The sequence below is a fragment of the Rhipicephalus sanguineus genome, chromosome 2, assembly GCF_013339695.2.
Source record: "Rhipicephalus sanguineus isolate Rsan-2018 chromosome 2, BIME_Rsan_1.4, whole genome shotgun sequence".
NCBI classification, from domain to species: domain Eukaryota; kingdom Metazoa; phylum Arthropoda; class Arachnida; order Ixodida; family Ixodidae; genus Rhipicephalus; species Rhipicephalus sanguineus.
Window position 1 is genome coordinate 98,511,301 of NC_051177.1, and position 131,052 is coordinate 98,642,352.

General features: G+C 48.1%; 1 protein-coding gene, 2 long non-coding RNA genes and 1 pseudogene across 4 annotated transcripts in view; 2 read left to right on the plus strand and 2 right to left on the minus strand.

Annotated features, from left to right (window-relative positions):
• The window catches only part of LOC125757193 (uncharacterized), a 58,242-nt gene extending 48,078 nt beyond the window's left edge, over window positions 1–10,164 (plus strand). Inside the window, exons 4-5 of the long non-coding RNA XR_007415127.1 lie at window positions 9,589–9,670; window positions 9,875–10,164. This is a non-coding gene — a long non-coding RNA (uncharacterized LOC125757193). The remainder of the gene's footprint in view (window positions 1–9,588; window positions 9,671–9,874) is intronic.
• Window positions 10,165–36,699: 26,535 nt separating this feature from the next.
• LOC119383451 (uncharacterized) lies at window positions 36,700–119,897 on the minus strand. Of its 2 annotated transcripts, XM_037651583.2 has the most exons (5): window positions 119,826–119,897; window positions 118,716–118,731; window positions 114,561–114,699; window positions 79,230–79,506; window positions 36,700–36,904 (listed from the first exon to the last, which is right to left on the minus strand). In XM_037651583.2, the coding sequence occupies exons 1-5, from the start codon at window positions 119,862–119,864 to the stop codon at window positions 36,716–36,718; spliced, it is 660 nt and encodes a 219-aa protein (XP_037507511.1). In that variant the 5' UTR covers window positions 119,865–119,897; the 3' UTR covers window positions 36,700–36,715. The 2 variants fall into 2 exon arrangements, with proteins under 2 accessions (XP_037507511.1, XP_049268472.1); XM_049412515.1 differs by lacking the exons at window positions 118,716–118,731; window positions 119,826–119,897 and adding an exon at window positions 117,886–117,937.
• LOC119383453 (uncharacterized) lies at window positions 44,032–62,830 on the minus strand. Its single transcript, XR_005181663.2, has 3 exons — window positions 62,590–62,830; window positions 51,631–51,757; window positions 44,032–45,594 (listed from the first exon to the last, which is right to left on the minus strand). It is a non-coding gene; the product is annotated as an uncharacterized LOC119383453 (long non-coding RNA).
• On the plus strand, window positions 81,501–85,980 carry LOC119383452 (uncharacterized; annotated as a pseudogene).
• Window positions 119,898–131,052: the final 11,155 nt, after the last annotated feature.

The window sequence follows — 131,052 nt, forward strand, 5'->3', positions numbered from 1 at the left end:
ACCTTCGTCGACGAGATAAAGAAGTGCTTCGGTGATTCGCTCTCCAAAAAGAAAAAGGCCGAGCAGACACTTTCACGGCGAGCACAGCTACCTGGAGAGACGTGCACGACCTACATAGAAGAGATCCTGAAGCTATGTGGTATTGTGAATCCAAACATGTCGGACGAGGACAAGGTGGGACATTTGCTCAAGGGAATTGCCGAAGATGTTTATAATTTTCTTATCTCTAAGGAAGATGTCACGACGCCATCCGACTTGAGGCGTCACTGTCGTGCCTTTGAAGCTCTCAAAACACGGCGGGTACTTCCGAAGTTCGGCCGACTGGACAACGTCACGAATGTAGCAAGTGTAGACATCTCTTCCTCTGACGACCTCGCCGCTATGATACGGCGTGTTGTCAGAGACGAACTGGCTCACTTTCAAGGTGGAGATGTCAACCGCGTGTGTCACGTGTGCATTGGATGAGCGCTATCCGGAAGTACCGGTCTCCTGGTCACGACCTGCATACACCAACCGCGATGACGTCCATATGGAGGGCACCATGACACAGCCTCAAGTGACGACTTTTACGCGTCGACAGGACGTGCCGCCTCGTCGAGTGTCTTCCGAGTACGTAATGCCCAGGAGACCTGTGTCCTACAACAATGAGAACCACCGCAACCCACCTGTCTGCTTCAATTGCGGTGTTCAGGGACACATCTCGAGGTACTGCAGACGTCGTCCGCAACGCACTGCAGGACATCGTGCGTATCCGCTTCGCATGCAAGACGCCGCACCCTGGCAACCATCTGCCCCAGCTACCCCTTTTCGTCTGCCACCGCGGGAATACATGCCCAGGAATTCGTCTCCGGTGTCTGACCGCAGCCTGACTCCGCCACCAACCCGGACGCGTCGATCGCCATCACCGCGCCGCCCGCCTACACCACCCCAGCTGGGAAACTAGCTGGTGCGACCGATGGAGGTGAGGTCGCAGGACGGTCATCTTCGCAAATTCCTCCGCCTGTCGTCATGTCAAAGAACAAAGTGTGTGTTTGTATTGAGGGTGTTAGTACTGTTGCCTTAGTAGATACTGGTGCTTCCGTGTCTGTGATGTCCCTTTCTTTCAAGAATCGCCTAGGACAGAAAGTGATGTTTGCCTGGGACGGGAAGTCCACATTTCGTGGAGTTGGCGGCGAACTGTTGCGACCTGTTGGAGTCTGTTCAGTTTTGGTTACCGTGGGTGAACAGGCGTTTCGAACTGAATTCACCGTACTAGCATGCGCTACTCATGACGTTATTCTTGGCATCGACTTTTTGCGAGACTGTGGAGCGACATTAGACTGCAGAGCTGGTGAAATATCCCTGAGAACTGATATCCTACCGCATGATTGTGACGAAATGCCATCTGATCGAGTTGAGGTACTTTCCGTGTCCAGTGATGTGCTTTTGCCTGCGCAAACAGCAAAATTTGTTCCGGTTACTTTATCTCGCCCACGTGAAGGTTTGTCCTGTGGACTGATTGAGCCGGACTATTCTAACACGCTAAAGAAGAGCCTTATAGTCCCTCGTTCACTTGTCCAACTCGTAGACGTTTCTACTCACGTGTGGACGGTGAACGTGTCCTCCGAGTCCGTTATTTTACCTGCTGGGTTGAAGCTAGCGTACTTTGAAGAAGATACCGCTGTGAGTATTCGTGCAGTTGCTGTCAGTACCGACGAAACTTCGCCACTCTCTGGCCACTCGTCAAAGTTCGACGCCATGATCAACAAGTCGCTCCCCTCGACCGACCGACGCGCGCTCCACGAGCTTCTTGTGCGCTATGCTTCCGTCTTTGACTTTGCACAACCTGAGCGTCTGCCTTCACCACCGCAGTCCCGCGTGCATCACTGCATCAATACTGGGGCCGCGGCCCCCATTCGACAGAAGCCGTACCGCGTCTCTCCCACCGAGAGGAAGGTGATCGACGACCAAGTTAAGGACATGCTACAGAAAGGTGTCATACAAGAGTCCTCTAGTCCTTGGGGCAGCTCCCGTTATACTGGTCAAGAAAAAAGATGATTCGTGGCGATTCTGCGTCGACTATAGACGCCTAAACGCAGTAACGAAAAAGGATGTCTATCCGCTTCCACGAATAGACGATGCCATAGACTGCCTACATTCCGCTTCGTATTTTTCATCTGTTGACTTGCGCTCAGGCTACTGGCAAATACCTATGAACCCACAAGACAAAGAGAAGACCGCTTTTATTACGCCGGATGGCCTCTTTGAGTTTAATGTAATGCCCTTTGGCTTGTGTAATGCTCCGGCAACCTTCGAGCGATTCATGGACACGATCCTTCGCGGCCTCCGATGGGAAATATGCATGTGCTACCTTGACGACGTGGTCATTTACGGTAAGACATTCCACGAGCACAATCAACGCCTTGAAGTTGTTCTCGACTGCATCCGCCGTGCGGGACTGATTCTTAACTCGAAAAAGTGTCACTTTGGTGAGCGTCAAACGCTTGTCCTTGGTTTTCTTGTCGACAAGGAAGGTATCCGTCCCGACCCTCAGAAGCTTGCCGCCGTCCGTGAATTCGAGCAACCGAAGACAGTGAAAGACCTCCGCAGCTTCCTTGGACTGTGCTCGTATTTCCGCCGTTTCATTCAAGGACTTTTGCACGTCTAGCTCATCCACTCACGTCTCTGCTTCACAAGGACACACCCTTCGCATGGACTGCTGAGTGCGAATCTGCGTTCAGTGAGCTAAAGCTTTTACTTACCTCTGCTCCAATTTTACGCCATTTTGATCCGGAGGCACCAACTGAGCTTCACACCGATGCTAGTGGTGTGGGCATTGGAGCGGTACTTGTACAGATACACAGTGGACGCCAACAAGTTATCGCCTATGCAAGCCGTACACTCACAAAGGCGGAACGGAATTATACCGTCACCGAAATGGAATGCCTCGCGGTAGTGTTCGCCATTCAGAAGTTTCGACCATACTTGTACGGCCGTCCCTTCAGGATAGTCACCGACCACCATTCACTTTGCTGGTTGGTTGGACTACGCGACCCCACCAGCCGGTTAGCTCGCTGGTCATTACGGCTGCAAGAATACGACTTTTCCGTCACATACAAGACCGGTCGCTGTCACACCGATGCTGACTGTTTATCTAGACTTCCGTCAGCAAGTACCCGAGATGGGGAGGATGACTTGGACGAATATCTTCTCGGAATATCCACACAGTTTCCCGATGCCGCCGCCTTCAAGCGTGAACAGGAGCAAGCCCCTTCCGTAAGGATCTTCTTGATGCCGCTCGGTCAGCAGCATGGAGTTCACCTTTCACCATATCCGCAGGCTTATTGTACAAGAAGAACTATTCCGCTGAAGGGGCTCCACTCCTTCCTCGTCGTGCCCCAGAATCTTAGACCGAGATCCTTCGTGCCATGCACGATGACATCACATCAGGTCACCTAGGCTTTGCTCGGACGCTGCACCGTGTGCGTCAGCGTTTCTTCTGGCCCAAGCTCTGGAAGACAACAAAAACAGTACGTTGCCAGCTGTGCTATTTGTCAACGCCACAAACAACCAACAACACCTCACGGTGGGTGCCTTGCAGCCAATTAAGCCACCAACCTTCCCTTTGAAAAGATCGGCGTTGACTTGCTGGCCCTTCCCTAAGTCATCTGCTGGGTGTCGCTGGATTATATGTGTGTGTGGACTACCTGACGCGATATACTGAGACGGCAGCGCTCACTTCCGCTACAGCAGCTGACGTCTCATTCTTCCTGCTCCACTCTGTCATTCTTCGTCACGGTGCTCCGCGTGTTGTGATTAGTGACCGAGGACGACAGTTTACAGCGGATGTTGTTGAAGAACTATTACGCCTTTGTGGATCGGACTATCGGCATTCGTCACCTTACCACCCTCAAACAAACGGCCTGACTGAGCGCACGAATCGCACCTTGACCAACATGCTTGCCATGTATGTGTCCAATGACCACAAAAATTGGGACTCTGTTTTGCCATTTGTTCTACGTACGCATACAACACGGCGAAGCACGAAGTCACCGGGTATGCGCCTTTCTTCTTGCTCTACGCTCGCCATCCCCAAAGCTTTATCGACACGATCCTTCCCTGGTCTCCACATGAAGACTTCTGAGTAGCCCGGGACTTTATGTCATGCTGAAGAAGGCTCGTCGACTGGCTCGCCTCAGGACTATTTCGTCACCAAGATCGAGCCAAAGCTCGTTATGACGCTCGACACACGCCTGTCACATTTGCTCGTTGGAGACTTTGTTTTGCTCTGGACGCCTGTGCGGAAAAAAGGATTGTGCACGAAGTTTTTGTCCAGGTATACCGGACCATACGTCCTATTGAGACGTTGAGTGGCGTCACGTTCGTCATCGCCAAAGTGTCTCTGACAACCGGCGGTCACGTAGAACCCAAGCAGTACATGTTGCCCGCCTAAAGCATTGCCACCATCGGGCTACGTAACTCGCTCGGAGAGCTTCGTCTGCACCCAGGAAATTGTCACGCTGCATGAGTCGCTGGAGCCAAGAAGAAGAGGAAGGAGAAGGGCGCACGAGCAGCGAGCCGTTGTGGGGCTGACCGTCCTGTCCCTTGCGCTGCACCAAACATCTCTCATATTCTCAGCCTGTAAATAAATCATATACCATCGTTACAATATATATATATATATATATATATATATATATATTAATATATATAATATATATATATATATATATATATTAATATATATATATGGATATATATATATATATACATACTTATACATATACGGTGCATGACGGCAGCGGCAAAAAGCAGCCGAGACTGTCCATATAATAGCTATCGCTATAAGGTTTATTCTGACCACTGTGTAAAAAAAGTATTTTGCGTACACCGTGACTCTGACGAATTGGTGGCGCGGCGCGCATGACCGCGCTTGCGTTCCCGCGCCCGCACGTGCTTGGCGCGTCTTCCGCGATAGCGCGGACAGCACCTCTTCGTACCTGTGAGGTAGCGTACGTTCGTATCAAACGTCGCGGGGTGAAAATCGATTCGCAAAAACCGCACTCCAATATATTGCAGGCCAATGGGCCTTGGTCGGGACCAAAGAAAAATTCGTATCACCCCGAAATTCCTTAGAGCCGTGATCGTATCACCGAGGTTTTACTGTACTTGGAGTGGCCGGGCGCGGTGGCGCGCGCCCTATCTTTACAGGGATTAGCAGGCAGCCCATACCTTTGTACTTGGTGTTCTCACCTCTAGCGTTGAAGCTATACACAACACGTAGATCGCATCGCTCGGACCGCTTAACTCAACAAAACGCTACAGCGACAGCGTTTTGTTTAGTTACGCCAGGTCGGATGTTACGCCAAAACTTAGCTTTACTTCGTATAACATTCAAGTTTGTTGCATCCGCATTCATAGCTTCGCCTTAGCGGTGAAACTGTGACTTTTTTTATTTTAATTGTTATACACGCTCTGCATGGAATGTTCGAATAATTGAAAGAACTGCGTTTAACTCAGGGCAAGAAACAGTGCCAGAACTATTATTCTATAATGCAAACCTTGCAATTGTGAGCTGCGGTGCAGCTGTGCGTATAAGAATTTTTTCGTACCACCACAAAAAGTTAAAGAGAAACAAGCTGAAATAAAATAATAAATGAGACTGGTTGAGATCAAAGAGGCTGTGAATTTAGGGGGAGGGAAAAGTAATTGCGTTCTGCAGCAATATCTGCATGCATTTGGAGCTGTATTAGGGAATTTAAGAAGTAATTTCATCAACAAAGCTGTCTTTAGTAAGATATATATTACATGTTTGCTGAAAGCGCATTCTCACGTTCGCCGTTGGTGCCAGCGGGCTGTCACGCAATGAGTGAGCGTGCGCCGTCCACAAGTGCACGATTAGGTGACAAGTAAGGCAATGAGTGGGGCCATTTTGGTTCATGCCGACTTTTAGTATGCGGTGATGGAAACGATCGCAGAACAGAATTCAAATGGACACGATTTAACAAGACTAATTGCTTGGCCATGTCAACCCTTGTCTGTCTGAGCTCTTTTGTGCAATACCTTGAATCAGAGCTTCAAAAGTCAATTAGGATACTAGTTCAGTGGCCCACTGTGCGCTTGGCTGCATAAACGGAAAGCGTAGTGCGGGCACTGTCACGTACGACACATTCACATCAAAACACAGTTATGGCAGCCTATCACCTCTCACAAATGGCATGAATGTTGTGCGCTGGAAAATTGGCGTTGCCACTGAGCATTGGTGTGCCTATACTACACCATACAAGGCAGAAGTTCACCTCTCACAAATGGCATGAATGTTGTGCGCTGGAAAATAGGCGTTCCCACTGAGCATTGGTGTGCCTATACTACACCATACAAGGCAGAAGTTCAGGAGAAGATGGAGGGTTGAAGATATGAATGTTCTTGAATAGGGGGTGTCGCTGGAGCCAACGTTTCGACAAGTAGTCCTGTCTTCTTCCTGAAGAATCTTGTTCTTGAAGGACACAAGACCACTTGTGAAAACGTTGGCTCCAGTGACACCTCCTGTTCAAGAATATTCATTTCTATACTTGATTACGGTGTGCATAATGGTGTGATCCGAATAGACAATGCACCTTCAGCTGAAAATGCTGATTCTTCCATAATCTCAGTTCGTGCGCCATTAGTCGTGGCCAAACCTCCTTGGATCCGATTCCTAAAAAAAACGATGGCAGCGCTTGTTTTAAGGCGCGTTCACACTTGGCCTCGAAGAGGGCGAAAGTGGCAAACCTCACCGGAAATTCACTTGCTTTGCCGCCTAAGTGGCTGGAAAAGCAAAGGACGAGCCCGACGCGAAAGAAAAAAAAAAAAAAAAACGGTCCGAGACCGATTTCTCCGCCACGCGAAAGCGGATCGCCTTTCCGCTTCTCGGGAAGCCGTACTTTGGCTGCGCTCATAGAGTTTCATACAATAACCTAGAGGGAAAACAGGCGCTGCGATCGTTCAACCACCAAGGGAATGATGGGAAGTACAGGCTTCGGATTGGATAGCGTTAGGTAGCGAACTGTCTACAGATATTTTCTACAATTTCAGTTTTGTATTTTGCGAGGCGTGGGTAGGCGTGGGTAGTGGGGTGCGTTTTAAAGCACTCAAGCAGCACCTTTCTTGTTAAAAGAGGCTGAAGACCGCTAGATATCTTGGTTTGCTGCAACGTTGCAGCTTTACAGGTTGTATTTTACAGTTCTAGCAAAGCGTCGTGCACTCACCGCTGCGCATAAATATAGCGTCCCGTGCCATTGCAGGAGATTTTATAGAGTTAACGCTTTTCCGATAAGCGCGTCTTGCCGGAACTCGTTCAAATCGGCTGCAAAACCACGGCGAAGTAGACGCACCATCACGCTTCTCTGATTTGACTTTGCAACAAAACGAGAGATGCATTAGCGGCATACCACTTGGACAGACGCACCTGGCATCGCAGCAGACGATGCATTAAAGGGGTCATGAACCAATTTTAATATAATGACCTCAGTATAGTAGTTTACTGCCTCCCGAATCGATTGCCGCAAAAAGTTCTCGCATTCGTCAAGAAGGAGCGGAGTTACGAGGGTTTGGCGCACGCTCTGAGCGCTTTCTCTCTTTGCTAGTCCCAACGAGCGCGCTGGAAGCTGCACAGGGAGGGATGGCCGGGGGAAAGAAGTTACGTCAGAGCGCGTTGTGAAACGCGATCGCTCTCCCGCTGTGATTCGCGTGCGCGAGTGTGGCTCCCGTGTAAACGTAGCAGACTGAGGAGTGCGGTGCCGACAAGTGGCGGCACCCCGTGGCAAGAAGGGCATCTGATCTGAACGCCGCTCTCGATTTATGTCGGCTATCGGCCAATGAGGATGCTATGTGTTTTGCGACGCGGAGAAGCAGATACGCTACGTCAACCGGCAGGCGCTCCGCCCACCGATTGAGAACCGGCCTCTGTTTGAAAAGAGGGTGCCTGAAAAAACAGTAACTTCGCGCTCCGCTTGCAGCCTTTACGCGGCGCGCACGACTGCAATATTTGGCTGAGCAGTTCATAGCCGTGTCAGCTTTACGCAGCACGTGTTTTTTCAACAAGCCCAAGGGGTGCTTCATGACCCGTTTAAGTGTGTCTCACTCAATACAGTACTGTGATTTCCATAAATAGATAATGCGTACTTTCGATGGAAAAAGAAGCGTGTTTGTTTTAGGTGTTGTAAAGAAAATAATTCATTATATCGTGATCCAAGATCTAAAACACAATTGCAGAGCAATGCATACCCTAGTGGGTGAATTTGTCCAGGTTTCACTTCCATCTCACGGTCACGCAAACTTTTTGCAATATGTTTTACGTACAAAAGAATCAAGCAAGTTTTAATTGGTAATAATTTCATATCACTTTGTTTTACACTCGGCAAACAGGCGTCGCAAATCTCAAGAACCTGATCCATCCGAAGCAGATCCGAAACCTGTACTTCCCATCATTCCCATGGTGGTTGAAGCGCCGCTCAAGGAGCTCGCATAGACACTAGCGCCAGATTCCCCTCTAGGTATTATAGTATGAAACTCTATGACTGGTATAGCTTAAACCATGTGATGTAAACAACGACCGGCCACAGATTCAACGTGGCGGCCAGGCAAACTGCAAACTACCCGTGCAGCACGACAAAACAAAAGCCTCGAGAGGGACGCGTTCCTCGAGAGCCTGGTTTGGATTAAGATTGCCGAGAAGACTGGAATTCGCAGAAGGTGAAGCAGCAGCGAGTCGGCGTGCCCCAACGTATCTCGCTTTTGCACAACCGGGTGAATCCACCGCCGCCGCTGCTGGCGCGCCCGCTTATGTAGTTTCGGCTGGTTTATCTCCCGAAACAATGGGTTGAAAACGTGAAAGCTATTTCTTTTCAGTGTTTTGCATGCATTACTTCAATTCGGTAAGAAATTAAACGCCCAGGAAACGGGCAAAATAGAATGAATTCTCGAAGTGGCGAAGGCGGTGACGGCATGCAGGAGGGGCACAACAAATGTGAACATTTTCGGCGCGTGTGAACACTGTTTTCCGGCTGCTGTGGCGTTTTGCTTTCCCTTCGCTTCTCAAGTGTGAATGCACCATTACCGTTTAGGTTCGTTGGAGGATGTCGGCGGCATCCGTAAGCGTTACACCTGCGTCACGGAAGGGCTGCAAGGGCCCTGCTTAAGCTGTTATGGCACGGTTTCTGTTTAGTAGCAGTACCTGGCTCTCGCGTTGTCCCGCGCCAAGGTGTCGCCCTCCACATATTTTTCAAACACAATTACCCTTTTGAGCTTGAGTGCAACACTTGGTCTTTATGTCTTTCAATTTCTGGTGTCCAGGAAAAACTTCGCAATCGGGAGTGCTTGAACATAATTTCAGAAACAAGGGGCAGTGCATATAATGGGTAACATTTTATTTGCCATGAACTAGTCTAAAGCAAGTTCACGATGGCATGGTGCTTATATATAGTGAGCTGAATCTCGCTACCACTTGTTAGTACTGTTGAGTTGAACAGACAACTTTTAAAAAAAGTAAATGTGATTCTTCCTCTTAACCAATACTGCACTATTTGTTGAATTATTTCATCCTGACTAACATTCATTACTTTTATTTAGCTTCACGTATCGTCCTGAAGGTGGACCACATTTTGACGAAGAACAGCACCACGGCGACAGGTACAGGAAGCGAATCCATGAGGTGAGTTTCTGATTATTAGTACAAGTTTTGTGACTGCGCAAATTGTAAGTACCGCGTGCGTTGCATATTTTAAGAAAAACCTTGCAGTGGGCTAGTTGGTTAAATATATTCGACCGTTCTTACCCGAAAACATAGATAGACTAGGCACAATGAATAAAAGACCCATACTAGACAATAGAAGAAAGTAGTATTTCTTTCTTGCAGGAGCCAAATAAACGGGAAAGTGAAGTCACTGCATTGCGACGGCCAACACCACCGCTTGGAGAAAACAGAGTACATGGAACCCCAGAAATGCTATGAAGTTATGGAATGGGACATCGAGAATACATGGCACAGTCCCGTCACACTGCAGCACGAGGTTTTCTCCCCTATGATAAGAGTCTATGGCACAAACAGGACATATTTTGTCTTGGTAGATTTGACGGAAGGTGGAAGAATTGCATCAACAATGCAGTGGGATGACTTGCAATTAGAAACTCAAGTGCGAAGAAACACAAAGGTGAGGAAAACTTATTTTCACAACCTTTCGTTCGCGAGTTATTCGTAGATGTAGAAATCATTGAAGCCAAATGAAGTTTTATGGTACCACTTGCTTCTTGTTTCCTAAACTAGGTTGATTTCTCATTATAAAGACACCATTTTCGTCCTTGCTGGAAGGCTAAGCTTAGAGATTAACTGAAGTTTTGCCTTAGAAATCACATTTTATCACAATCACAATTTAAGGTACTTCGCTCACGCAAGATGCATTTCAATGAAGGTTACATAACTGGGCCTCCATATGACCCCTCATGCCTAGCGCACTTTATTCAAAGATGTCTTAAGTCAAGAATGCCATACCCCCTCCTATCGGGTTTCACGAAAAAACGCATTCTGTGGATGAAAGGGGCTGTGAACCTTCTCCAGATTTTGTAGTCGTGCGTGGTGCTTGGAGTCCACAGGCGCAGCATGACTTTCATACACGTGCTTATATGTGAGAGAATATGCTAGCTTAAACAACCACCCCCTTCGCAATTTGGGAACAGTGATATTCTGGCATACCGTATTTACACGCCTACTACAAGCCCCTGCTAGCACTGACTAACGTTCCCTTAATGATAACGTTGCCTAGTGGTGGTTATTGTGTTGTCCGTTTACAGACAGACAGACAGACAGACAGACAGACAGACAGACAGACAGACAGACAGACAGACAGACAGACAGACAGACAGACAGACAGACAGACAGACAGACAGGGATGCAGGCATGCAGGCAGGGCAGGGCAGGGCAGGGCCGGTAGACAGACAGACAGACAGACAGACAGACAGACAGACAGACAGACAGACAGGCAGACAGACAGACAGACAGACAGGGATGCAGGCATGCAGGCAGGGCAGGGCAGGGCAGGGCCGGTAGACAGACAGACAGACAGACAGACAGACAGACAGACAGACAGACAGACAGACAGACAGACAGACAGACAGACAGACAGACAGACAGACAGACAGACAGACAGACAGACAGACAGACAGACAGACAGACAGACAGACAGACAGACAGGGATGCAGGCATGCAGGCAGGGCAGGGCAGGGCAGGGCAGGGCAGGTAGGCATATAGAGAGACAGTCAGAGAGACACAAGCAGACAGGCAGACAGAGACAGACAGACCGACAGAAACTGTTAAAGTGCTTTTGGTTTGCTAAGAAATGCTTCTCATTTAATAAACCATGCACCTTAGTATCATATTCCCAAGATGAACGTTTTCTCAGATTGTATAGCAGATACGTACGTGAGGCACTGATTCATTAGCGCATGTTATCTGATATTATGGAAGTTAACTGAGTGCTCTTTTCTTTCTGCTCAAGCATATTAGCATACCAAAGAAATATTAGACCCTTTAATTTTTCAAACACTATTTCCGTACATCTATACACGTATTCCAATGTGTGAATATTTTACACGTACATCAAATGTTGGTGCTGAGAGTGATTACAATTTTATATATGGGCCGCGCAACATTTCAGTTTCAGTATACTATGTAGCATCTCCGCTACTTCATGAAATTAGTGCTGGTATAGAAGGAGGCGCTCTTTGACGGCTCCGAGCCCAACGGTATATACGGTGTTGGTAAATTTTGCTTTAAAAGTTGCTTCACAAGTGATCGAAAAGCAAAATTTGATTCATCACATACACTTCTTTCCAGAGATGCAATTTTACTGCCGACATTGTTTTCTGGAATGGCTCACGGCAGGAATATGAAGACTTGAAATCAATGTATACTTGCTCTTTTACGAAGGACAGGTTGCGAAATGATGAAGTCGATGAGTTGAAATGTTCGGTTACAGGAAGCTATGCGCAGCACGTGTGTCGTCGACTACCGGCGAGCGATTATGAAGATTAAAGCAGATGGCAGACATATTTATTGCTTGTATGGTGACTGCATTTAACAATGACGTGACGTTAATTATATCTCGTGTTTTACGAGCAAAAACCGCGATATGATCGTGTGGCACGCCATAGCGGAGGCGTGCTACATAATCTGACATCGCACAGTACAAGGATCTCTACCATTTCGCCTCAATCTAAATGCGATCACAGTGGCCGGGATCAAACACGCCACCTTCGGGTCAAAAGCCGAGAATCGTAACAACTGTACCACCGAGGCGGATGATGAGGTGACGGAGCACTATGTGCACAACCAAGACATCGGTACCCATGCTATAAAAGTTAACCCAGGACTGGTGACCTTTCAGCATTGGTAAATGCAAAGAAGGCTGTCGTCCGTCGTGCCTAGAAGGCTCTCATCCTTTTCACTTGATTTGTCAAGGGCAGAGCTGGTATGAAAATGATGTCCCTTACAAAATGATGTTTCCCTTTAACACGTATTCTCTGACTTTTCCATTGGATGTGGGCGCTCCATGTTGCCGGCAGTTTTGCGCGAGAAATGAGGAAAGGACGGGAAGGCAGGGCGGTTAGCGTGCTTAGAATAAAAGCCAATTACTTACCCACCGTCAAACTACTCACGCTTGAGTACCATGTGCAACTGCCCCCCCCCCCCTCCTCCTCCCTTGAGTCGTGGAGCGCGTGTCGTAAGTTTATCTCGAAAATAGATGAGCACTATTAAACGCAATGGGGCCGGCCGGTACAATATATTATTGAAAAACGACGGAAAAAGCTGGGTCTATAGCAAGCGAGGCGAATATTGCCAAGAATCCGTGCTTATATGCTTCAAACACGAAGCGTGTTTGTGTGAGAACGCTGTTGTACAACAACAACAACAACAACAACAACAACAACAACAGTAGCGGCGGCTGCGGCGGCGTCGGCGGCGGCGGCGGCGGCGGCAGCGGCAGCGGCGGCGGCGGCAGCGGCAGCGGCGGCGGCAGCGGCAGCGGCAGCGGCAGTGGCAGCAGCAGCAGCAGCGGCGGCAGCAGCAGCAGCAGCAGCAGCAGCGGGCAGCAGCGGCAGCAGTGGCGACAGCAGCGGCGGCAGCGGCTGCGGCAGAGGCAGCCCGTGTCATGTTAAGTGCGGAGATCATTTGCAAGTGTCCAGTGTTGGCTCTATGAACTTCTTGGTGGACTCATGCATTACGGGAGGACATTTGGTTGTTTGAAGATTTATAATGTGTGAACTCTACTTAGGACAGGTAGTAACCGCGGAGCCGAGCCATGAGAGTGAAATAACTTGAAAAATAAGGATGGGATGGGGCTCATTCGGCAAGCATTATCAAATCATGAATGGTAGTCTACCACTATCCCTCAAGAGGAAGGTATATAACAGCTGCATCTTACCGGTACTTACCTACGGAGCAGAAACCTAAAGACTTACAAAGAGGGTTCAACGTAAATTGAGGACGACACAGGGAGCGATGGAAAGGGAAATGATAGGTGTAACCATAAGAGACAGGAAGCGAGCAGAGTGGGTCAGGGAACAAACGGGGGTTAAGGATATAGTTGAAATCAAGAAGAAATGGATATGGGCCGGGCACGTAGCACGTCGGCAGGATAACCGGTGGTCATTAAAAGTAACTGACTGGATTCCAAGAGATGGCAAACGCGTGAGGGGGAGACAGAAAATTAGGTGGGTAGATGAGATTAAAAAGTTTGTAGGTATAACGTGGCAGCAGAAAGCACAGGACCGGGTTGATTGGCGGAGTATGGGAGAGGCCTTTGCTCTGCAGTGGGCGTAGACAGGCTGATGATGATGATGATGATGAATGTGTGAACTCTCCTATTGCGCGAAAATTTATATTATACTGACCCTGAGTATGTGAACGCCAATTCAAGTTTTGGCATATTTTCGTGATTTTGAACTTTCACGATGGCAAGCAACATATCATATATATTAGGCATGTACGAAAACACGTTTCTTTTTATATATATAATATGATGCCATCGAGAGTGCTGGTGCGTCGACACACATTACGGGGCTTGATATTGCCACGCCCGCTTCTTCTTTTATTTTGATGTATTCGGGGTTGACCAGCAAGGGCGCTTAACAACGCTCGACGCTGACCGCGCCGCAATGTTCGAGAAGCTTCGCGAGTGTAGTAGATCGTTTTTATTAAGATTGAACGCAGGACGCGAATAGTCTAGATTATTCCGCTGCTTGCGCGACAACCAGTGATAAGACTGGAAAGTTCCATGCGTGATGTATAATAGACGGCGCATCCCAGCCATGAGCAATTGATCGATGGTCGACGCTCTGTTCGCCGCTATCAGTGTATTGCTGGAGTTTGACTTTCAGTTTCCCGGCCACAAGTTCGGCCAAATAAAGAGTTTCATCTCTGACGTGCTGACTGCTGCCTTCGTCGACGTCACGACCACGTGACATCTGGTGGAGGTGCTGCTTCCTTGATGTTCCGGACACCTACGAAGAGCCGGAACCAAGCCCACAGCGTGAAGAAGACGTCGAAGACCTCGTGCAACAAGAAGACCCGGAAGACATCTCGGATCGTCGAGCTAGCCCCAGGCAGCTAGAACTACAACCCGAGTTCGGACCACTACCCGACAAGAACAAGACCACGACGACGAAGACGACAGGCACCATGACGGCTGCAGTGTCACCTCAACGAGTCGTCATGAATCAGCCCAGGGAGCCGCCCACTTTCCGAGGATCACCATGTGAAGACTCGGAAAGCTGGCTGGAAAAATACGACCGAGTTGCTCACTTCAACAACTGGGACTGTGACGAGAAACTTCGCCACGTTTACTTCGCCCTTGAAGATAGCACCAGGACCTGGTTCGAAAGCAGAGAGGCCACCTTGACGACCTGGGACCTATTTCGCACCGCATTCCTTGGAACCTTCGCAAGTGTCGTGCGTAAGGAAAGGGCCGAGACCGTGCTGGAAAGCCGTACACAGCTCCCAAACGGGAACGTCGGAATATTCAAAGAAGAAATGACCCGCCTGTTCCGTCAAGCCGACCCTGCCATGTCTGAGAAGAAGCTCCGATTCCTAATGCGAGGAATCAAGCAAGAGCTGTTTGCGGGCCTTGTTCGCAACCCGCCCAGAAGTGTCAACGAATTCCTTACAGAGGCCACAACAATAGAAAAGGCGCTTGAGATGCGGACAAGACAGTACAACCCCCGCTCACCAATAACCGACTACGCCGAAGTTCAAGCCCTCAGCACCGACGACCTGCGCGAGACCATCCGAGCGGTCGTGCGTGAAGGGTTGCGAAAGATGTTTCCGGAATCGCAGCCTCGAGTGGACTCGATCACAGACATTGTTCGTGAGGAAGTCCGGCAATCGCTTGGAATTCCCGAAGCACCGCAGGCTCAGCCGGAAGCCATGATCTATGCTGCTGCAGCCCGACGCAACGCCCCCCCCCTCCTCGCCCGCATCACGACACCGCACTGCCGCAGCAGTTCCGCCGCCAGGTACCGTCGCCACCACCACCGACGCCATACCGCCCGCCGACAGAACAACGATGCGCCCCCCGAAAGACCGACGTTTGTGCGTGCCCCTGACAACCGCCCGCTCTGCTACCCCTGCGGGGAGGTTGGCCACACGTACCGCCGCTGCCAGTACCGACAGATGGGGCTACGCGGATTCGCCGTGAATGCGCCGTGTCCGCAGCCAGGTGAACGGCCTCGCGACATCGACGACTACCTCACCGGAACACAGTGGGCATGAACGACGACCTTCCCGCTCGCCGTCGCCCGGCCGCCATATGTCACCGCACCGCGGGCCGTACACTAGCCCAAACCGGGGCCGGTCGCCTAGCCCGTATCCGGAAAACTAAGGGCAGCAACCGATGGAGGTGCGGTTGCTGTACGACGAACTACCGAAGATCTTCCGCGGCCGCCGACGACGACAACGCAACAAGACCTGCAGAACACGACGCGAAGCAGGCGAAGCCCTGCCGACGAAACATCGCGGACCGAAGAAGACCTGACGACGCAGCATGGAAGCAACGCAACAAATCGACGCAGCCGTGATCCGACGCCGCGACCCAACCGCAACGCAAGGCGACGGACTGGCGACCTCGACGTTCTCATCGACGGCCACAACGTCACCGCTCTCGTCGATACTGGAGCCGACTATTGCGTCATCAGTGGGCACTTCGCCACGTAGTTGAAGAAAGTTAAGACTGCTTGGGAAGGCCCCGAAATCCACACCGCTGGAGGCCATCTAATAACGCCGTCTGGAGTCTGCACAACAAGAGTCGCAATCAATAATCGCACGTATCCTGCGAATTTCGTAATCTTGCAACACTGCTCCAGGGACGTCATACTTGGCATGGACTTCTTAAACCATCACGGCGCCGTCATCGACTTAAGAAGCAAATCGATAACCCTATCGTCGGACAAAACGACACCGCCGGATACGAATCCATGTCAACATGCCCTGAACGTGCTCGAGGATCAAGTTACCATCCCCGCTCGCTCCAGCGTCATAATTTCCGTCAGCACCGAAAAAGCTGAAGACATCGAAGTTGTCATCGAGAGCGATCAGCGTTTGCTGCTAGACCGTGACATTTGCGTCGCAAGGGGCATTGCTAGGTTGCATGAAGGTTGCATCTTCACCGACTCGTTCTGCAAACATAGAGAATTGAGGAAGGTTACTGATCACATTCGTAATCGGGCAACAAACACATGGGTCATGTCAGTGCTCCCCCTTAACAGAGAATACTGAGCGCTCTATTCACGGCCACACGTAGAGTCCGTTGTAGAATCTGTTTGACCGAATAACAAGCACACATATATCTAGCTGACAACCCGCCAACTGTGCTTCTTCTGACCTCTTGTCTCTACCGGAAACTCAGGAGTCCTTTCTGCGGCTGGACACTCGTTCGTTATAACCAAGCTATATGTGTCCCCTTAACCTTTCCATAGAGGAGCAAGTTACGCTTCACGGCTTCGAGATGGGATGGCCCCAAAGAGGATTGAAAATCCTTGGGTGGCCCTGACACTAGCTTTCACGCGTCCCTGGGTACCTGTAGATGAAAATGAACCCTAGAACGTGTTGTAAGTGTTCGGTAGCGGATGTGGAGGTCATTTATTATTGCCATTAATACGTGATCGGTAAAAAGCATACGAGGAGAAAAGGAGCGTCATCTAGTGCTTACAACCTGTAATATACTAGAAATCACACGAGAAGCCACTTCTGTAAGGGCTTCATGGCGTCTCTACCGAAAGCAACCTTTATGTTTAATAGTGCTTCCAGTGGGGCTAGTTGGTGTGGCATTGCGAAGTGAAAAGAAGCGCTGCATAGATGAACTGAGACGAAAGACAGAACAACACAAGGTCTGAAGAACACAAAGCTTCAGATGCCTGAAGCTTCAGGTGCGCAAGGTCCTTGTCTGCTTCGTGTTCTTCTGTCTTTCGTCTCAGTTCATCTATGCAGCGCATCTTTTCACTTCGCAACTTTTATGATTGTGAAGTCAACGTTCAATGTCCGAATCGCATGGTTAAAATTGCGTTTGTTTTTTAATTGCTTAGTTAAAATAACTTTTCTTCTGTTTTCAACAACCTTTGCTCTTTGCTTATATAGTGTATAACTTTTTGTTCTGTTTTCAACGCTATAGCCATCGGCGACGGTCGCACTAGCCCTCATCGCCGATGACCATGAAATTTGCAACGTCATTAGATGCTGTTAGCTGAGCGTCGCTTACGCTCAGCCCCGTACAGATGTAGTGGCCCGAGAGAGTGCAGGTAACTGCATAGATTTCGCGTTTCTGACGAGAGCGTCTTGCCGAGGCGCGGCCAGCTTGGCTGCAAAACGATGGCGAAACCGAATGGACGCACCGTCCCGCTCAGCTCAGTTGGCTTCATAAGAGGAGTTAGAGATGCGTTCTATACGTTCCGCTCCTCGCCCGATCGTTCTGCGCACGCGCACTGCAGTTCCTTCTACGCGTTTGTGTGTACGTTACATCACCAGCACTGCAGTTCCTTCTACGCGTTTGTGTGTAAATCGCAAGCTTACGCAGGTCTGACCGGGGCGGATCGTAAATGCTTAGCTAAAAGCGCCTGTTACGTCAAGGTTACTTCTTTATCCGTCTTATGTACGTGCTTGAAGTAATACCCACAACTGGGCCACAGTGTCTCCGTGGAAAACAATGTTTTGGTGTACAGCATATAATAAAGTTAGGAAAGCACGCTAATAGAAAGAAGGAGGGTATGCAAGGTCTTTCCATGCAAATATTTGTCTAGGCTAGAGTGTACTAGAACCGTACGTTCTAGTATACTCTAGTCTCGGCATGACGACATTCAATACCATGAACATGGTTCACAACGTTAGGTTTGTAGCGAGAACAATGTTTTCTGCTGTAAATATCCCCCTTGAATACGTATTAAAAGGGCGCAGTTCTCACTTTCATGCCATGTAATCCGAGTTCTTTAATGGTGTGTCAGCTAATGTTTGCAAAGCCATTGTATTTACAGCGGAGCTGTTATACACGAGTCTTCAACGGATCGCGGCGGGCGTAGACTGAGCGCGTGGTCAAAAACAGCAAAGATTGCAGTGTCGCAGTTGGCCGCTGCGGCGATGCGCCTGTCGCGAGTGCTGTCCATCGTTATACGGAAGTGTATGGAGGTGGAATAAAGGCCCTCTGCAGGAAAGCCTGTAAAACCGACATGGAGAAGGGCACAAATCAAGAAATTTCTAGCTTTGCGAAAGTGTCACGCGAGAAATGCGTTTCGCCATGTGTTGTTTAGGGCGCCGATCAAGAGGCTGACGAACACTATAGAAAGAAGATGCAACATAGCTATGCTTCTTTATGGACGCAACGCCGATGCCGCTCGAAAACTGCGCTCTAAGGAAAGGCCACAGTTGAGAGCAGTAGAAGCCCCTGTGAATCTGCTTGTATAAACAATTCCGGGGTAGATCTAGCAAGCGAAACGGCCACCAGCGCGCCATGAGCGTGGCACGTAAGTCATGCTGTACATGACATGCGTGTCATGATTTTCATGATAACTCGTGTTATTTATGTTCGTCACACGATCACGTCAGAAGAGACCAATATTGGTGTATATCAATCTAGCGAAACGGCCGCCAGCGCTCCATGAGCGTGGCACGTAAGTCATGCTGTACATGACATGCGTGTCATGATTTTCATGATAACTCGTGTTATTTATGTTCCTCACACGGTCACGTCGCAAGATACCAATTTCGGTGCATATCAATCTAGCGAAACGGCCGCCAGCGCCCCATGAGCATGGCACGTAAGTCATGTTGTACATGACATGCGTGTCATGATTTTCATGATAACTCGTGTTATTTATGTTCGTCACACGGTCACGTCGCAAGATACCAATTTTGGTGTATATAAAGCTAGCGAAACGGCCGCCAGCGCACCATGAGCGTGGCACGTAAGTCATGCTGTACATGACATGTGTGTTATGACTTTCATGTTAACTCGTGTTATTTATGTTCGTCACACAGTCACGTCGCGCAAGACCAATTCCGGGGTAGATCTAGCTAGCGAAACGGCCACCAGCGCCCTATGAGCGTGGCACGTAAGTCATGCTGTACATGACATGCGTGTCATGATTTTCATGATAACTCGTGTTATTTATGTTCGCCACACGGTCACGTCGCAAGAGAACAATATTGGTGTATATCAAGCTAGCGAAACGGCCGCCAGCGCCCCATGAGCGTGGCACGTATGTCATGCTGTACATTACATGCGTGTCATGAATTTCATAACTCGTGTTACTTATGTTCGTCACACGATCACGTCGGAAGAGACCAATATTGGTGTATATCAATCTAGCGAAACGGCCGCCAGCGCCCCATGAGCGTGGCACGTAAGTCATGCTGTACATGACATGCGTGTCATGATTTTCATGATAACTCGTGTTATTTACGTTCGTCACATGGTCACGTCGCAAGATACCAATTTCGGTGCATATCAATCTAGCGAAACGGCCGCCAGCGCCCCATGAGCATGGCACGTAAGTCATGCTGTACATGACATGAGTGTCATGACTTTCATGTTAACTCGTGTTATTTATGTTCGTCACACAGTCACGTCGCGCAAGACCAATTCCGGGGTAGATCTAGCTAGCGAAACGGCCACCAGCGCCCCATGAGCGTGGCACGTAAGTCATGCTGAACATGACATGCGTGTCATGATTTTCATCATAACTCGTGTTATTTATGTTCGTCACACGGTCACGTCGCAAGAGACCAATATTGGTGTATATCAAGCTAGCGAAACGGCCGCCAGCGCCCCATGAGCGTGGCACGTAAGTCATGCTGTACATGACATGCGTGTCATGAATTTCATGATAACTCGTGTTATTTATGTTCGTCACACGATCACGTCGGAAGAGACCAATATTGGTGTATATCAATCTAGCGAAACGGCCGCCAGCGCCCCATGAGCGTGGCACGTAAGTCATGCTTTACATGACATGCGTGTCATGATTTTCATGATAACTCGTGTTATTTATGTTCGTCACACGGTCACGTCGCAAGATACCAATTTCGGTGCATATCAATCTAGCGAAACGGCCGCCAGCGCCCCATGAGCATGGCACGTAAGTCATGCTGTACATGGCATGCGTGTCATGATTTTCATGATAACTCGTGTTATTTATGTTCGTCACACGGTCACGTCGCAAGATACCAATTTTGGTGTATATAAAGCTAGCGAAACGGCCGCCAGCGCACCATGAGCGTGGCACGTAAGTCATGCTGTACATGACATTCGTGTCATGATTTTCATGTTATGACTTGTCATTTATGTTCGTCATACAGTCATGTTACGCCATACCAATTTTGGTGCACATTCGATTAACCAAGCGACCAGGAGAGCACAAAGTCGTAGGCGGCTAGATAGATAGATAGATAGATAGATACGGTCAAAGTCGCAGAAGTTCGCTAAGAAATGCTTCGCATTTAAAATAGAAAGACGAAGACAGTGCGATCCTCATGACGTCCATGCGTGTTCCACGTCAGGGACGTCCGCCTCATCAAGCCATGGCGCCTTAACGTCGTGGACCCCTTCAAAGGCCGAAGCCTTCGACATTGTTGTCCCTGCAGGGACAAGCCCGGAGACCGTCGTCGACGCGACGGCCTCAATAGCTGAGCTCTCAGAGGTACACTGTATTCAACATATGGGAGGCATGGACTTCCAAGTCACCGTGAAGATCATGGCTTCTATGACTCTAACGTCGACGCTGGCTATCTGACCATCGGTGGCGAGCTTATTCCCGTTGTTCCTGAAGGCCCGCACGTAATTAACGTCGCCCGCCTATTACTGCCATCCTTCGTCCCCAACGAAGTCCTCGTCCAGGATCCGTCCCCTCATGGCAAGGTGCTATCTGTAAACACAAGCTTCATAAGCGCAGGACGCGGGATCCTCACAGGTACACAATTTGGTCGGATAAAAACGTGCACCACAAATTCCGTTCCCACCTACCTTCGATTTTCTCGTCATCGAGTCACGTTCGACTGCCGCGGTCTACAGCGTGTTTATCGTGGGTGTGGCTCCGGTCGCCACTATCGTGCACACCGCACAGCACCGTTCTGTGGTCGCTCTGGTGTCCACGGGCACGAAAGCGAAGGTTGGGACCACCCCTGCCGACGTTGTGGAGATGGTCATCCTACTACAGCACCGTTTTCTGGTCGGTGTGTTGTCCATAGGCCCGAAAGCGAAGTTTGCGACCACCCCTGCCGACGCTGTGGAGAGGGTGTCACATAGGGGAGGTGACAGGGAAAAATGTGGTAAAAGAAGACGATGACGCATGGCATCAACACTAGAAGGGGATGAAAACAAAGTGGGAGCTATAAAAACGAAGGTGACGTGGGCATAGGGGCCTTGCGTGTTCGATCCTGAGCGTGTGAGGGGAGTACGAGCGTCGCCGGCTTTTCTTCCGGGTGCTCCGGCTCCCGTTGTTCTACGGAATCGCACCGTAGTTTCGTGCTCCTTCGCTCTACGGCATTGCGCCGTAGTCACCGGCCGTTCAAGGACACGTCCTAGGTACTGGACGGCAGTCACGAACAGGTCCTGTTCGGCAGTTACCGAGGTCCTGTTCACGGTAAACGCTAGCCTGCTCAAGTACCTCCCGAACCTCCTAGCCTCAACGACAACGCCAGCTCGCGTTCCGCACCAGAGAAAGACGGCGTCACCGGCTCGCACGCCGACGTTAACGCCAGTGTCCTCGACAACGCCTTGCCTCATCGTGCATCGGCACAGAACGCCATGAGTGGTTTGAGCGAAGAACGCTTCGTACTGTCTAGATGCTTGTTTCCTTTACTTGTTGTTTTTTGATAGCTTTGTTTAGCGCTGGTTTTATTTAGTGTGTCTCTCTTGGTATTGTTCAAGGAATAATGTGTGTTTTCTATCAGTGTGCAATTAAAATCGGTGTGTCATAACGCTTTCGCCTCGTCCATTCCTTCTGGCTAACTGTTGTCAGGAGATCCGTGACTGAAGCACCGTTCTGTGGTCGCTGTGGTGTCAATATGCACGAAAGCGAAGGTTGCGACCGCCCCTGCCAACGCTGTGGAGATGGTCACCCTACTATACATACAGCACCGTTCTGTGGTCGCTGTGGTGCCCATGGGCACGAAAGCGAAGGTTGCGACCGCCCCTGCCGGCGTTGTGGAGATGGTCACCCTACTACAGCACCGTTGTGTGGTCGTTGTGGTGTCCATGGGTAGGAAAGCAAAGGTTGCGACCATCCCTGCCAACGTTGTGGAGATGGTCACCCTACTATATATACAGCACCGTTCTGTGGTCGCTGTGGTGTTCATGGGCACGAAAGCGAAGGTTGCGACCACCCCTGCAGATGTAGTGAAGATGGTCACCCTACTACAGCACAGTTGTGTGGTCGCTGTCGTGTCCATGGCTAGGAAAGCGAAGGTTGCGACCGCCCCTGCCGACGCTGTGGAGATGGTCACCCTACTATATATACAGCACCGTTGTGTGATCGCTGTGGTGTCCATGGGCAGGAAAGCGAAGGTTGCGACTGCCCCTGCCGACGCTGTGGAAATGGTCACCCTACTAAGCCACCTTCTGTGGTCGCTGTGGTGTCCATGTCCACGAAATCGAAGGTCGCGACTGCCCCTGCCGACGTTGTGGAGATAGTCACCCTATTACCGTCTGCCCAGTGCGGCGTTCATATTCGGATGCTGCTGTGGGGACCTTTCCTCCTCTACCGACCGTGTCACCTACGGTAACAACTGAGCTAGGAACCGGAGTTTCAGAAGAAATATTCAAGAATTCACCTCCGGAAGCCGCGTTAAAAGGAAATGAACAAGTGTGCAGCTTGGCCAATCCCAACGCGCCATTTTTGTCAGCCTCCCTGAAGAAGACACCATGGCTTACGTGGCGCCCATTTCAGCAAAACAAAACGTGCCATGTTTGCCAGCGCCTCAAGCCGAGAATCAAACGCTTGCAGGGATCGACACGCTCGCCGCATTTAAGAGCACTTGCGCCCTATACGTCCCATGCATTTTTGTGTATTTTGAGGTAATGTTTTCTCAGTGACTAAAACAGATATCCACATAATACAGATATTTCCTTCCAAATTTTCCGCTCTATAAACTGCACCAGATTGATTAAAATCTCTCTAATATTGCAATTTCGGTGAATATTTTACCACTAGAACCTAAGTTTTCAGTTAATTTGCAGATTTGAAAATTTCTAACACAAAAGCTGTAATTTGCATAACTTCATTTCTGGTATAGTAGTTGTATGTATTCAAGCAGAACACAAAAAATTATTCAACTGGTTATCTTGGAATACATCGGAAATAATGACAACTAAGTAATAAAAACATGATTTTGAGATAATCGAGTTTAAGGTTAGAAGACAGCTGAAAAGCGAACATACTTTGCCACATACGCCATTCAATGATGTTATTTAGTATATACAATCTTGGTAATCATTGCTAAAGTGAATTTGATTTCTAACATTGCGTCAGACCATAAGTTACCCTTTAAACGCCAGGGTACTCGACGTTCCTGGTAAGCCCACGATGTGCACAAAGCTACTATACTTACAAAACACGTCGATACACCTCCTAACGCTTGGCTCAAATAAAAAAAATTATGGCCGATCCCTCCGTCATAGCAATCGGTATAACACGAAAGTGAAACGTGTAGTCACAGAAGTAGTTTATTGCTTATAGTGCATTTATATATGAGATCTCGTACATTATCTACTGTTGGTTGGCAAATATAGCACCGCTTGATGCGGACGCATCTCACTCACGTTGACGCCTAGTGGCACATCTGCGTACGGACGACTAACGCCCATGATCATGATTTAACCCTTGCGGTAGCTGAAGTTCTTTACATATACGTGGATACCGCATATGGGGAATCCCGCGCAAACATGGCATCAACAAGCACGTAAACACTGATACTTGATATGCACTCCTTCAAAGCATCGTGAAATGCGAAGAGAAACGCTACGCGCGTTGTGTCTTCCCTCTAGCCTGGCCGTTAGTTCTCACAGGGCGAGCGGGGAACGCAGTGCGACAGCCAGGCGAGCGTCAGAGAGCTATTTTTTCATATGGAAGGATGCTATGAGGGAGGCTTGGGCCACTTCACGGAGTGTTAAAGCGTTGACAAAATTAAACTTGTATTGTAAATGCACCGAATGGGACGGTCGTAGCAACGGCGCGTTTTTTTTTTTCGAGCCTGGTGGCACAGATGTCACCGCCCCGCTATAAAGGGGACGCTCATAGCATCCATCCACCAGTCCAAGAGCATTGTGAGAGTATAGCGTGAAAGCTAAAAGGCGCGTTCATGTAGCCTCCGTAATGTGTCTGGCGGTAGCTTAGTGGGCTAACCGCTCGCGAGGCATCATCGCGGACAGAGAGGTGATGGGTTCGATTCCGGTCAACGGAATTTTTTCTTATTTTTTTTTCTTTGCCATCTGATGGCGTTCATTTTGCTGACGTACTTCCGTGACGGAAATACGTCATTAAAGTCTTGGTGGACCCAGGCATAAAACACATTCGTGTTAAAAAATGCAGCTTATACAAGCACTGGCCGGCTGCTTCGAATGAAACCGATTCCCACAAGGCGTGGGATCTGCCGAATTTTTCTTGGTTGATCTGTTCGTTAGCATTTTAACAAGGTCATATCCATGACGGCAATGATGTCAGTGAAGTCTTCGTGGACCTCGGCTTAGAACACTTTCGTGTTAAAGGACAGTGTAGGTAAATCAGAATGCATGGTATTGCGTGTATTTGTTTTTAGCAAGTTCGGACGTTAAACTTTAACGCCAACATCTTTGGCTGAGTTTGAACCATGGTCATGACTGCAAAGTTGGGTGTGATAGCCTAATCAGGACATACTTCACAGAGTTGGCAGGCCTCCGGTTGTTGGCTTTCGCTAACATTCGGCTACTTCCTAAGCTGCTCTGAAACAGTTGTTCATCAGAGGCTATTTTTTCTCATGTAATTGTAACCAACAAGCACATGGCCAAGCCGAAAAAAAATTCCCGCGGATATCCCAAAAATCTGCACACGTATCACATCTGCACGATGTGTTCCGACTTACTTACAGCGCATGTCCTTGGAAGGGTTCGAAAAATGCGCTATCATTGTTGTAATTGGTCTGCAGGAATAGGGATCTGCATGCGAGAGATTTTCCCCCGAATGTGCATCAAGAAATGGCCTTTGAGTTGTGCGTCGCTGGCGCTCTTTAAGTACTGAATATTTAGATTATCCTGCGAAAAACGTTAGCAAAACATCACATCGAGCCATTTTTAGACCCACACACTAACGGTCTGCCTCGTCTTTCAGTTCACTGCAGGGGCGTAGGCAAAATTTTCTTTCGGGGAGGGGGGGAGGGCATCTCTATGATCTGAAGTGGGGGCAGGATAGGCATATGTGGTCGGATGTCATTTTGAGCTGTGTATGCCATGGCAAAAAAAAAATCGGGGGGGGGGGGGGCGAGCACGGGCCCGGTGTGCCCCCCTGGCTACGCCACTGGTTCACGGCTATGTTAAAATTCGAAATTATAGCCGAGCGCTATCGCTAGAGCCCCCAACTTTATGCAGTCGAAAACTTGAAATACTACAAATCCAGATATACTCTGGGCTAACAGTGCAGCTAATTTATTTGTTATCATTTTATTCAAGCTGGCGCTTCAATTCCTCTGTCTCATTTTTTCTCAGATTGTAATAATGAAAGTTACATTCACAATAGTGTCAGCGGCAATAGTGAACAGACCTCAGGTACATGTAACAGTATTTATTAAACACTGCCAGCCTCCAAAACGCGCTTGCATTAACTTAAAACTGAATGAAGCTGTTGTGGCTTAGTATCTGGTGATGCGCTGCACTTACTTCATTGACAAAATAACACTTGTGGGGCGCAATGTCACCGCCTGAATGATATTTCTGCGTCAACACAGTTCATCGGCATTCACAAGCATTTAAGGGCAACGGAAGAAAGTGTTGCAATCAGGCGTTCCATCCCTGCTCAGAATGCCAGAATATACTCTCCAATAAAAAATCGAGCATTTGGGGGTATTTCTGCCACACGACTATATTCCTCATTTACCTAGCGTACTTTCTTTGCGTTATCGCCGCGCATCCGGTATTTCCCAGTCACGAACTGCTTCGTGACAAAGCATTCTTGATAAGAAAGGAGAGAGAGCCGGGTTTTCAAGAAAGGGAACGCGACCAAGCCAGATGACGATTATAGCTGTATGGCAGAAATACGTCCCGAATACTCCACTTTTTTTTAGAGTGTAACAATATGCACTTGGCTTTTCCTGTTTGGAAATAAATGGTGCGAAGTCCCTGTGACTAAGTCCCTGTCACGAGCAGCGTTCAAGAGACTGTTATTCACGCCGAAAAAAAATATAAACAACTGCGCACCGGGATGCAAGTTCAGAGTTTCTCAAGTGCAGTGGCGGCTATAGAGTAACCATATTTTCACATTTAACGCCAAGTGCCTGTCGTGTCATGAGAACTCTCGACACTCTCCCGAGAGTGTCGCGCCACATACCTGTTGGGACCCCGCCGCTAGGAAGGCTGGGACGGCGACAGGGGCTTCGGGGGGCAGAGGAGAAAACATGGCGGAACAATAAACGTATCGTTCGTTCTCTCGTTTGAAACCTGACGTCTTTCGGTCTTCCTCCAACTCCTCGGCAACACGACATGGTGGCAGCGGTGAACAAGAGGTCACCTAGCACCCAGTGAGAGCCACGAAACGACCAACATGCCAGACGGAAGGGAAAACGACGCTCAACAAGCAGCGGCAACGGGACAGCAAAATGGTGGGAACTTTTCAACCCGTTCGCCGTCGAACTGCCAGAGAAGTTGGATTTCCGAGACCCAAATGACTGGAAACGTTGGATCGCAAGGTGGCAACGCTATCGCATTGTGTCAGGACTTCGCCTTCGTGATGCAGAAACACAAGTGAACACGTTCGTATACGCGATGGGGAAGGAAGCCAAAGACGTATTGGTGTAACTAAGCCTGACAACCGCCGACCTCACGGATAACGCAACAATGAAAAGCAGGTTCGAGAGACATTTCATACCGCACACAAACGTCATTTTTAGAGGGCCAAGTTCAATCGACGAAAGCAGGAAGCGAACGGGTAGGTCGAGTCGTACAAGCTCGCTGAAACGTGTGAATACGGTTCACTGAAAGACGACCTCATCTGTGACCAGTTGGTAGTAGGACTTTCGGACCTCGGTCTAAGTGAAAAGCTGCAACTAGACTCGAAACTCACACTTCAGTCTGCAATGAAAATTGCACGAAACTCCGAAGTCATCAAAAAGCAACAAAACGAGCTACGCGACAAAACGGAACACGGCGCTGTGGTCGAGGAGCTGCCACGGTTAAAAGAACGTCGGAACCATGGAGACGCGCTGCAGAAACCAGCCAGACCTCCAGCGGTGCACTTCGTGGGACGGAATTTGTGCAAGTGGTGCGGCAGTACACAGCAGCATTCCTAGAAGCAGTGTCCTGCCTTCGGAAAGCTGTGCAACAACTGTGGAAAAATTGGTCACTATGCAACAGTGTGCTTGTCGGGACGCCAGCAACCGACAGGGCAATTGGCGTCTGGATCCGGCCCCAGGAAATTAGGGACAGCAAACACGGAGGAAGTGTTTCTGGGTGAGGTCAGCGAGGCAGACACCATGGAACCTTGGTTCATTATTGCACTTGTGAACAGTCGTCCTGTTCGCTTCGAAGTCGGCACAGGAGAAAACGTGAGCGTAATCCCTGCTTCGCAGTATGACAGCAGCCACATGCAGACTCTGAAAACTCCCAACAAAAGACTTTTCGGACCGGGCAGAACACCCATAAAAACAAAGGGAATGTTCAGTGCAACAATCGCATGGCAAGACAAGTCAGTTCAGTAACAGGTTTGTGTAGTGGAAGGCTTGCAAACAGCAGTATTGGGACGACCAGCCGTACGTGCTCCCGACATACTGTCACACCTGGAGGCAGTTGTGGCCAACAAACAAACAGCAGCGTTATGGTGTCCCCCGAGGCAAGACCGGAGTTCTGCCAACTCTTCACAGGACTTCGTCACATGAAAACTGTCTATAAGGTGACACTCAAAGCAAACGCCACGCCTTATGCAGTGACAACGCCTCGTCGAGTGGCTGTCCCACTCCAGCCTAAAATCGAACAAGAACTACAGAGAATGAAGGATCTCGGGGTGATTCAACAGGTTTATCATGCGACACCATGGTGTGCACCTATGGTCATTGCATTGAAACAGAATGGAGAGATCAGAATCTGCATTGACTACACTGAATTGAACCGCCAGCTGATTCGGGAAAGGGTCATCATGCCTACAGTTGAAGAAAACTTGGCGAAGCTGGCCAATGCAAAAGTTTTCAGCAAGCTCGATGGAAATTCTGGCTACTGGCAGACACCCCTCGCACCCGAGTCCCAGGACTTGACCACATTTATCACGCCGTTTGGGAGATTTCAGTACCTGTGATTACCTTTTGGCATGGCGACAGCGCCAGAGTTCTTTCAGTGAGAAATGCTTCGCATTCTCGAGGGACTTCCTGGAATAGCATGCCACCTGGACGACGTCGTTGTTTTTGGGAAGAACCAGGCGAAGCACAACGCAAACCTCACAGCAGTGGTTCAGAGGCTCAAGGACGCAGGCATGACTCTAAATCCACGCAAGTGTGAATTAGGCAAAAGAAGCGTCAAGTTTCTCGGGAACATCTTGAATGAAGCGGGCATCGCTGCTGACTAGGAGAAAACTGGAGCCATCAGAAAGATGCCACCGCCAGAGAACACCACCGAGCTCAGGTCGTTCCTGGGCATGGTAAACCAGCTGGCAAAATTTCTCCCGAAACTGGCCGAGAAGACGAAACCGTTGTGAGAGGTACTATTGGATAAAGCAGTTTGGGTTTTGAACCAGACTCAACAAGAAGCCTTCGACCGAGTCAAGGATGACCTGACAAGAACACCAGTGTTGAGCTATTATGATCCACAAAGGCCTCTGACGATATCGGCTGATGCCTCCCCCCCCTCCTATGGCTCCTCCTTCAAATTTTTAATATGCTTCACCTCAATGCAATCTCGTATTGCGGCAAAGCTGGCTTTCAAGCTCCGTTACGGTCGAACTTTGTCAAGACAGAGTCAACGTCAGATTGAAAGTGGTCCCTAGATTTTCAATATGCTTCACCTCATCACAACTAGGTATTGCGGTAAAGCTGCCTTTCAAGCTTCGTTACGGTCGCAAATGTATTAACTGAAGAAAACGCTGGTTCCAACATGGAGATGAAAGAGGTGGCAGAGGTGGGGGTCAATTAATGCTGTTTTGGACCTGAAAATTGGGCAGGAAGTCCGAAAAAACGAAAGCCGAAGCTTTTAAGTGCGAATGCACTTTATAAGCGACCCTGTGTCCGCCGTCCCATAGCAACGGCGCGAGCAGAGGAGAGGAGCGTCTGTAGCAACGGCGCAGCGACGTCACGCCCCACGTGACTGCGCGCGCTCCGCCCTCCGCTCCGTGGCTGCGCGCGCCCCGCGCATTGCCTGTGGTGATGCAGGCCGGCGGCGAGACGCCGAACGAAAGCGTGCGAAGCGAGCCGAGCACCCCGAAGCCGATCTGGCGCGGGGACGCGCGATGCGCGAGCGAGCACGGGCCCTCGAATTCGATTGGCCGGTCGCGCGCTTCAAGCGAGACTTCCTGGACCGCAGCTTCGGATATAGCTGCGCGGTGTGCGATCGACTGTGGTTCGACAACAACCTGAGCCCCATCTCGGGCGTGCGCAACGCCGCCAACAAGTTGAACGCGTTGCGGGTTCTTTGGAACGAGTTCGGAAGACAGATCATCATCATCAGTGAAAGTGCTTTGCACTTAAAAACGGCCAGACCTCCGTGGGTCGGCTGGCGCGTGCTCTCTCGCTGCCGTCTCCTTCGCTCGGCTCTGCAGTTTAGTCGTGCGCGCCGCCTCATAGCATCAGCCCGTGCTTCGCACTTCCTCATACTCCCCTTCGGGGAAATGCGGGTTTTTTTTTAGCATCCAAAATTTCAGATATTCTTATATATCGACGTCTACGAGGCAGGTTTGGAACTCCGAACTTGAAGCGAGCACACCCTTGTTCGCCAAACATCAGTTGGGCTTCCACAGAAGTTGAAAGAGGAGGAGAGGCTGAGGAAATGGCATCTTTGCCTACCACGTGTAAAGTGTTGTCGGCAACACTTTGGTTGCATCAAATCATGTACATAAATAGAATTCGGCCTCTACATTGCCTCATTCTTGATAAGACAACTATGAAACACCACCCCGCCAGTGCTTCATCAACCTAGCGAACAGCAACACTTTCATGTTGCTATCTCATACGAATATGCTTATAGGAATCCTTTCTAACGTTTTAGGGGCGAAGCTCCTTCAAGCGGCACCCGTTCGTCCCTCGTAGTTGTCGTAGTCGTAGTGCAAAACCAGTCGTAACGCTAGTACCAGATCTTGACCTCCAAGGTGGTGCCGGTGGGAGATTTTTCCTGTGCGTTGTTGAACAATAAAAAATTCGCAGCGTGCGCGTTAACTAAAAGCCGAATTCTTCTGTCTCTCATTCCCCATTGGCAGCCATTCGCATGTTCCAGTAGGAAACGTTAGTAGAAGTAGAAGTGTAAGTGTTAGCTAAAAGCCAACTTCTTCTGTCTCTCATTCCCATTAGCAGCCATTGTTTACCTCCAAGGTAGTGCCTGGTGAGATTTCTCCTGTGCGTGATTAAACAATAAAAATTTTGTTCAAAACACCGTTGATTGATGAAATAAACCAACGAAAGACGCCAGATGTTTTCTAAAAGCAAAACGAAAGAACGCCAGATGTTTCTAAAACAAAACGAAAAGACACCAGCTGCTTAACGAAAGACGCCATATGTTTTCTAAAGCAATGGTTTTCTAAACAATGAAAATTCACAGCGTACATGTAAAATTAAAGTGAGCTGCAAGTCGTCATAACTCCTCGAACCTTTAGTATAAATGCGCCCGATCTCACGTCGGTGATGATGTACTGGGCAGAATTCACGGAAGATTCACGGTTTACTGATGAACCTCCGCAGCTTCGCCCACTCATCATCATTCACTCCGTGGATATGCTGTGATTTTTTTTCTGCAATTTCGCTTCGATGTATTCGAAAAATATTCTAGAATTACTCGAGAAATATTCGAAAAATATTCGATTCGATTCGCACTCACATGTTAATATTCGAATTCGCTTCTCACCCAAAATTTTGCTATTCGCACAGCTCTGAAATTTCGGCAAAACTGAATAGGTTGGAAAGAATTTTGGGCTCATGGTCAACGGAAACTTTTCAATACATTGCTGTGGGCATCAGTACAATTTTTACAGCGAAAGCTGTTATGAGATCATTTCAGCGGCCGTTTTTGGTGCCGTATTTGTCCGCCGCCGCCGCCGCCGCCGCCGGTGTCCGTAACCACTATCGCTCAAAATAAGAAAAAAAAAACGAAATAAGAAAAAAACTCCACGATGGAACGAGGTTCGAACCTGGGCCCTCTGCGTGGGAGCCCAGTATTCTGGTGCTTAAGGCTGCCTTGCGAAAAGACCCCATACAGGCTTCATGTCGGGAAGGAACCACATTAACATATGCAATATGGAGTGGTAGAATAAAATAATCACCAAGCGTCGCACAACGCGAATTCTTTAACCAGGCACCACACAATGCGAATTGCGCAACGAGTAGGTTGTTGAATGCTTCCAACCCATTACAAAGGGCTCCGCCATAATTCTTCATCGTCATCAGGCACAGCATGCCTTACATGCCTTTAGCAGGTACCACGGCTCTCCGTAAAATGACTAAAAATGGCATAGTGCCTGCTTCCTTACTTCTCAAAAAAATTTCGCCCGCATCTTCCCAGGGGGGAACTCGAGTAAAGGCGTCGCAGAGTGCTGGGGGTATCGCGTGAATCTTGCGTAATTGGGTTTCGCAGAAGCGTCGCGCTGCCCGAGTGATTGATCCGCTTCTCGACGTTCACGAACGGTTGCTGCTTCTCGAGCACGACGTTGAGAATCCACAGCCCATCGTTGCCGTTTCGCAGCTGCTTCTCGTTCCCCGAGTGAAGGATCCGCAGCCCGTCGTTGCCGTCTCGCAGCAGCTTAAGCTCGTGCACGAAGTTCCGAGTCCGCATCTCGCTTCAAACGCTTGCGTTCAGCGTCGTATGCTGGTCACTTCGCAGCCTTGTCTTCTGCGTTGCTTGCTGTTGTTGACGCCGACGACGGTGAGGGTGGGGTAACGTTGCCTTCAATGAGTGGTGGGACGCTGATTGAAGGTACTGTTGCTTCCATCGCATCTACTCGAGTCAAGCAAAGCGTCAAGTCAAGCGAAAGCCAAGTAAAGACGACCTTGACTGAATTTCGAACGCGCGCTCCGCCGCTTATATACACACCACCCGCGTTCAATCGAGAGGAGGGGGAAACGAAGAGGAGGGAGGGGGGAGACGAGAGGCCTGCTGCCGGCACCAGACGAGCCGAGCATGCGAGGGAGGGAGAGGAGAGGCTTGCTGCCGGCACGAGACGAGCCAAGCATGCGCAGTGGGGGTGTGGACGGCGGCCGACGCCGGAGGTGCGACTAAGAAATGCTCCGCATTTAAAATTACAATGATTTATAGCGTAGTGGGTTCCTCGCAAGTGCACTTGTATTGGTTGCTAAGGAAGCCCATAAGCGCATGATCCATTTCCTCGGGGTCTCAGTAAAGTTCTTCGCCCTCCTCCTCTCTCTCCGACGTCAACGTATGTTATACAGCATGGTGGGAGAGGGTAATAGCGACCGGGTGTCACCCAACGCAAATTGCATAACTGGTGGGACGTTTAAAGCTTCCAACCCACTACAAAGGGCCGAGCCATAATTATTCATCGTCATCAGTCGTCGCGTCAACAAAGTGCACATAATGCCTTACAGACGTCTAGTTGGTACCTCGCTTCTCCGCAGAATGACGAATAATGGCTTAGTAGGTGCTTCCCAGCTTCACAAAAATTGTGACCTATGGCGTTGTGGGTACCTTGCTAGGTATTAGTAGCCCCAAGAGAGCTTGCAACGGGCTCTAGAAATGCCGCTCTTCCAGCTTTCTCTGTGACTGTGCTGCTGTTTCAGCGCAGGCCTGGAATTTTTTTAGGGGAATCAGAAATATCAGAAAGATACGTAATCAGATAAAAAATTATTGTTCATATTGTTTATTAAAAAAAATTCGGCAGATCCCACGTACCTTGGGAGTCGATGTTATGCGAAGCATGCGGTGGGTAGGTGACTGTGGCGCAACTTTTTTTACTGAGCGAGATGTTACAAAATGACGCTAAAGATTTGTATAAGTTCTATACACACACATATATGTTGAGGAGCCGCATATGTGTTATATAAACAGTTGTTTACGGTTGGGTAACGCTGCCAATGGCAACGTGGGTATTACCAACACCAGAAGCGGTAAGCTGATATGTAGTGCTTATACGTGTCCCGAGAACGCACGCACGTTTCACGAACCCGTGTGCATGTGTGCAAGAAGTTCTTAACAGTTCTTGAACAAGGGCATCATCACCGTGATCAGTGAGCACCAGCAGCTGGCCATGACTTGTTATAGGATCCGGTCGTGATCGTGGTGACCAGGCGTCCATATGCAGTGAAGTATGTGGCATAGTAGAGCTGTTGGAATTCGTGGATGCTAAAAAGCGGCTGTCAATCAATCTGGCATCATCCTCGGTCAGCACGAGGCCATCGCCCAGACTCGTAAGAAATGAAGAGGACACTACGTCGTTCTGGCGGACTAAGTGCACTTTACGGTGCGGTGATGTGGATATCATACGTAACTTTCGTCAATGCATTCCTCCGGGGTCGAGCAAGGCTTCAATATAGCTTGCTGAATCATAGGAATACAAACGTAATGTTTATTAGACTGCTATAAAAGCGGAGCCAACACTGGAACTACAGACGTTAATCTGATATGACGCCTGTATCGTAGGAGTAGACATTGTAGGATTATCATGTAGTGTTTATTGCTTTCTTGTAAAATTAGATAGCCAGCACCACAACCACAATTGATGCACCGATATTACGCCTGCGTAGGCTGTTTTTCCAAACCAGCTTATAGACCTGGCGTGGCTCAGTGGTAGGACACCTGATTGCCACGCAGAATGCTTGGGTTCGATTCCTGATGGGATCCTAATTTTCATTCTTTTCATTCGTTGAGTCAGCGCTGCCGATGTTGGTTTTCTTAACGCTCTAGAATTTAAGTTAACAATGTCTGTTCTTGCCGTTCCTGGGTAGATATAAACTGTCAATCACCTGTGGCGCATACCCGTACACCGCGGCCCGTGGTCAACGGGTATGTGCCACACGTGTCTAGTGGAAAGGGTTTGACGACGTACGCGACAAGATTTTAACGTTATTCATGCCATGACCCGGCCGTCATATTTGTCAAATCCTCTTACCCTCCCATGCAAATTTTGGTCTACACCAAGTTAAGGAGGCGATCATGAGAGCACCCAGACGTAGGCGGCTAGATAGATAGATAGATACGTAGATAGAAACGCTCAAAGTGCCAGAGGTTCGCTAAGAAATGCTTCGCATTTAAAAATACTCCCTGTCACATGTTTCCTCTGTTTTCGTGTGTTGTGTTTTGTGCCTATCAGCATTTCTTTCTGCGAATATGACAGTCAGCTCTATAGTACGGGCAAATTTCCCGTGACTGTTATGTAATAACCTTGATGAACTCTTCTGTGAAGCATGGACGTTTCGCGTGTGTGAACATTTATGACTTATGAACTTTCCTTTTGCGTGAACAATTGTATTGTAGTACAGGGATGAGGTATTTGAGTGTCGATTGGTGTGTAAATTTTGTAGTACTGGGATAAGGCTAAGGATAAGGATAAGGTCATCACTTACTGTACGCACTTACTGTAAATATGTAACATATTTCGAAGAAGATGCGCAAGGTTTTGTGCTGAGATTGGTATGGGCGGATATATTCAGTTATTTCAGCATTAAGATTCTGCAACAGAGCTGTGGTGTTGGTTCTTCTGGAGAACGTAATATCGCAGCTTGATGTTAATAGCCACCCTACGTATCTTTATCACAAACAAGTTTGCGCATTGACAATGCTGTTAAAGTTTAAAATATTATAGGTGTATACATTCTGCTGAGCATAAGCGGCAAACAATCAATAATAGTATGATCTACGAGAGAGTTAAAGAGCTCATCAAGGCAAATCAAAAGCATCATGAAATATTGTTCCAGTGGATACCGGGACATTGCAACATTCCTGGCAACACAGCAGCTGATGAAGAGCACAAGCACTTCGCAAAAATGATATGGTTTCTATTCCCACATCGAAAAATGAATTGCGCAGCATTTTAATGCCAAAATATTTCAATATGTGTAGAAATACATGGTTTGACCAAATTCTAAAAGCTCTGATTTATATCATATTGATCCACTTATTCAATTTGAAATTCCGCTATCTTTAGACAGAAGTGTGGAAACCCTTATTCATCAATTAAGGCTAGGCACTGCCTACACCAAGCATTTTTTACACAGAATTGGCCGCGCTGAAATTCCTGAATATGGTTGCGGATTCGTAGATGAAGACATATATCACCTCCTTCTAGAATACCCACAACAGGACGCACCAAGACACTGACTTCAATCATCGTTACTGACATTAGACCGCAGACCACTAAGTTTAACGAAACTTCTGGGCCCGTAGCCAACAAGAGGTTTACGAAGTGTGCTTTAAAAGCATCGAAATTTTTTCTTGGAGACAGTGGCATTCTTGGCCGTTAGTAGAGCACTTAAGCTTTGCTTTGTTTTAATGGCACAGTGTATGTTCGTGTGCATGTTGACTATTTTTGTCTTGGTTATGCTATGCAACGGTTGCTTTTTTTTAACATCACTGTGTTTAAACATATATATGATTGTTTATGTTGTTTTGACAGTTATTTTATGTCTTGACTGTTACGCTAAGTTGCATAGTGTATGTACGGCGGGTTAGTTGTGCTTAAAAATTTGGACCATATGTGCTCTTTGTTAGACACCTCTAAGAGCTAAGGAGTAGCGGGCGCCTTATTTGTGCGCCAGTATCTCCTGACATCATGTCAACAAAAAAAAAAAGCGGCGCTGATGGTGCATAAAACAGGGAGACGTACAACTTGCGCGGACACTACTTTATTCGACCGAGACAATTATTCGTTGTTCGTAGGTACCTTCAACAAAGTATTCCAGATACCATTCAGCGAGCTTCACCAATCCCTTTCGTGAGTTGTGCAGATGTCCAACGCCTACTTTGTGGTACCCGTTGCTGTCCTTATAAGCAAAGTATCCAGCATAATTGATTCTCCCTTGAAACTTGCAAGTCTAAAGGTAGAAAAAGAGAAGCCGAATCTTTTGTTAGGTGCACACGGAGTGTACATAAAGCAACATTACGGTGGCTCTTGAATTTTTAAACTGAGATGCGATGTTAATGTGCCAGTGAACCGCCCCCCCCCCTCTCTCTCTCTCTCTCTCTCTCTCTCTCTCTCTCTCTATATATATATATATATATATATATATATTTCACAATTTTTATTGCGGTAGCCATAAGAAATTCTCTTTATCCATTTTATAATCATGGCTACTGCAAGTGCTGCAAGGAAACAACATGGAAATTCCCGCATCATGCCTCAACTTCAGCCATCATCGGCGACTCCTAATCAAAGTGCCTCTTCAACCACTTCGACCCTCGTTGAATGAACACGCCAATCTTCGTTTCTCAGTGTGGACTGTCAGTGCAAGAAATCGTTTCACTGCTCGACTTCATTCCACGCACAGTGACCACTTTGGTGTTACACGTGGGCACCAACGACATTGGATCCTCACCAGCCGCGGTCGTTTTCCAAAAGTACAAGGACATGTTGACGAGAATCATGGAACTCCGCCCAGAAATAATGAAAATTATGCCCGCCTTGGTGCTACCGCCACCGCGCATGCCTCAACCGGCCCTCCGTCATACGCTTCAACAGGGAAGCGGGCCGCTTCAACCACCGGCTTCGAGCGCATTGCCGTCGAAGTAGCAAGTTGTTTTTCATCGACCACGCCTTGGAATGGTTTTCTCCTGGCCGGGTACTTGCAGCCGATGGTCTCCATCCGAGTTTTGAAGGTGTTGCCCTCATCGCTAGCCACCTGAGGTGCCTGCTTTTGCAAAATGCGGTGAGGTCGCCGTCAACCTGTCTGCATCATGCGCCCCTGGGTCTCCCTAGTCCTGCGATTCAACATTTCCCGACGCGTGGCGATTGCCCCAACATCCCCGAAGCAAACGGGACCCGCATCCGACGACGAGGGCCCCGCATGGCCCTAGGAGCACCAGCCCCTACGACACAGCTCGGGGCCACACGGAGGCTGCCAGTGGCATTGCCTCCCCATGCAGGGACTGACTGACCAACACATCAGGTACGACCCGCTCCAGCACATGTTGGTCTCGCGAATTTATGGCCTTAAGGAAGACAATTGATAAGTGCGTCAGATTTCAAATGCATGCTTCAAACCTACAAACCTATATCTCATCGGGCTTCACACCAAAGGGTATAAGAGTTCAACTGCAACCTGCAACGGGTACCTTTGACAAAAATGAACAGCAGCAGTGGAGCAATATCTTAAAAGATGCATATCTTAAGCTTACGCGGGTCTTAATACAGCACAGCACACGTAGAGCGGCGGAGTTTAAAAAGAAAGAACAGGCGCGGATAAATCAGTCGAGTTTGACGCAGTTAGAAACTGAAGAGCTTGTCAAATACGAAGAGCAAAAGCGATGTACGATTCAGGGCAAAAAGGAAAGGAAATTCAAGCATGACGGCGCGTGGCCGGCATCGAACAGTCCCGCCAATGATCCTTCCACAAAGTATATAAATCAAACTGTAACCTCCCGTAAATCGCCCCTGAATAACACCGGTGTCACCAATGTGGTTAACCTGTCTAGTGAACCTTTGACACCTGCGCAAATAAAGCTGCTATTAAAAGGTCTAACCTTCTGTCCCGCCTCTGGAAGAATTGACAAATTTCAGCTGTACCAAGATTTGGACAACTTTGCCAGAACATTGCGTCTAAAAGAATATTTTCATGACCGAAGCAGCACACAAGCAAATCAATTTTCCTACAAATCATGGACTCCAAGCGAGCAACGAGTCAAATATTTAGACATGTACATTTCAGCCGTACAGGGAGATATAATCATGGAATTTCAAAAACACCAACCTATTCGCCACAATCTGTCCAGGGAGGAACGGGAGGCTTTACGCAGCTTAAGTGACAGCCGAGCATCATTGTCAAACCGGCCGATAAGGGTGGCGCCGTGGATGTGCTCGACAGGACTGACTACATAAAGGAAGAGCTTCGCCAACTGGCAGATCAAAATTTTTTCAAAGAGATCCCTTATGATCCTACAGGAGAACATGAAAGGGAAATTAAAGCTTCATTAACCTCATTACGTAAAAGCCGTAAGATAACGTATCCTATGATTAAAATGATGTCACCGGGCAACTCCTCCCCTGGCCGCTTCTGTTTACTGCCTAAAATTCACAAGATTAACAATCCTGGTCGACCTACAGTTTCTAGCAGTGGCCCCGCCACCGAGAAAATCTCTAGTTTCATCGATTACCTCATTAAGCACATCCCAGAATCATTCCCATTATATGTCAAAGATACCAGCCACTTCCTTCGAGAAGTCTCAAACCTTGTTGTACCGCTAGGAAGATATTTGGTCACCATGGATGTCTCATCGCTGTACACCAACACTCCGCACACCGAAGGAATCGCCGCCACAATCGCGGCCTACGGAAAAAGTAAATCGACGAGTGAGTGCGATGAAAGCGCTTTAGAGGTGCTCCTAAATCTTGTACTCAAACATAATCACTTTGAATTCGACCATACATTACCTACAAGTCAACGGAACTGCCATGGGAACCGAAATGGCCCCGAACTATGCAAATATTTTCATGGCATCTTTAGAGATTCCTTTCCTCGAAATTTCTCCATCCAAACCGATATTCTAGCGACGTTTTCTGGATGATATATTCTTCGTGTGGGCTGATGGTGAGTATAGCCTTTCAAAATTCATCTCTGATTTCAACTCCCTGCACCCTTCGATAACATTTACCGACTCTTTACCGTATTCCAAACCCCGCCCAAGGTGGTTTACCGAAGAAATAAAAACATGAGAGACTTGCTGGTCAGGGCGAAAACACACAAATCCGACCACCATCAGGGCTGTAGACCATGCGGGGAACATCGCTGCAGGGTGTGCAAACATATGGTGACCACAAATACGGCCGAAGCCTCCTATTCGGACTTTGAGTATAAAATTAAAGACGACCTTAATTGTGACTCGTCCAATGTGGTACACAAAATTCGCTGTGAAGTGTGCAAACAGGAATATATTGGACAGACAGAAACCGCACTCCGTTTACGGTTCAACAACCACAGGGCACATGTGAAAGGCCTCCCTAATTTGCCGTTCTCCGAACACATTAATCTGCCCGGTCACTCTTTCGAGCACATGTGTCATACTTCTACAATCCGGCTTCCAGAACACATGTGAGCGCGAACAGCGGGAGTGATATTTCATAAACAAATTCAACTCAATCTCCCACGGAATCAACGAGAGCCCTGGGCGACTGACGTGCCTCCGTGACCAATCGTAGCGCCCAGAAATGGAATTCAATAATTTATTTATTTATTTATTCACACGTGAGTTCAGACGCGCGGGACGCAAAGTAAACGATCGAGCGCGTCAAAATAGACCAAATCGGTGCCACATGCATCAACCGGCTCATGCTTTTGCTCTCTTTTTTCTTTTTTTGCATGAAAGGAAGAGGGGGTACTGTTAGCCTTGTATCGTGGCCAGGGTTTTCCCAAAGCTGGAGCGGGTCGTATACATCTCTTCTCGTGTGTGTACGGCCCGGCGCCGCGAGCTAACCGCTGAACCATCTGAACCTGGCCGCCCTGTGTGTGATGTGTAGAAGCGACAATTCTACTTCCCCCTTTTTTTTGGTCGCTTGCTGAAGCCGCCTTTTTCTCTACCCTACGAAGATAATACGGGCATTACCCGCCCGCCTCGCCCGCCTCCGGCGGCTCTCCGTCTTTCCTCCCGCTGTCCTTTCCCTCCCTCGTTTTGCAGCAACCCCATTTCCTTTTCCATGGCTTTATAGACAATACCATGTTTGACGTTTGCATCCCAGGAAAGCGGGCATGGGCTGAAGATTGCCGTTGCGAATGCTTCATGCCGCTTGAGTTACGTCGGCAAAAAGCTGGTGGAGATACAGAATTTCAAAAAAATATTTCTCAAATTAAAAAAAATAATATCCTTTTGTAACTTTGCTTATATTCAGCTAATACATAGGGCTTTCAAATAAAATATAGTGCATATTTTTAGTCCGACCACCAAGGCAAGATTTTTCATGCTGAATACAGAGCTTTTCTCAAAAGGGAAATTGGCAATTTTTTTTCAGACGATCTGCTACACCTTCAGCGACTAAATTATTTTTCTTTTGTAGTATGTCGAACAGGCCACCAGCATATAATTCCCTTCTACCCTTTCAATTTGCCTTGTTCCTGGAAAAAAAAGCCAAACTTTGCAACTTTATTCAATTTTGCTCGTGCGAAAAGCCCTCGAAGAATCGACATGCATAAATGAGTCATTATTTTTACAGTTACACCACTCCATTAGCTTGCTGGAAATACCATTTTATCGAGTTCATCCCATAAACGTCCTTTCAAAAAAATTGTTCTTTGATGCCCTTGAGCTCAGTCAGCGCAAAACTGCAGACTCTCACAAATAGGCGGGAAAATTTTTGGGAACACAAATAAACGAGCAGAACGAGTTTCCAACTTCAAGAAAAACGTGGAAATTTTTTCAGCCATATTTGTGATGGTCTGAAAAACGCTGGGTGATTTGGTATGGAATGACCCATATAATATATATATATATATATATATATATATATATATATATATATATATATATATATATATATATATATATATATATATGTATATATATACTTGAGTTTGCTTGCAAGCCAGGGGGAGAGCTTGCCAAGCCAGCAAGCTCTTCGTCGCGTGATGGAGAGCGACGGGTCATTGAACCTTGCCGGCGGAGCTCCTCGTAGCTCTGGCACAGTGTTATGACCTCGGCCACGGTGGAAGGATTTTTAGCGAGCAACATGGTGAAGGCATCGTCGTCAATGCCCTTCATAATGTTCCGAATCTTGTCAGACTCGGACATGGTGTCATTGGCTTTCTTACACAAGTCCAGGACGTCTTCGATATAACTGGTGAAAGATTCACCGGCCTGCTGAGCTCGTTCGTGTAAGCGCTGTTCTGCTTGCAGCTTACGAACTGTAGGGCGGCCAAAAACGTTGATGACGGCGGTCTTGAAATCCGACCAAGTAGCAAAATCGGACGCGTGGTTGTTGTACCACAAGCTTGCTACTCCCGCGAGGTAGAAGACTAAGTTGCTCAACTTGCCTGCTTCGTCCCATTTGTTGGGTACGCTCACGCGCTCGTAAATTGCGAGCCAGTCCTCCACGTCGGTGCCATCGGCGCCAGTGAAGATAGGTGGATCGCGGATGCGTGGGACACCGGCACATGTGGTCGGTGTAGGAGGCCGCGTTTGCTGAGCGGCGTCTTGAGGCATGGTAGATGGCAGAGTACGGGAACGAAGCTCCAGGGGCATTGAATGGGAGCACAGCACTCTCCACCAATTTGTTAAGCGGTTTATTGGACAGCACTCGGCGACAATGCACTATGGGGACAGTCCAGGCAAAAGCACGGGCTCCGAGCGCGAGTGGCGTTTAGAAGAGGACGACCCACTAGGAGCCGCTGGAGAGCGCAACTGTTAAGCAGTACCAATTGCTTCGCCACAATATATATATATATATATATATATATATATATATATATATATATATATATATATATATATATATATATATATATATACCCAAGCAACGCAGAACGTTGCCATGATGTTGCCTAAATGTGTCCAGATGTCAGTGGGTAACGTTGTGTGAATGCGCTTAATGTCCTCCTTTCTGACCACCACGAAACGTTAAATAGAACATTGAAGCAACGTTCAGTGACATTCCAGACATTGTGGCAATGTTTGTACAACGTTTAAACAACATGATCTAAACGTGCATGTGTGCTAATTTGACTTTCAGGCAACATATACAAGAAACATACAGGTAGCTTTAGTGTGTGTATGTTGTTACTACCAGGCACGCCGACCTATTGTGGAAGCCACTGTGCGCAGCTCTCGGCCTGGAAAGCTGTCTGTCATGGCAGGTCGCATTAGTGTGTGTACGTTGTTACCATATGGCACGCTGACCTATTGTGGAAGCCGCTGTGCACAGCTCTCGGCCTGGAAAGCTGTCTGCCAGGGTGGGGAAAAAACTGCATAATTAAATGCTGCCGAGGAACTAAAGCATTGGGGTGTAGGTGCGTTCCTTGATCAAACACATCTATACATACATAAATAAAACCTGTTAGAACAGCCAAGCTATAAAAATGTTAAGCCACAGCTGCAGATGTCTGCAAGACTCAGCAGCACACTGTTTTCGTGTCATAAAGCTTGAAATGTGCCTGAAGCACAACCTGCACCTATAGATTACAGCATAAAAAATGTACAGTTTTGCTCTATGTAAACAATTAAGTACATTACGTTTTGTGGGTAGAATTCTTTATGTGAAGGAGGTCGCAGCCTACACTGAAGAAATCAGAACATGTAGTGCCGCAGCCGAGAACATGCACATGTCTGAATGCAAAATGAAAGAAAAAGTAAAAACACTTGCAAATGAAGATTACCTACTTTTTATTTATTTCTTATTGTTGCAAAGGCGGAGACATTACAGAGGGTAGTGGTATGAAAAATACAGTAATTTATATGAACAAAACATATTGCTATAAAATGTTCCTTTCTACAAACAGTGAGCCGCTGTGTCATCAAAACAGACAGAAAATGCCAAAAATTCTTGGTTGTACAATCCCAACCTGTAAACGTGCAAGGGGAAAATACTGGGAAACATTGTCTGTTAAATACAAGGGAGCACGCGATGACGGCGGACAGCCAATACCCCACTAATTTTCTTATGATGATGCACGTGTTGCACTTGATGGATATATATTTCCATACGTCTCTTGATCAACACATACATAAATTCATATACAAATATTGTTAGAAAAGCTAACCTATAAATTTAGTGTCAGACTCAGAACAGACTGCTTTCCTGTCACAAAGCTTGCAGTGTACGTGATATGCATCCAGCAGTTTCATTACTATATAGCATAACAAAATATGTAGTTTTGCTCTGTATAAACAATAACTATAAGTGAACATGCGTTGTGTGTGTATACCTTTATGTGCAGAATTGCACGCTACATTAAAGCAACCATGAGCACGTGCCGCAGCTTAGGCAGCAGAGACCATGCTCACGTGTTGAATGCAAGAAAAGGGGGAAAAAAATGAAGACATTTATTCACGATTACTTATTTATGTGTTTAGTCACAGAATCAAACATAAATTGAAGTGGTACAAAAAAACATTTTTAACATGCGTAATTATTATGAGCAAGACATGTTGCAACATCGTTTCTTTCATATAATGTCAGGTGCTCTGTCATTAAAAACAAATAGACAGTTAGAAAATGGGAATAATTCCTGTTTATACAATCCTAGCAAAAGTTTGGCTGAAAAGGCTTTGATCTATATTTACAATATCGGTGCAAAGGTACATAAGCAAGGAACAAAAGGCTGGCAGAAATATTGTGCTAAATACACATGAGGACATGATTATGGCAGACAGTCATTACCCCTCTCATTTTCTAACCATGATGCACGTGTTGTATGCAATGAATGATTGCCACTGCTGATTGTGTTATTGCCCCATGCCACAATTTCACGAACCGAGGCAGTATACCAGCGTTAAAAAACTGGCACATCCCATTCAGGTACAGCTTGTCTTCATGGAGCTTAAAAGGTTCAGAACAAGAACTTGCTTTTACCAAAATAGAAAACCTTCCGCTGATAAGCGTGTTAACAAAACAGGTTCCACATCGAACGAAGCTTTCCAGTTGTTTTAAATCAACTGAGTTTTATGATTATTTGCTGACATTCATTCAGTGCAAAGCAGGCCATTTGATGTGCCCTCTTGATTAGATCAGAAAATAGGCCTTTAAAAATCAAGGTAAAACTCGCAAATATTTTCTGTTCAGTTTGTTACCAAGTTTTTTTTCTGTCCAGTGGACCATAACTCATTAAAGTGCCATGACGTGATTGGTGTTCTTGTTTATTCAGTCGAGATTCTAACAATTCATACCTAGAGGTGAGCTCTTCAAGTTATCTTTAGATTGTTGTGTGCTACTCCTCGTAATTGTCTAGTGTTTTTTGTTCAAACACTTCTAGTCTTGTTTGTGCCACTAATTTTAGCATCTAAGCTTCTTAGATCTGCAGTGAATTTGGCTTGGACTTGATACTTTGAAGTGAATGGTTATGCATAACCTTGGAAAAGTGACACAAAACCCTCGTTGGTTTGCGAGTCGTTACAGAGGGAGTCAATTTCTAGAAGGGATTCAGAATGAGTGTTATGACGAGTGTTATAGGAACATAATAGCATAAATGTCAAAGAAGCATTTACATAATCTCTCACTCGCACCTGTGGGCACGGAACAGCAGCAGGCACAGGGAATTCAATCCTTTAGTGTATAATGATAAATGTGCACCAACCAGCATCACAATTGAGGTAAAACTAACAGCCATACTGCTACCACAGCTCACATGCCCACTGAAGTTCACGGGTGCAAATTGAGTGGCATATTGAAGTTGCTGTAGTTTACTTGAGTCTCTGCAAATGTGGTTCAACTTCAGTGAACGAGCTTGCCAGGTGAGGGTGCATCCAAGAAAGGTACACTGTCGACGATGTCAGGAATTGGCAATTGCAGGGTGATGGCTGTGAAGACTGTGGAACAAGCTGCAACGTACCCAGTTGGCAGCCCGATGAGAAGCATGGCAATGAAGGCCTGCATTATGAAGGGAAAGTGATTAGATCCATGCTGGTAGCACTTCTTACATGCCAACTTATCAAGCACCAAACAATATATTTAAATGAGTACACTTCTCTAAAAAATGCACAGAATTAATTGACAAAATGTGGCTGCTACATGTTCAATAGCAATAACTTGCTCATGCGTGATGCTGCAACTTGGAATGAATACGACAAACATAAAAAAGAGCATGTCACAGCTTACAGAGAGATATCAGTGTACAAAAATTTTAAAAGACTCATCACTACAAAATATAACTCTACTAAACCCACAAAGCATCAAAACTCTTTTAATGGTAGGCACATACAGGGTGTCCCAGCTGTTGAGCGCCAAGATATTGAAAATGACGAATAGCATTACACGAAGCAAACCTAGTCCATATTGTTCCCATTATTAAAAAATTTCTGTGCAACATTTTATTAGCGAGACTATTTAGATAATTATAATAAATTTTGTTACTCAGAACTACCCACCTAATATAAATGAGGAATCTAGGCATATTAAGGAACATGTAAGTGAGCTGTTTTCAGCAACATATGTGCAGGATGAAAAAATCCGTAAACAGGGGGTGGTTGCTCGAGCCAACGTTTCGACAAGTGGACTTGTCTTCTTCAAGGCTGGAACTGATTTGAACTGAAGAAGACAAGTCCACTTGTCGAAACGTTGGCTCGAGCACCCACCCCCTGTTTACGGATTTTTTCATCGCAGCTTCCATCTTCCACTTCCTGCCGTTTTTTGGATATGTAGAGGATGCTATTCATGTGTGAATTGTGGCTGCATTGTGGTGCTCTCTTAATGTGCATATCGGGCAGTGTGCAAATCCAGAGCATTTTTTTGTTCTTTGGGGCTTCAACAAGCCAGAGTCGGATTTTCTGTTCGTGAACTCCAGTTGCACGGGTACACAGATCATCCATGCCTCATCAACACCTCCTGCAACCTCTACATGGTGTCAGCAGTACGCTGAACACACGTGTTTGCTTGCAGGCACCATAAACACATCACAGGTGTCGCCTGCACCACTCATGCCGCTAATCTCGCAATCAAGTCGAGCCAAGCTGCGTGAAAATTCTTCATAGCCACTCTCTTTCATGGCCGCTCGGCTGGCTTAGAGTGCGCTTTGTGATCTATCATACAGGAATAGTCTACAGCTGTGACATAGCAGCAGTGTTCTCAATGCCTTGGATCCTATGGGGACATAATATCGTCTGAATGCCAGCCAGTGGGTAGTATCCATATTAAAAACAGCACAATATGAAACACAGACAAGAAGGATACAGGACTAGTGCTGACTGCCAACTGTTTGGTTTATTGGACACTAATCAAAGCCTCCTCTAACTACACACCGAAAAGATCTTTCCCTTTTTTTTATAACGCCTCCTGCCAGAGCCGATCGAACAGGCCACACCTCCAGGCGCGTGTTGCGACCGGGCACTGTGGGAGAGCGCTCGCTACCATAGCACTTAGTCACGTGACATGATGTTACTAGCTGCTCAGAGGCAGCTGCAAGGGCTGCGTGTTTAAAAGGGAATGCCGTGAGAGGCACTGGCCACTGTACCTAAAAAAGAGAGCAGGCAAGGGAAGGGCAGCGCATTCGAGGCTCACGCTCCAGGCAATGAATTATAGGAGGCGTCACACTAATGTATCTTGTTAGGGTGGGGAAGTGGGCGTGTTGGCATTGCATGATCCGAGGTAAAAGGCGTGAAGACGAGGACGGACAAGAGAGAGGCACACACACGGGGAGCCACTTTCAAAATGTTTATTCCAGGAATAACATGGGTTCTATTTATAGACAGTGCTATCACATTTTATCGCTGCGCAGTTTCATTCAGAAAATGCCACTCTTTTCATGATAATGATATGGAGGCCACTCTCACACAAGAATCACCTGCTTCAAGAATCTTTTTTACCTCAATCATTAATCTAGTCCGTTTATCACGACTCCTGGCAATCACAGAGCAGGCACGAAAATCCGGTGAAACACTTGCAATCTTGGCAATGGATTGCCACGTGACCCTCTGCCATTCCTAACATTATTGCAATGCTTTCTGATCCTATCGTTTAACCATTGCTCAGTTTGGGCCGCATATTTTTTTACTGTATGACAGGAGAATATCGTAGACCATGGGTTCTCAAACTGGGTTCCACGAAACTCGGGGGTTCCGCAAAGGGCATCTCAGGGTTTCTCAAGCGGCCAGAACGAATGCAACTAGCTCCTGTTTTACCCCCATTAGCACCCAATTTATTTACTTAGACAAGAAATTTTGCATTTTATTTTCTATTTAACAAAGCCAGCGCATGCCGCACCTGCACATCGGGTGTCTGAAGGTAGCGAGAGATGCACATGGTAGCAGCACTAAAGACTCGTCTAGTGCGCGCCATGAAACTTGCGCGATTTGCGGGCCGGCAGTGAGAGCACTCGAAGCACTGGTAACCATGATCGTGAGTGCAGTTTGGACTATGTGTGCTTGAATGAGTTGCGTAATTCTGCAAGCCGAGATATGGAAGATGATATTGGCTTTAACGGGCACGTCGGCGCTTTATCCATGGCCCATGGGACGTCTGCGTTCACGTGGCACAGTTTTCATACGCGCTGATTTGCCATTGCACTAGGTCGGTCTTGTAAACAAAAGGCGCAATGAGCACTTTGATATGCACAACGGGCATTGCTTCATGCCCTCTGTGGGCTACACGAGCATTTAGGCTTAGCTTTATGACTGACGTATCTGTCTACGGCCATTTCGCAGTGTGACTGGCATGCCAAGTCTATGCCAAGTGAAATCGCAAGTCTATGTATTATCAGAAGTCCTATTTTAACGGTGATGGCCTTCTTCAATATTAAAGATAACAGGCCAATGTGGGCAGTGGTAATACTGCCATATCATTATCACAGAAAGAGCTGCATTTTCTGAATGCGACTGCGCAGCGATGAAAAGTGACAGCGCTGTCTGTATAAATACCACCCATATTCTTCCTGGAATGAACATTGTTGGAAGTGGTGCCCTGTGTGTGCGTCTGTTGTCTGTCGTCATCTTCTACCCTTTTACCTCAAATCATAATATACCTTGAAATGGAGTAGACAAGGGACGTGAAATAACCTAGACTTCTAGCAGTGCCAGATGATAAAACTTTAGTCAAACAAGATTAGTTAGGGATGTAGCAACACTCCTTGTCAGTTAGATTAATCAAAGGCATGCTGACACATGTTGCATCTCTATATTTCATTGCAAATGCTTCAAACCCTTCACATGCATTCGCATCTTTGTACTCAAGATTGTTAAGCGGGCTATTGCTTATGGGTCTTGAGGAATGCCCTGGTTCACTCCTGCCACCACCATGCCACAAGGAGCTATGGGTCTCAAGTTCGGCGACTCAAGAAAAGCAGCCCCTGAGTGTCTGCTGTCTTCGTTGGCTGCTCTGCTGCAACAGGTTTGGTCTATGAGGGAACGTGGCTGGCCGAACCTTCAATGCCTACAATGGTGGTCATTCCTTATGTGCATAGTGTCTTACACCACAACAAAAAGGCCCCAGGATGAGCAAGGGCTCATGTTGTATTTCTGGCCCCCAGCAAGAAGGTGAATCCGAACAATCCAGCCAACAAGGGCCGTGTGAAGAAGCATGCCACAAACTATGTGTTATGCAGATGTGAGGTCTCGTATAAAATTCCGACCTGACACATCGGGCAGACGGGCCGTTGCCTCAAAAACCGTATGTGCAAGCACACAAACAACTAAAGACAAGAAGCAGCAGCAACATGGCCAACCACTGTATAAAATGTGGCTGCCTACCAATTTTTCAAGAGGCCAAGGTACAGTGCAGATACAAAGATGAGACTGCACATGAAAGGTCTGAAGTGTTTGCAATGAAATGTAAAGATGCAACATGCACCAGTGTGCCTTTAATCAATCTAACTGATAAGGAGTATTGCTACATCAGTATCTAACCTTATTTGACGAAACAAGTTTTGTCACTGAATGCATATGCCACTAAAAATCTGGCTAATTTATTCTCCCCTGTGTACTCCATTTGAAGGTATATTAGTTTGGGCGACAACAAAACAAATCCACACATTTTTATTTCTTGCTTCCCAGGGCCAATGTAATGTCACACACAGCTCTGAATGATTGTTGTAAACTTTTACACGCATGCAGAACAAAATCTGCTATGACCCGCAAAATATAGTAGCCGTTTCTCAAACTTAGCACACTTAGCCGCATAACGCAGTATGACGGCAGAGTTGACTTTGCATGCGCTGCAGTGTGATGCTATCGCAAGTTCCTTGTCAAGATAACGATATAAGACAAGCCGTAAATGACCATGGCCACACGCAAACGCGGCAGCCTCCCCTCCCGTTACATCAGTGGGTAGTGGTGAGGGTTCGCAGCAAGCTGTCCTGTTTTCTCAAGGCCCGATAATTTGTAGAACTGTTGTCATTTGTTATTTCTCTTTTGGTGGCTGTTTATCAGGAGATTTATGGCCATGCCTCTACAATCAGAAGGAATGGTCACAAATTGGGAGCCTCCTGGGCAAATTGGGAGAGTTGGCAGGTATGGAGTACTACGAGTTTATCTCGCTGTCAATGTCAATATCTCGCTCACAAGTCAGTAAAGTGAGCAAGCCGCTGCAATGTTAGCTTTGTGGGTCTCTGGTGAGCCTCTATCAGGGGTCACCACCAGCGCTGTCCATCACGTACATGTCACTGTCACACCCGCAATAAGCAAGCAGTAAGAAGTCTACGAACAAACTAAATTCACTAGTGTGGCGGCAGTACAAAAAGCTGAGAGGTGCACTCTCTAAACATCTCCATACGACACGAAGGCCAATAATCATTGAGATGAACTGCCAAAACCTGTGACTTCTGCTGTTTACATACAGAACCATACTGATGACTACATCGCTAGATGTACACCTTCAGATTCTGCACTTGCATAAGCTTTAAAACTCAATTAAAATATGCTTTAGGCTGTGTTTGTGGCTGATATTATACAGATGACACCTATATGCTCCCAGTGACGTGATGTAACAATCAAATCATGTTTGATGTTTTTTTTTGCTAAGACTCCTTTAATTGCGGGGTTCTAGTATAATCTACCCTCCTTATGGTGTGAAGTCATCAACAGTGACATTGAAAACTCTCTCAATATGCATGCTAGAGAGAGAGGATATGTTGTAATGCATGTGCACACCTTGCACACACGATTGTGGTCCCATTGCCACAATGCTCATATCTGAGTCCTGTTTACCGTGCAGTGCTTTACCGTTTCTACTGTTCAGAGAAGGCACTGAACTAGCCATCGTCACGTCATAGCAGCGTTGGTCCAAATAGTTGACCAACATTGCGCTGAAGATATAATGATCAGGAACTGAATTCAGAGGGCTTGGCATTGCTCCTCTGAACATGTGCAACCGTACTGCTCGTGGCCAAGACCATGCTCATACTATGTGGTTTTTGCAAAACTGACGTTCTCGAAGGTGTGCTGCCTCTTATACTTCTTGGTCAATAATATTACCGATTACATGTACTTTGTCCCTCGAAAAGTATCTGAATCATAATCACCATCGCAAATTAAAAATGCAATTGAATATTTACAAAACTGCCAGGAAGTATAATTGATCATCAGTACTAATTACATGTAAATCTTTAAGCGCAAGTCTTAAGCAATGCAGTTGGGCAGTATTGCACAAGACCCATCTCTGATCCCAAGATTGCCAGTAAATAATTAGGAAATAATCTGAAAGCTTGCCTTCAGAAAGCTCTGTATTTCACAGGCTGCTTTAAAGACATTTAAGCAAGCTGATGTATACTACAGCACATGTTCAACATAATAATTGCAGTTTTATTCTCAAGATTTCGTGTTTATAAATAGCTGTCTTGTTTCAATTCTGCAACTCGAACATGTCCAATCTACCTAATTATTTTTAGGGTGCAAATGTTCGTTGCATTATTATACATTGGGTAATGATGAGGAAACACAATTTTTGTGGTTTAAAATCACCGTAAAATATGATGCTTACCAGACGGATGGCACTCACAGCATAGTTCCTAGGTATTCCTTTCTGTCACTCCTCATCAGCTGCATTGGTGGCAAAGTAAGATTTTGGTTCTGCTTCTCATTCTTTTCTTCCGGCCTGTGCAATGTACCTAAAACAAAATGTACAAATTTCATCCAACACATCAAAATAAAATCATCAGCGAGTTCTTGGTACTCTACAGTATGAAGTAGAGTCATAACTAAGGAGCAGTGTTTTGTTGTCACGTTAATTTGGCATATGTTCAGTTATTTCCAATTAAATTTTTTTTTCAATCGAACAAATATTTATAGACATGCTTTCTATCTTACCAGCACATTTTGCCTGAGGCAAAAAAAAACATTGCAAGTTAGCATTCATGTCACGTGTTGAGTGCCGATTCATCCACCATCCCACAATTACGCTATTGTGAGTGAACTTGGCAAAGCATTATCTATGTATGTCTTCCCTTGGCAAAGCATTATCTATGTATGTCTTCTATTTGGCCGTGCCCTCTGTGCTAACAAGGAGTGCAACAGTTTACCATAAAATTTTTGGTTGGTTGTTAGCTCACCCACTGCTGCCCACTCTTTAGGTTCGGCACTTTAAATTCAAAGCATCAGAACAAACTTATCCAAGGATGGTTGCTTGCTGGGCTAGTTGGTTCATATCGACGAGTGGCACAGCGCGGAAAAACAGGAAAGGACGACAACAGAGACAGAGTGCAAAGAGCGCTGACTTTCAACTGTTTATTTCGCTGGCAGCATCAGGTATATGTACTACAGCGGGACCGAAACATAGCAAAAAGACGATAAACAAGAGGTGCATGGGGTGATAGCTGCAAAGATCTAATCACCAGGTTTCTAAAAATTTTTGCTCCTCCTTCGTCAATGTAAGCGATGGCATGCTGACGCATCCTTCTCCTGCACAAGCAATTTCGGCCGCCTCAACTATTTCCCTGACGCACTGGTCTTTGTAGCGATAAACAATGTCACTTTTTGAGAACTCGGCATTGCACGGCTTAGTATGCCGACGCATGGACTTATCGACACAGTTACCACAGTGTAAGCCGAGATTGCCCTGGTTACCATCTCTTAAATTCTTGTTGTGCTCTTTAAGCCTCGTGTTGACGCATCTGCTGGTCTGTCCGATGTATTCGCACCCGCAAGACAACGGCATGCGATATACAACGCCTTCTTCACAAGGCACAAACCGATTCTGGTGATGAATGCTGCACAATTTCTTTTCTTCGCTTTTACAAGGGTTGGTTTTCTTGCAAAGAACTGAAAGTTTTAGTGGAGCCGAAAACACGACGCCGATGCCTAGACGCTTTCCCATCTACTTTAGGTTATGGGATGTCTGGTGAATATACGGAATAACGGCCATTTGCTTCTGCACATCGACACCTGCCACATCATTCTTGTCACCTTGCCAGATTGTTTTCATTTTTTGCAATAGGCCTTCAGCTACAGAGACCACAAGGGAGTCCGGACAGCCAGCCTCCGACAGCTGTCTATTTTGAAGCGCTAGGCTTTCCTGAAGCATATGCTCGCAAGACTTTGACAGAGCATTAGTGAGACATTACTTAAAGGGACACTAAAGGCAAATAACAATTTATGTCAGAGTGAAAGCTCAATGTATGACAACGTCTAAAACGGCAATATTATCAACAGCAGTGTCCTACTTACCGAGAAATTAGGCTAAATGTATCACACGATGAGTGCCACGAGTGGGACATTTTGAAAGTGATGGATGATGTGGGAGAGTCTGAATACAATTAATCACTGGTAATCAAACTAGCTGCAATAAAAAAAGAACCTTCCATGCATCAAGACACGTAATACAATGCTGCTTGTTCACTGTTTGATTCATGGAAAAAAGAACCTTTGGCGCGCGTGGTTCAAAAGTTCCGTTTTCGCCGAGCTGCGCTTCGCCTGGCATCCTGCTTCGCTCGCGCGGTTGCGTCTCAGTGGTAGTTTCGGTATCGCGTACTGCCGTGTGTTTTGCACGCTCGTGAAAGTCGCTCTGACAAAAAGTTCGACAAAATACCGCATGCATGTGATGTTGCCGGATGCCCGAGTGGTGCACGCCACCAGTGCACGCCGCGGCGCAGTAAAGGCGGGCAACGTTGGGCACGGAAACAGTGACGTGCGAAATACCGCTTTCAGGTGGGTGACTTGAAGTGCGCCAACCCGATGCGGACCACTAAAACGTGATTTTATTTCAAAATAAGCACTTCCTTGGCACAAAAGTAGCACTCCGAGGTTTTTGGACCGCTACTTCAACAATCAAGGGCGACTTAATGTTTGCCTTTAGTGTCCCTTTAACAATACTGCGCTTCACTAGCTTAGAGTGGGCAGATAACGCGGGTAACAGGGCTTTTCTTGCTCTGGGTTCATAACCCCAACATATTTGATCGTCGAAAAACTTTAGCTGTAGTTCTAAAAACCTAATGGAATTGTTTTCTGGCATTTCATGCGTCAAAACTAAAGGTGTTAGGTTTCGCCTGAAGATGTCAAGCACGTTTAAGCCGTTTGATGAAAATCCGCATTTACGTTGTCAATTATGATTAAAAAATCATCAACAAATCTAAAAACCTGGAAACATTTGGTCTTCTGACAGTTCATGATCTCGGGATCGCGCATAGCTAAAAACAGATCACTAAGTACAGGGGCGATGCATGACCCAATACAAATTCCGCGCTTTTGCAAGTAAACACCTGTGTCCCAAGTGGCAAATGTAGACCGCAGGTACACGCCAAGCATTTCCAAGAAACCACCTACAGACACTCCGCTACTGTTTTGAAACGTAATGGCCCCTAACCTATCAATCGCCTGTTCAACACACTGTAGTAGCGCATCCTGCGGTAACGAGTAAAACAGATCTTTTATATCTATTGAAAAGGCCGACACTTTAGCATTTTTATAAATACTCAACGTGCGCACTGATTTTTACCAAGAATGGGTCTTCTTTCTGAAGCAAGGACGGCTTATCTTGCAGGAACAATGCCAGACATCTTTGCCACGTATCCTTTTCTGAAATGATTACCCGAAGGGGGCATCCAACTTTGTGAGTCTTTGCAGAAAAAAAGATATCTAAAGAGGACTTTTTCTTATCCTGAAATTGTTTGACAAGTGATTGTATTCCTAGGCATTTACAAAGTTTCGTAGCTAGCATCTTAGCCTTTTTGAGACTTACTTGGTCCATCCTATTGAAGTTGCTGTTGATAGCCTAGGTAGCCTTTCTACGGAGGACATCATTTGCGATAACCACAAAACCACCCTCTTTATCCCAGGAGAGCACACAAAGGCGGTTACTGCACAAATAATCGGACACTTTTTTCAACGGCTCTGTGTGAGAAGGCCGTACTAAGCGTTCAAGAACGTCCACCCCCTGTGAAATACAACTGTTCCTCTCATCTTCCGGTGCGAGTCTTGCTACTTGTCCGAATCTTGCTACGGATTTTCACCATGTGGATTTTCATCAAACTGCTTAAACGTGCTTGACATCTTCAGGCAAAACTTAACACCTCTAGTTTTGATGCATGAAATGCCAGAAAACAATTCCATTAGGTTTTTAGAACTACGGCTAAAGTTTTTCGACCATCACTGGCCACTCTAAGCTAGTGAAGTGCAGTATTGTTAGTACTGTCTCACTAATGCTCTGTCAAAGTCTTGCGAGCATATAATTCAGGAAAGCCTAGCGCTTCAAAATAGACGGCTGTCGGAGGCTGGCTGTCAGGACTCCCTTGTGGTCTCTGTAGCTGAAGGCCTATTGCAAAAAATGAAGACAATCCGGCAAGGTGACAAGAATGATGTGGCAGGCGTCGATGTGCAGAAGAAAATAGCCGTTATTCCGTATATTCACCAGACATCCCATTACCTAAAGAAAATGGGAAAGCGTCTAGGCGTCGGCGTCGTGTTTTCGGCTCCACTAAAACTTTCAGTTCTTTGTAAGAAAACCAACCCGTGTAAAAGCGAAGAAAAGAAATTGTGCAGTATTCGTCACCAGAATCGGTTTGTGCCTTGTGAAGAGGGCGTTGTATATCGCATGCCGTTGTCTTGCGGGTGCGAATACATCGGACAGACCAGCAGATGCGTCAACACGAGGCTTAAAGAGCACAACAAGAATTTAAGAGATGGTAACCAGGGCAATCTCGGCTTACACTGCGGTAACTGTGTCGATAAGTCCATGTGTCGGCGTACTAAGCCGTGCAACGCCACGTTCTCAAAAAGTGGCATTGTTTATCGCCACAAAGACCAGTGCGTCAGGGAAATAGTTGAGGCGGCCGAAACTGCTCGTGCGGGAGAGGGATGCGTCAGCATGCCATCGCTTACATTGACGAAGGAGGAGCAAAAATTTATAGAAACTTGGTGATTAGATCTTTGCAGCTATCACCCCATGCACCTCCTGTTTATCGTCTTTTTGCTATGTTTCGGTCCCGCTGTAGTACATATACCTGATGCTGCCAGCGAAATAAACAGTTGAAAGTCAGCGCTCTTTGCACTCTGTCTCTGTTGTCGTCCTTTCCTGCTTTTCCGCACTGTGCCCCTCGTCGATAAACTTATCCAATTTCATGCATTTAGCATATGCGAAATGTTCCAAGCTTTCGACAAGAGGACAGGCTTTGTTTTTTGCTCTACAGTTTGCAATATGGTATACATGATTTAAAGATTTGTGCACTCCTTCTTCATGAAGGAATTGTATAAGTGGCTTAGCAGCATGCTAAAGGTGTAGCCTTCACTATAATGTTAAGCTGCACATTCACAACAGAACACGGCTAATTCAGGCATCATTCGTAGCCTTCATTATATTGGTCCTTAACTTGTCTTAGTAACATTTTGCCTTGCACAAAGCAACAAAATACCTGCATTTTCAAACTTTATTTACAATGCCACGTTCCTCTGACACACAGTCTAGTCCATACTGCACCACTCCGTGATGCGTCCATCAGAGCTTAAAGGGATACTGAACAAAAATAGGAAAAAATGACAAAAGCATCGATATTCCGCTTGAACAACGCGACTGTTTCGATAAACGGAGCTTACTTAACATATTTTTGAACAGCTGGCTGTATTTTTGGAGGATTATTAGAATGCGGCACATTTTCCTGTGCTGCTACTTCCCTTTCTCCACCTTTCCTTTACATCCCACTCTCCCCCTCCCACAAAGGTGCTGAGATGGCCCCACCCTTTAGAGGTAGCATTGTTTGCTGCCGGTGCTGTTCATACTGGTTCTAGGAACCTTAGAGTGGGAGTGGAGCGGGTTGAGAGACACGAGCGACGGCTAGCAAGGTTGGCACGCCCATTTCCGGGGATGTTAAACGTCACCTTCTATAGTTGACCGCGCGGCCACTAGACGCAGCAGTTTGTGAAAAACGCACTAAATTCATTGTTTTCAGCAACTTTCTGCCTTATATGAAGGTTGCGTCTACAGATTTCAGTACCCAAGCTTTCAATCTGGTTGAAAATCTCGATGGCAAAAATTTTGTTCAGTGTCCCTGTAATGAAAATAAAACTGGAAGGCCGTAATGGTACTCGGAGCAAGCACAAGAGGAGGGGCAAGAGATACAAAGATGCAGCACCATCTTCCAATTGAAATTTGTTACAAAGTGGCACACATGTATATACAGTCGAAACCCGCAATAACGAAATCGTGCAACAACAAAACATTTTCCTGTCCCTGGTGAAAACCCATAGGATCAATGCATGTCGCAGCTCTCTATAACAAACTTTTGGTAAACTAGAATCCCGCAACAATGAGTACTGACCAGACGTTTCCCCACACTCAAATGTATTTGCTTCACACCTGCACAGTGAGAGAGACCATTGAGGCAGAGGGGATCGTACGGTCAGGTAACGAATGCGCAAGCTTGCCTTCGTTGCACCTTTCAGATAAGGAGCATTCTTACCTAGCGTGATCTAAGGACAAGGGTTATTGGTAACGCTACATCTTGCTGATGTCAACTATCCCGATTTTCTTACTACAGAGTATGGTTTTTCTGTGTATGCACATGTGCGCACCTATCTAATAAATTTCAGTTGGAAGATGGCACTACGTCTCTACATCTTGTCCCTCATCATGTGTTTGCACTTAGTACCATTACGAATGATTTAGTCCAACTAGCCAAAATCACAACTTTCTTGAAGCTCGTACTTTTTCATGCAACAAACACAGGAAGCTGTTGCATGTATTAGAAACAGTAAACAAACAGCACACAACACCACTCAGCTTAAGAAATACGTTCCAGGTGGCCAGCTCTGTTGGTTTTCACTATTTTTTTGCCCAATGCAGTGGTGTACCTGGAAGCGTGTCATAAGTGAACATTACCCGGTCAGTGAAAACATGCAACAGGTTGCCCATCACGGGGGTGATTCTGCTGTGGCACATGTGCACTACAGGGTGTGCCAAAAAAGAACGAACTTCTGGTCGCCGTTCTTGAATTTGAGTGAATTTAATCCAGGTGGAGGTTACAAAACAGCAATAATTTTGAAGTTGGTTGGTGAAAAAAAATTTTTTGTCGCTTATATAAAAAAAAGAAAAACGAATTTTTGGTCACAAGAAAAACTTTTCTGCCAATTTCGCAATTTCTGAATTTTAAACACACCAGCAAAAACACAATATTTGTTCCTCTCAAAGAACAAGTGGAATGCAATCTTATGAGTGTTTTATTTAGCTTTGTTGTAGAGAGGCTTTTGAGGACAAAATGACACACATGGTAAACGGCACAAATTATTTGTACCTCATGAGTTTACTGCTGCAGACAAGTTAAATTGAGAATAATAAAACTCGGTAAATATTGATTTTGATATCTGAACTTTTTTTTCCAAAATTTGTCATGGTTATTGAGCCCCAACAACTTAACCATCAGCCATTGTTTACTGACAGCCATAGCTACAAGGTGCAGTGGAGTTACTGAGCTATATTAATGATAATTTCTGGGGTTACAGCGTGCCTCGTAAGCAAGATGTGCTTATCAGGCACGCTGTAATAGGGGGCTTCAAATGAATTCCGAGCAGGTGGGGTTCTTTAACATGTAGTGGCATCTAAGCAATTGTGTATTCATGCATTTTGTCACTACTGAAACGCGGTAGCCTTGGCTGGGAAATGAACCTGCATCCTCAAGCTGCTAAGAAGCGGCACCCTACCTGCTAAGCTACAACTGCAGGTCAGTGAGCCATATTAAAGGGGTACTGACACAAAATTTTGCGGCCGAGATATCCTGCGGGATCGATTCCAGTGAACATGTGTGTATCATCTGCAAAATATCAACAGCGAATATAGCTTGGTACGTATTTTCAATTAATTTTGAAGTTTGCGTAAGCGATCGACATCCTCGGGCTATTGACATCCTCAAAGGTGACCCTTGGTGACCCCCTACTTTGCTCACGTGACCACACTGCAACAAGTTATGATGAGGCGCTGGCGATGAGGCGGCTGGCGATGAGGACATCGTCAAGGTACGCAAACACAGTAGGGAGGCCCCGTGTAATCTCAGAAATGAACCGCTGGGAAGTTTGAGCTGAATTGCGGAGTCCAAAAGGCATCCGCACGTATTCAAACAACCCAAAGGGCATCGTGATGGCGGTCTTAGGTATGTCGGCGGGCTCGACAGGAATCTGGTGGTACGCCTTAACAAGGTCCACTTTGCTGAAAATTGTGCAGCCATTGAGGCGCGATGTAAAATCCTGGATGTGAGGTAGGGGATAGCTGTCGTGGACAGCCTTGGCGTTCAACACTCGATAGTCCCCACAAGGACGCCAGTCACCGGGATCACACTTTGGCACCAAATGCAGCGGGGAAGCCCAAGCGCTTGACGAAGGGTGGATAATGCCGAGCTGCAGCATGTGGTCAAACTCCCGTTTAGCAATAGCTAGGCGGTCTCCAAACAGGTGGCGTGGTCGAGCGGCTGCCGGTGGACCTCGGGTGACAATGTGGTGTGTCACCGTATGTTTAGGCGGCTGAGTGAGGTTGCACGGTTTTGTTAACTCCAGGAAACTCGCCAAGATTTTTTCGAACGGTGACGAAGGTATCAGCATGCGGATGGCCATTGGAGCGATGTCGGACAGGACTCCCGAGATGCAGAGACGAGTCTGACCGTCTATGAGGCGGCGCCACCACACGCTGACGTCCAATCGAAGTATGAGAGGAAGTCCGAGCCGATGATCGGTTCAACCATGCCTGCGATGACGAAAACCCACCGGAAAATGCAGTGAAGGCCGAAGTCGAGGGTGAGAGATCGGAGTCCATACGTCGCTATAGATGAGGTGTTGGCGGCACGAAGCACTTGTCCCTGACTTCGAACGATCAGCCTTAGTCGGGGGCACAACGCTAATTTCCACGCCTGTGTCTATAAGGAACCTGGCGCCCGATAGCTGGTATGTGACCATGAAAAGGCGGCTGGAACGAGAAGGGAGATCACACGCCGCCGTCAGTGATCCCGGCAGGTGTTTCCCTGCCACGAACATGGAGGTGTACACTTCGTGGCTCGGTGTCGGAAACGCTGGTGGTACCAGCAGAGAGGTGGAGGGCTGGGACTCCGAGCTTCTCATGTGCGTGAAAGAGCTCGATGACCGAAACGAGGCGAACGAGTCTCCTGCAGGGGGCTCCGGAGTGCGGCAATGGAGGCGGCGAGTTCGTCGATGCGGGCCTCAAGACGCGAAATCGCTGTTTCTGCTGGTGGTAAGACAGCGTTGACAGATTGGGAGGTCGCTTCATGAACCTGATCAACGAGCTCCGCCAGGCGGTCGAGGTTGATGTCGCCGGCCGCCGCGAGGACGAGGCGTATTGGCTGAGAAAGGCGTTGGAGGAAGAGCTCGCGAAGCAACGCTGAGTGGGCAGACACGTCGTGGTCCCCAAGAAACTGTCGCATTCGGCGCAGTAGTTGGGAGGGGCGCCTGTCGCCAAGGTCCCCCTCTGCAAGGAGCTGCTGTAGGCGGACGCGTTCCGAAGGCATGAATCGCTCCAGCACCTTTGTTTTAAGGTGCTGATATGGTGTAGTGTCTGAGGGGTTGGAGAGGACGTCGGAGAGCTCGCTGGCAACATCAGGAGGAAGGACAGAGGCTACGTGGTAGTGGCGTGTAGTTTTCGAGGCGATGCAGTACAGGGAGAATTGCGCCTCGACCTGGTGAAACCAAACTTGCGGGTCCTGTGGCCAAAAAGATGGGAGACGCAGTTGCACGGCCGAGACGTCCTGCAGACGTGAGGTTTGTTCAGTTGAGGGTGCATTTGAGTCAGTCATTGTCTTCGTCCTAAGTCACCACTTGTAGGCTGATGCCAAAGGAGCGAAAGAAAGACACGCCTGAACAATAATCGATACCAGCCAGGAACGTGAGCCGTGGCTTCACGTGCCACAGCCTAGCGCCTTTTTTTTTCTTCTCTCGCCATCGCGCGCTCTCCGGTTTGCGCGCCGCCCGAACGAGATCGCTACAGCGTCATAGCCGCCATTTTTTTTGCTGCGTTTGCTCCAGCAGCCTACTTCTGGGCAGCTGCTCGCGAACTGCGCGGAAGTGTGTCACAGTTCTGTGTGCTGATCTGATCGAGCGCTGCACCCGCTAGGTGGTGATAGTTGCACCCGGATGGACGGATGGATGAACAACTTTATTTTAGTCCTTCGGCGCGAGGCTTCTCATTTTTGAAACCGAAACTGACGACACTGATCGGTAATGAGGAGTCCGTAATTAATTATCTGTCGCGCACTGCAGCAAACGATGTGCCGTGTTATGACTAACAGGCCCCCAGTAACACATTGCAGCAAGAAAACACGAGGCTAAAATTTTTGTGTCAGTACCCCTTTAAGAGAGAAAGAAACCAACTAAGGCACCTCACTACCTTTAGCTGATCACAAGAGCCTTGTGTGCCGTTGGCTCTGCACCAGGCTTTTCGATTTTCTTGAAGTGTGTTGTATTGATGAATGGCGGCCAGTTTTAACCTTTCTAAACCAAGATTTTGGGATCGCAGCCACTGCTCCATTTAGGAGTTCATGATGTAGTACACCCTGCGACAAAGCGGCTGTTGTAAAATATACTGTCCTTTCCTTCCCTTCTGTTAATTTCAAAAATTTGATCATTTCAATTATGGTCAACTTTGTTAGCATCCGAGTGTCCAGATTGGTACCCTGTAGAGAAAATGTCATTTGTGAAGATCAATACATAATAAACAAAGTTGCATTAATTTATTCACTTTTCAATTATTTACAAGTGGTTAAACGCAAATGAGTAGTTTTGCAGCCTATCATCACGTCGGTGGGGAGGGGGGGATATGCTTTACAGGCGGTTGTTTCAACGTTTATGGCTGCCACAATAGAACCACACTCGTTCTCCTCACAGACTATAATATAAGAAAAATTATATTCGTGCTACAAAACAACAGACGGAAACTTGCACAAGTTTACTAACGCTGACTTGAACCAAACGCGAAAGGACACAATAACAGAAGCAACAAGAAGTAACGGCTGAACTGGTGGCCCGGGAAAACATGATGAAACCGTGGTTCAAACAAACAAGGGGCTATGGGGCCCATTCGCTCACAGGGCCCATCTTTGATAGACATAATCACAAAGAGGAAACTAAGAATGAATCCAAGGAAAGCATAATTGATATTATAATAGAAATAATGAACAAACAAATAACACAGCATCTATGGTTTTATTATTTCTTGGCTGCATACAATAGATTACACCGGTGTCACACGATCACTTTTTGTCATCAGGGCCGATCCGGGTCTGATTTCTTGATCGCGATCAACAATAATCGCTGCTACGCGGTTCAAATTATTCCGGATCGAGTTTGGCTGAGACGTTAGTCAGACCGCGATTTGGGAGCCAGATCGCAATCAAAAGTACCCGTGTGACATCGGTATTGAACGTGACTTACGTCACAATAACTGCAACGAAACATGCGATGGCAAAAAAAGGCTACAAAAGAAAAGAGGAAACGGTCTTCGTGAATAGACCCCGCTACTTACCTGATCATGAAGCGTGTGAAGTGCCAGGTGGAACCACGCTACCGTAGACTTCTACCGTAGAAGCCGTTGCCGCCGAAAGCCTTGCTGAAGTGTACGCGGACAGGAGGGGGCACAGCAGAACACAAAACTGATAAATTCAGCCGCACGGTTTCTTGATAACCTAAAGTTTCACACTAATGAAGGGACCGCGGCACCCGCCCTTGCAATGTTGTTTTGGGCGCGAAACTGTCACGTGATTGAAAGAGCCCGCGATGCAACCGCTGCGCCCTCAATATGCAATGTAAGCCAGTGATGTAAAGTATAGCCTCCGAGACAAGCATAAAAATTGGCAATCACGAAGGCTGTGTATATGCGTCGCTTGTGCTTTAATTTGGTAATTTTAGACATGTTACGTACAAATAGTATTGGTATTTTTGAATTATTCCTAAAGTTTCATTCCACTGACATCTTTAAGTGCAAGTTCATAAAAAATTTCTGCAGATCCCACGTACCGTGGGAATCGATGTTATGCGAAGCATGCGCAGGAAAGTGACTGTGGCCTAATTTTTCACATTGAGCAAAACGTGAAGGAATGACGCTAGAGTAATGTGCAAATGGTATATACACATACGTTGAAGAGTCGCGCATGTGTTATATAACCAGTTGTTTACAGTTGCGCAACGTGCCAACAACGACATGGGAACAGGGGCGTAGCCAGAAATTGTTTTCTGGGGGGGTTCAACCATACATTATGTATGTTCGTGCGTGCGTTTGTATGTGTGCGTGTGTATATATAGGCAAGCAAAATTGAAAAATTTCGGGGGGGTTTCAACCCCCCCCCCCTGGCTACGCCCCTGCATGGGACGCTGAGTGCAATATTGGATAGCATGGATTCGTACAGGACAATTAAAGGAAACAGATGCACAGGACAAGCGCAACGCGCTACTAAGCTTCCTCCAGAAAAAATTTCTCTAGATATATATGCACAGCCGAGTGGCACGCAGGCGCCCTGCACGTACGTTACACTCACAGTTGCAGTTATGTTACAGTTGCGTTTCAGTTGTTATTCTTATACTTGACCCTTATGATAGACAACGCACGCACGTTTCACGAACTCGTATGAATGTGTGGAACGGGTTTTTGACAGTTCAACAAAGTCATCATCACCGTGATCAGTGAGCACCAGCAGCTTAATTGACATGACTTGTTATCGAATCCGTTCGTGATCGTGGCTACGAGGGGTCTTAGTGTAGTAAAGTGAAAGGTATAATACAGCTGGTGGAAATCGTGAATACCTCTTACCAAGAAATGATCTATGATACCTCCCGTCCTGGACCTGGCAACGAGGCCTCTTGTGATGCCCTGTTCACATTCAAGCTGTCTTTCATTGCAGCTGTGTAAGAAGCAGGCGTTGTTGGGTTTTGATAAATCAATGTTCAAGTCACCGGCAATGATGAGGGGCATAGGTCCCCTCGGCAGAGTTATTGTAGGAAGCACTGACCATGCACTGACCCCGATTTCTGCGCAATCCACGTGGTCCACGTTGCGGACCACGTGAACGAGTGGATGGTAGTTGAGCGTCTTCCAGAGCTGTTTTGTCTTCATCTCCCTCAATTTCATTGCGTCCGCCGCGGTGGTGTCGCGGTTACGGTGCTCGGTTGATGAGCCGAAGGTCGCGGATTTTGATCCCGACCGCGGCGGTTGGATTTCGATGGAGGCGAAATAATAAAGGCCCGTGTGCTGTGCGATGTCAGTGCACGTTAATGATTACTGGTTAAATGTTGGTTAAACTTGGTTATCACTTTCTTCGCCTGTCAATGTGTGTTTGTGTTGATTGAGAGTCTGTATCACCTGGCACATACCCCCATAACATGAACTCTGGTATTCGGTTATGTGCCACACGTGACTGAGAGAAAGGGTTTCATGACGTACGCGGCAGGTATTTTGCGTTATTCATGTCATGACCAGTTAATCGTGTTGTTCATACATTGATCCTCTGCTTTGCCAGACGACCACGAGAGCGCCCAGACGTAGGCGGATAGATAGATAGATAGATAGATAGATAGATAGATAGATAGATAGATAGATAGATAGATAGATAGATAGATAGATAGATAGATAGATAGATAGATAGATAGATAGATAGATAGATAGATAGATAGATAGATAGATAGACACGGCCAAAGTGCCTGAGGTTCGCTAAGAAATGCTTCGCATTAAAAAAAAAACGCATTTTTGCACTGCAAGCTCTGCTACATGCCCTGCCAACGTTACAAGACCACCTAACTTTATAATGAAGCTGAAATCGAAACTGCATCACACGCAATTTCGATTTCAACTCACTATCATCATCACAAACAACACGGCGGCATGGCGCATCTCATTTGCACCCTTGTGTCTACGCGCTCTGCATTCTCGGGCAAAGGCGTCAAACAGCGTGAGAAGTCGTGTGACCGAAAACGGCAAGCACTACTGGGAACAGCAGTGTACCTCCACGCAACATCTAAGCATCACCGGTGAGCACACTTGATACGGACCTTCCACCACGAAATAGCGTCCACAGTAGAGACACCTGAGCGCGTATGTGCATGATTTGCAAGCCAAGAAACTGTGTCCATCGAACGGACGGTGATCCTCCGAATTACCATAGCCGGCGCACCAGTGGCCCTTAATCTACAATAGTTTAGACTTTGGTCCTCCAACTGAGGCAACTCCATAGCGCTGTGGTGTCTCATGTGCCTTCTTTTGTCCGTGTCTTAAGCCTGCGCTACCATCAATTATCATGCAGAAAGGGACATTTTTGTTGTGCAGCAGACGTTCCATGCACTCTTTGCGCCGACACGCAACGAAGTGTATACCCACTAGAGCTTTCGCTGCTGAAAGCAGCAAGCTAAAGAACGTATCGGCTCTTCTCTCCCCGCCTTGTACCTAAAAGCGCATGAATGTAACATTGGGGAGCAGCGCGACAAGATGATCGGGAAACAGACCTCTCCAGGTATGAACTACCATTTGTGCTGACTAGCGATAATGGTCCACAATTGTCATATACAGAGTTCGCCAAGTTCACCAAGGAGTGACAGTTCACACACGACTTCCAGCCCAAATCACCCTCAGTCTAATGGAATCGTTGAGAGTGTGGTAAATACAACTAAGCCTTTGTTGAAGAAAGCATTCAAAAGTGTTCATGAGCCGCAGGTATGCTTCTTGGACCACAGATATACACCATGCTGGAACACAAAGGCAAGCCCGCTAAACTGCTGACAGGTTCATGAACCGAACCTACTCTGTCGACAAGAAACATGCTGCTTAATCTACCCACCCTGCACCAGCAGACTGATTGGTAGGAAAAAGATGGAACGAATAAGGAACTACTACAGTGAGAAAGCACGGGAGCTACCCCTGCTGAAAGAAGGCGACTCTGTAAGAGTACGACCATTCATGCCTGGAGTGCCATGGGAAAAAGGCATTGTTGTAGAACCAGCAATGACCAGATCTTACAACATTGAAGTGTATGGTGGCATGCTAAGGAGAAAGGAGCACACCTATGACATGTGCCTCAGCCATTTGAGCTTGTGAACAACTAGGAAAGTGTTGCAGAAGCTGACCAAATGGATCAATGGTCCAGACCGCTGCATAAACCTGGTGCTACTGTACACCAAGTACAAAGGAAGTACACCAAGGAAACACTTCGTAATGAACAGAACAGTGCACGTCATGACCTGTGAAAAAGAGACTTGTGCTTCAGCACTGAAGTGACTTCGTTATGACATAGCTGCTTTTTTAGCTTCCTCAGAGGAAAGAGGCTGCTGCATTATATGCAGTTTCGATTTAGACTCACTACCATGATCGTGAAATAATAATAATAATTGTCGGGATTTTACGTCCCCAAACCATGGTATGATTATGAGGGACCGTAGTGGAAGGCTCCAGAAATTTTGAGCATCTGGTTTTTCTTTAATGTTCACCTAAATCTAAAGTACACTAGCCTCAAGCACCTCGCGTCCATCAGAATGCAGCCGCCATGGCCGGGATTGGATGCCACCACCTTCGGGTCAGCAGTCAAGCACCATAACCCCCAGACCACTGTGGCAGGGACTACCATCATCATAAACAATGCAGTTGGCTGCATGAAGTCATGTGAACAAAGAATGGCATCTCATTAGCAGCTCTGTCTCAGTTGGGTGTCTTCTCGCTTGACCCACTAGAGTGAGGGAATCGCACAATCGGGAGGTGCGTTTGTTCAAACTGATATTGGCCTTGCGGTCAAAGCAACAGTGTGCCCAGACCTCGGAAAAATGGCAAGAGGATTGCAGCTGTTGGGTGTTATTTGTGCGCTGCATAGTGTGTTGTGCAGGCACGGTGTCTCCTTGGTGTCTCCTGTGTGTGTTGTGAGTGATCGTTCGTGTGCCCTTTCCTCATGGTGTAATTTATGGTTTAGGTTTTCTTACTGACAACACAGTGTGTTCTGCAGGCCTGCTGTCTCCACGTTGGTGTCTCCTGTGTGTGTTGTGAGTGATCGTTCGTGTGTGTGTGTGTGGGGGGGGGGTATTAGTGTGCCCTTTCCTCATGGTGTAATTTGATGTTTAGGCTTACAGACAGTGTGTTCTGCAGGCCTGGTGTCTCATTTGTGTGCCATGAATTATGGCTTTGGCCCAAACAGATTACGCACTTTTTTTGCAATTGTTTAATTTTTTGGTCCATATTTACTTACAGACAGCTATAGAAAGAATGGAATGCTTTCTTGACGATGTAAGTCCCTAACAGAGGTATAAGTGCAGAGCATATGAAATAGCTGCTGTATCACGTTTTCATCAGTCAGTGATGCAACCAGGTACTTGAGTACTGCAAACAGTTGTCGAGGAAGCTTCGAACAGGAATGGGCACCCTCTTTTGTTCGAAAGCCAGACATGTCTATATATATTTATTGATTTATTGTGAGTCAGACTGATTGTACTTTCTTACAATCTCCAGTAACATGTTATTTTTCTGCTTGTATGTTCTACTCAAAGCTTTTTCATCACCTTTTATGCTCCCCAGGGGTAAGGGCTTTGTCAGACTGCTGTTTTTCTGGCTCCATGGTTCCAGTTGGTTCCACTTCCATGATTCTTGTCAATCGTAGGGTTGGTTGTAGTTGCCTCGTGTCATGCAAGCATGTAGCTCCTGTTTCAGTAGGTCTGTTTCATGTGTGTTTAATCTGAAACCACTCTAAAACATGATTGCGGGGAAGCATCACAATCCAGGTGCAGTTTGACTTCACAATTGTTTGCTTACTTCATTATGTAACGGATTCCATGCAGTGTGATCGCATTAATTATCCTCAAAAGGCCCAGTAAACAACCCCGAGGTCCAAAAATTGTAATGAAGAGAAATATGCGCACGTTTGTTATGTGAACATGCTGCCACAAGAATTTTGCGAGTACATGCTATAATAAGGAAGTTGCAGGGGTTAGAACATCAGTTTCATCTGGTTTCAAATTTTCGCACGGCCTCGCCACCTGTCTCCGCCACAGGGAGGGGAAGGCATAGCCCGTTGTCATGGCTCCACCCACTTTGGCAACATGATACGACGTCGGCAATTGACGTCGTTGGCGAGCTCGATAGCCGCAATGCACTTCCACTTGCTGCGGCTCCTGGTTGTTTATTGTTTACATTGTTACACGTGCTCCGTAACTTGACGGGCAGTTTTCGGCTCTTCAGTAGTTTTAAACCTTTGTGACAGTTCACAATGCAGCAGGGATGCATGCTTGCTTTCCAAGACGTCAAAGGGGTGCGAGAGAAAAGTCTGGAGAACCCTGCTTGCTGCACGAGCAAGCGCGACCTGTCCGAGCTACCGGAGATTCCCCTCTCTCTCCGCTCGGTTTGCAGCCGACAACTGAACAACGCTTTGCCTCATGTCGAAGGCGAAGTACATGCAGGTGCTATGCAGTGCACGGAATATACGCGCGACAAATGTGTGGCTGAAACTGCATCACCACAGGGCCAAAAAACAAGGCACAGTTTCGTAGTGGTTGGTGGGAACAGGAACTGACGTTAACTTGACAACTGTTTGTTGAGACCTGGTTTAGACCAATCGACGAGCTCAGTGGTACGTCAAGTTGCCCACGGGCAAGTTTGCGTTACTGCGCGTACGAGGGGGATTGGTCAGGTGAAGGAAAGAGGCGCGGAAATTGTTTTTCGAAATGGAAGGTCTGCGCGGCGTGTAATGTTCGGAAAATGTGATTGCCGTGGTCTACTGTATGAATTGGCGAGCTTGTTTGGGGGGTGTAAAAAAAAAGTCGGAGTCTATTTACTGGCCCTTTAAGACTAACAGAGTGGAAATGACAAGGACTTAGGAGAGTAACAAACGCGACAGACGACAGCGCTTCTGTTACTTTCCTATGTCCTTGTCGTTTCCACTCTGTTAGTTTTAAGCATGTACGACCAACGTGCCCAAAGATTTGCTCTTCTATGCATTCATTAACTAATCTTAATTTTGCCCTTATATCCTCTTACAGTTACATTTTTTAAGCAGTGATAATTCGTTTGATTTTATAGACTGATGATATTTTGCTGTGACTAAATTGTACTTCACTGTGCAAATGTTACATAATATGATCACTAATCTTGTGTTCCCTGCAGTTTAATGAACTTTGTATTAGTAAATTCAATTAGTGCATTAAGTAATTAATAAATGCATGTGTTTTTAGTAACAGATTTTTTTGTGTGATACTGCATGCGCAGTTTGGCCTTTGCATGTTAGCAATGGGTTGTTGCTCCAAAGCAATGAATCTTTGCTTCATGTGTTATCTTCCTGCTCCAAACTTCTCTCTTTGTTGCTCAAAAAGTTGCTTCTAAACAGAAGCCACGCCCCTCATAAATGGTGTGTCTATGATGTTTGGTTTGCGTCTTTACTGCTAAGAAACCTAGGATGGGTCAGGTGGGAAAGCAAGCCGTAACTCTCAAGACACAATTGTGACAGTCTGCCCTGATGATGCTGAATGTAAAAGCGAAACTAGAAACATATATTGCAACATCCTCTGTTCTTTGAGGAAAGGAAGAACTGTTCAGTCTATGACATTATAAAGTCACTGAAGTATCGCGGCATAAGCTTCCTCCTCACGGGCCGGGGTGTGCACTGACCTGATTGTTTCTGAGTACTGTACATCATTTGATACTTCCACTATCTTTGGTGAATAGTTGCTCGCAGACTCAAGCAGTGTGTCTGGTGCTGGCTCTGGCGTGATGTCAACGATATCTGGACCAGTAGTTAGCTACTGCATGGTTGTAGAGTTTCGTCTTGGGCTTGACGTCTGGGCATGTTTCTTCTTAAAAGTCTTGCCATGAATGTTGACGTGGTATGATCTTGGTGCCACAGGCTCTATTCCTTATTGTATCTTGCCCGTATGTGTGGGAGCTGGCAAAGAGTGATGTGGGCATGTGAGAAATTTGGGTTTATTTGCATTTTGTGCAGGAATAAAACTTAGTAGAATGAAAGCATAAGTTCATAGTTTTGGGCGGTAGCAAATTGTGCGCTGCAGCCCGTGGCAAAAAAACGAACCTTCTCTCCATAGTTGTCCAGCATATACCGCCCTCATCACATCATTTTCAGCGAATCACAGCTTAGGCAAATGAAGTCATGTTGGTCCAATCCGTGGGCCCGAACAGGTGGCATTACCTCTGGCCAATGGAGGACTTGATGGCCGCATTGTCAGGCGACTGCACTCCTTGCAGTGCTCAGTCAATGTTGTGAAGGCACGTAGCTGGAGGCAGCAATTCATCCTTGCACCACGATGAGGACACCCTTCCTCTGTCAACGAACAGAGAACTCTTAACTGCTTCAGCTCCAGTGCAAAGGCATCATTACTTAGTGGATGGCTCAAATTCCCATGCCTTTGTGCCACACTTCGGCGCTCGAGGCTTTGTCATTGTGAGTGTGCGACTGGTATATGAGACTGGTGCTCCCTCCTGGTATAGTACTGCTCCAATGCCTTTCTCACTAGTGTCACATTGAATGATGAGTTCTTGGTCATCATGGCGAGCACTGGTGTTGCAGTCACGAGACATTTCACTGCCTCAAAGGCTTCTGTCTGCTCGTTTGATCGTGTCCACCCAGCATACATTGCCATTTGGCTTCTGATTAGTTCCATCAAATTCCAGTATGCCCTGGAAAAATGTGGCAACGTAGTTCACTATACCACAATGTCGTGTGCACCACTTGCATCCATGGGAGGTAACATTTCAGCGGTCGCTCTGGGCTTATGAGGGTAAATGAGTTCTTTGATGGTGAGCGTGTCACCCAAGAAGATCACTTGTCCTGTGCTTGATTCTAGCATCTGCTTGTCGATGCAGATGCCTTTGTGCATCCCTTGAGCAGCCTCTTCAACCTCCACCTTCTGTAATGTTCTTCCTGGGTCATGTTATTTCCAGTACCATACACAAGTATGTCATTTGCGGCAGGTGACTTCTTCTGGGCCATCAAGTACTGTTTGGAATCGCTTCTGAAAAATCCGCTCACAGCCAAACCAAATTGTAACCAAGGCCATCTGTAACATCCAAACGGGTTCTGGAAGGTTGTCAGCTGACTCGACTTTGATCCAGGATGCAAAGCCAGCATCCATTCTTTAGATCCAGCTTGGAGAACACTTTTGCTTGTGAGAGTTCTTGTAAGATACCCTGTAGAACTGGCAGGGGGCATTCTCTCCTTTGTTCAATGTTTTCACATTGATGCAGATTCGCGCATCACAGGAGTTCTTTTTGTCAATTACCACGCAGCTCACCCATGGTGTCAGCTGATCCACCTTGGCAATTGTTTGTTTCTTTTCGAGTTCTTGTAGGACATACGGTAGCTGTGGCTTTATGCTGAGTGGTACTTGGCTTGTAGTTGACACCTCAGGTGTAACTGCAAGCCAAGTAACAGTGGTTTTTTGCTTCTATGTACCGTCAGGTGTCACATGGGTACGCGCTGAAATTTATCGTCAATAGTGTTCTTCAATGTCCAAGTGCAGACATCAACACGTAGTTCACCATTGAGTCCCATATTTGATGTTTCTCTCTGCAGTAAAGGTGCAAAGTGCATGTCCACTTTGACAATCTTGACTAAGTATATTTTCTGTGTTGTTACATTTTTGAGATTGAGTCAACACTTCTCATTTGGAACAATGATTGTTCCATTGTACGTTATCAAGTGTGAAGGCACTTCCTCAAGCTTGTTTCGCACATAGCTTTTAGGAGTGGCATTCACTGATGCGCTGCTGTCAACTTGGAATCTCATCTTTTCATTGTTCTCTGTAATGTGAAGCGCAACAAAGATGCCATCCTTTTTCTTTTCTTAGCACAGCACTTCCTCCTGGCTCGATCCACTCTTGTGTACCGCTCAGGTGCTTGCTCAGGACTTGTATTGCATAGCAAAGTGGTTTTGTTAAGAGCAGTTTTGTTTTATTTTGTTGAAACGCTCTTTTTTTGTAGAAAACGTGCGCATTTTCACAGTACCTGCACATTCAGAGGATGTCGTCGCTGCGTGTTGCTTGTGCTTGGTTGTCTTGACTACGTGCAAAGGGTCTGTCTCTTCGTTGGACACACTGGCATTCTGCCTGAATGCTTTTAGTTCACTCGCAAACGTTTCATGCGTGAGGTACTTTTGCAGATGTTTCCAAGGTTGGGTCCTCCAGTTTCAGCAGTTTCATGGGTACCTCTTGATCCCTAAAATGACTTGGTCGTGGATCATATTGTCTCGCTGACCTTTGCAATTGCAGTCTCGTCTTTGCCTTGAGGTCTGTAAGAAATGCGCTGAAGGCTTCCCCCAGCTATGCTTCCTGCATGGTAATACGTATTATGTGTAGATTTAATTTTTTCTGGGCGCCAAGTAGCCATTGAATTTCTTTACCACGGTGGCGACTACCTTTTCAGTTTCTGGAACTGTCAGTGTTGGCACATCCAACTCCGTGTTGTACACATGACACCTGATCCTGCAATGGTCACAGCAGTGCAACCTTTCATTAATCTGACTTGTTCTTTTGACCATTCGCTGTCACGTATATTTTAAGTGCTGTTTTGAGGACTTACAGTTGCCTTGAAGGTGTCCTGTGAGACACATCTCTGATGGCGCAATCGCCATGTTGCTCACCATTATTTCACTCGGGCAACGTCACAACAGTTCTTTTGCAGCGTAGTCATGAAGTTTGCTCATTCGAAATGCGCCCTGGTCTTGATTGCTACTTGGTGGCTCTTCTTACTTCTTTGCGAGCCGTTTCATACTATCTGACACCTTTAGTTGCGTTTTATTACTAAAAAAGACCCAGAATGGGTCGGGAGGCAAAACTAGTTGCAACACGATGCCAGGGTGATGGCCTGCCCCGATGATGATGCTGAATGTTAATAATAATAATAATAATATCTGGGGCTTAACATCCCAAACATGCTGAAGCAAAAGTGAAAACATATATTGCAACATACAAGTGTTATTTTTACGACTGCACAGTAGTTATTAACATGGACAGGCATCTGTATCCTACAAGTCTGTATGCAGACATGTTGAGAGGAAGCCTACAGCAGGCCTTTTATTGCCTGAAACTTTGATGTCTCAACCCCTTTAACAAGGTCATAAAATGCTGAATGCTCCTGCTTAACTCTTTTACACTTGTAAATTTACTGTGTTTTGTGCGTTCAGTTACAGATATAAAAGGGCAACATAGGCTGCAGCTCTATGTGATCCATAGAAGGATTGGAGTGTGAAAAACATAGACAAAAACGCTAAGCTCTAACTCTTGTCTGTGTTGTTCGTGCTTCTTCAGTTGTTTATGAAACTGCACCGACTAGCCATTGTCAACCTTTATTAAAATATGAGCATACACAAAAGTCAGAAAGGTTCCCGTTTGTGTTATTGGATGTTTCAGAGATTATTTTCTCTATGTGGCCTCTACATTAACTTATAAACATTGGCATGATGTCTATATATCACGTTGATATCACGTGATCATTTGATTGTTGTTGCAACATTAAAAAACACCACGTTAAGGCAACGTGACCATTTTATTGTTGTTGCAACATCAAAAACACAGTGTTAAGGCAACGTAGCTCCAGCAACGTTAATACAATGTGGTGTTTCACTGTCTAACGTTGCTGACATTCGTTGCATTCAAACAACGTTGACTCAACATCCTGCGTTACTTGGGTATGTACTTCAGTTTTCGACGCCGTCTGGCCCGAAAGGAGCGCCCGTGGACTCTTCGGTACGCAACAAAACATGCATGAGTTTGAGTACCTTAAAACAAGTTACAGCTGGAAAAGACCACGAGACCCACGCCCACGGCCACTGACTCTAGTCTGGGTGTTGGGGACGCACACACGAACACTCGCCGCAACAATCCGTCCTCCCCACCCCTGTGACTGCCCACTGCTCCTTCTTATGTAGTGTCTCTCGAGCTTGGATTTTTGCTGCCTCGTGTCACAGCCGGTGGCGCCGAGGGAGGGTTATCGGCGATCCCCACACTTTTGCCCTTCCCAAAGAGAAAGTTGCCTCATCGCCCTCTTTGCCATATAGGTTAGCCACAGGTTAGCCACTTGCCATAGGTTAACCTACGCACTTCGGTTAGCCAGCGAAAATTTTGATACAATTTAGCCATATGTAGCCACATGGACCAGCATTACCCAATGTTAGACTACACGAGCCTAAATTTGCCATGATGATGCAACAGTAGCCAATATTCGCCAGTGCTAACGTGAGCGGTTTCATTCACATTCCTTTCTCGTAATAGTCAGCACTCCGAGATGCACTCTGAGACGCCCATCTGAGTGAGCTACTGTTAGCAACAGTTCCGGGTTAATCAGTGTTGTGCAATTTAAGGCCGCAGAGTTAAAGAGCTCGTTTGGCAGAAATTCCGGCGTCGGCGTCTTTGGCTGTCAGCGAAAAATCGGCGTCGTTCGTGAGCAAAAACTTGAGACAGATGCAAATAAGTAAATAATAGAAAGAAGTCTTTGCTTGGAGTGAGAATCGAACCAAGGCCGTCTGCGTGGCACGCAGGTAATCTACCACGGAGCCAAGCCAGTGCTCGAAGTTTCTTTGAAAAAAAAAACATTATATGAATGTTATATAGTGCGAGGGGTGTCATTATCACATATAATATTGCGTGGCGGGAACGCAGAATCGCACCAGGAGTCATAACATGTGAATTGTGCAAACATTCGGTGGTATAAAGGGCCCCTAAACCACCTCCGATTTTTTTTCCAAATATTTCTAGTAAACACGCGCATCGTGTTCAGAATGCCGTCACGATCAACCATGCCACACATGACAGCGCTACAAGCCGCGGGCGCACCATGAATTCCAAGAAACGATCCCTTCTCCTCTCCGGGCCTTTCCGGCTGTCTCGGTGACGTGCGCGACGTCAACATGTTGCTCCTGTGATGTTATCGACAACCGATGCTGCGATTGGTCAAACAAGAACCACCGACTTCCGGTTAGTCGGCAAGCATCTGCCAGCGCTCCTTGCTGTTCTTCGTCGTGTTGCACGCGGTTACGCGCTTCCGAATCGGCAACTGCGGCCCGTAATGCGAATGCCAAATCACTAGCGTACCAACACAGTCGTGCCAAGCGGTCTGATAAGTTGCGCGAAATGGATCACGCAGTCGACGGAGTAGCGGTAACAGGATGTGGACACTGTTTCGAAGAGCGCGTCGGGGATGACGTATATCACGTGAGATAGGGAGGGGCACTCGGCGAGGAGGGCAAAGCGGCTTTGGGAGAGGAGACCAGCCGGCGAACGGACGGTAGCGAAGGAAAGAGCGAAACGAGCGAACGCCGCGTTTCGCTCATCAAACGTGCATAACTCCGCTATTACGACACTGTTTCGAAAAATTCTGATGGCTACGTGCTCGTTGTAGACTCGTGCACAACTACAACACCACACCTAAATTTCGACCTCTGGGTGGTTTAGGGGCTTTTTAAAACCGCCGACACATGACAAAGTGTGCATCTGCGTAGGTGCGCGTGATACCTTACGGACGCGTAGTGGACACTTTGCCAATTTGCAAAAGGAAGAAAAAGGAAGTGAAATATGGTGGAGTGGGCACTTCGCAACTGTACTTGCAGTAGGGATTTATAATAATATCTGGGGTTTAACGTCCCAAAACCACGATATGATTAAGAGAGACGCCGTAGTGGAAGGCTCCGGAATTTCGGCCTCCTGGGGTTCCTTAACGTGCACCTAAATCTAAGTACACTGGCCTCAAACATTTTCGCCTGCATCGAAAATGCAGCCGCCGCGGCCGGGATTCGATCCCGCGACCTTCGGGTCATTGCAGTAGGGATTCTAGAATAGTTTGAAACGGCCAATATTACGAGCATGAATGTTCCTTTCCTTGAGGCACGGTTGAAGGCGACGCGCACGGGGCACGATTACGCTATCTCGTTCTACTCTACAAGAAAAAGCTCAAGCGTCCTCCATATTTTTGCTAATTACGTTGATGCGACAATTGCAACGTCCGCGTGTATTTTAAAATATTAAAGCGATAGCGTTAAAGAGCTCCTTTCGCAGAAATTCCGGTGTCATTATCGGTGGCAGCGGCGTGTTTGTTAGTGAGCGAAATATCAACGTTGTCAGTCGGCAAAAATTGAGGTAGATGCAAATAAAGAAATAAAATAATCTTCCGTTGAGTGGGACCGGGCATTCGAACCTGCGTCCACTTCTCCGTGGCGCGACGCGTTCAGCCACTCGTCTACCACGCATACAACATACTAACGACGAGCTATTTATATACACCATTTAGCGTTGGTGGTACGCACGTCTCAGAGGTTCTTCAGCGGCTTGACAAAACACCCGCAAGATGGCGCAAAGGGCCCACGGCCACGCTTTTAAACGGCATCGACCCGCCGTGTGACCATGTTTCAGCGCGCCCATGTACGCGTATTGGACCCGGAGGGCGTCCGCACTTTGTGTTTTCTCGCTGCACGATTTAGGTCTCCACCGAGGAGCGAAGCCAGGCTAGTCATCTGCGAGGCGATACGAACACGGTCCGATTGGGCTATCGCGTTCTATTATTGAAAGCGAAGCTGAAGCATGCTCTCAGATTTTTGTTTGTTTGGGAACTCTTTTTGTGCGCTGCACTTATAGTACCCCTTCAAGAATGTCAGTCATAACTAGCGCATCGCTGACTTGCTGTGGAACGTACAAAGCTTGTTATATTCCTCTCGTTTGGTCTTATTATATGACAAGGGATATCCTAGTACATTTTGTTGGTTTTTTCGAACGGTGGTGTCTGACCTGCTGTATTCACTCAGATACTTCCAGTAAATACTGGTTAGCAATGCTTAATGGTTAGCAATGCTTAATGGTTAGCAATGCTTAACCTTGGCTAGTGCTGCTATCATAGTTATGCATAGGCGTATACGCATGGGAGGGGAGGCGAGACAGGAAGGGCCTCCGCCCCCCCTCCGCCTCTTCCCAGACATTTAAACGGGGGTGCTAATTCTCCCCATACCTTTCCTCAGTCGGTCTTTTCACATCATTTTTAAAGCGCAGGGTACGGACACGCATGTTTTAGACGATAATGGCGGCCGATGACCTCTGATGTCGCATTCGAAGAACTGTTTACTTCCCGCTTTTACCCCGGACAGCCGGTGACCAATGGCAATCCTTCTGTGAAAAGCCCGCCATTGCAAGCTCGTTTTCATTTGAACTCGACAAACGGGGCTCGGGGCATGAGCGCTGCGGTGAAACCCCGCCCCCCAATGGAGAAACCAACGCACGCCTATGCTGTTGTGGCAGCAGCATCGTCTTCATTAAAGCTCAATAAAATTATATTTTAACGTAGATAGCAACCTGAGTTCGTTCATCCTGATTATTTTTCTTGGTCGATACTTGCGACGCGCTCTTTGAGCACGAAGAGAGACGCACAAAACTAAAGAAACACACGTAGTGCACAACACGAGCATGAACTAACAAGTCTTTATTTAATGCAAAATTAGAAATATATACAGGGTGAGAGAAAGAAGCACACCGGTAGTGTGTGCAAAGCACACAACAAGACAAGAACCATCCGCGTACCGCCATCAAGTCTGTTGATGTCTTATATTTAAATTTCTTTGTAAAAGTGACACCTCATCATCATTCAAATCTATCGATGGGCCACTAACACAGAAATCATCGCCGATGTTGCGAACCGTGAAGGCTTCGATGATCTCGCTTTCTCTTGTATTTCTAGATCGCGATACAACTGTTGTGCTTTCGAGATCCGGCTGACAATGACACCTGCCGCAATGGCCAGCTAAGTTACCAGGGTGACAAATGTCTTTGTTGTTATAATTGTGCTCTCGTAAACGTGTGTTAATGCACCTACCAGTTTGTCCAATGTACCGTTTACCGCATTGTAAGGGAACACAATATACTACGCTTTTCTCACTAGCTACAAACTTGTTTGCATGATTAAGAGAACATAAATGATTTTAGATGCGAAGCAACTTATAGCGGAGTTCAAACCGGTGGTGGTGTGTGGCGTGACCCCCCTTACTGCGCATGCGCATACCCTCTCCGCACACCTCTCCACTCCTCCTCTCCACTTCCCCTCTCCCCTTTCCCCATACTCACTCACCCTCTCTCCCACTCCCCTTTCTCCCGTCCCCCTCCCCCTTCCACCTCTCTGCTCCCCCTCTCCACTTCCCCTCTTCACTTCGCCTATCCCTCGCCCTCTCCACTCTTCCTCTGAAACGCGGGCTAGACATGCCGAAATTCTCTCCTGCGCAACGCCGCGATGAGCGCCAGCACATGCACGTCCCCTCTCCCTCTCTCTCCTCTCCTACGCTGCCCCCTCTCGCGCGCCTGTTGACCGCGTTACCCTCTCGCCCTGACAGAATTAACGGCCAGGCTAGAGGGAAGACACGACGCGCGTAGTGTTCCTCTTCGCGTTGCACGACGCGAGGTCGGTAGCATGCCCGAAGTCAGTAGCATGCCCAACGAACGCCAGCGGAACGCGATCGTGCAAATGCTCCGGCTTCGCATCGCCTCAAGGTCCCCTTTAGCGGGAAATGGTGTAATTTTTTCCTCTGATTATGGCCGTTAACTTGGTGACAGAGCGAAATTAGTTTTTTTGACACCGTGAAAGTCGCGGGGATGCCGTATACCTATTTGCAATTTTTTAATACATGTGAAACACAACGTGTGGCAGCACTATAGTTTGTTGTACAACTATCAACTATGTACAACCTACTAGCTCCTACTCTAGCCCTCCTAGCTCTTTTTTCCTGGACAGCGCAAGTGACTTGTACATAGAAAGCTGTAAAGTGACATACATTCCCATATTTATGCCCAGGAACAGGCGCTGTGCCATCTTTCATTTTTCAAACACAAGACATACAAGTGTAAGTACAGTGTCTTTCATCTAATATGCTTCTCAAATATTACATAAAAAGCTGAGAATTTACTTTCCTTTACCTCTCTCTCCACCGAGGTGGTGCTCTTCTGTGGGTAAATGTTCTGCATTTAATATTTTTTTCTCGGCTGTCTGTGCTTTAAAGTTAGGCGGTAATTGTTAATTATTCACAAGAGAGTAACCTCATAATTTAAGTTACTCTTGCTTTTTATCAACGCCGTGCTGCGTCCCAGGACACAGGGTAATATTTACAAGTTCACGTTCTTTATAGTTCTGTGGCCGCTAAATAGGAGAAATGATTATGACATTTTTATACATACCGTGCGGTAAAACTTCATACCCTTGTGAATTCTGATGTCTTTGTTGTTTTTCTGGAGTACAATCCGTGTTGCGTTGTTCATGTCTATCTGAGCAGTTTCTGGTTTGAACCACCGCAGCTTTATCAGTGGGAGCGTAGCGTTAAAGATGGCAGGGAAAGGACTTTGCACACTCTTGGTGACGTTAAAGATCATGCGTAGTCTGACAATCTTTCCATTAGAATCGTAAAGTTCATCGTTTCCGCACCATAGATCATGTCCCCGTGCAGTTATTGGGTACCTAGATAAAAATAACCATGAGATAAATACTTCAGACCAGCATATATTTTCGACATTTTTCTATGCACATCATACATGATAGAGTCGTCCTCCTCAGTACAAAGGTAGAATATTTGTCATCTAATAACATTACATATTTCTGAAAGTGAAATGATTCTCTTCATCGATGGGACACGATAGCAACTTATGCGCCGTTAGACATGGGTAATAGTAATAATAATGATTTATGGGGCTATACGTGCTATTGTGACAACCCGGCGTTGTTAAATGTGTACTACATTCTAAATATGCATTTTTTTACTTCAATTTGGCCGCCGAGACCGAAATTACAAGCTGTGATCTCTGTAGCGGCATCTCCATCACCGCTCACGATCATCATCACCATTTTACCACTTACGCGCCGCGCCTCTCGCGCAGCTCATGCCTAGCGCTCGAGGCGCGAGCAGAAGAACGTGCTCACGCTCCGGGGGACTGGACGCCGGCAGCCGCTGCCGCTCTGCTTGGCCTGCGAATAAAGTAGCGAGAACGGCACGGCCACGTCGGCCGCCTGACGTCTCTCTCACTCGCTACAATTGGTGACCCGGACAACCACGTCCTTCGCCGAGCGGCCCGCTGCCATGCTTCCGCAACTCTGCCCTCCAGTTCCGCCTTTTCACCCGATCTACCCCCGAGCGTGGTTTATGCGGCTCGATGCCATTCTCGCGGTGAATGGCATCAAGGCACAGCCGATGATGCACGCTGTCCTGCTGAACGCCCTCCCGGTTGAGCTGTGTCATCTAGCCGCCGAGTCGTCCTCCAGCCCGCGGCCCTACGACGACCTCTGCGCTGCAGTGCTCGCCTGCTACGGACAAACGTATCGCCCGCTTCCAGGGAGCCGCGAGTTGCAGATTTCCCCTCCGTCGCAGGGAGCGGGACCAATCGGCCCGGAGCCTTCCCTTGACCAAGACTTCACTTCCCTGGCTACGACTCCTCCGACCTCACGTCCGGCCACCAGCGCATCAATTCCCACGCCCGACCACCCGCCCGACGAGGTACAGGAGGTTCCTGCTGCCATCGGCCACTCCACTGAGACGTCTGTTTTTTCCACAGCCTCGGCCCACGGCCCTTCAGACTCCATCTGCACGTCTTCCCCGACCTCCACGGTCCACGACACTTCTGACACGTCAGGCTCCACGACGGCTACCTCGCGCGCACGCCCTAGAGCCTGGCATAGACACGGACATCGTGACTCCCGCTGTACGACCCCAATTGCGGAGGCATCGCCAGTGATGTCCAACAAACCCGCCTTTTCGACATCGACACTGTGCGCATCTTGCCAGCAGGAACTACCATCGTCCTCGAAGTCTCCCGCAGCTGAAGTTCGAGCACCGAATGTTAGCGGAACCGAAATGCGAGGCTGGCAACATGGGGGGAGAAGGACGGCGACCCGCGATGGAGGCAGTCGTCACGCACGTTGTTACTCCTCTTATTTTTTCTCTTATTTTCTCGATTAAAGAGTTCTTGTTTAAATTGTGAGTCCGAAGAATTTCTTAACATCTCAGAAGTGGGATTCACCGAAACCTTTGTGGTAAAGCGACCCTGGAAGCCGATGTCGGGGGATTGCGACGACGGTGACGCTCGCTGACTTATCAACTGACGCTGCGTTGGTGCCGTCTTTGTGAGGTACTGACCGGAAAAGGGGACTGTGTGACGCCTTGAACGTACTCGCGGACACTATGTGTGACGTCCACGAGACACAACGGTACCGTCTTCGTGAAGTACCGACTTCGAAACGTGAGTCTTCGTGCTGTTTCATAAACGTGCGTGCGGACGCTCTGTGTGACGCCTGCGAGACGCTACGATACCGTTTCCGTGACTGATCAACATTGAAACGTGAGCCGTTGTGCCGCTTCGTAAAACGTGCGTGTGAACGCTCTGAGTGTCGTCGGCAAGCCTAGACGTTTATCTGTTGGTGAGAAACTGTGTGTACTCCCAGACACGCGTATTGAAAACGCCCAAGATGGCAGACGGCGGCGGAACTAACGAAATGATGCAAGCTTTGCTGGAGCAAAACCGGCTGTTATTGCAGCTTATCGAGAGGAAGCCTGAAGCGTTCCACGTTATGCCGGACCTAAATAAGGCTATCCAGGATTTCGACGGTGAGGGCTCATGCCACGAAGCCGGGGCGTGGTTGAAGAGTATCGATTCCATGGCTGTCCTGCACGGCTGGCCGGACAGCTTCAGACTCGAAAACGCCAGGCTTCACATGAAGGGGCCTGCTCGATTTTGGCTTCAGGCCCGTGTCGATGACCTTACTACGTGGGAGGACTTCAAGATAGCCTTCAAAAAGACTTTTGTGGGCCAGACAAGCACGGCCGAAAAGTGGAAGCAAATGCAAGAAAGAGTCCAGATGAAGGGAGAATCCATCACGGCATACTTTCTTGAAAAGACATTGTTATGCAAAGCATTGGGCCTCGGTATGCAGGATACCAAAGAGCAAGTTTTGGTGGGGCTGCGGTTTAAAGATGCATGCATCTCAATGTCGGCGAAGGATCACGAGGACGAGGACGAATTGCTGGCAGACTTGCGAAGACTGGAGCGAATAACCGAAGCTAGAATGCAGCAGTATCCAGGGGCCAAGCCACACGGTGGTGACCCAGGTACCGCGACATCTCGTGGGAAGCCTCCGCCTTCAAAATCTTGGAATGCCACGCGTCCAACCGAGCAAGTGATCACAAATGCACGTGTCACAGATCAAACAAGTGGTGGAGGACCACCGAAGAAAACGCCAGAGCCACTTAAGCGTGATCCGTCAGAGCGAAAATGCTACAGCTGTGGAAGGTACGGGCACATAGCGAAAGACTGTTCAAAAACAAACCCTGCTGGGAACTTCATGGTGAATGAGGACCCAACAAGTGACAGTGGTCCATCCAAGTTCCTGAAGACTGCGATCATCAATGGCACTCACCAGCTCTCCGTGATGATTGATCCGGGAAGTTCAGACTGTATATTGCGTCATCAAGCGGCTGAAAAGTGCAACCTGCAAGTTGTGTGCAAAGCCCAAGCGTTGTATGGGTTGGGGAACGCTGATACATCTACAGTGCAGTCTATCGGAACCGCGGAGGTTGACATAGAAATCGATGACGTGTTATGCCGTAAGGTCAAGGTGATTATCGTACACAACAGTGCCTTGCCTGTGGACATGCTGGTTGGTAGGACTTGGACGGAACAAGACCACATTGCATACCTACGCATGGGAGATGAACTCAGGATTGGCTACCTAGATGATCTTCCATTTTGCAACATTGACCTTGCCCAGATGAAGCCTTCGAAGGAGCCACTTCGTGTCAAGGAGACCATTGTGCTGCCCAAAAGGACTGTGTGTTGGGTGACAGTGGAGACCAATAAGAGTGAAGGAAATGTTATATTGCCTACAGGAACGGGTAAGGGAATACTACTTCACGTCGAAGACGGAATGGTTGAGATACCCATGCTGAACGACAAGGATGAAGACCAACAGCTGATCATGGGGAGTTTGTTTGCTCACGCTGAACTGCTATCAGGGAGTGAAGACTTAACCCCTGTAAGACCTGTGTCTCAGCAGAAGCCCATTGATCGTAGCATGCTAAACGTCGGGAAGGATGTCAATGAACAGCAAGTTGACGCACTGCTAAAAATTCTGAATAAATATAGGGACTGCTTTGCGCTGAATTTGTCAGAGTTGGGGTGTTGTAACCAACTAGAGATGATCATCACAGAGCATCCCGGGAGCAGCCCGGTCAGCTGCAAACCGTACACGACTAACGCAGAGGAAAGGAAAGCGATCCAAGAAATTGTCAAGGAGTGGAAGGCGACTGGCATCGTAACCGAAACATCCTCGCCATACGCTAGTCCAGTACTACTCGTGAAAAAGAAGAATGGAGAAAATCGTCTAGTCATAGATTATCGACGGCTAAATAGCCAGACGGTGCCGGAACACTTCCCCTTGCCAAACATTGACGACCAGCTGCAACGACTCTCCGGAGCACAGATGTACTGTGTGTTAGACTGTGCAAACGGATACCTTCAACTTCCACTGAGTGAGGAATCGAAAGCCAAGACTGCATTCATCACGCCTGATGAGACCGGGCAGTTCGAACGTATGGTGTTCGGGTTGAGAAATGGTCCTGCTGTATTTCAACGTCTAATGAACAAGGTTCTCGGATCTCTGCGTAACACTGTAGCATTGTGTTACATGGACGACCTGCTGATTCCAGCCAAGGATTGGGAAGAGTTGCTGGTTCGGCTCAAACAAGTACTGGATGCCCTGCGAGCTGCTGGCCTAACCCTGAAAATCTCCAAGTGTGTGTTTGGAAGTGAGGAAATCGACTACTTAGGCTTCAAGATTGTGAAAGGCTACCTGCAGCCAGGTGAAGTGAAGCAACAAGCCATACTGGACGCTAGCACGCCAACTGATGTTCACAGTGTAAGGAGATTTCTGGGTCTAACGGGATTTTTCAGACGGTTCATTCCCCATTATGCCTTGAAGGCAGAACCGCTTACTTCTCTGACCAAGAAAGACACGAAGTTCACGTGGGGAGTGGAGCAGCAGGAAGCTTTCGACCAGCTCTGAAAGGAACTGACGGCACCACCCGTTCTGAAGTTGTACAACCCTTTGGCTCCGACGGAGCTCCACACGGACGCAAGCAGACATGGACTGGCGGGGATGATCCTTCAACAAGATGAGTCGGGACGCTGGCACTTGGTGTTTTGTGTCAGTAAGCGTACCACTGATGCTGAAAGGAATTACCATGCGGGAAAACTGGAGCTGATGGCGATAGTCTGGAGTATGGAAAGACTTCGTCCATTTCTCTTAGGCATTCCGTTCACGCTGGTAACAGATTGTCAAGCAATTGTGTATCTCAATGCGCACAAAACTCTTAAACCACAGATAGCAAGGTGGTTCGACTTACTTCAAGAGTATGACTTTGAGGTGAAGCACCGAGCAGGAGAGAAAATGGCACATGTGGACTATTTGAGTCGTGAACCTGTAGGAGTGCCAAAGAACACGCTTGATGAGATTGTTGAGACAAGGATCGAAGTGTGCCTTACCATGACATTGGAGGACCAAGTTGTGATTGTCCAACGCTCTGATGCGGATTTGGCGAAGCTCGCCCGAATATTGGAGAAGCCAGTCAAAGAAAGGACCCAAGAAGAGAGCGCCAAAGTCAAGAACTTACGGCTGAGAGATGGAAAACTGTTTTACGTTGAAGAAGACGGACGACTTCTTTTCGTGATGCCTAAAAGCATGCGCAAAACATTGTGCGTCAAGTTTCATGACTTACAGGGACATTTTGCTACAGACCGAACGGTGACAAAAATCAAGGAACTTTATTGGTTTCCTCGGATGAAGCGCTACGTGGACCAGCACATCCGTATGTGTTTTGAGTGTCTAATCACAAAGGTACCAGGAGGAAAGAAGCCTGGGCTTCTGCACTCGATACCACCTGGGAAGAGACCATTTCAAGTTGTTCATGTGGATCACGTTGGTCCGTTTGTGAGAAGTTCCAAGAAGAACCAGTGGATATTGGTGCTGGTGGACAATCTGACCAAGTTTGTGCGCCTCTACCCTGTGCGCGACACCTCGGCGAGAAATGTACTGCGGTGTATGCAGAACTTCATAACAGAGTTCGGACTACCGGAGCGCATCATCTCGGACCGTGGTTCCTGTTTTACGTCCCACGGCTTCGAAGCCTTCTGTCAGGAAAATGGTGTGACTCACACACTGAACTCGGCACAGCATCCAAGGGCTAATGGCCAGGTGGAGCGTGTGAACCGAACTCTGGTGCCGTGTATTATGGCGACAATCAAGGACCCAGCTCACAAGGATTGGGATCAGAAGATCAAGGAGGTAGAAGGCTACCTAAATACTGCTTACAATGCCTCAACAGGGGCTAGCCCTTTCAAGCTCTTGCATGGATATCAACCAAGGATGCAGGATGGTATTCTCAGATGGCTGAACACTGAGAATAACGAGTGGGTGTGTCCGGAGCAACTTCAACAGATGGCTCAAAAGGACATAGCGAGCCAGCAAGCAAGGTCGAAGCAGTACTTCGACAGCGTCACTTCACAGCGGACAAGTTGAGTGTTGGAGACATAGTGGTCATGCGCTGCGTTCCAGAGCACACTGGTGCCCCAACAAAAACCCAGAAGAAGTTCAGAGGTCCACTCACTGTGATAGAGGTACTCCCAGCAGATACCTACAGAGTGACCGAGATGAACGGAAGGAAAAGGGTCTACTCGACAACCGCCCACATCAGCCAACTGAAGAGATGGGGCGGAAGATGCGTGGAACAGTTCGACAAGTCAAGCTCCGACGAGGAAGAAAGCGTGCCGAGACGTAGCACACGTGTGTCCAAAAGACCTGCGTATCTTCGGGACTACACCACATGAACTGAGGACAGTTCGCTGTCAGGAATGGCCGAGTGTTAGCGGAACCGAAATGCGAGGCTGGCAACATGGGGGGAGAAGGAGGGCAACCCGCGATGGAGGCAGTCGTCACGCACGTTGTTACTCCTCTTATTTTTTCTCTTATTTTCTCGATTAAAGAGTTCTTGTTTAAATTGTGAGTCTGCGAAGAATTTCTTAACACGAACCATCAACGGCCGAACTTGCGAGACGCTGCTACGATGACCGAAGCGTCTGAAGACGACTTGCCTGGTTCGACACTGGCAGAGCAAGCCGCACATGTGACGCCTTCCACGTCGGCTGGAATCCAGCTTCCTGACCTGCGCACGAGCCCTCGTGTGCCACCTGCCGAGGGTGCTTCAATGCGCACAGGTGCAGTGTCCGAGCCTGTAGCCACGACGTCTGCTCGGTGTCACCGCAGATTTGCTCCGGAGCCCTTGACACAGGAAGCCGCCCACCCGACATGTGGCCACTGTGCAGGCGCGCTGTGCAGGCCTCCGCTCCACGTCTACAGCCACCGTACCCGCCGGTATATCGTCTCACGCCGCGGACAACGTGCCCGGAGTGCGCCCAACAGTCACCGGCATTGTTGTGGCCTGTGCAACACCTCTTCTCATGCCAAACCGACTTTATGGGATCGGTTCCGACATGCAGAGAGACGGACGCCCTTGCTCCTGCCTACAGCGTCCATTCGTCGCGACCCCCGCCCGCTACGCTTCTCCCAGAGCCGCCCGCCAGAGACCCAAGGGTTCCCGATAGTCCTTCACCGTTGACGACCTGGACTGCCCACGGACATACGGACATTCTGTCTCGCGTCACCAGCCCTGTATATACGCCCCCATCGTTTTTTTTCTTCATTTCGGCTTCATTTCTGCGGGGGGGAGTAATCTGTAGCGGCATCTCCATCACCGCTCACGATCATCATCACCATTTTACCACTTACGCGCCGCGCCTCTCGCGCAGCTCATGCCTAGCGCTCGAGGCGCGAGCAGAAGAACGTGCTCACGCTCCGGGGGACTGGACGCCGGCAGCCGCTGCCGCTCTGCTTGGCCTGCGAATAAAGTAGCGAGAACGGCACGGCCACGTCGGCCGCCTGACGTCTCTCTCACTCGCTACATCTCGTACACAACGACAGAAATTTACAATTGTTATTTCAGGATCGCAGGTTCTGTCATCATAGCAAAACAGATAACAATAATTCCCCAGGCGAGATGACATATGCTAATTCAGTGGCGTCTGCGAAAGACACAGCAGCATTCAATTGATTTTACGCCTTCGAAAATAGCGCAGAGCAAAAAAAAAGTCGCCCACATCTTCCCACGGGGGAAACTCGAGTAAATGCGTCGCAGAGTGGTGGGGGTATCGCGTGAATGTTGCGTAATTGGGTATGGTTTGGGAATGCTTAATTGTTACATGATGCGCACACCAAGTACGACTTGAACAGCTCCAGCGTGCACGAAGTTCCGGGTCCGCAGCTCACTTAAAACGCTTGCGTTCAGCGTCGCATGCTCGTCTCTTCGCAGCCTTGTCTTCTGCGTTGCTTGCTGTTGTTGACGCCGACGACGGTGAGGGTGGGGTAACGTTGCCTTCAACGAGTAGTCGGACGCTGATTAAAGGTACTGTTGCTTCGACGCGCCGTAGACGCCACCGGGAGCGGACGCGTTTTGCAAGCGCTCCGGCAAATCTCTTGTTTTTGACTGCTCAAGTCTATCAATGGCCACGTAAATAAATGCGGAGTTTCCTACGGAATCATCTACATCATCCGAAGTGATTTCAAGTGAGTCGTTCGCATTTTTCGTCCACGAAGATCGACTTACTGGCACCGTTCCACTAGTTCTCGTTGGGCCTAGCGGCTAGGCCTACCGACATGGTCATCCACGAAGTAGAAGGAGAGGAGCTGCCCCCCGCCGAAATTCTCGAAGATGGTGAAGGCAGCTGGCGTCAAGTCTATGCCAGGGCCAGAAAGCCCGCTTCATCCCCGCAAAAAACGACACCTGACGTCAACGCTTCGAAAGAACAGCCACAGAAAACCCTCCCGTCGGCTCGTCGCAATGCCCCCAGACCGCCTCCACTTCCAGCGGATGACTATAAGATAGTCCTGCGAATACGTGGAGGCCTGAGTTGTGCTGACATTCCACTTCCGAAGCTCATATATGCAGTCCTTCAAGCGGCAGCGCTCACAAGCTCTCTACATGACCAATACCGCATCAACTCCGTAAGCAACATTCTGCTCATTAGCACGCCGGACTCGGCACGCACAGAAGCGTACCTTCGAATCAAGACCATCAAGATGGACGAGCGCAGCTTTGAAGTAGTGACCCACATCACGGATCCATCGAATACCTGCAGAGGGGTCATTCGTAATATTCCTGTGGAACACACAGCTGAAACCATCTTGTCAAGTCTGTTGGACTATGACAGACTAGGCCTCATTCTGACCGGAAGTCGCATGGGTGCCACAACCTCCATCTTAGTCACCTTCAGGGGTACCCGTGTGCCTTTTTACATAAGCTACCAGGGTGGCATCACCCGATGCGTACCCTATCGTCATAAGACGGAAGCCTGTACGCTCTGCCGCAAACTTGGACACAGACCAGACGTCTGCCTTGGTGCCCCTCAGTCTTTGTGTCCAATGTGTGGAATTCCGAACCCACTACTCGATCACGAATGTCAACCTAAGTGTGTGGTGTGCCATAATGACCACCCCACCGGCTCACCCCAGTGCCCGCAGCGCTACAAGCCCAAACCAAAGCATCCACCCTCACCGTTCAGCCCAGATGCCGCTCCATTCTCCGACCCAAGCACATCTTTCAAGAACACCCAAAGAGGACGCTCACCCAGTCTCACAAGACAACAACGCCGAAGCCGCAGCCGAAGCCGAAGCAAAAGCATTCATCAAGACCCCGTCCCCCGGACTGGCCCTGGACATGAGGTAGGCTGGGCTGATGCAGCCTCTCCTGAAAGCTCCATTCAAAAGCAGCTCAAACAAATGCAGGATGAGATGGCTAAATTGAGGGCAGAAAATGCAAAGCTACGTCTAGAGCTCCAGTCCTTTAAACAACCACCCACTTCCACACACCCCCCATCCTCACCTCCCAACCCCACACCAATCTCACCACTACCAGCTCCTCCCTCTACCACCCCTATACCCAGGGACCCCGCCGAACCACCTGCGCAAAAGCGCAAAGCCTCGACTCCCACAGTGTCATTCGAAGAGCGAGTAGATCAAGTCGAAGCAAAAATGGAGAGGGTCGACAAAGTCGAAGAAAAAGTAAGCAATCTCGAGGAAAAACTAGACAATTTCATTGCCTTTTCCACAGCCTCTTTGCAGAAACTCCATGAATCCGTAGCCTCGATACAAAAAGCCACATTGCCAATGCAGCAAACCTTAGATAGAGTTACGCAGTGGATCGACATGGTCCACGCTAACCACCCAGAGCTTGCCCAACCCAAGCCAAATCCACCTACCGAAAATGGCACCTCGTAACCTCACTGAACTCTGCGTATGGCAATGGAACTGCAGGGGGTTTCGCCGAAAAAAGGCAAACTTCCTGCAGTATATCAAATCACAAACTACCCCTCCCCCAATCATTGCGCTACAAGAAACAAATGGTGTTGTACAGATGCCAGGCTATAGAACGCATCAAAACCCGGCCGATGACAAACCTAACACCACCGTCTTAACTCAGAAGCACCTTACAGTTACATATTCGAAATTTGCCGACATCGACATTGAGCACGACTTTCTCCAAATACTACCTCACAAACTTAACTGCCACTCTTATACATTCTTAACGTATACAGTCGACCACAACACAAAAGCCATCGTTTCGATACCCTATTCGCCCGAGCTACATCCTCGGCAGGCAAGCACACCCTTCTCATAGGGGATTTCAACGCCTCCCACCCAGCGTGGGGTTACACCACATCTACACCGAAAGGGAGAGCCCTCTGGTCCCATATCCAGGCACACCGTTTTACACTGCACAACGACCCGGAGATGCCTACTCGTTTGGGAAATAGTGTAAACAAAGATACGTCCCCCGATCTCACCCTGACTCACAATGCTCCCCCGGCGGTTTGGACTAACACCCAAACTAACCTTGGGAGCGATCATTACATTATTAGCATCACTCTGAAACTAAAACACAGACCCATTGCATCCAAACCACTGACGCTCACAAATTGGAACAAGTTTAGAGAGACCCGCAACAGCACCGCCCCCTCACGCATTGCAGACCTTACGGAATGGACTCAACAGCTTCAAAAAGACGTCGAAGTCCACACCAAAACTGTACCCCCAGACACCCCAATAACTACTCTGGACTCTAAGCTTCTCCATATGTGGGAAGCAAAACAATCGCTATTGCGACGATGGAAACACCAGCGCCACAACAGGAAACTCCGCATAAGGATAGCGAAGCTAGACAAACAAATCGAGCGATACGCGACTCAATTGGCTGCGCAACAATGGGGTCAGCTTTGTGAAGGAATGCACGACAGCCTCAGTAATAAACGAACTTGGCAACTCCTTAGGCATCTGCTAGACCCCACGACTTCTCGCACACGACACTGCCACGCCATCACCAAACTGCTACACGAGCACTGTGACCATTTAGGACAGCTCTTCGATAACCTCCGCACGTTGCACTTACCCCAATTTCGCAAGGATATTGTACCCTCTTATACAGGGGAACCTAATGAGTCATTAGATGCACCAATTACGGAGGCAGAAGTTAGGCACGCCCTCGCAACACTCCGTACTACGTCGGCCCCCGGCCCCGACCGCGTCAGCAACAAACTCCTTAGATATCTTGACCCCATTTCAATTAAAGCATTGACTGAATACTTTAACTACTGTTTCGACACGGGCACCCTTCCACCTTCGTGGAAAGACGCCAGAGTCATATTTGTACCCAAACTGAACAAAGTTCACCAAATACAAAATCTTAGGCCCATTTCCCTAATATCGTGCCTCGGAAAGGCTATGGAGCATGTTATGCTTGCACGCCTCCGGAGGCACGTGGAGGATAATGGGCTACTCCCTCCACAAATGATTGGCTTTAGAACCTCCCTCTCGGCGCAAGACGCAATGCTTCGACTTCAACACATCATAATTCCTAACCATAGCGAGGATACTGAGGCGATCCTCGGCCTGGACATACATGGAGCATTCAATAACTCAGCTATATATGCTGGCCTAAACCTCACTTCTTGTGGCTCTAAAATGTACTCTTACATCAGCAGCTTCCTCACAGACCGCACATCAACATCAACATTAGGACCAGAACACTCCCCAACTTACACACTGGGCAGCTTCGGAACGCCTCAGGGGTCGGTGCTCTCTCCCATCCCTTTTAACCTGGCTATGCTACCTATAGCCACCGCTCTTCAACATATCCCTGACTTAAACTTTTCCATCTATGCCGATGATATCACTTTATGGTTGAAAGGAGGCTCAGATGGACACATTCAAGACACACTACAAGCAGCTGTAGACGTCATAGCTGCACACACATCCCATATGAATTTTTATTGCAGCCCTAGCAAATCAGAATTACTCCTTCTACCAACTCACCGTCGAAACAAACACGTTCCAATGATCGAAGTGCACATAAATGGGTGCCTGATTCCTAAAGTCTCACGCATTCGTGTACTAGGTTTATTTATTCAAAACAATCGACTTAATACGCACACTCTCGAAACTTTACGCAATACCATTGAAAACACCCTTAGACTGATAGGAAGAATCTCGGGTAAAAACGGAGGGCTCCGGGAGTCAGAGCTACTTCGTCTCGTACAGGCTTTTGTGATTAGTAAAATTACATATACTCTCCCCTACCTTCACCTTAAACCAGCAGAGGAGGATTTCGTCAACACCCTCCTTCGCCGAGTTTACAAATACGCTCTAGGAATTGCGTGCAATGCCTCTAACGCACGACTCCATCAGACAGGGGTCATAAATACCCTTTCAAAAATTACTGAAGCCCATTTAACAGCTCAATACGCTAGGCTCGCGACCACTAGCGCAGGCCGTCACATTTTAGCTACTACCCGCATTAACTTCACCTCTATCATCAATGCTAAGCATAACATTCCCCACCACATACACAACCAATTACTCATACCGCCCCTTCCTAAAAACATGCACCCTACTTATCATACTAAACGCCGAATCCAAAGAGCAAAGGCCCTTCAGAAAAACTTACAAGGAGCCAATGACGTGCTCTATGTCGATGCGGCAGAATACCCATCTTCCTCGTCCTATGCCCTTTCTGTCGTGGATACCAACGGCAAGGCGATCAAAACGGCATCCGTCACTGTCAACTCCTCGGAGGAGGCAGAGGAGGCTGCCATCGCATTAGGTTTACCCATCCCCAATATCACTATGATTGTTAGTGACTCTAAAACTGCCATGCGTAACTTCAGTGCAGGTCGCATCTCACAAACTGCCCTTTCAATTCTTAATAAACATTCTCCCACGCAAGACGTTGCTCTCGTATGGACGCCCGCGCATGCGGGGCTGTGTGGTAATGAGGCGGCTCATGCCAGTGCTCGAGGAATGACAGGCCGGGCGCAGGCCACCGACGACGCCTTAGACCACGCGGCACCCTTCAGTGCGAGGGATCGTCTTTTGACCTTCCACGACATAACAAACCACTACCGCCTTCAGCGCACAGTATACCCCCCTTACACCGGGGAGCTACTCGCCACCACGAAATAATTTGGCGCCAGTTACAGACCCGTACGTTCCCTACCCCCTCTTTTCGCCATCTTATACACCCTGTGATATATCCCTCCCCTTTAAGCATTTTCTGCCAACAAAGAGCCAATCTCGGTCATATCATGTGGGGTTGTACTCTGAACCCACCACCTAACTCACTAAACATTAGTAGTAAGGAGCTGTGGGAGGCTGCTATGTGCAGCTCGGCGCCCGAGGTCCAGGACCAGATCCTGGATTGGGCCAAGAGGGTAGCGGAGACCTACGCCGGGTAGGCTCTTCTGCTCCCTCCACCACCGCACCCTTCCCTCTTGGGATAAATAAAGTCTTTCTCCTCCTCCTCCTGGTGCTTCCATCGCATCTACTCGAGTCAAGCAAAGCGTCAAGTCAAGCGAAAGCCAAGTAAAGACGCCCTTGACTGAATTCCAAACGCGCGCTCCGCCGCTTATTTACACACCGCCCGCGTTCGAGGGAGAGGAGAGAGGGACAGAGAGGAGAGAGGGAGGGAGGGAGGGAGAGGAGAGGCTTGCTGCCGGCACGAGACGAGCCGAGCATGCGCAGTGGGGGTGTGGACGGCGCCGCCGACGCCGCAGGTGCGACTAAGAAATGCTCCGCATTTAAAAAAAGTCACAGTTTCGCCGCAACGGCGAAGCAATGAATGCGATAGCCATAAATTGGAATGTAACGCGAAGAACGGAAAGCAGCTCGAAATTGCCAGCGCGGCACTCGAGCCCAAAGGACGCACGAAAAGAACGCACACAGGACGAGCGTGAACTAATGCGTCAGAGCTCGACACTTGAAGCGCACTGCTCAAACATGCCGCAGCGGTAGCTACATGGTTGACGATACACAGCGACGACAGTCACGACGGAGCGCAGACTCGCAGACACTCACGAGCACGAGAACGAGGGGCGTGCTCTCCGAGAAGAGGCGAAGAGGACGACCCACTAGAAGGCGCTCGAGAGGACGACCCATTAAAGCGTTCTAATCCTTCTCTACAATTACCCCGGGTACGAAAAGGGAGCCGCCTGGCGACCTAACAGCTGGTCACTGTGAGCGGGTCATGGTAGGGCTTGAGGCGCTCCACGATGACAATGTCGTGCCCTCGACGGCGCATGTCCGAAGATGGTTCAATGGGTTTAATCAGGTAGTTGACCGGGGATGTGCGTTCGACGACACGGTAGGGGCCTTCGTATTTGGGCAGTAGTTTGGAAGAGAGACCAGTTGCAGTGGTATGGACCGATAGCCATACGAGCGCTCCAGGGAGGAACGTGGGCGCAGAAGCGTTGGTGTCACCGCGAATGCTCTTCTGCCGCTCTTGGTCCTGCGTAGTAAAGGTCTTGGCAAGCTCGCGACACTCCTCAGCAAGTCTGGCTGTGGCAGAAATAGGCGCACACTCAGATGGAGGGATTGTGTCGATTGTGTGCGACGGGTGCCTGCCGTACAATAAGAAAAATGGCGAGAAACCAGTAGTGTTTTGAGGGGCGGTATTGTACGCGTAGGTGACGAATGGCAGGATAGCATCCCAATTTGTGTAATCGGCGGCGACATACATCGAGAGCATGTCACCGAGCGTGCGGTTAAAGCGTTCGGTGAGCCCATTCGTCTGCTGGTGGTAAGCAGTAGTTTTGCGGTGAACAACGTTGCACTCTTTGAGGATGGCTTCGACGACTTCCGACAAGAAGACAAGGCCTCGATCGCTGAGCAGCTCTTGGGGTGGACGGTGGCGCAGCATGAACCGGTGGAGCAGGATAGAGGCTACATCGCGCGCTGTAGCCGCTGGGAGGGCGGCAGTTTCGGCCTATTGCGTAAGGTGGTCTACAGCGACGATTGCCCAGCGGTTACCAGCCGACGTCAGAGGAAGTGGCCCATACAAATCGATGCCAACGCGCCCAAACGGTCGGTCAGAGCATGGTAGAGGTTGCAGACCTGCCGGCGACAGGTGCGTTGAAGTTTTGCGGCGCTGACAATCGATGGAGGAGCGAACGAACTTCTGCACGTAGCGGTACATCCCTCGCAAAAAGTACCGTTTTGAAATGCGGTGGTATGTTTTCGATACCCCAGAGTGCGCACACTGCGGATCAGCGTGGAACGATTCGCATATGTTAGAACGCAGACTGCGGGGTATTACTAGTAGCCATTGGCGGCCGTCGACGTTGTAATTGCGTCGGTGAAGGAGGTCGCCGCGAACGGCGAAATGGTGGGCTTGACGACGCAACGCCCGAGTGGATGGTGTGGCCGATGGATCAGTCAGCAAGTCTATCAGTGAGTGTTCGTTAGCGATGGTGTGAATGTCGATGGAAGAAACGGCAAAGTTAGACGCCGAGCTGTGGGCATTGTCGTCAGGCAAGGGAGAGCGCGACAGGGCGTCGGCGTCAGCATGCTGGCGTCCATTGCGGTAGAGCACGCGGATGTCGTAGTCTTGCAGGCGAAGTGCCCACCGGTCGAGACGGCTTGAGGGATCCTTCAATGAAGACAACCAGCACAGCGCACGATGGTCGGTGACGACATCAAATGGACGACCATAGAAATAAGGTCGGAACTTCGTAAGGGCCCAGATGATTGTCAGGCATTCTTTCTCCGTAACGGTGTAGTTTGTCTCGGCTTTAGTAAGCGTACGAATTGCATATGCCACGACATATTCCAGGAACCCAGGTTTGGGATTGCGCAAGGACAGCGCCGAGGCCAACACCGCTGGCATCCGTGTGTACCTCTGTAGGGGCCGTAGGGTCGTAGTGGCGTAGTATAGGAGGATAGGTCAACAAACGACGGAGCTTTGCGAAAGCCTCGTCGCACTCCGACGACCACAAATTGAGAGGCCCGTTGCTACCAAGGAGCTTCGTCAGCGGTGATATGATAGTCGCGAAGTTTCGGATGAAGCGCTGAAAGTAGGAACATAGTCCTACGAAACTGCGCAGTTCTTTGACGGACGTAGGTTTGGGGAACTCTGTCACGGCCCGAAGCTTGGCTGTATCGGGGAGAATTCCGTCCTTGGACACGACGTAGCCTAGTATCGTCAGCTGCCGTGCTGCGAATCGGCACTTCTTTAGATTCAGTTGTAGCTCGGCGTCACTCGAACGCGTCAAAACATGCCGCAGGCGTTGAAGATGCGTGGAGACGTCCGGGGCGAAAACGACGACGTTGTCGCGGTAGCACAGGCACGTGTGCCATTTTAAGTTGCGCAGAACGGTATCCATCATGCGCTCAAATGTCGCGGGTGCGTTACACAGCCCAAACGGCATGACGTTGAATTCGTACAAGCCGTCGGGCGTGACAAAGGCGGTCTTCGGTCGAGCGTCATCAGCCATGGGGACTTGACAGTACCCGGAGCGCAAATCGAGCGACGGAAAGAATTCTGCTGCTTGCGGACTGTCAATGGCGTCGTCTATTCGAGGTAGGGGATAAACCTCCTTACGCGTGATCTTATTCAGTCGTCGGTAGTCCACACAGAACCGCACAGAGCCGTCCTTCTTCGCAACGAGAACGACGGGCTGTTTGAGGGCCGAATAACATCGCGACGAAGCATGTCTTCGACTTGCTCGTTAATTACACGACGCTCTGTTGGAGATGCGCGATATGGACGTTGCCTCAGTGGCGGCTGGGCGCCGGTGTCGATGCGATGCGTAACGGCGGACGTGCGGCCGAGAGAAGTTTGAGCGACATCGAAAGAAGAGCGAAATTCTTCCAACAGGCCCAGAAGCTGGGAACGCTGGACCGGCGTAAGGTTGTCAGCAATGGAGGAACGAAATAGATCAGCGGGTGATGAACTAGACGTGGAAACAGCACTTAGCGTACTGGAACTGTGGCGGTGCATTTCATATGGTTCGTCCATAACTTGTGCGTCTTCGAGGGTTCCACGCTGCCAACACACTCCCCTCGCACCAACGTGACACTGTACGGGGATGGATTGATAACAAAAATAGAGGTGCTGCCCTGAGTGACTTGCACGGTCGCGAAAGGCGCAATGAATTACGGCGTCGTGGCGGGAGAGAAAATCCCATCCTAGGATTACGTTGTGAGAGCAGGCAGGAATGATGATCATTTCGACGGCGCACAGAGCATCCTGAATAATGACGCGGGCTGTGCACACTGCGTTAGGGGGAACACTTTGGGCGCTGGCTGTACGGAGGGAGAGCCCGGAAAGTGGCGTCGTCACTTTTCGCAGTAATCGGCTAAGTTTGGCGTCCATAACGGATACGGCGGCTCCAGTATCGATAAGGGCAGATGCGCGAACACCGTCTACAAAAACATCTATCACGTTCGATGGGCTTCGCTGAGGGCTTTCGCAGTTAGATAGCTTCGCAGCCATTGCATCGTGGACTGCGACGACTAGTTTTCCTGGTCGCGAGAGATCGGACGTGGCCGCATCGGCGACAGCGAGCTACGTCGTAGAGACGGTGAACGGCGGGTAGATGGTGCGGGGCGGGACGTCGGTGACATAGGCACCGCTTGGTCATAATAAGGGCGGCTTGATGGACTGGTGAGGGTTGATGCGACCCGAGGCGGCTGCACGCGATTGCAGTGACCGGCGCAACCGCACACAAAGCAGATGGGGCGGTTGTGGGAAGTGCGCGATCGGTTCGCAGGTCCCATCCATGTCGCAGAACGTGATGGACGAAGCGGCTGCTGATATGAGTGCATTGTGGGCAGCACTCGGGGCCTGGGGACGACGTCGACGTATGTAGGCGGCACAGCCGCGTCGAAGGCGTGGGGTCCGACGACAGCTTCGGCGTAACCTCGCGGGCCAGCCACAGGAATTGCTGGGGGCGACCTGGCTACAGCTTGCGCGTAGCTTAGTGGCGCGGGCACTGGAGGCGGCTGGTGGTACTCAGGAATGACCTCCGCGATTTCTTGCTGAATGGCTCGGCGGAGGGGAGGCAGAATTGTAGTTGGCGGCTTGTCAACATGCTGTGGTGGAGCGAAAGCCAGTAGAGAGACCTGGCGCGCAATTTCCTCACGCACGAACGACTTGATTTCGGCGAGCAAGGTGGAGTGGTCAGAAATGGCCGGCAAGCCCGCGAGATCAGCATCGCGTAATGGCGGTCGACGGGTCATCAAGCGCTGCCGGCGCAGCTCCTCGTAGCTTTGGCACAGCGTGATGACCTCTGCCACTGGGCGAGGTTTTTAGCCAGCAGCATGGTGAAGGCATCGTCGTCGATGCCGTTCATAACATTGCTTATTCGGTCAGACTCCGACATGCTCGCGTCAGCTTTCTTGCACAAGTCAAGCATGTCTTCAATGTAGCTCGTGAACGATTCACCTGCCTGCTGAGCTTGTTCACGTAAACGCTGTTCGGTTCGCACCTTACGAACGGCAGGGCGGCCAAACACGTCGACAATGGCGGTCTTGAAATCGGACCACGCCGGGAAATTGGATGCATGGTTGTTGTACCACATGCCTGGCACACCCGCGAGCTAGAAAACCAAGTTGCTCAGCTTGCCCGCTTCGTCCCATTTATTGGGGACACTCACCCGTTCGTAAATCGCGAGCCAGTCCTCCACGTCGGTGCCATCAGCGCCGGTGAAGACAGGAGGGTCGCGGATACGGGGGACACCGGGACAAGCGGTCGGAGCAGGAGGCGGCTTTTGCTGAGCGGCGTCTTGCCGCATGGTAGGCGGCACGGTACGGGATCGAAGCTCCAGGGGCATCGAATGGAGACCGAAGTTGCTGTGACGGTACAGCGCTCTCCACCACTTTGTAAAGGCGTTTATTGACGGCGGGATTGACGGCAACGATACACAGCGACGACAGTCACGACGGAGCGCAGACTCGTAGACACTCACGAGCACGAGGGGCGTGCTCTCTGAGAAGAGGCGAAGAGGACGACCCATTACAGCGTTCTAATGCTTCTCTACAATATATATATATACGGTAGGAGACGCGTCGTTTTGTGCCATGGATGTTGTTGGCAAGCACAGTCGTCGACCAGACCGGAGCTCCAGGGGTGACCGTTAGAGCAAGAGGACGTGGGAATCACAGCACCTCCACCACTTGTGAGACGACGTCAGGTACGACGGAACGATTGTTGTATTTACAGCAAGGGCACGCGAACCAAAAACCGAACACCGGCGATCCAACACGATGATGATGATCACGATGATTTGTATGCACAAAAGAAGATGATGACCGACACAGTCAGCGCTCACACTATTTTCCCCCTTCACGAAAGCGGTCAGCAAGACGTCCATTTTGTAAGGGTACGAATGCCGGATATAGGGCTTCAGGCGAGACACATGGGTGGTATCGGTACCGCGACGGCGGCGGTCCGAAGCCGAACTAACAGGAGCGACGCGATAATTCACCGCAGGCGTTCGTTCAAGCACGGTGTAAGGGCCCAGGTATCTGTGAACGAATTTTTCACAGAGCCCCGGTGTGCGAACAGGTGTCCAGAGGAGCACTTCGTCGCCTGGGTGGAATGACACAACTCTACGTGTCTCATCACAACGAACTTTCCTCTTGGCCTGAATGGCAGAGGTGTTGGCGCGGGCAATTTCACGGCAGCGGTGCGACGCGGGCAGCGAACTCTTCTGTAGAAACAGATGGGGCGTGCAGGGCGCCAAGGAGCGGAGTGCTGTTGTGCTGGTGTCTTGGCTGCCATCGCGGCCAAGTGGTCGTATACGACGTCCGCAGGTGCAGGTGGAGTTGGTACCGGAGGCCGTGATAGAACTTCGGCATATGAAGGCGCATGGAAAGCCGCAGGAGACGGGGCACGTGCGACGCTCGTCATTAACGCCAGTTCATCCTTGATGCTGTCCCGCAGATTAGAAGGAGGAGAGCAGACGCATGAAGTAGCTGGGCTGCCAGGAACAATGCTGTGAAGTTCCTCTCTCACGATGGTGCGGATGAGGGCGCGCAGTTTGTGTTCTCCAGTAAGGCGAGAGTCACAGGAGGCGTGTGGAAGTCGCATTGAGTGGAGTGCGTCCAGGCGTTGGCACGTCGTAATGATGTCCTGAACCGAAGTTGGGTTCTGGATGACAAGAGCATTGAAGGCGATAGAGTTGATGCCTTTCAGTACATGACGAATGCGATCGGCCTCGGGCATATCACTTTGGGCACGGCGGCAGAGAGCCAGAACGTCTTCAATGTACGACGTATACGATTCGTCGGGTCCCTGGATGCGAGTAGCGAGCTTCTGTTTCGCTACCTCAGAGCGTCCTGCAGACGTGCCGAAGATCTGACGCAGCTGCACCGTGAATGCTGACCAATCAGGAAAGTCGCTTTCGTGGTTATGATACCACGTCTTCGCGACCTCCTTGAGGTAAAAGGGAACATAGCGCAGCTTGTTGCCTCGTCCCAATAATTACAAGCACTGGTTCTGTCGTAGTTGTCCAGCCATTCTTCTAGGTCCTCACCGCGAAGGCCGGAAAATACTGGAGGGTCTCGCTGCGATGTACTCACGGTGTAGCGAGGCCCAGCAGGCTGAGCGGGCGCGGCAGGGACGGTAGGAGATGCGTCGTTTTGTGCCATGGATGTTGTTGGCAAGCACAGTCGTCGACCAGACCGGAGCTCCAGGGGTGACCGGTAGAGCAAGAGGACGTGGGAATCACAGCACCTCCACCACTTGTGAGACGACGTCAGGTACGACGGAACGATTGTTGTATTTACAGCAAGGGCGCGCGAGCCAAAAACGGAAAACCGGCGATCCAACACGATGATGATGATCACGATGATTTGTATACACAAGTGAAGATGATGACCGACACAGTCAGCGCTCACACTATATATATTATAAAGAGGTTTATTAGCGGCGACGATACTCGACAGCGACAGTCAAGGCGGGGGCCGACTCTGCGCGAGCTGCACTCTGTCCGAAGAGGGCAACCCACTAGAAGGGGCCGGGGAGGACGACCCACTTCAGAGTTCCACTAAGCTTCGCTACAATTACTCCGGGTGCGAAAAGGGAGCCGCCTGGCGACCTAACAACTTGTCACAATGAGCGGATCATGGTACACCTTGAGGCGCTCCACGTTTACAATGTCGCGCCCTCGACGGCGCATGTCCGAGGATGGATCTATTGGTTCGATCAGGTAGTTTACAGGGAATGTGCGTTCAACAACACGGTAGGGGCCTTCGTATTTGGGCAGTAGTTTTGAAGAGAGGCCAGGTGCAGTGGTAGGGATCGAGAGCCATACGAGCGCTCCAGGGAGGAACGTCGGCTCAGAAGTGATTCTGTCACCGCTAATGCTCCTCTGCCGCTCTTGGTCCTGCGTAGTGAAGGTCTTGGCAAGGTCGCGACATTCTTCAGCAAGTCGGGCGGTAGCAGAAATCGGCGCACACTCAGACCGATCCGGCTTGTATGGAAGGATTGTGTCGATTGTGTGCGAGGGGTGCCTGCCATACAATAAGAAAAAGGGAGAAAAACCAGTGGTGCTCTGAGCGGCGGTATTGTATGCGTAGGTGACGAACGGCAGAATGGCATCCCAGTTGGTGTGATCGGCGGCTACGTATATGGAGAGCATGTCGCCGAGCGTTCGGTTAAATCGTTCAGTTAGGCCATTCGTCTGCGGGTGGTACGCAGTAGTTTTGCGGTGAACAACGTTGCACTCTTTTAGAATGGCTTCGACGACTTCCGACAAGAAGACACGGCCTCGATCGCTGAGCAGCTCCTGGGGTGGACCGTGACGTAGCATGAATCGGTGGAGCAGGAAGGAGGCTACATCGCGCGCTGTAGCCGCTGGGAGGGCGGCAGTTTCGGCGTATCGCGTGAGGTGGTCTACAGCGACGATGGCCCAGCGGTTACCAGCAGACGTCAGAGGAAGTGGTCCATACAAATCGATGCCAACACGCCCAAATGGCCGGTCAGGGCAAGGTAGAGGTTGCAGACCTGCCGGCGACAGGTGCGTTGAAGTTTTGCGGCGCTGACAATCGATGCAGGAGCGAACGAACTTCTGCACGTAGCGGTACATCCCTCGCCAAAAGTACCGTTGGCGGATGCGGTGGTAAGTTTTCGATACCCCAGAATGCGCACACTGCGGATCAGCGTGGAGCGATTCGCATATGTCAGAACGCAGACTTCGGGGTATTACTAGTAGCCACTGGCGGCCGTCGCCGCTGTAATTGCGTCGGTGGAGGAGGTCGTCGCGAACGGCGAAATGGTGCGCTTGACGACGCAACGCGCGAGTGGATGGTGTTGCCGATGGATCAGTCAGCAAGTCTATCAGTGAGGCAATCCAGCGATCCTTGCGCTGCTCGGTAGCGATTGTCTGAATGTCGATGGAAGAAACGGCAAGGGGAGACACTGAGCTGTGGGCATTGTCGTCAGGCAAGGGAGAGCGCGACAGGGCGTCGGCGTCAGCATGCTGGCGTCCGTTGCGGTACAGTACGCGGATGTCGTAGTCTTGCAGGCGGAGTGCCCAACGGGCGAGACGGCCTGAGGGATCTTTCAATGACGACAACGAGCACAGCGCATGATGGTCGGTGACGACATCAAATGGGCGACCATACAAATAAGGTCGGAACTTCGTAAGGGCCCAGATGATTGCCAGGCATTCTTTCTCCGTGACGGTGTAATTGGTTTCGGCTTTAGTAAGCGTGCGACTTGCATATGCCACGACATATTCCGGGAACCCAGGTTTGCGCTGAGCAAGGACAGCGCCGAGGCCAACACCGCTGGCGTCCGTGTGTACCTCTGTGGGGGCCGTAGGGTCGTAGTGGCGTAGTATCGGAGGAGACGTCAACAAATGACGGAGCTTCGCGAAAGCGGCGTCGCACTCTGACGACCACGTATTGAGAGGCCCGTTGCTGCCAAGGAGCTTTGTCAGCGGCGATATGATAGTCGCGAAGTTTCGTATGAAGCGACGAAAGTAGGAACATAGTCCTACAAAACTACGCAGTTCTTTGACGGACGTAGGTTTGGGGTACTCTGTCACGGCCCGAAGCTTGGCCGTATCGGGGAGAATTCCGTCCTTGGACACGACGTAGCCTAGTATTGTCAGCTGCCGTGCTGCAAATCGGCACTTCTTTAGGTTGAGTTGTAGCCCGGCGTCGCTCAAACGCGTCAAAACATGCCGCAGGCGTTGAAGATGCGTGGAGAAGTCCGGGGCGAAAACGACGACGTCGTCGAGGTAGCACAGGCACGTGTGCCATTTCAAGTTGCGCAGAACGGTATCCATCATGCGCTCAAAGGTCGCGGGCGCATTGCACAGCCCAAACGGCATGACGTTAAACTCGTACAAGCCGTCGGGTGTGACAAACGCTGTCTTCGGTCGAGCGGCATCAGCCATGGGGACTTGCCAGTAACCTGATCGCAAATCGAGCGATGAAAAAAACGCCAGGCCTGCGCTGAAACCGCAGCACAGTCACAGCGAAAGCTGGAAGAGCGGCGTTTCTAGAGCCCGTTAAGCTCTCTTGGGGCTACAATACAAGTACAGTAGAAAGGTACCCACTATGCCATAAATCACAATTTTTGTGAAGTTGGGAAGCACCTACTAAGCCATTGTTCGTCATTCTGCCGATAAGCGAGGCACCAGCTACACGTCTGTAAGGCATTATGTGCACTTTGTTGACGCGACGACTGATGACGATGAAGAATTATGGCTCAGCCCTTTGTAATGGGTTGGAATATTTAAACGGCCCACCACTTATGTAATTTGCATTGGGTGACTCCCGATCGCTATTTCCCTCTTTCGTCATGCTGTATAACATACGTTGATGTGGGAGAGAGACGTGGCGGGGGGGGGGGGGGGGCGAAGCACTTTACTGAGACCCCGAGAAAATAGATCATGCTCTTATGGGCTTCCTTGGCAACCAATACAAGTGCACTTGCGAGGAACCCACTACGCTGTAAATCATTGTAATTTTACTGAGACCCCGAGGAAGTGGATCATGCGCTTATGGGCTTCCTTGGCAACCAATACAAGTGCACTTGCGAGGAACCCACTACGCTATAAATCATTGTAATTTTGGAGAAGTAGGGCAGCAGGCACTGTGCCATTTTTCGTCATTCTACGGAGGGCGTTGGCACCTGCTAAACGCATGAAGGCATTATGCGCACTTTGTTCATGCTCTGCCTGATGACGATGAAGAATTATGGCAGAGCCCTTCGTAATGGGTTCGAAGCATTCAACAACCTACTCGTTGCGCAATTCGCACTGTGTGACGCCTGGTTACAGAATTCGCGTTGTGCGACGCTTGTTGCTTAGTTTACTCTTCTACCGCTCTATATTGCATGTGCTAATGTGGTTCCTTCCCGACATGAAGCCTGTATAGAACCTTTTTTCAAAGCAGTTTCAAGCACCGGCATGGCTCAGCGGTTGAATACTGGGCTCCCACGCAGAGGGCCCAGGTTCGAACCTCGTTCCATCCTGGAATTTTTTTCTTATTTAGTTTTTTTTCTTATTTCGAGCGATACTGGTTACGGACACCGGCGGCGGCGGCGGCGGCGGTGGCGGCGGCGGCGGCGGCGGCGGCGGCGGCGGCGGCGGCGGCGGACAACTACGGCGCCAAAAACGGCCGGTGAAATGATCTCATAACAGCTTTCGCTGTAAAAATTCTGCTCCTTGCAGGCTGTCAATGGCGTCGTCTATTCGAGGTAGGGGATAAACGTCCTTACGGGTAATCTTATTGAGTCGTCGGTAGTCCACACAGAACCGCACAGAGCCGTCCTTCTTCGCAACGAGAACGACAGGAGAAGCACACGGGCTGTTGGAGGGTCGAATAACATCGCGGCGAAGCATGTCTTCGACTTGCTCGTTAATTACACGACGCTCTAATGGCGATACGCGATATGGACGTTGCCGCAGCGGTGGTTGGGTGCCAGTGTCGATGTGATGCGTGACAGCAGACGTGCGGCCGAGAGAAGTTTGCGCGACATCGAACGAAGAACGAAATTCTTCCAACAGGCATAGAAGCTGGGAGCGCTCGACCGACGTAAGGTTGTCAGCAATCGAGGAACGAAATACATCAGCGGATGACGAATCAGATGTGGAAACAGCACTGAGCGTACGGGAGCTGGCGCAGTGCGTGTCACCCGGTGCGTCCATAACTTGTGCGTCTTCGAGGGGTTCCGCTCTGCCGAGACATTCCCCTCGCACCAACGTAACCATGAACGGGGATGGGTTGGTCACAAAAATATCCGTTTCGCCCTGAGTGATTTCCACGGTCGCAAATGGCACCAGCAAGCCTTTCCTAGTGAAAACGCGGTCACATGGAGAAAGAAGTGCAACGGCGGCGCGGGGACCGGTGCAATAGACGGGCACAGCCGTTGACGAATTTGCAGGAAGTGTGATGTCGTCTTTGACGAATACCTTGGTCGCAGCAGATGAACTGTCTGCCGGCGTCAAATGTGAGAATGGTGAAAGCTCTAATTCGGCTGGTGCGCAATGAATGACGGCGTCGTGGCGGGCAAGAAAATCCCATCCCAGGATGACGTCGTGAGAGCATGAAGAAATTATGGTGAATTCGACGGCGTACAGAGCATCCTGAATGATGACACGGGCTGTGCATACTGCCGTCGGGTGAATACTTTGGGCGCTGGCTGTACGGAGGGAGAGCCCGGAAAGTGGCGTCGTCACTTTTCGTAGCAGGCGGCTTAGTTTAGCGTCCATAACGGATACGGCGGCTCCAGTATCGATAAGCGCAGATGCGCGAACACCGTCCACAAAAACGCCTATCACGTTCGATGGGCTTCGCTGAGGGCTTTCGCAGTTCGATAGCGTCGCAGCCCTTGCCTCGTGGACTGCGACGACTAGTTTTCCTGGTCGCGTGGGACCGAACGTGGCCGCATCGGTGACAGCGAGCGGCGTCGTGGTGACGGTGAACGGCGGGTAGGTGCAGGTGGGCGAGACGTCGGCGACGGAGGCGTAGGTGGGTCGTAATACGGGCGGTTCGACTGGATGGTGGCAGGAGACGCGTCTCTAGGCGGCTGCACGCGATTGCAATAGCGCGCCACGTGGCCGGCGTAACCGCATGCGAAGCATATGGGGCGGTTGTCAGGTGTGCGCCATCGGTTCCCTGGGGCACGGCCCGTCCATGGTGCAGGACGGGATTGACGGGGCGGCAACTGATAGTACTGCATGGTGGGCTGCAGTCGTGGCCTGTGCGTGACGTCGGCGTAGGCTACCGGTACATCCGCTTCGAAAGAGTTAGGTCGAGCGGAGGCTTCAGCGTAAATGTGTGGGGCAGCCGTAGCGATTGATGGGGGCGGTCTTGCGACAACTTGGGCGTAACTCAAAGGTGCAGGAGCCGGATGGTGCTGGTGGTACTCGGGCATGACCTCCGCGATTTCCTGCTCAATTGCTCGACGGAGGGGAGGCAGAAGGGTGGTCGATGGCTGTTGAGCGTACCTAGGGCGAGCAAAGTCCAGCAGAGAGAACTGGCGCGCGATTTCCTCGCGCACGAAGGTCTTGATCTCTGCGAGCAACGCGGAGTGGTCGGGTATGGTCGACAAGCCAGCGAGCTCGGCGTCGCGTGATGGAGAGCGACGGGTCATCGATCGCTGCCGGCGCAGCTCCTCATAGCTTTGGCAGAGCGTTATGACCTCTGCCACTGTGCTGGGGTTCTTGGCGAGCAGCATGGTGAAGGCGTCGTCATCGATGCCTTTCATGATGTGCCGGATCTTGTCAGAATCGGACATGGTGGCGTCGGCTTTCTTACAGAAATCGAGGACGTCTTCAATGTAACTGGTGAATGATTCACCGGCCTGCTGAGCGCGTTCACGTAAGCGTTGTTCGGCCTGCAGCTTACGAACGGCAGGGCGGCCAAACACGTTGATAATGGCGGTCTTGAAGTCGGACCACGTCGTAAAATCGGATGCGTGGTTGTTGTACCACAGGCCCGCCACACCCGCGACGTAGAAAACCAGGTTAGTCAATTTTCCGGCCTCGTCCCATTTATTGGGGACACTCACGTGCTCGTAAATGGCGAGCCAGTCCTCCACGTCGGTACCATCGGCGCCAGTGAAGACGGGAGGGTCGCGAATACGAGGGACACCGGGACATGTCGGTGCGGGCGGGGTCGTTTGCTGGGAGGCGTCTTGAGGCATGGTAGGCGGTAGGGTACGGGATCGAAGAGCCAGGGGCATCGAATGAGGGCCGAAGTTGTTGTGAAGGCTCAGCACTCTCCACCAAATTATAAAGAGGTTTATTAGCGGCGACGATACTCGACAGCGACAGTCAAGGCGGGGGCCGACTCTGCGCGAGCTGCACTCTGTCCGAAGAGGGCAACCCACTAGAAGGGGCCGGGGAGGACGACCCACTTCAGTTCCAATAAGCTTCGCTACAATATATATATATATATATATATATATATATATATATATATATATATATATATATATATATATATATATATATATATATATATATATATATATATATGTATATATATACGGTAGAAAAACAGGTCGACAAACGTGCGAAACACAAGTTTTACTAACGTTTCGGCAGGAGGGCCTGCCTTCGTCAGAGTGAATTCGTCCAGGGGTGACCGGTAGAGCAAGAGGACGTGGGAATCACAGCACCTCCACCACTTGTGAGACGACGTATATATATATATATATATATATATACGGTGCATCACGGTGGCGACGGGCCAAAACCAGCCGAGACTGTCCATATAATTGCTGTCGCAATAAAACGAGGGAAACGCAGATAAAGAAGTCGAAAGAGAGAGGCAGAAACAGACACAAAAATAGATAGAAGAAAAGAGAGAATAGCTAAAAAGAGAAAAAAGACAGAGAGAGAGAAAAAGGCAGAAAGAAAGACGAAGCGAGAAACAGAGAGAAAGAAAGAAAGAAAGAAAGAAAGAAAGAAAGAAAGGAAAATGAGGAGAGACATGGCGGGCTGCCCAGCTCCGCAATACCTTCAGGCTTGGCACCACTAGTGTGAGGCAGCCTTAATTTTTAAAGAGGATAGTCTTTCTTGGGGAACTTAAACGCAGAAACTTTGGTCTGTCTCTTTGTCTGTCTGCCACCCGATTCAGCCACCCGGCCAAAGTTGAACCACTTGCTTACTGCCCACCCAGCTTGAACTGGTACGGCTGTTCATACTTGTGAACGTTGTCAATCAAAAAGTAAATATTACTCATATCTGAGGCGCAACATCCCTAGGTAAGTATTAGATGGTGTGTTCCTTTAATAGAAAATACATAAATACCTAATTCTAAAGACCCTAGTTTCTTAAGCTGCGCTGAAAATGCGGCTGCGCTGAAAGTGCGACGCGCCGATGAAAGCCTTCTGCCACGGAGGAAGGAAAGAACTTTCCTCCTTCGTGCCCTCTGCACAAGCTCGTTTCCCGACGTATTGCCAGATAGCGCCCACATCTCACGCAGCGTAAAGTCACTGTAACGGGAAAAGTACCGCGTTCGTTTTCTTTTCGCCGCCGCGCCCTTTCGGCGGCTTCACCACATGAATGGTCCACCTCACTCGCCTCGCTAGTGTCTCCCGGCCGCCGACGCATGGTGCTTTGAAGAGCGATTGTTTTTGCCACAGAAAAGCGTGCAGGAACATTACGACATCCCGTATCGTTTTGACACTTCATTGCAAACCTGTCGAGGCATCGAGGAAGGCCTGAGTGCTGCGCTTTTGGGCGGAGCAACCGGCGGGAAACTGTCCATGCCTCTTTTGCTATTCCCAGCGGGAAAAATGATGCCAGGCGGCGGGCTGTGTGGCTGTACAGAATACGGCGGGAAAATTTTGTTCCCGCGACTGATACCCGCCTATGTGAGGCAAGCGTTTCATTGAGAATTCGCAAATGTTGCATCGGGGAATGTCTGCGTCTCCGCCACACTAGTGCAGCTTGTTTCGCGTGGTTGCCGCAGAAGGTTCATGCACAATAACATTGCCAGGCAGCTCTTAATTATGTTTGGCGTAAAATTGACGCCTTTGGGCTCACAGTGCATCATGAAAAGTGACTGCTACAGATTGGTATTGCCTGACGTGACCGTATGAGGAACATAAATAACAGGTGGTACTATGAAAATAATGGCACGCATGTGATGTAAGGCATGATTTACATGCCCTGCTCATGGTGCACCCGCGGCCGGTTCGCTGGCTTGATATGCACCAAGACTGGTAGCGTGTGACGTGACTATATAATTCGGCAGATCCCACGCATTGTGGGAATCAATCTAATGCGAAGCAGCCAGCAAAGAGCTGCATATATCGCCTTGTACGTCTTTGAGGTAGATGAAGTCATTCATGTCGTGAGATCTAGTTCACTATATATCACATGTTTGTCATGTATGCACGCATGTAGAATCTGGTATATACAACGCATGACCTGTAATTTATGTTCGTCAAGCACCCATGTCACGCCATACTAAATTTCGTATACATCCAGTTAAAGGGCCCCTCACCAGGCCACATAGCAAATTTTAGTTAGACGCTGGAAGTTGTGTGCCGAATAAAGAGCAGTATGCCGTCAAGAATTTTTCAAATCGGTTCATTACGAGCTGAGAAAAACAATAATTTGTAGCGGCGCGAAACCATAATGCGAAAAGGCGAGTTTCAAACCCTTGCCACTCGCCCCGTGTAGCCTTCGCAAGCCAAATCCCTTCCCTGCTCTCTTCACTTGACACGTACGCATGAACACGTCATGCGCATGCATGATTACGTGCGCATGACGTGCCCGAGCCAGCCGGAGCACGCGAGCGGCGTTGCACGGCCGCTACCTTTTTTTTTTTTTTATGTAGCGGCCGTGGGCGTTTTGTCGGCGTTCTCTGCGGTGTACTGCCTGTTTCTGCGGGACGGGCCTGAAAGTTGAGACATTTGTACGGGCACGACAGTGGCGGTATCATGAGCCATTGCCGCATTAACGTTTACTTAGACACGGTAGAATAAACTAGCATAATGAGTGCTCGAGCGCACCAGAACATTACTTTCGTTTCCAGGGCTGGCGTCTGCTCGATGCGCTAACCGCGGGGACACGAACGCATGGGAAAGGGAGGCACATTAGCCCCGCATCTCGCTACAATTCACGAAAAAAAAAATGAAAAAGACGCACACATTCCCTTTGTGTGTCTCATTATTTCTCTCAAGATTAATCTATTCAAGCAACAAATTCCACAAACTACACATGTCGTGTCAAATAATTATCGCAGCGTCACGTGCTACTGTTGGCGACGTTAGAGCGGGAGAGTATTTCGGCCGCGCGTTAAAAAAGTCACGTGGTACACAGAGCTGCCTTGCCTTGGCTGCTCCGCGCGCGGCGCGGCGGTCGCGCTTGCCTAGACGACGAAGACGCGGCCGCGGCGGCACTCCGACCGTCGTTGGGTTCTGCGTATAGTTCTGCGGCAGTGCCATGTTTCCTTTTGATTACAAAGTATTCAGTGGGCATTGCGATGAAGCAGTGACTGCATGAGCTGCACGTCACAGCGCACAAATGCAACATTCAAGGGTAAAATTTAGCACAGCTTCACCGACTTGGCGTCGCGAAGACTGATGAAACTGCGGAGCTGGTGCCTAATTCCTTGGCTTTGGGGTGCGTTTTTTACTAAGTACTATTTTAGCTGTCGATACAGCGATGATAATATGACGCCGCTAAACGGTCCGTGAGCTCCTGCTTTGGCCACTCGCAAGTCAGGATCGGATTCCCTTCGTTGCTGGGCGGCCGACGTCTCTCTTCCCGACGAGTTTTGTCGTGCAGTTGCGGCGACACGCCTCTCTCACTCAAAACTCGGGGTCGGCCCGTCATCGTTGGGCCCATGTGCTCTAGCGAATTCCCATCATATTTCCCGCCGCGCCGCGTCTTCTCCAGAAGACAGAACCTTGTTCGTACTCGCCATACTCGTCGCCGAACGTCGTAATGCTCTGCGCCGACAGTGCACGCTTTTGTACTGCTTTGTTCACTCAGAATTTATACTTGCAGCAACAACGAAATGAAACAATGTTAGTGCTGTTAAATCAAGGTGTGCGGCCTAGAGGTAGGGGGCACTCTTGTAAGCTCAGCGCGAGCAGTCCGGCCGCATTAGAATTAACACCACAATTAAAGCACGATATGCAACACGTACGAACTGACGGTCGGATGTCAACAAGCATGCACGCTAGCAATAAACAAAGATAATGATGTGGGTCTATCCTGGCCTCTCCTAACTCCATCGCACAGTAGTCAGGGAACACCAAGCCCAGCTTTTTACTCTGCCGAAATAACATAACACTACCGCAGAAGGGGAGCGCATACTATCGATACGATGGCCGGAGCCACCGCGTCTACGCGTCTCCGTCTCGCCGGTCTCGCTCGCCTGGCAACGGCCAGACCCCCGCCAGAGGGCCGCACCGGCCGCACTTTTTTAACGCGCGGCCGAAATACTCTCCCCGTTAGAGCACAGACGTCTATGTAGAGGAGCGACGTCACAGCACTACCATCTACGTAGGGCCATTTTCTCATGTACGTCATCCCCTCATTCTCTAAAGCGCGCGCCCGCGAGAGGAAGGGCAAGCAGCGTTCACCTTGAAATTTGACCCATTTCCGCGGCGCGTAGCGTTGCAAATTTTGGCAGACGTGATCGTGAACGCCCAGTGTATGCATTGCGCTCGTTAGCTAAAAATTGTCAAACCTGGTGAGGGGCTCTTTAACAAAACTTCCGGAAGCGCACAAAGAGAGTGTAATGTAAACCATGCCATACATGTCATGCATGTCATGATTTTCACGTTACCACCTGTAATTCATGTTCGTCATGGTCACCTGGCGCCATACCAATTTTGGTGTATATCAAGCTAGCGAACCGGCCGTGAGCGCACCATGAGCGTGGCAAGTAAATGATGCTGTACATGACATGTAAGTCATGATTTCAATGTTACCACCTGTCACTAACGTTCGTCATACAGAAATATCTCGTCATATCAACTGTGGTATATATGCATTTCATTCAACGACCGCGAGCTCCCCGAGACCATCTCATGTAAATCATGTTTTACATGGCATGCCTGCCATGATTTGCATGTTATGACCAGTAACTTATGCTCGTCATACACTCTTCTCACGCCATATCAATTTTGTTGTGCATCAAGCTAGCGAAGCGCCCGCGAGCGCACAATGAGTTTGGCATGTAAATCATGCCGTACATGTCATTATTTTTATGTTACCACCTGTAGTTTATATTCGTAATACAGTGATGTTATGCCATACCAAATTTTGTATACCCCGACTGCTGACCCGAAGGTCGCGGGATTGAATCCCGGCCACGGCGGCTGCATTTTCGATGGAGGCGGAAATGTTTGAGGCCCGTGTACTTAGATTTAGGTGCACGTTAAAGAACCCCAGGTGGTCGAAATTTCCGGAGCCCTCCACTAAGGCGTCTCTCATAATCGTATCGTGGTTTTGGGACGATAAACCCCACATATTATTATTAAATTTGGTATACATCCCATTAACCAGGAGCGCACATAGAGTGACGGTATGCTTCATTCGGGGCTGCTAAAGCGCACGCAATGCGTAAAACATGCGTTATTCCGCGTGAAATCAACACCGCGCCGCCGCAGGTTCGGCCGCGCTGGACCAAATATGGCGGCGGGCAGGACGGTCGCGGTACTTTTTCCGTTCCAGTGACTTTAAAGCAGCGTAGAGTTACTGCATATGCTACCTTTAGGTAACAGAGTTGCGCATCTGTCTTCCAAACGCCGCTAGCAACCATGCGTTGCGGAGACGCTGACGCTGGGGGCAACTTTTGTATTTCTCGATGGCGTCGCTGCAGCGAACTGGATTGACACTAATTATTCACATTAAAGTTAATCACCGGTCTTCGACACGACAGACATGTCGCCCGGTGACCCGGTAGGCATATCGTCTCCAAAAAAATTACAGCATATCCACGGGTGAATGATGAAGAGCTTGGGCGCAGCTCCTGAAGCAATCATGGTCTCGGGATTCGCTTCTCGTTGAGCCCGTTTCGCAGCGGCGTCCTTGGCGCGCACCGTCACGGGATCCGCCTGGCTGCCGCCAAGCGAGCGCCCGCCGCTGCGCATCGTCCATGCTCCGCCAACGATCCGACACGTACGGCGACGATCCAGGAGAATGAGAGAGGCGCTCGCTCCCCGCACATCCCCGCGCAGCCCGCGCAGCAGCCAGTCGGAGAGCAGCGGCACTTCCAGCGCCATCTAGTGTCGATTCACACAAGCGCCATATTGCACACAATTCTATTGGACCAACGCCATCTAGGAAATGAGACGAGAAATGGTGATGACGACACAGATTGTGTACAGCGCCATCTAGAATATCGTCCCTGAACTGCAGTTTGTATGTACTTCTATGAGACAGCGCCATCTATTGCATCATACGGGAGATCCGTTTACGCCGGACAACGGAGACGTGACAAGGTTAGACTAAGAGGAGCTACGCCCCTAAAATGGAGTGAGTCTTCGCGACATAGCCATGGTTGCTAGCCAGACCTGTGCGCAACTCTGCTACCCAGAGGTAGCATATACAGTAACTCTAACGCAGCGCTCCTCTATCGTGTTTCGACGACATTTGCAACGAAGCACGCAGATGCGTGGTCAATGTTTTTAATTATCTTTAGCAATACTGTTTACATGTATAAAAGGAAGGAGTGAACGGAATTGTTGACATTTTACGTGCCAAAACCGAAGTGTGATTATGTGGCACGCCTTTTGGGGGACTCCGGATTAATTTTGACCACCTGGGTTTCGTTAACGTGCACCTAAACCTGGGTAAAGGGGTGTTCTTCGCATTTACCCCCAACGAAATGCCACCACCGTGGCCGGGAATCGACACCCTGCGTGCTAAGCCACCACGGCGAGTCATTAATAAAACGACGACCATCACAAACTTTTTGGCGAATGTATACCAATTGCAGAGTGTTCGGTGAATTGCGGACTTGACACTATTTGAACAGATCGAGTGCGTTTAAATAAGTAGTTGACAAGACAAGAATATACAAAACAAGAATATCATACTCTGTGTACACACAGCCTGCAAGAAAACATCTATGAAAACTTTCGGAGTGTTCGCTTCGCTGAAAAGAGAGTAAACTGAGAGATTAAGTGCTTCGATGGCAAAAGTCTGGCAGTGATACATGAAGAAATCTGCGGGCACCATACAGCGCATACTATTGTCACCAAATTATTTTGGTTATACAACGATTGTAGCAAAGGAACTGTGTACACTAGCTAGTAGTAGTCATGAACTTTTTATTGAAGGCACTCCTTTAAAAGCGAGCAATGGAGTGTCTTCGAAGGGCGCGCAGGACTGTAAACGAGGCCCGTAGCCAGGGGGGGGGGGGGCACTTCGGGGGGGGGGGCAAGGGGGGCCCGCCCCCCCCCCCCGAAATTTTTATGATACATGGTGTTTTGCCGAAAATAAATAAGGGAAATAGGCGTTTTTCTCAAATAGTCAAGACTTTGAGGCAAGTGCCCCCCCACTCCCCCCCCCCCCCCTAAAGAAATTCCTGGCTACGGGCCTGCTGTAAACATTAGCTCAACGTTGCCAAGAAAGTTTCTGACTCACACTTCCTTTTGGGTTGCAACACGGTATTGACGAAAGCGTACTAGGGGGATTCTTAAATTTTGACTTTAAGAGTGGAACGCGATAGCGTTACCCTTCGCTCCGCCTTTGTAGCGAAGTCCCTCCTACGTGTCTCTAAGGCAATACGCGCACCCGCAAGCGTTATTGATGCTGCTGCTGCTGCTGCTGCTGCTGCTGCTGCTGCTGCTGCTGCTGCTGCTGCTGCTGCTGCTGCTGCTGCTGCTGATGATGATGATGATGATAAATTACGGCTGAGGCCTCTGTAATGGGTAGCCAGATTTGAGCTACCCGCACATTAGGCAATTCACGTAGCGTGATGCCTGGTGCAATTCTGTGATTTTTGTCACGACATATTGTATGTCTTAACGTGACTTTTCGTCCGGCAGGAAAGGCAGAGGGTCGATAAGACGCGCATGCTGCTTCGTGCGTTCCTCAGCATGCAATATACTCTTATAGACTAAGCATGTAATTCTTAAAAACAATGCTACTTACACATTCCAAGGGTGGGTCCGATTGATCCAATACTCGTAGTCAGCACCAAGGCCCCAGCTGCTTATGTTTGCACCCTTATTAATCAATCGTTTAATGTAGTGATCCGCTTCTTCTGTCAGGTTTACCCGCGTCCACCTGGCTGATCGGAAAATAGACATGAAAAAAATGAGCCGCTAGAACATTATCACATGATCATTTACAGGAAAGTGGAAGTTGCGCCCACGTTATTGAATTACTAAAATACTAGAGTTCGATGAACCAATATTATTGCTTGCTCAGAAGAGAAAATGGGCTAGTTGGCACGGAAGTATGGTAAATAAGGAGGGAGAACAAACGGGACACAAGCGTAGGCACAAACAGACAAGACGACGCGATACTGACAACTAAAACTTTGTAATTGCAATAGCAATTATATGGACACTCCAGTCGCCATGAGGTTCCGTGTAAAGTCCCAATCGATAACATCACCCCACGCGTCGTATGTCCTACGAGTGAAAGCGCGTGGGGTCAGCTGACAACCCTGCTCCAACGGTGAGGAAACGCGCAGGCCGTGCTTTGTCGCGCGAAATTCCCCGCGCGTACGTGGTCGCGCGCGCCGTCTCTTGACAAGGATTAGCAGATGGCCTATACATTTGTACGTCCTGTCTTCTCGCCCCTTTTCATTGAAGAGACAGACAGCGCGAAGGGTAGATACGCTCGCTGCAGCGGCCGCGTTTCCTTACACCCGCGTTTTGTTTAGTTACGCCATACCTGGTGCTAAAGAAGTTCGCTGCTAGCCTTACGTCGCATAACATCCGTATTTGTTGCCATCACAATAATTCCTTAGTCCTTTCGGCAAAACTGCGACTGTTTTTCGAAAGTTGGCAACTTCTAAAATCCGACATGTCTTGCGTCATTAAAGAAGGAGATAAATGGAAGGAAAAACAACCAGAAAGTTATTTTTTTCTAATACCTAGAATGTACCCCGAAAATAACATTTGTCGCACAGCTAAGTTCAGTCACAGAACATAAAATTCTTGCTTTTTTTGTGTGGTCTTTACCTGCTTATTTCATGACGTAATTCATGTCGGGTAACAAAGGTTTCAAACTTTACAAATAAACTTTGATTCTTCTGTAACGCGTCGTCGTGTATGCTTCTGCCTTCGCTGCTGTCCCATTACTTCGCGATCCCTATTTACTATTGCCTGATTACGAGGACTGCTGCTTTGGAGGACTGTAGATTTCTTGTGACAACCAGAGATTTTTAACGTGTACACCCAGTATGCAGTAAGCAAACGTTTTCGCATGATACAAAGTTCATGCGGTTGCTGCTGCCCCACTCAAAAACCGATCTTCCACTTAGCTGCGCGACGCCACAGTCACTGAGTTATCGCGGTACGTCTGTATCCTTGTTGAGCGATAGACATGTCACAGCATGAGTTTATAACATATTTTACACGTTTCCACATTGCTGATAGTCCTGCTCTTCCAATTATTTGTTCACTGTGTATTTTCATTGTACGACTTTCTCCAACAATTGGGTAAATAAGGAATAAATAAGTGAGTAAACAAATAAATCAATAACCAATCAATAACGCAATATGACGTCAAGAAATGTGACTCTATAACAGATTTTTCATAAGGTCGCAGGTGTTATGGAGCAGAAAAACCACCCTGCGATTCAGTTGCACGCCACTCCTAGTGAACACAGTAGGCTATAAGCAGCTTTAGAACAGAAGCAGAATACGTATATGAGTTAATTGTAAAATGTTGTGTGGATTTAATGGTACCGTAGAGCTCGAAGGTTGCGCTCTACTCATACTTCTTTTTATATAGACCTTTTTTTTGTGGGCGCCGCCATATTACCTAGCGGGCAACGCCAACTCTGGTCTGGCAACCCACTGGCATGTGCGAAGCTCCGTGTTTCTATGGAAGGTATACATACGGCTGCAGTTGCAGTCGGTTTTTTTTCGTTCTAGCGCGCTGAATTTTGATGCGGTCTACGTAGTAAATGAATCTTTGAGACGTCCTGAATTGGTTTGATCCGTTCAGGGTCAACAGGGTCAGTGATGTTAATATACGGCGGCGCGAACGTCTCGCAAGTGGTCGATGCCATATATTTTCGGCGCTATCTGTTGGAAAACCACGCAAATATTTTCGACTCGTTCTAGCAGGGCAAGCAAGTGCCGCCACTCTCGGGGGATACAATGATTTTTTTTCTTGGGTCTGCAATTGTTTCGTTTGTATTTTTCATTCACGGTGTGTTTATGCTGTCGTACCGACTACCGCTTGTACATGCGGTCGTGCGTGAGCACGCAGTCTCAATTTCGTGGCGCGGACCCCATGTGTTTGTTGCTCGGAAACAGTTGCCTATCTTGTTTCTCAACTTTTTAAGTGACCGCTTATTACTCGCTCGTTTATCGCCCACCGGTGTGGACTAAGTTAGAGATGTTTACAGGGATGTGCTGGTACATAAAGATGATGATGATGTTTACACGCCGGCACGCTGCTGAAATGCCGGCGCGCTTCTTTTTCGTTTAAGAGTCGTGATGTTTGCTTGGATTTCGGCGGCGATAAGATGAAAATGGTTAGAGAGTTTCTTTTGCCGGTGAGGCACCAAGCGCGCCAGGGCTCGAGCCTTTGATCGGCATCGGAGGTGATTCACGTTTTTTTTTTTTTAGCTTCATCTACCAGATGTACTGTTATTGCAAAATTCTTGCTGTCGTTCCCAAAGCTAAGCAGCAAAACTGGCAGTTCAAGAAACACTTGACAAGCGTAACAACGTGGTTTTTGTATCGCACTTAGAAGAGAATCAACTATGTTGTCTATATTGCACGACTTGTCGGACACAGTTCTTAACCACGTAAAAATTTTTCTTCCTGTGGTAGTTGTTCTACACACGAAGTGACAGAACTCCTTTTTTTTTTACTATTCGGCTTTCATATGGCTCATCGCATACGATACACACCGCTGTCTTACGGAAGTTGTAACCTCACGACAAAGATCGTGCCACACCCTTTTCTTGTAGTGTTCAGTGAATGTTCGGATTTTACAAGGCTGCTACGGAGAATAAATTAAATGTATGATGCCGGTTACCCCGCTGCGAAGTGAGGGATTTCTCGTCCGCTCTAATACCGGTATATATCAACTGCAGCGATCACCGTGTTGAGCCGAGCTACGAAGCTAATTGTTAGACCAAACACATCATATTAAAATATAATTTTAAAACGAAGCGAAAACAACTCAGGTGGCTACTCGTGTGGTACTTAGATGCTTTGCACTTAACCGGACAGGGCCGTACTTGACCGCTTATGTTTGTTCGCAAATCTGGCCATATCCGATTTACATTTGAGTGCGTGCAACACTGGGAATTCCGGACACATTGCTGCACTTGCCGATTTAGAACATGTAACGTAACATAAACTATATACCTTGAAGAGTCCGCAACCGCAAACACTCCGCGTTTAATGATGCACGTCACATACTTATTCAGACAGTAGTTTCCTTTTTGCTAAAGTTGTTAGAACAACTGAAAACGGCCCAGTGGTTTTCCGTTCACCTTTCGCTGGCTGACATCGCAATAAAAGAGTACAATATCCGCAAGTCGAACTAAAACGCGCAAAAATCATTCGACAACGCCACTCATTCTAGCACCAGCACACACAGCCCAGCCGTCGTGCACGAGCCAGAAAGGAGGTAGCCGCTGGTTGCCAGACCGGTCCTCCTCGCCCGATGCAACCGTTTATAGGGCTATACTCCTATACTTACGTGAGCACGGACGAACAAAAAAAAATTGAGGCAGCAATATACAATGAAACCGACATAAGGCCGAGACTATCGCGACATGGTTTTGTTGACTATGCTGGAACGCATAATTATATGCGTGAGCGACTATGGTGTAGTTGGGATTATTCTGATAAAGTGATTGCCTTACGCGTGGATGGCTCGTTTTTCACACGACTAATGTCAGAAATGCTTTTGAAAGTACAGTCGCCCGCAAAGTGTCTTTGCCAACAAGATGCGTATATTCCCTCTCATAGATGTGCAGGACCAATTCATCTTAACCACTGTAAACCCTAGGTGAATTGAGATAATTTCATTACTACGATGGTCCATGATATTTACAAAAATTTTAGTAATATATTTTGGTAATAAACTTTAGGATGTTTGTCTTACCTTCACTCTCAAAAACCTGCAAAATTAAAGTGAGCAAGATTACAAAACAACTTCCTTGAATTGAAAAGTAATTGAAATTTTTTTGTATCTTTAAGGGGTATGACAATATAAGTGCCTTTAATTTGTTTAGGACACACTTTAGCCCTACTCCATTTCAGTGAAAAATCTTCCACTCGGTTTCCAGTTGTGCTTGCTGGTTCTGCATTAAGACGACTACTGTTGCGCATAGGACGGGACAAAGGAAAGAACACAATGACACACACAGAGCTCTGTGTGTGTGTCAACGTGTTCTTTCTTTTGTCCCATCATATGCGCAACACTGCTCGTGTTTCACTCGAACCATGGTTATTAAATACACCAGAAATCACCCTGAAATTGTGCACGACAGCTTATGCCATCCGAATAACTTGTTTCATAAGCAGATATGAACGAAGGTAACATTTTCAATTTCCCAACATGTCAAGGCTTTTTTTTTTATTTCCACTCGAATACTAAAGAAATCTCACAGAAAATTTTAGTAAGAGCATGCAAATATTGTGTTGTTCAAGGAGCGCAAGAACTGCACACTAGAGTAACTTCCCCCTTCTCACCGTACGCACAGGCGATGGTGGTTAATATGCAACGCAAGTAGACTGGTAAACTATAAACATGCCACTGCCGAGTCACAGAAAACAGCTGTGATGCAAGTAATCGCATAGATTGGTCATCCTCTGGTTGCTTTTGGTTGCTTTTAAGCAGCCTCTGAATAAAAACAAAAGTGTGCAGTTTATCCCGTAAAGCGAAGTAGAGTGGCGATGGCTTGCACAACACAACTTCTATAGTGCTCTTCTGCAATCGTGTACCGTATGCGTTGTGTGCTTAACGACAGGTGTCACAAATGAACTTCGTGAACGTTCAATGTATGGAGACTAGTGTGCGGTATGCATGAGTGCGCGGCATGCCTGAGCAAGGAATAATCTGAGCAATCTGCAGCCGGTGCCCATCTAAAACAATCGTCACCTCGCAGATATCGAGGTACGTAAAAAATATTCTAAATACTGCTCTTTCAGAAAAGCACACTTACTGGCTGCAGATATTTAAAAGTTTAAAATTTCCGTTTACTTTACTTACCAGAAAAAGGAGTACGGATAATTTTATCGTAATTCTCATATTCAGGAATGATGGGCGACGTCGTGAAGGTTCCTAGGTATAAGTAGAAGAATGGTAAGTGACTTTGGTGTAGAATAGAGCATTTTTACACCTTATACTTGCCCCTCAGTCATTCTTTCTTTGGAGTGTCGCATTTCGATGCGCATGGCATGAGCTGGGACCAACTAGCAAATCAAAATTTTCAATACTTGCACTAGCAATTCCTTTTCTTTGATGCAGACTTGAACAGATGCTATGCTTTTATGGTTATTAATATGTTGGTGCGTTTCCCAAGTTTGATAGCCTTGTACATGACTCGGTGATAAAGCTATTACAATTGCACATTTTTAGCAGTTTGACTTGCCCAAACGTTCTTGAGCTAAACTCGTGCCTAGTGAAGCCTATTAACCTGATTTCAAAATATCGAATACAAATTTTAATTTCACGAGTATTCCTGAATGCTGTCGAGCCTACTGCGCTAATCTAGCAATCGTATGAACTGATCTGCATAAACGCACGTAGTCATCTTTCACAGTGAATGCGCTACTCTTACTACGTGGGACTAGTAATAAGTGGCACACTTCAGTAGCGATGGCCTCTATAGCGCAGAGACGTACATTTATTGCTGGCAAAATTTGTACAGTCTACCATGTAATAAGATGCTGCCATGCCTTTCTACGAGCAATAACCAAAAGAATGGAAACTCAGTTAGTGCGTATGCGCTAAGCATACGCCTAAACAACGTGACTGAACAGAACACACGAACGAAGAAGAGAGACGTGCACCAAGCGCGTGATGTGTGTCTCCCTTCTTCGTCCTTGCGTTCTCTTAACTAGCGCGTTACTTAAGATTATGCCCAAAGACAGAAAACTGTCAAGAATACTCCTTTGACGTGCGCTGCGGTTACTTCTAAGGAAATATGATTGATTTCGGATTTATGGACTACCAAGTTGATGATGGCTTAATCGCAGTAACTGCATGATTCTGTATTAGGCTGCTGTTTTTATAAAAACTATTACGAAAAACTGCAGATCATGGACCGACAAGTCGCTTCTTCTCTTGTTTTACAGTAGAATAATATTTATCCGACAGGAAATAAAGAGATCGAAATCATTTTTGCGTTCTTAAGACATTAGCTTGGCTACGTAACATGAAAATACATTCAGCACAGACATACCCTGTATCATAAGCAAGGATAACACACTCTCGTGCAGGAATTTATACTCTCTATATAACCTCTGACAACTAATGGAAGAATTCTCTCTGAATATATTTAAAGGTAAACACTATTCTGCAGCATATCTTCTAAATGTCAGCCAAGTGTAGCGAAACTTTTTTTTTGTCTCATGACATTCTAGCTCGACACACGCGTGATACACGTGATACATATGGGGCAGCGAATTGTATTTCTCAAAGTTTAATGTAGCAAACTTTCTTCAGTATTGAAATCATATTGCTGCTCCCACATCAGTCGATATTCCTGACAACGTTCTCGAAAGCTACGGAACAAAGCTTTGCATTGTAGAATGTTGGCACTGAAATTCCTTTCTCGAACCTTCACACCTGATGACATGTGCTGATCACGTCCTCACAAAGAGATACAGTCTTTAGGAGAGTTCATCGCCATCTCTGGGACATTGCCAAGCGGGCGATGAAAGATAATATTAGATTGATTTGTTCCTAAATTAACCCCGTTGGCCTAACTGGCAGCCATACGAAGAGCGTGAACTCCCGTTGTCTGCACTCATGAATCCCACCAGTGTGATAAGTTTCGTGCCATGACTGCTTATCTTAATGCACTGATTCATAATATCTCACCTATTTCGCATACATGATCGTTAGTACTGAACCTAGATCTAGCCAAAAATAAATTTGCTGACGCGAAATGAAGCAAATCGCCGTTATTATCACTTGTCCGCGACAGCAGAAGCGCTTAATTCAGCTTTCTGTGTGTTTCACAACACTTCCTGAATTAGAAAAAAATTGACAGCATATCCACGGGTGAATGATGAAGAGCTTGGGCGAAGCTCCTGAAGCAATCATGGTTACACCGTGAAATCTTCAGTGGTTTCGCCCAGCAGTAATCAAAGCGATAGCCCATACATCATCAAAGACGTGACAAACACTGTATATATTTATACAAGAAATTTTATTAATCGTAAGTGGTAGCTAGACGTGGCTTCCGTTCCCCCTTCATTATAACGGCTTTATATTCGGTGAAGTGGTGGATCGGTGATGGGTCGTAGTGGGATGTTTGCAAAGACTAAGTAGTGGGCAGTTTGCAAAGGATCGGTGATAGTATGCTGCCGGTTACGCCTTACGCCGGACAAGGTTAGACTAAGAGGAGCTTCGCCCCTAAAAAAAATCCGGGCACTTTGCACTGTCACACAAAGCTTGGCACAGCGAAGCACGGACCCGTCGCCGCTCGTACTCCCCGTCAACTGATACGTCTAGCTTCGATATGCGCTGCTTCCTTTTCGGGGGTAGACAGCCAGACTATGCACAAGAGAGCGGAGGTTGCGCACGATGGCCTTGGGCAATTCATGCGAACATGGCATGACCAAAAGCTTTCAGGAGCAAATCAAGCGGTTGCAACAAGCATCCTACCCCAATCATGTCATCATTCTGGTTTGCGATGAAATGCGCAAATATCTCAAGAACGTCAAGCAAGAAGAAAGAGAAAAAGAAGCACAATCGGGAAAATGATAAAAAATTGCCGTAATACCTTACGCTCATAAGTTAGCGCATGACATCGAGAATGTTGCCACGCGATATGGTGTAGATGTGTTCTCCTCACCCAGAAAGCTATCTTGTCAATGCGCAAAAATAAGTAAACGCCTAGGCACTGGCGCACGGGGTGCAGATGCGGAGTGAAGCATGTGTCCAAATTTGTTGAATGTGTCGTGGGAATTGTGTATGAAATACAACTGTCTTGTGGTAAAATTTACATTGGGCAGAGCGAAAGGTGTATCAGCATCAGATTAAAAGAGCACAAACATTCACTTACTGAAGACCGACCATCTACCCTCGCTGACCATTGTCATGAGTGCGGCTGTTCCCCCCATTTTGACGACACAATGATTCTAACGCATCACAGACAGCAGGTCACCAGAGAAATCGTCAAAGCTTTCCATATCAGAAGGAAAGGAGAGTCGTGTGTCAGGAGGCCGTCGATCACCTTGAGTGACATTGAATTTTACTATCTAACACTTGTAAAAAATGATTGTATCGAAAGTGCGGGTTGTCCACTGCTTTTTTGTAATTTTATTTATTTTTATTTTCTTTGGGTGTTGTTGTTTTTCAGACATGGCTTGTGATCTTTATAGATATTTATATTGTTTCCTTTCCAATAAAATTGCAGTTGAGAGTCAACGCTAGTCCTGTTTGCATCTTCTCTTTCGTCCGTCGTTTCCCGTGCGCACTGCACTTTACGCATGATGTGGTGTCAAGCCACGCCGTTTGGGAAGGAATAGTTCCCGTGCGGATAAACTATCTCCATTGTATATAACTGCAGCAATGCCTGCAATGCCATGAAGGTGCTCGATCGAAACTTCATTACATTTCACATTCATTACTTCTCCTCGGCCTGCCCGCCGCGATGTAGCGGTTTCGATGCTCAGCTGATGACCCGAAGGTCGCGTGTTCGGTCCCGGCTGCGGCGGTCCCATTTTGATTGAGGCGAAATGCTAGAGGCCCTTCCTAGCCACAAAAGTTACTTGCCGAGCAAGTGACTGTCTTGATGCATGAAAAATACACAAAATATCGCGTGACAATTTGAGGAAGTAGTCCACCACATAGGTCGCAGAACAAAGCAAGACACCGGTCAAGAGTAAAAAAAAAAGTCACAGTTTCGGAGCGCTCATGCAGTCGTCTTCTCTTCTTGTGTCTCGTCCGTTTGCGCTCAAATATATTCCAGAATGAATTAACGCGCCCAACGGTTATGGCAGACAAACGCACAGCAACCCGGCATCGCGACAAAATGAGTGAGACGCACGCGTGCACTTCACACTTCGTGCACTTCGCATGCCGCGAACACACAGCACATGGCACGTTGAAGCTTACTACATGGCTCCGACATGCGGATGAAACGAAATACCAAGAAAAAAGGGCGCGCGTTACCACGTGGCCGCAGCCGCCCTATTGGAGGCGTGGAAAGGAAGAAGGGGTGTAGGAGAGAAAGCTGTACTTTTCCGAAGGTAGAGGGGCTTTAGGTATATCCTCTGGCAACACATCCCCGTTGCCTCTGGCGTCTGTCTCGCGGAGATAATGTGACAAATATAAGCCGCGTTTGTGAAGCCTCGTGCATGTGTGTCGGTAGCGCAGTGGCTAGAGTGTCCGGGAATTAACGCCACGGACCGAGAGGTCGTCGGTTCGACTCCCAGGTCATCCGCGTCGACGAAAATTGTTCTAGTTTTTATTTGTCAGCTGTTCATTTGCTTTTTTCCATCGTCATTTCTGTGACGGAAATGACGTCAGTGAAGTCTTGGTGGACCTCCGCATAAAACACTTTCGTGTTAAAACACTATGAGCAGACAAAGATAAATTCAATGACGCCCTTCCAGGAAGCTCTGTGGAAAGTGACGCTCTGTGGAAAGTAACGTGACCGACGCTGTCACGACACATGAATCACGCGCTTTGTTAATGAGATATGATTCTTCAATTTGCCCGTGCTACCGTATCTTTAAACCTAGATTGCACTGTCGTGTCAGCAAACAAGGGTGCGCAGCCGCATTCTCTACAGTGCAACGATAGGTTAGAGCATGGCTGTCCTTTTAGCCAAGCTTTATGATCTAAAAGCCTGTTATACACCACAACACGCTGTTTACCATATATTTATGTAAACAGGGCCATATATGGCGCGACTAGTCCATATATGAAATCAAATGCAGCCATATACGGCATGACCGCACCATGTATAACATCAAGTAAATCCATATATGGCGAGGTGCTACCATATATCGGGTGAACAACAAATATATAGCGCCTGTTACTGAAAATATATAAGGAATGTCACATATGTCAAGTCGTACAGAAAGGTGGCCCAATTATTATATACAGCACGATAGTATCAAGCCTTACTTTTGTTTTTTTTTTTTTGCAGTGAAATCGCAAGAAATAAAGTATTAAGGTACGCGAGTCAGTGCATGGTGCACTCGTGTAAAACTTGTACAAGTTTTGCATGCACCTTAAGTTTGCAACAATAAGTGCTAGTTATTATTATACCATTACCATATATACCAAAGCAGACTTGTTTATATAAGGGCGCAACTCTGTGGGCATATATAAACACATGCAAGCTCCCAAACCTCTCTATTATCGTTAATCAGCCCGAAATGTACGATTGTGGTATATAAAAACATCATGCATGCAGCCTCTATTGTTCACAACAATGCATGGTTAAATAAATGATAGTTTAAATGCAGTGTTTTAGCTCGCACTTCAGTGGACAAAATTGCTGACAAATCGAAGGCTGTGATGCTTCACACTTCATTTAACGAGATTTCAGTGAACGTTGTTTACTCAGATCTGCGATTACTTTCAGCCGCCACTTATCATAATAGTATGCCGGTGCAATGTTTGAGGCAGCATTTTCAAAAAGAAAGATGTGTCAATGCAGCTTGCAGGCCTTATGCTGACATTCAAAATTGAAGTTGTGCTGAAATTCTCTCAAAAATGTACCTTGCGTTTCATTTGACTGCGTATCTACGAGGGTTACTAAAAAAGTAAGAGCCGTTTGCTAATATTTAAAGATTTACACGTCAGAACAAAGATTTATTTGTGCAGCGCAATCTTTTAATTCTTCGCAAAGGTACTGTAGTTATTGTTCGGCTCAGCAGTCATCTGTTCGTCGGGGAATTCAAACGAAAATGCCGGCGAAAATCGTTGCTCCCACCTCTTGTTAAGTGCGAGCTGTAATTCGATGTCTGCATGCAAAAGGATCATCAGCTTCTCAGATTTATTTGGTGTTGTGCCTAGTTTATGGGCCTAAAGTGATTACTGAAGGAAAGGTCGGGAGGAAATGTCGGAAGGAAAGGTCGGAAGGAATGGTCGAAAGAAAAGGTCGGAAAATGGTGTCCACACATCACAAATGGCAGCATAAATGTGCACGACGAAGAGTGGAGTGGAAACCCAGAATCCAGACCACTGAGACTGTCCAACAAGTGGGCCGGGAATTGCGATTAGATCGACGACGGACAGTTAGTGGTCTGTCGGATGAATTTCCTCTTGTCGGCCGCACTACAATTTGCACGATTGTAACTTAAAAGCTTGGATAGCACAAAGAGTGTGCAAGGTGGGTACCAAAAAACGCCAAGCCTGCGCAGAAAGCGCAGCACAGTCACAGCGAAAGCTAGAAGAGCGGCACTTCTAGAGCCCGTTATAAACTCTCGTGTGACTACTAATACAACTTAAAACTTGAGAAACAGCGCAAAGACAGGACGAAGGAAAGTGACACGCAATACAAGTACATTAGCAACGCACCCACTACGCCCCAAATCAAAATTTTTGGGAATTTGGGAAGCACCCACCACGACATTATTCGTCATTCTGCGGAGAAGCGAGGTACGACCTGTAAGACATTATGTGCAGTTCGTTGATGCGACGGTTGATGACGATGAAGAATTATGGCTGAGCCCTTTGCAATGGGTTCGAAGCTTTAAACGACCCACTAGTTACGTAATTCGCACTGTGTTACGCCCCGTCGTTATTTAACTCTCCCACGACGCTTTATAACATACGTTAACGTGAGAAAGAGAGAGAGAGGAAGAATTAACTTTATTGAGACCCTGAGGAATTGGATCATGGGAGCCTTATGGGCTGCCCTGGCAACCAACAGAAGTGCACTTGCGTGGAACCCACTACGCTCTAAATCATCATAATTTTTGTGAAGTAGGGAAGCAGCCACTATCTAATTTTTCGTCATTCTGCGGAGAACCGTGGTACCCACTAAACATCTGTAAGACATTATGTGCACTTTCTTGATGCTGTGACTGATGACGATGAAGAATTATGGCAGATCCTGTTGTACATGAACCCACTCTTTGCGCAATTCGCAATGTGCGACGCCTGGTTACAGAATTCACGTTGTGTGACACCTGGTTGTTATTTTACTCTTCTACCACACTACATTACACAAGTTAATGTTTTTCGTTCCCGACATGGAGCCTGTATAGGGCTTTCTTGCAAAGCATTTTGATGCATCGGCATGGCTCTGAGGTAGAATACTGGGCTCCCACGCAGAGGGCCCAGGTTCGAACATCGTTCTATCCTGGATCGCTTTTTTTTCTTATTTCTTTTTTTTATTTCGCGTGATAGTGGTTACGGACACCAGCGGCGGCGACGGGCAACTACGGCGCCAAAAACGGCCCTTGTTGTGATCTCATAACAGCTTTTGCTGTAAAATGCTTACCGACGAACTAAAACAGCAAAGAATTCCCAGGCGGCGAACTTCCATGCAGAGGGACTTTGAAGCTGCTTTGCACATCAAACGGCCCTTCATTCTACAGCGTATGTTTCCCGCTTTCATATATAAATGGCAGACCCATCCAGCAACTCATTCAATTCATTCTAAGGCTGCCATGGGTGGACCAAAAAAATTAGACACCAGAAGAACAGCGTGAATACAATGCACGAAGAAAGGAACAAATTCGTATTGCTGAAAATGGTCGCGGAACCAACCACGGTCTACCACAGTGCCCACAAACTGATTAGCACTAACATTACACTAAACTAATAATGAAGCCTACCCCCCCCCCCCCCCATTACATGCAAGTCATGTACGGCATGATTTACTTGCCACGCCATGGCGTGCTTGCGGCCGGTTGGCTAAGTTGATGTACACCAAAATTGGTATTGCGCGACGCGACCGCACGACGAACATAAATGACAGGTCCTAACACGAAAATCATGATATGGTTTACATTACACTGCCTTTGTGCACTTCTGGCCAGTTTGTTACCTGGTTATATACCAAAATTGATATGTCAGACATGTCATGAATTGTGTATTGACCTAAATCATGTTTCTAAACAACGGTAGGCGCCGTGACATACTGAGGCGCTTGTAGCGACGACGCGGCGCGTAGGCTCCGCCCAGCCCAAAGCTCGCTACCGCCCTGTATGATTACGTGACAACCGGCACAGCAGCTGCAAAGCTGCCTCCGAGCACCGCGCATCGGGGCGCCTCCCTTGTGTTTACAATGGACAGCAGCGACAGAGGACGTTTTCGTGGCCCCAACAAGGACTCTGTAATGAACATATCAAAGCTATGTTGACGTGCAACTCTACCTCTGATAACCTCAGGTATCTTTACGCCACGAGTGCGACTGATTCGCGAGATGTCATCGATGTTGCTGTAGTCTAGGTCACACGCATACGTTTTAATTTGTTAACTAATGCAAGAACATACCTCCTAGACCCGCAAAACGCTCTTTGCTGCGGTATGTAAATGCGCGGAGCAAAATTACGAACAGGTGCATAACAGTTGCGGTAAATACTCGCAAATAAGCAAATTTGCTGGATCAGTTAGTCATTCAAACGTGAAGGGCGATCTCGGTGACACTTTATTCGGTGGTACAGCTGCGATGACGTATTAAACAATTACTACATACCGTGGCCAAGGCTGCTGCATATCTGTCAGGTTCTCCATAAGCAGATATGCAACCGCGGGTCGCGGCTCTGCCTATACGCTGAAGTAGAGATCGTGAAGCCCTACAGCCCGTAAACAGACTCGAAAGATTTCACGCTTGCAGTTTGCTTATAGAGTCTGACAGACATGGAAACGTCTTAATGCGTATCGCAGCCAAAACAGCAGTGCCCAATGCACTTGTGTTGCGTGTATCATCGCAGCCGCATACAACTAGGAAAAGTATAGCCGGAATCGTGCGTTCATTCGCTGCTGCATTAATTAACGTAGGCACACCTTTAGTTGCTTCCAGATTTTTCAATCATGATGAATTCTCCGCATATTAGAAAGGTATCTACACCGCTTACGTATTAAATGCGAAGCATTTCTTAGCGAATTTCTGCGACTTTGAGAGTATCTATCTATCTATCTATCTATCTATCTATCTATCTATCTATCTATCTATCTATCTATCTATCTATCTATCTATCTATCTATCTATCTATCTATCTATCTATCTATCTATCTATCTATCCGCCTACGACTTTGTGCTCTCCTAGCCGTTTCGTTAATCGGATGTATACCAAAATTGGTATGACATAACATGACCTTATTACGAACATAAATGACAGGTCATAACATGAAAATCATGACATGCGTGCCATGAACAGCATGATTTAAATTCCGCGGCCTTGGGGCTCTTGCGGCCGTTCTGTTAATTTCATATATACCAAAATTGGTATGGCGTGACAAGAGTTCTTGACGAACATAATGACATGTCCTAACGTGCAAATCATGATACGCATGTGATGTGCAGCATGATTTACATGACATGGTGTCGGGGCGCTCGCGGCCATTTAAATGAATGGATATATACAAAAACTGGTATGACGAGACATTTCTGTATGACGAGCATAACTGACACGTGGTGACATGAAAATCATGACATGCATGCCATGTACGCCACGGTTTACATACCACGCTTATGGCGCACTCGCGGCCGTTTCGCTAAATTGATATACACCTAAGTTGGTATTGTGCGATGTGACTGTATGAAGAACATGAATAACAGGTAGCAGCATGAAAATCATGACACGCAAGTCTTGTACGACATGATATACATGCCACGCTCATGGTGCGCTCGTGGCCGTTTCGCTACATTGATATACACCAAAATTGGTATTGCGTGATGTGACTGTATGAAGAACACGAATAACAGTTGGTAACATGAAAACCATGACATCTATGTCATGATTTACATGCGACGCTCATGATGCATTCGCGGCCGCTTCGCTAGCTTGATATACACCAGAATTGGTATTGCACGGCGCGACTGTATGAAGAACGCAAATGAGAGGTGGTAACGTGAGAGTCCTGACATGCATGAAATGTACGACATTATTTACATGCCATGCTCATGGCGCACTCGTGGCCGTTTCGCTAGATTAATATGCACCAAAATTGGCATTGCGCGACGCGACTGTATGACGAACGTAAATGAGAGGTGGTAACATAAAAATCATAACATGCAAGTCATGTACGACCTGATATACGTGCCACGCTCATGGTGCATTCGCGGCCGTTTCGCTAGCTTGATATAGACCAAAATTGATGTTGCGCGACGCGACTGTATGACCAACGTGAATAACAGGTGGTAACATGAAAACTACGACATGCATGTTATGTATGTCATGATTTATATGCCACGCTCATGGTACGTTCGCGGCCGTTTCGCTAGTTTGACATACACCAAAATTGATATTGAGCGATGTGACTGTATGATGAACATAAGTCACAGGTGGCAACGCGAAAGCCTGGATATGCATGTCATGTATGGCATGATTTACATGCCATAATCATGGTGCACTCGCGGCCACTTCGCTCGTTTAATATTGCCACGCCCACTTCTTGTCCTATTTTGATGTTTTTGGGTTTGACCAGCAAGGGCGATTATCAACGCTCGACGCTGCCCGCGAAGCAGTGTTCGAGAGACTTCTCGATTGTAGTAGATCGTTTTGTTAAGATTTCGCGCCGCACGCGAATGTTCCAGTTTTATCGAGAGATAACGCCGCCACCAGCGATATCGCTGGAAAGTTCCATAGCACCTGTATAAAAACCGACGCACTTGACCGCTTGTCAGTTGATCGACGGACGACGCCCTGTTCGCCGCTATCATTGTACAGCGTGTATTGCTGTAGTTCTAGTTCTCATTTTCCGGACACAAGTTCGGCCAAATAAACAGTTTCATCCTGCAAACGCCGACTGCTGTCTTCGTCGACGTCACGACCACGTGACAATATACACCAAAATTGGTACTGCGCGGTGTGACTACATGATGAAGATAAATTACATGTCTTAACATGCGAATCATGTTATGCTTATCATGTACGGTTTGAATTACATGACACTGTCATGGTGTGCTTCCGGCCGTTTTGTTAAATGGATATATACCAAAATTGGTATGGCATGACACGAGTGCGTGATGAACATAAATGACAGGTCATGCATTGTATATACCAGAATATACGTTTCATTGGCATGGTATATACCAGATTATGCATGCATGCATGCATGGCAAACATGCGAT

Excerpts from the sequence above, each read along its gene's own strand:
- LOC119383451 (XM_037651583.2), bottom strand. The coding sequence starts at position 119,864 with ATGAGAATTACGATAAAATTATCCGTACTCCTTTTTCTG. Across the intron at positions 79,507-114,560 it reads CGGACCCACCCTTGGAATGT|GTACCCAATAACTGCACGGG; the intron begins GTAAGTAGCATT and ends ATTTTTATCTAG. Across the intron at positions 36,905-79,229 it reads GTATGAAGTTTTACCGCACG|ACTTGCAAGTTTCAAGGGAG; the intron begins GTATGTATAAAA and ends TTCTACCTTTAG.